A 144,179-nucleotide genomic window follows, 5' to 3' on the forward strand; every position below is an offset into this window, starting at 1 on the left:
TCATGTTCGCCATGTGCCGTCTGGGAGGCGTCGTGTTGTTTTGCTTTAATCAGATTTTGCTCAGAACAGATCGTGTTTTTTTAACAAGTTGATCAAAGAAATATTACAAATCAAAATCTTTTTGTTAGTCGACTTACCGCGGCCTGTGTGGACCTCATCTGGGCTTGTTCACATTTTTGTGGCAAATTTTTTTCCCGCCATTTCGCTGACTTTGGCACACGAACACAGGAAGTCTCCGTTCTTAATCCCATAAACAAAACTATGATAGTTGTTTTTACAACTGGGAGAAAAGCCATCAGCGAGCACAACAGGCCTATAATTTGTGGCTTTCAGCGAAACGAGTTTATATTCCGTCATAAATTGGCTGATTTTACGACAATATTTTTAGAGTCAGTGTGTTTCCATTTGATGACTTTTAAGTAAACAAAATTTAAAAATGAATAAGCATTTCTTTGTGGGCTTTTAATCCCTAGCAATGTATTAAGACCTTTATGATTATAGTAACGTTTTATTATGGCTGAATTTTCTGTTTCATATTTGTTCTTAAACTAAAAAAATATATACTTGAGAACAAAACAGTGAACATAAATCTAATTTAAAAGAAATCCAACTAATCCAGAGTTCTGGGATCAGGCTGCTATTTGCAGACGTGGACGCAGATGTTTCCAGTCGATTCTCCTGCTCTGCAAAATTTGTCATTAATTTATGCTCTTGTGTCTATTTTGTAAGTGCTTATGGTGCTTTTTTGTGTTCTGCATTAGATGGTGGATGCATGTGGCTGCGGGTCACTCATGTGTAAGAGAAAATTAATTCACTCATCTGTACGCTCTCGTCACCTGTGACTCTGCTCGCTGGCCAGGTCGAGATTTTCAAATGTAATCATCAGTAAACATCGAGCAAAAGATGGAGAAAATACGACCGACCACACAGGGATCTGACTTTTGACCATCATGGCACTAAGCTCGTGCGATCCTCTTTCCGCCACTTCAGAAAAGCAAATATCAGATGTATGTTGTCTTACAAGGATCTTTCATTTTCTTCCGTTTAGATTATTGTAATTTACGCTTGTCTCAGTCAAACTGCTCGAAATCGTCTATAACTGGTTCAAAACGCACCTGAGAGACTACAGGTCGAGCCATCGGTCCCACATTACACCCGTTAGTCCAAAAGTGGGTCGCCGGTCCATCAAGTGACATATGAACCTCTCAAGTTTGTAAAAAACATTTAATTTTGGAGTGCAGGGAATTTCCATTGCAGAGCTTTTATTTTGAAGTGGTCGTCTTTCAATATGTTTTATTTATTTGTGCTCTAAGTCAATCTGTTGTTTACTTGTTTATCTGTTATTTTGTAAAATAAATATATGATTTTTTAATGTGTGGACCTTGAATTAATGAATGAGAAGAAATCTGGACCAGTTAGGAAAAACTGATTCAGTTTATACTTATTTGACATTTAATAATAAATAAATAAAGGTTTTTATATTATATTTTTCTATTTCCACACATTTTATTGTCTGATTATTAGTTATTGATTGTTTTTTTTAATGTCTGACTGATAAACGTTTCATGTCAGTGTTTTTTCATCTTTCTTGTATTCATCGTCTTCAAACAGCTGAGCTTCACTTCATCTCAGTATCGGTCCGGTCGTCAACTGGAGCCAAACGCTGAGACTTTCTCTTCTCTGAGTCGCGCTCAGCCGTAATCTACATTCCAGCGCTCGCTTGGTTGGACATCCAGCTGTTCGCAGCATTTTCCCCGCTGACGGCGAAGGAGTCAGGCGGTGTTTTTCTGCTGAGAGCTCTCCTGAACAGCAGACAGAGGAGAGCCTCCGCATCCCACTTACAGATGTTTGTGATCACTGCTCCAGTGAGATTAAATGGGAGCGAGATGGTGGCCAGAGATCCTGTATTGGTTTTGGAGGGTTGAGCGGGGGGGTGGCGGTGGAAAGAAGCTCCCTCCATCTGGCTGGACGTCCAGCTTTCATGCGTCGGGGAGTTTGGGGGAGATGTGCTACAAACGAGGGATGGATGAATAAGCTTCAGGGTTCATGGAAAAGTTCAGCGGCTCAACAACTGAGTCTAATATGTACCGTATGAGTTATGGTGTTGTGGTGAATTGGGGTCCCTCCAAAATGTCAGAGTTAAGGCGCTCAGACCTGCGCCTGTCAGTGATGTTATTTCCTGGATGGAAGAACGCCATCTGGGCTTTCAGAAGTCAGACGTCATGGATGTATTTATGGTGTGTGCATGCATGCATCCCCGTCTGTGTTTTCTTAAATCTGAGCGGTAACGTATGGGCTGTCATTTGTTTGGCTCGTGTTCGTCTTTTATGAAAACCAGCATGTCGAAACCATACGCTGTTTGTGTTTGTTTCTTTACAAATATAAACAGATCAAAGTGTCCATCATGGTTACCTCTGCCGGTTGTAAATGTGCTGTTTACTCTGCGTTTATCGATTTTCTTGAGTCAATTCGCTGCACAACGTCCAAAATGTACTTATGGAACAAAGACGTAAGAGTCTCGTCCAAAAGAAGGAGACTTTTGCTTGACCCATTGTACAAAAACAAATGAACAAATAGGATATATGATGTCAACATGTTTTCACTCTTAGGGCATCAAATACAGCAGCCTGGTCAACACACAAGGAACCCTTTTTAGTCCGGTATACACTGTCCCATTTTGGGTTGTCCCAGACGAAATATAACCATTGTGTACTTTTTTGTGTACTTTTCTGTCTTGCTTCTTCTTTATTATATGACTTTGTACCATGTGCTAGCTCTAAGTGATGATCTGGTACGGTGCAACAAATGGTAACATTTATGTTTTAAACTCTACGTGGTCCCTTTTAAATACAATAAAATCAATAATAAATACACAGTGAAAGAAATGTGGCCATATCTTTGGTCGTGGCTCTAATTTTCTGACAGTGTCAGAAATTTGGGGTGAGATTTGCACTGTGTGACTGATGCGTACTGACCGACCAAAAGAGAAGCAGCATGAAATGACGCACCGATCTGCTAAACGCAGGTAGATGCTGATATTTCGAGCACTCGTTGCAAAATTGGCACGGCAGCTGTAACGTGCTATTGGTAACTTGTTACTCCCCAACACTTTTCGTGGCCATATTTCACCCAAGAGGCCAGCGTTTGTGTCCGGTGTGAAACCAAAAGTCAACGTAGATTTTTTTTGTAACACAGTCACATGACGTACTGGTTGACTTGTGTACATACTTTTAATTATTGTTATTATTTAGCTTATTTATTTTAACCGAAACCATGATCTCTTCAAAAAAACAATCTAACCAAGTAGTTTTATTGCTGAAACCTCATTTTCTCTTAATGCAGAAGTTTATTTTGAAAGACACTATATGCATGTGAGGAAAATACTGCACCTTCAAACTCGCTGCAAACCTTCGAGAGTTACAAAGAGTGTCATGGTTTGAAACGAAGGGCCACTGAGCGAGCGGCAGTGTTTGCTGAGCTGGGAGTGAGAGTGTGTGTCTGACGTGCTGACTCTGGGAATGTTCAGCTGTGCCGAAAAACAAATCCCACAGACCCGGATCATTTAAGGATAAGGCTGCTTATATTTTATATTTTTTTTCTAACTGTCAACAAATCCCACGAGAAGAGCAAAAACAATACATTTCTCTCACTTGTAGCCAAAATATGTCTTATTCTGTGCCTCAGAAGTTCACATTGTCCACAAATATTTTTTTTTCTTCTTGCATTGCCATCAATATGACTCAGTCCCCCCAGACGGCGTCCTGCTGCTGTAAATACTCTGTGGAGTACCACATGTGAATTTATCCATGGCTGAAAATAGTCTGCAACAAAAGCACTATTCCCTCCTGTTTGTGTAACATTTGATAAAAACTACAGTGCCCCGCTGTTTGAGGAAACATATCTCAAGTACTGAAATGTGACGGGAAATTATTCACATTATTCACAACAAATCTTTATAAAAGTATCCCGCTTAAGGTTTTTTCTATCTGGAACCTTTAGTGTGTTTTTAGTTGTTGAGAATCACAAAGCACACACACCAACTGGACTCATACTAAAGTGCAATTTTTCACAAGTGCAATCATAATCCATACGCAATTGATGTAAAATTTTGTTTTCTGTTGAGTTTGCACCTTGTTGTTTTTTACTACTTATATTCTTTTTGCTGCGTATCTTGTTTACACCTTTCCGCTGTAACAATGCAAATTTTTTCCCCTGTGGGACTGATTAGGGATTATCTTTTAAAAAATACTGAGAGAAGCACTAGTGGATTTTGTCTATTTTAGGGGTTTGTCAATAATTAAAAACACAAATATCCTTTGAAGTAAAGTAAATGTGGTGTAGATAGTATATATTAGTCTACTTGGCAGCAAAGTCAATCCAGAAATGTTGAGTATAAGTTTTGTATCATAAATACAGAGTATGGATCCCCAACATTAGGAAACTGACAGATGCTAACTTGCATATGTTGGGAATTTTGCATAATTTACCTAGTTTGTATAAATATGCATAATCACATATACTGACAGTATTTCAGCCACTGCTTGGCCAATTTGGACATTATGTGGTTGGTTTGGGTTTTTTGAGGATGCTGAATCCATTTCTGATATTTTCAAAATTCAAAATGTATGTTTTAATCCAGACGGCTGTATATTTTAGGTCATTTAGTCAGGGACAAACGTCTATCAGAATGGCCTTCCACCTGTATTATGTAGTACATTATTGGATTTCCATCGATTCGAAGATGCATCACGATGTGGATGACTCTGCATCGATGCGGAGTCAGCTCATTATCGTTATGGCAACATAACATTGATTGTTGATTTTACAGCTGCGGCTGTGTTTTCTGGTGTGTGACTCAGGTCATGTTTGCGATGTTTGCTCAGGATATTTAGTTTCCTTTCTTAGAGCAGAAGAGCAGCAGCATAAGTTTTGTTTTTGGAACTGGGACATTTCAATTTGATTTGTAAAGAAATCTTTAAATAATAAAAAGGGGCGTTCATATTGATCTGACCACTTGTATTTATTGATAAAAAAGTAGCCATGTGTGATAATGTAGGAAATCGTGATGCATCGTGAAATCGAATCGTGACATGATAATCGTAATCGAATCGAATTGCAAGACCAGCGAAGATGCACTGCCGTAGTACTGCGTGTACTGAACTTCACAGGATCACCAGTATTAACAAATTAGGACTCTTTTTATTTGAAATTGTTCACCTTATACACACTGACAGTTAATATACACAAGCCTTTGTGGTCCCTCTGGCCCGAGACACGGTCAGTGACAATGTGTGCTGGATATCAACTAGGATGGCTTATGGTGGAGGGAAAGCTCTCTCTCACACACACACACACACACACACACACACACACACGCTCATACACACATGGACAAGCACACATGCAGAAGTACACACTTGCACACACATACAGATATGCGAGGACAGATACAAAAACACACGTCACGACACGTACTCTAACAATCTAACACGGCCTAGCCATCTAATGTAGACATCAACAGAGGAGGGGCTTAAAGTGCATACAGGAACAGAGGCGGGCCTTACTCGCTCTTAAGATCAGTCACAGCCTTTTAAGTTATGAGCGACAGTAATCCTCCGCCAAAGCAATGATCTTAGTGCCGCGCTGTATCTTTACAAAAAGCAGATCCCTACCGTATTTTAGCTCAAACTGTGCCTTGCATCATGAAGTAATGACACTGCATAGTTCACGGGGTTAGTCTTATACATTATTGCGGTACAATGTAGGTCCAGGTCTGGGGTGGTCCGGGGTCCAGGTCTGAGCCTCGAGCTGCAGGATGGCACAGAGAGCATGTACACTGCAGCCCGGTGGGATTAGAGAAATAAATCCATCAGGGGAAAGCGCTCGATGCTTCGCTGCGGTCCAGTTTAGGTTGAAATGTGGGATAATCCGTACGAGGAGAGGTGAGAGGATGCTCCTGGGTGCATAGAAGGAGTGCGGCTGTCACGACTCCTTGGCCTGGTCGGGGTGAAGCACGTGGTTTGGTCCTTGACGGGAGGTGGCGCACACTCGCCGGGGTCAATAAGGAGCAAAGAGGACTTGTGGGTGGGAGGTCCTGACAGGCCCGGGGGCCGGGCGCAGCAGTGCAGCGGTCAGGGTCTGTGTCTGGAAGAGGGCGGGGGTCGGGGCGTGGTTAGTGGCGTGGTTTGTGCGGTGTGTGAATGTGTTGCCGATGGCGGCGGCTGCTGCCACCGCCGCCAGGTGAGCGGGGAGGATCTGCGTGGTCAGAGGCGGACACTGGCGCTCTTTACCCAGAGACAACTTTATCTGGAGGAGAAGGACGAGATCCAGTTATTACAGTCTGCAGGCTGGACAAAATAATATAAACACATCATAAAAAACAGGATTTGAATTAAAATTGTAATTCCTGCCACAGACGCGTTTTAACCGGGGCTCGAAATCCTTTCAAATATTCTGATACTTTACAAATGAAAACAACTTTTTTTTCAATACCTCACTGTGAGAAAAATAAACGCTGCTTTTTCCATCTCACAAAAGAAAGTTAAATGTCGTCTCAAAACTGTTTTAAAAGAACTTCGCCTGAATAAAAACTATAAAGTCTAAGAGTCTAAAAGTCAGAGTCAAAGAAAAACAAAATAAGATTACTATCATTTCGTAATTGAGAGATTTCGATTTTTGCTGCTGTGGACATATTTGGTAGCAAAAAGTACAAAAGCTCGATACCAAGACTACATAACACACGTACATATTCTCATTTTTCTTCTTCCTTATGTTTATACTGTGTTTTATACTTTTGCATCATACACATATGTTCTATTTACAACTTTACATACTAGTTTTATAGATTGTATTATAACATAAGGCACAAAATGTTACATTTTTACACACTTACCACATTATACATATTTATCATTTTAAATATTTAGTTTCTCGTGCTTATTGTTTTTTATTATTGCTGTATTTCTATTTCATAATTTATATTTTTGTATACTTTATGCTAATATTTATTTCTATTTTCTTTGCTTGGCATCAGAGCGACTTTAAGAACCAGTTTCACCTCGAGGATCAATGATTAAGGTTTTTGATTCTGTATTCTGATTCTGATTAATTTTTCAGCTCAATTGCCCGAAAAAATGTTGCCATTGTACGTTTCTGCAAACCATGTTTTTATATGATGTAACTTCATGTTTCAGTAGCGCTGTAGTTACGTTCAAGCACGTAAACTGCCTGGCTGTGGTTTGGAAGAGATCATATTTTTCCTGCAAGAAACAAATGAATGTGTTGGTAAAAAACAAGCGTTTTTCGTGCCTAAAAACACACTCACAGCACAGCAACAGGTCTCTAAAACACACCTGACAGTGGAGGCTGAAAAGCAGACGGAAAAACAGCAATGACTCATTCAACAAAACCAGGTTTGTTGTTTTGTTTGTTGCTCTGGAACATCAGCCTGCAGCTTTGCAGGTATCTCTGAGCGGTGACATGCAGTCTGCTGTCCCGTCCCCCTCCAGACGACATCCGCTCATATATTACTTTAAAACGTTGTGTATGAAACGTGCAAATGTAACATAATCGTGGTCTGCAGTAATATACAATGTCAACGTTTTCTTCTGGCAACTGGCCAGCAAATGTTTAGTGCTTAATGATTTGCCAAAGTTGGACATAAATCTTTTTTAATAAACCGGCAGTCATTTAAGATTCTCAAATGTGAAAATTTGCTGCTTTTATTGTGAAATAAATGTCCTCCGCTTTTGGATTGTTTATCAGACAAAAGATGCAATCTGAAGACGTCACATGAGGCTCTGGGACGGCCTTTTTCTGACATTTTACAGTCTGCTCTTCGTCAACGCAGTTTATCTGTTTTGTTAATTTTCCAGATTGCTTTCTGATACAATCTCTCCTCCACAGAGGCAACGTGTCGGTGTCACAAACATTAGATTTATCACAAGAAACATGAATAAACAGAGAGCTGCGGCTGAGGACACTGCTGCTGCGCTGCAGTCTGCAGGCACACGGAGAGTCGAGGGAAAACGATCAAACAGGTGCCACAAATCAGCTGCTGACTGCTGAACGAGTTACAGGTGAGCCGTGAGACAGCAGAGCGGGAACAGGACGCTCAGCAGCCCTTTACATTACATGTATGTTTGCTACTCTATTTATCAAACTATCATTTTTTTATGAACTCTTCTGAATGGTTTATTGTTTTGCTTATTTATTTATTTATTTTGGGAATGTTATTGGTTTTGTTTATTGAACTTAAAAAATGCTAAAAAAAAAAAAAAAAACTTCAATAGCTTAACCAATGTGCCTGTGAAGTGGACACGAGGCAGTTTAGAGAATTTGGTTAATCCTTTTATAACCGACAATCAGAAAAGACAAAGGTTTTCATGTACAAATTTGCTTTGGTTTTTAGTGCAAACTTTAAACATACTATAAAGATATTAAGAGGAATAAAAATAAGAAAAAAATAAAGCACAGTACTGCAGTAATAATAATAACAACAACAACAACAACAACAATAATAATAATCATACAAGTGCTGCTATTTTGGGGCAGCGTGTCTGCAGTGGTGATTTAGTTATTTCAAAGTCAAAGTATGTTTTTCTTCAACATAACTAAATCTAATAATTGCTTTAAGAGCCTGGAGTTCTGTTGTTTTTATAGAGAAAGAATAAGAAAGGACGAACAGAGAAAAGGGCGCCCAACCTCCAAAAACAGCCTAATCGGGTGAAAAGGTCACCAAAGTTATCTGGCTTAATCTTCTGTATCAGTAATGGAAAATCTACGGTCTCACAGCACCAGGATGGCAGCCGTTGTCATGGGTTATCAATCACTGACTCAGGCATCGTAACCCTGTGGGAAGCATTCTTTACTCTCCGCTCATCAAAGAAGCTCCTCTCCGTTAACTCAGTCAATGATGGGTTTCACAAAAAGTCATTTCCCCCACACTGGTAACCCCCGCGCTTCGTCTCGGCAAACAGTGGGTGTGATTAATGCCGTCTCCTGTAGAATGGAAAGTCAGGCTCTCCTTTATCTCTCCCACATTGAATCCACATGGCTCCTTCACGCATCCCACCGATCCTGCGTCATGTGGCACTCAAAAAAACAACTTTTAACATTTGTTTTAACTCCCGGAGTGCGAGAAGGCCACAGCGAGGACCAGAAAGTTAAACAATCGCCGCCAGGAAAGTATTTGAAGTTTCAGTTCTCTTATTCTGCGGTTTGTCAATTCGCCTGACACTAATTCTGCCTCGATGCCGAGGACCACACGCTGAGCTTCTCCAAATAAGTGAAAAGCGACGTTTACAATTACTTACAAATAACACTGGACCCCAGTCTGCGTTCTGCCTCCAGCGTGCCGCCTCAGAGGAGCCTCGATACGTGCTGTTTTGTCAATAATATATCAAGTTTTCAAATTAAAGCCTGCTGTTTCCTGCCAGGGATCTCTGATAACAGCCACGTAACAGGTGATGTGGTCATGAAAGTTGACATTTTATTGAATAAGGTGCTGTCTAGCGGATTGAATGTGACACTTTGGAGGAGGTATGGAGGATTTTTTGTCGATGAGCAAGAAAACATTAACCCTCTGAAACCTGGACAAATTGCTTTGATTATTTAAAAATAATCATGAAAATAAGGAGCAGCTTAAGAAAAGTGATGCAAAAAAGCAAAACAAGTGGAAAAACCCCCAAGAAAATTATCTGAAAAATAGCAAAAACAACAAAAAAAACCCAAACAAATAAAACAGAGTAAAAAACAAAAAAATCCAAGAAAATTACATAAGAATTAACAAAAAAAAAAAAGATCTTAAGAGTGCTTAATAAAAAAATGAAATCATAAAAATTAATTATTAATTATAATACAAGTTACAGTTAATACAGTTAAATTGACATTTTCCACTAGCTTTTTTTTTGGTAGATCTTAATTTATTTTTTTTTTAAAAATTTGCTGGGCATTTCTTGCCAACTTTTTTGCCATGTTTTCAAAAGAAGTCAAATCCATCTGCTCAAATCAAAGATTTAAATACATCTGAATCCAGCACAAGAAAACTGACGCTGATTAAGGTGTCAGAGGGATAAACTGCCAAATTTTTGCAGTCTTGTCCAACGTTCTCTCCCCATACAAACAGAGCAAGACAGAACGGTACATTTTAGGGTTGGGCTCAGACTTGTACTGTTTTTGTGAGTGCAGACCTGAAGCCGGAGAATGACAATGAACACAGTCTCACATATCAAACAATAACAGTTCTCATGGGCTGGTACGTCTGTCTCCTACGAGGCTCTTAGAACTGAGTCACTGTGACTGTTGTGTCGACACCAGGACTTCTGCGGCTGATAAGATGACTGAGGCGTGCAGTGACTCACCGGCTGCTTGGGCTGGCCTTTCTGCGGTTTGCTGTAGGGGCTGTATTTAGGTTTGGCTGGTTTACCTGCTGCTCGGTCTTTATGACGTCGGCTGCTAATGTGCTGGAAAGGAGACAGAAAACAAGTTTCAGATGACGCAGGCAGGTCCTGAGTCACACTTTACCACCTGTTTTGAATATTATCGTCCCTTTACAGTGACCATCATCATTTGTTATTGCAATATTTCAGACGGGGCAAACTGCTCCTGCACCAGAAGGTGCATGTTGTGAAATGGCCAGTTTCATTTTTGTTAGGTTAAGGCACCAAAACTACTCGGTTTGGGAAAAAAAATATTGTTTGAGTTAAAATATGAACATGTAATTATGTGTATGTAACTTCAGTCACGTTCGTTACGTTACATTTTGTACATGAGAGTTTGTAAACAGATGTTTTGATATAGTTTTAACTGTTGCTAAACATGGTCTCATGTTTCATTCATTTAATTTATTTCCACATGAACATTAAGAATATAAAAATAAAATGAATGTGAAGGAGAATTGCCCTCTGCAGGCTTGAAAAAATGTCATTCTCCATGCAAGCGACTATAAATCAACAGTAATAATTATCCATTAAATTTGAGAAAATATTAAAAGACAAAGACATTACTATGAGAGTAAATCTTCCCATGGACACTCATCTGTTTCACAAGTACAGTAAATCAGTCAGGGTCACATTAGCATTTGCAGAACCACTGCAGATATCAATCTAAGAACATATTCTCATTGAATGTGATTTAAAGATGATATAAAACAGAGCTAAAAGACAGGAAAAAACTAATAGCTGCAAAAAAGGAGAACAAACATTATTAACAAACATGGTAACACAGCATAACTCATGGATTTATAAATGGTTATTGTGTGGCTTAAGTATTCCTTTGATTTGATATGAATTGATTTATTTATTTCAAACATGTAAAAAATGAAATAAAGAAATATTGCACAAAAACAGACAGACAAAAACCAAAGTAATAATTACAGAAAATTAAAACCATAAAGAAAAAGAAATGTCTAAGTACAAAATGACTCGCTTCACATATTTGAAAAGCAGTGAGAAAAAGTAAAAAAACTTATTCAGTCCCACCCCTTCCCCATAAGTCATTGACCCACATACTAAAATTAAATTTCTACAAGTTTTAAACATTGTTTACAGAAAAAGAGAGAGATAAAGCAGGTAAAGAATAAGCAAAACTGCATCCCCTGTAAACACCCCGTGATTGTCAGAGCCCCTTCATCCCTGTACCTCCTGAAAATGTTGTTTTTATACAGAATTTTGAACTGGTTTACGTCTGGACATTGCTTCAGCACAACACATAAACTGCTCCATAGTTTAACTCCACAGATTGATAAACAAAAACTTTTTCTGGGGGTCCTAAAACCATGCGATTCAAAATTAAATTTTCCCCTTAAATTATAACCACCCTTCCTTTAAGTGTGTATGTAACTTAAAAAAGCTGGTAATGACTTTTGGTTTCACATGAAAACACAAACGCTGGTCTTCTGGGTGAAAATCCTGCGTTAGTTTGACCCATCCATCCACCTGCTGCTTACACAGATTTTGTTGCTCTTGATACTTCGTCACCTGATTGACACCTTTGCTCCTGTCATAATTATTATGGTCACAGGACAATGCTGCCTATAGGAGGCAGAGTAAGGCCGTACTACGTCTTATCTATGCTCCCGATGATAACTGACAACGGCTGGTAAATGGGCTGGTAACATCCAAACAAGGTGCACATGTACAGTAGTTTTTCTGCATGTCACTCCACTGCAGTTAAAGCTGCAAGATGCAAATGTCAGGTAAAGTCAAATTCTATTTATTTAGCCCTGAAACATTATTAATGCTACTGTATCTAATAGAGCGCCAGTCTAGACATTTTAATTTTCAGAGACCCCTCAATTTAAAGAATTCCCACCTAGTGCAAACACATATTATTCTCCTCTCTGTGCGACAGTAGCAAAGAAAAATTCCTTTAAACAGGCAGAGACCTCGAGCAGAACCAGACTCTATGGTGTTGGTTATAAATGTACTTTTTTCTTTTAAAATATTGTGAAAAAATGTATAGATGAAGCAGAAAAGATTCATCATTTTTCCATTGGTGTCTATCTGTGATTTTATGCACAATTCAACGACCCCCATGACACTTCAAACTAATACAGTTTACTGTTGGTATGGTCAGAGGTTACCGAGGCAAGCCAGGGAGTCCAAAAAAGCAGAAAAAAAATGAATGAAGGAGGTAAAGGTTCATGAAACAAGCATTTGCAGCTGCTGCCTCCATTATTTTCAATGTAAACACGACAAGCGGGAAGAAGAAAAGAGGCCGGCTGTCATCCCAATAAACATGCACTGCTATTTACTTGCCGCATTTATGATGAATTAACTTTTTTCTGTTTTTTTTTAATAGCCACAGTTTTGTGTGTGACTATTACGACCACAGAAACCACACAGAGGAAAAAAAACGCTAATTTTACTGGCAACTGGGAACCATAAAGTTTACACAACTTCACCAGCAATGAATGAACACACCAACCAGCAAAAGCATCAGCTTCCAAATTTGGTTATCAAATGTGACTCAATGAACAATGTTTACAACATTATTGCTGTAATAATTTTATAGTATCACTATATTTTGTTTTATTTAAACAGAAACCGTTTTGGCTCATTTTGGCTATGTTATAAGATTTATTTAGGTTAAAAGCAGCAACCTGTAGTCTAAAGGTTGCTAAAAGGACCACAGTATCTTGGGGACTTTGAGGTTAGTAAAAATCAAAATGATTCATCCTCTGGGGAGCATGAACATCCCCAGAAAATCTTCATGCAACCTGACAATTTTGACAATTCTTGTGTTCAATTGACCTGATGGTGGGGTTAGAGGAAAGACTGTGGGGTTTATGTCACCAAAACCCAACACATTCTCATCCCAGTTCAACACATACCAACATTTTTTCTTGCCTTCAGCATCTGTATGTGTCTCCTGGCTGAAGCTCATGGTAATGCGCGGTTAAAGTCGTCAAACAGTAGTAATTAGGTTGTAGGTAACAAAACTATGTGGTTAGGTTCAGGAAAGACATCATGTTTTGGGTTATAAAGAGAACGTAACAATATATTGTAAAAAAATCAGTGCTCGAGGGATGGACCAACACATTCTCATCCCAACTCTTCACACAGTGCCGCTCTGTCAGTGACCTTCAACGTCTACTTGTGATGTTTCAGGTATCCTCCAGCATCAGCTGTTTACGTACATGGTGGAAGACGCAGTACGTTGTTATGTTTACACAACATGAGCACATGGCAACCAAAGCCCACCTGAAAGTCAGTTTTTTGTAGGATCCATCCACCACCTCTCCCACTCGCTCTATCACACTCACGCTTCTTATGTTACAAGGTAACCAACACCATTATTACCTGACGCTGTTCTTCAGCAATTAATGAGCATGTGACCTGTTCAATCTGGCCGCGTGCTCAAGTGTCACTGCCTGTGCACATTGCATGTGGATGCGCCCGGTGCCCTCCTGCTGTCCACCAGCATAACATAACAACGCCACAGGTTCTGTCTGAGCGTGTTCTCATCTGACGCCGTCCAGATGCGTTCGGGTTGGATGCAAAAGATGGCTTTTGACGTCACACTTGTACACTGAAAGCACTGACAGAGTGGCGTTATTTGATGAGTGCAGAGTGAGAACAGGTTCACGCACTTGAGCTTCTTATATCACGTCGTAACCAGCAGCGTTTCTACCTGACGCCGTCTTTCTGTGTTGAGGGAACCCATGCAAACATTATGTGGACGCAACTGGTGCCGTCCAACCGTCTGTCGACATATGCAATAAGCTACTTCACATGTCCACCTGGAACGCACCTGGACATGTAAATGGTAACTGGTAAATGGACTGTACTTGTATAGCGCTTTTCTAGTCTTGTTGACCATTCAAAGCGCTTTCACACTACTGTCTCATCTACTCATTCACACACACATTTACACACTGGTGGCCGAGGCTACTGTACTGGTGCCACCTGCTACTCAATAATCAATCACAGGCACCCACCCCGATGATGCAGCATAGGGAGCAATGTGGGGTTCAATATCTTGCCCAAGGACACTTAAACATGTTGAGTGGAGGAGCAGGGGATCGAACTGCTTACTTTCGGATTAGAGGACGACCCACTCTACCTCTGAGCCCCAATGGAAGGTATGTATGTAAGATAGCTTACTGCATCACACTCTTACGCTGAAAGCACTGATGAAGCGGACGTATTTGATGAGTTCAGAATGAGAACGGGCGCAAGTTACATAACATTTTGTCAAATTAGCACTGGATTTTGGTTTCTCACAGGACACAAACTTGTGTCTCTTGAGTGAAAGCCTGTGTTTGTTTGACACATTCACGTCCCCTTCTGCCACCATGCACAGAGTTTCTCACTCTTTATACCACGTTAATTGTTCGCAGTGTCAAATATTGCAGATTGCAGTTAGTTGAAAGCGCGGTATGTCCCTAAAAGGTGCCTTTGGCGCCGGTATCACACACTGAGGGGTGTAATAAAGCACTGGTTTTTGACTACATGGGAATAGGACCAGGCTGCAAAACCAGAGGATCCCTTTTTGGGTATCATGAATATCCACAGCATCTAGACATCAGATTTCTCAGATAACTTGTAAGACAAACGTCCCTGGTCAGCAGGAGGGTTTGACTAGTGTTATCTGCTGTGATACCGGTTCAGGTGCTGCGTCTCTCTCTACATTCCACATGATAGAAAAACAGTGAAAATTTTCATTATCTTTTTATTGCAGGTTGCTGTGGTGCTTTATGGATGCCTGTTCCCTCAGCCTCGGGCTGGATGCCATTTCAGGGTAGATAGCTTATCATGCGTTGAGGTGGGAACCTGACCAACAGAGGAGGAGGGGGCAGGACTAAAAATACACCTCCTGTCTCACGGTGGAAAGTATTACAGCTTTAAAGCTTTCAATGCGACTGGAGCCACCCATGGTGAAAATGACTGTCTGCAAATACAGTGCAGAGAGCCTTTACCAAATGGTACATTAGATAGTTATGTTAAAGACGTCACAACATTTTGAGAACTGATGTTGAGAAGTAATATTAAAGCTGATCTGATGCTGAAAGGCCAGTGACAGCCAGTGGATTTGAATAAACAAGTGAAATGTAAAAATCTGGAATGACATACACAGAAATCCTCTGTAACCTCAGGCCAATAAATAATTCAGTGTGGGTACACGTTGACAACAAAAGGCAGATTTCTGGCTGCGTCTAAAGTCCTTGCAGTGGATTTAACAATCACACTTTTCCTCTGGTTTGGAGCTGTAACTGAAATTTGTCACGCTGGATTCTTTTTACTGAAAATCGCTGCTGTTTTAGAAGTACTCAGTGAAAGCCCCCGCATGAAAAATTCATACAAAGCCTGTCTATTTTCAGTGAGAAATCTCAAGGTTAGCTCAGACAAAACCGAGTGGTTTCAAGTATTGTAGATGAAATTCCCCCCCGTGACAGAAAAATCAGCGGCTACAAGAAAAGAAGATTTGTGGAGTGGTTGAAAGCAACATCAAGGATACACTTTCCTAGAAGAGTTTCAGCCAAACCACGCTGAGGAAAATATCACAGAGAGATGAGATTATTGTCAGCTTTCTAGAATAACCTGATTTCCTTATTTTAGGAGAGGGATTAGGAAAAACTCTGTTAGCTTTATTTCTGCTGGTGAAGTGTAATTTCTTGGCCATGTAAAGTTTATGCTTAACCAGATTTCTTGGGAGTTTTTGCAAGGGATTTCAGGCAGGGAAAACTTTGCTGTGACAGCAGCACGGCTGGATGAAAGGAAAGATCATTACTGGTTGCAGTGAATCTTGTAACCAAAAATTTGAATCTTAAATCCAACAAAAAGCGAAATCTGACACTGAAGTAAATGAGTCTAAATAAGCAGGTTTTCACAGAACAGCAAAATATGTGACACGTGCACACAGTAAAGTTGTTTCTTATTACAGAGCCTCAATGTGTCATCTACCAAAGTGCACCAAAAAAGAAAAGAATGAGCTAAAGAAAGACTGAAATAAAAATATATTTTGCAAGTTTGTATCTCTTTTTGTTTGTCCAATAGGTTTCAAAAAAATTATTTGTGGTTTTCTAACACAATTCCTCCGAATCTGCCTGTAAATCTTTCCAGTATTTTTGATAATGCATCTTGAAGGGGGGTATAAATACCTCTTTTTACTTACATTTTGTGCTGAAAGCTAGCTTGCTTATTAATACTGCAATATAATACTGCTCAATATCATACAATATTGTATTGTAATATTGTTGGAAACGGCAGCAATTAGAGTCTATTCTAAACATACTACTTTGATTTAGTTAAGGCTGCAACTTCTAGGGCTGCCCCTCTAAAGTCTGAGATTCGAATCATCAGTCAGAGACCCTCAGTCGACTGAGATTGCTACAGTCGAGTTGAGCTTCAGTTGAGCACTTGTTTTTTTCTGTGCAGTGTACTTCTGGAGACATTTTGGTCCCCAGATTTTGCTGCAGAGTGAGAGGAGAGACGTTCTGCTTAGTGGTGAATTTACAGCCCACAGCAACTTAATACTATACAGTCTCTGGCTTTGGTTTGATGTCTGGTGTCGGCAAAAATTGTTGATGCACATTTACGATCTGCTGCTGGCGGCATTAGCTCGTTTACAATATTACATGAATTTCACTGTCACACTCTTGTCTCACTGAGCCCGTTCAATCTTTAAGACTTTGTAAGCTATGGAAAACAAAACAACTTATATATATTTTAAATATTCGTATTTACGGACAAATCTGATTCAACTAGCACAATTCTGAGCCAGGTACAGGTATTGATGGTTAAAAAGTGGAATATGTTTAGAATATCTATCCTAGTTGTATAACAAAAATAAAACACTACTAATGGATTAGTATAGTTGATGTATGATTACACAACTCTATATAGACACATATATTCAAGTTTAATTTGTTTGATACAATCTGGAATAAAATGTTATTTGTTCATCTTCATGCATTTAAATAGGGGCTATACAAATTTCTCTGGCTCTTAAAAGCGAGACGTCACAGATTAGTTTAAACAAAAATAATGTAGGACTGCCCTATTATTCTGTCTTGTGCTGATTTGAAGGAAAAAAAAAAACATCTGGGAGTCGGCGCTGATTGCTCACTAAAAGGAGTCAGCTCATAAACCGACTTGTTCACGTCCAACACGTTACATCTGAATATTTCATTTCGACTTTAATAGAAAACTTTGAACTTTTACCGGGGATTATGTGTTGAACTATTTCTTGGCCAGACAGTGAATTTAGAGGCGATAGATATGAGTGTTATCGTTATTTTCATTTAGATCCATGGCAATAATGTGGATATTCTTCAAAGCCGAAATGATAAATAGACAAAATAGTTATGTCAGATAATGATGAAATGCAGTGAAATATTACTTTTCTACTGCAGCATAATAAATCTCCATAACTCTGTGTGCCAGTACAATCTATATCTTTGTCAAACGTGCTCTATGTGCAGGAAATAAAAGTTGTGTCAGAGTTTTCAAAGTGTTCTCGCGTCGCTCTCACCTGTTTTAGCTGAGTCTCTGAGTTGACATGCACATCACACGTCTCACAGTAAAACGTTTTGTTCTGCAGGCCCGTTGATGATTTGGTGGTTGTAGCCAGTTTGCTTTTGACTCCCGGTCGGGGGAAAGACTTGATGGAGCCCACGCCGGTTCTGGCCTCGAGCATCGTCTTGTGTTTCGTACCTGCAGGTTCAAACAGGAAGCAGCGAGGTCAGCACATTAACTTCACCCGCCACATGACGCCTGAAGGACGCTCACCTCTGTTGTCCCTTTCCTGGTGTAAGAAATTATGAGGGTCAGTGTGAAAGAGTTGACTTGTAAATCACCCTAAAACATCCCTGTTCAAAAGAAGAGAACGGTGTTAAACTCACTCATGAAAAATGTCATGGTTCACATAAATCTGCCTTTTTTTGGGATGTCACAGGGCGCTGTTTGCATTGAGGTTTAGCTCAGCCTTTAAGTGACTGTGCTTTCATGTGCAGCCACTGATTTTGTGTGCGGCTCAAAACAGCTTGTGTCACCGTATGCTCTCAAAACAGCACTCATATGAAATTAATTTTCCGGAAATATAATTTTAGTTAATGACAATAAAAGGAGCACAGGCAGTCACCAGAATAACATTTGGGCATTGTCATTTCTGCAGTCCACAGATATGTTACATTTGGATGTTATTTGTTAACCTGGTCTAACTCCCAATTCATCAGATACAGACATTAGGTCAGTGGCCCCCAGCGTCAGAAACTGATGCTCTAGTGGCGATATGAGGCGCACCAGGCGGCAGCATTTTTTGTATAAAGATCGAGAAAGTCCTAATAGAGCGGGCAGGTGAGGTGGATGGGTCAAACAAACTGCAGACTCCGAGCCAGGAGTCCTCTGTTTGAGTCCTATTTGCAACCAAAACTAGAGTTTTTATAATACTAATGTGTACTAGTATATGTGGCACACTATGCTAGTAACAGATGTAACAGGCATTTGTCACGTGGTGTTGCATTATGTTAGAAACAAACATACATATTTTAAGCCAAACCACGATTTTTCTCTTGACCTAACCACTTACTTTTGTTGCCTAAACCTAAGGAAGTGAAACTAAAATTGCGTCTTTTTTTCTTTTTTAAATCTACAACCTAAGTTTACTTGGAAAAGACTGTTTGCCTTTAATGAGAAGAAGCTGCGCATTTCCTGTGAAAATATCAGTAAATTTTGAAAAGACAGATTGCAACAATTGTAAAACTGACCCTTTCTGCGGCTGTCCCAGCGCATCATATTTTCCATATAGGGCCACTGACCAACCATCGGTAATTGACGAACATGTTGTATTTGTATCTTTTAACATTTGTAAAGTGATAAAGTTCATATTACATGTACTGAGTCAAAAGAAAATGATGGGTGGTGTGAAACCTCGGTGCTGCCAAGCAGCAGACAGCAGTAGATTATTGTTTGAGGCCACAAAACGACAAAAGGGAGTATTTTTAATGAAATGTTGGGACATTTCCATCTGTTTATGGCAACAAAAACATGTATTTTAAAGGTCTAGTGTGTTGGATTTAGGGGGATATATCGGCAGAAATGGAATATTATATGAGTATATTTTCTTTAATGTATAATAACCTGAAAATAGGAATCGCTGTGGTGTTTTTACCTTAGAATTAGCTGTTCATACTAACACAGGGCGAGGGTCCTCGTCTACAGACGTGTGTGTTTTCAAGTTGGCTACCGAAGTTTTCCCACATGCTTGGCACACTGAATAAGTTTCAGTTGGTTGCAATCTCCAACCTCTACATACCACAAAATTATACACGCTGGACCTTTAAGCCAAAACATCATCTTTTCTTTACCCTTAGGTGGTTTTTGTGCCTCAACCAAACCACACATTAACCGCACCATTGTCACTGAAAATTGAAATGTAAAGAAAAGTAATGTTTCATAAAAATTTAACATATTTGTGGTTTGCAGAAACACACAATGCCAACATTTATTCTGGGGACTGGGTCAAGGAACAGGGCTATACAGCTACAACTGCTGTGGTGCTTAAAATAGTAATGACAAGGAAAGTTATTTTTTACCCTATTGTGGAGTGAGCTAGCTTCTTTTCAAAAATAAACATACTATCCTGGATATTCACAACATTTCAAATTCGTTTTTTTGTTTATTTGTTTTCTGATTTAGTTGTCCCTCTCGTCCCCCTGTCAGAATGGAGACTGCTCTGTCTATATACTGTATATTTTGGACCTGTCCATGACTGTAGGATTGGCAGAGTAATATCCAACAGGTTATTTCCTCTATATATTTTGTGCTAAAGAAGCAGTTTCAAGTCTCCCTCTGGAACATTGGGGTCACTTGTGTAATCCAGTGTGGACTGATGTGCTTCAGTGTGCCTCTCTGCCACGCCAAAATGTTCTCATCCCAGTGGACGTCTGTGTCTACGTATTCAGCACGTTCTCTCTCCGAGTTCGTCACATGGTGACGTTTGGACCTTCCATGTCAACCTATGATGTTCCCTGATGCTACTGTGGTGATATCAACAAACGCACCTGTGGTGGGATGAAGTGGCACGGTCCATGTGTTTACACACAGCGCCGACCGTCACAGTGGTCGGGATTACGCACTGATGGTCAGGTTTAGGAAAAAAGGCACATGGTACTGAGTAGAAAACACACACACACAAATCCACACCAGATGTGAACTCCGGACTCCCGCATAAAAGTCGGTTGTTTGTGGGATCCACCTCCCCACCCCTCTGCCTTATAAGCGCATTCGAGTCCTAATTTGACACGGCAAGGATACCTGAAACATCATAACGGTCACTGACTGACTTTTAGCCTGTGATGAGTTCGGAGTGAGTTACTACGCTCTGGGTCTCTTCTGCATCTGCTACTGACCTTCCACGAAAGCTCATGGTTATGTTTAGGCATCAAAACACATGGCAACCAACGCCGAGACGTCAACAAAACATACTGCTACGGATGCTCAGGTTTAGGCAAAAGAGGCACAAAGCAATGAGTAGAAAAAAACATCACATTCAGACGGGAAGCCAACACCAGACTCCTGCATGAAAGTCTGGGGTTTGTTATAGCTATCCACCACCCCTCCCGTGCGCCCTATGAAAGCCTTTGTGCTCCTTATATTTTGTCGTTATGCCATACAGGGGTGTAATCATGTGGACGCAAAAGGTGGCTTTTGGCGTCGGGATTGTACGTCAAAGCGGCTGTATTTGAAGACCTTGGAACGGGAACAGGGAGGCCAAGCACATGTTGATAGATTATTTGACGTGTTCTCTTGTTTAAACCTTACATAAAATGTTAGTTATAAAATAATCAAAGGCAGAGGGACCTTCCTGAGCATGAAGCACCGATTGAAGATGACTCAGAGTGTTGTCATTTCCCCATTCTGTGTGTGGGGAATTAGAAATTAGTTTGACACAGTGATTCAGAATACAATCTGTTTTCTAAAGCGAGGCTGTCTCACAATACCTGATCAAGGTTGGATACAAGGTCTCTATGGAAACTGTTGACAGTTTGAAACAGTCGGCAAAAATATAAAAATGTGTTTTTTAGTTCTGACAATTATCGCTGAAGACAGCCAATAAAACTCAATAACAATGACAAAGAACACTTCAGCGCTGACGCGGTGTGATTGTGTAGAAATCCAGCACATAACAACCTTTTCACAAAAAACACCAAGTAAACAACAAAAGTATTTCAACACTGATGCTGTGTTTCATGTGAAATTTAACAACATGAAAAAAGACTAAAGTCATGTTGTTTGTCTTTTATGCAAATACCTCCTAATTACCACAAACACTCAAAGTGCAGCACACGACTCTCACCGCTGTTGTGAGCCTCGAGCTGTGACGCCGAGTTGACCGCCACTTTGCACAGCGAGCAGTACAGAAGACGTCGAGCTTTCTCCTCCTCTGTTTCTGTGTCCGTCTCCGCCTCGGGTTCGGCCTCGGGCTCCACGTCTGGTTCTGAGGGTGAGTTGAGAGTTGAGTCTCCTCCAGCAGCTGAGGTAGTCTCCGGTGCCGGGGCCGCCGTGGTGCTCGGGACTATCGGTGAGGCCGCAGGTGCCGGAGTTGGCGTCGTGAGGGTTGTCAAGGATGCCAAGGGTAGTGCCGGTCTGAGCACAGGGGAGAGCGGTAGAGGCACGGCTCCAGGAACGCCATCTGCAGAGAGGAAATGGATTATTTGTTTTGAATCATGTGGCTCCATTCATAATTTAGTGGCAAAAATGTTTTATTCATGTAATGTTCAACCAACAGGTGGCTGAACATGATTTTTTAGACTTTGAGGTGTTGACGTAGAAGACAAAACATACCAACGAAACAAAAATGAAAAATTATTACCATAGCTGAATCTGAATTAAGGGTTTGGTAGGATTACGTGAAAGTCGGGTCAAAATAAAGTCAGAGATGCTGTGGATTTGCACATGTGGGTGTGCTCATGAGTGAACATTTTAGTTTAATAAACTGCCAAAACCAGGTTCAAAGAGTTTGAGATCAAATGAGGAAGACCAGAACAAGCGAAACAAACAAAAAGCACATGAAGAAAACATCTTCACCACTTTGACAACACCTGGGCAGCATTTAGAAAATAAACTGCAGAGTTGGAAAACATACAGAAATGCTGAGATTTGCACAGAACACAACAGAAATGAGTTACAAGCCACAAACCTTTCCCGGAAACACAGTGTGAGCCAGAGATACTGAACTTATGGTCAACAAGACAAAGTGTGCCAGGTGGCCCTCTGACCATTTTCTAATTCGCAAAGAAAACAAACTAATTCACACTGGAAAAGTTGTTTGCACTTTGAATGTTGATAAGGCATTGAAAGTGCATAAAGAAAGCATCAAGATACAGCTTGTTAATAAAAAAAGGTGCAAGGGCAGCTTCTCCCAGACCTCTGTTAGGGGGTCCAGGCTGAGCCCCCAAAGTCTTCAAATCCTGGAACGCCACATACACCTGACCTGTTCGGGGCTGCTGTGACGGCAGCGGCAACAAAAAATATCTGGTTTATTTGTCACATAGGCCAAGTGTCAATTCACTAAGTTTAGTTAATAAATCAGTTAATTTGTAAAAGAAGAATTTTAAAGAAAGAGTGAGTGCCTGATGAGTTTTGGGAGTTTTAATTTACATTCATTTCATATGATAAATATTAATGTTTGTTTATTAACTGGCCCCAGGCTTTCTGTCATTTTGCAAAAGTAGCCAACAGGCAAAGCAAGTTGAGTATCCCCAGTGTAAGCAGTGTCAAACACCAGAAATCAAACCTGTTTGCAAAAAAATAGCAGCAAAGATGTGAGAGAAAAGCTCCTGCTACATATTGCAAGTGTTTCTGCTTTTCTGAGTGTAAAAAGACAAATAACGAACACATGCTGCTGCCTTCCTCACTGCAAAAGCCATTGTGACGATATAGCGTCAACGTATATGATTATAATACCATGACTGGAAACACTTCCCAATATCCTATTTAAAAAGACTGACAAAATTCAATATTTTTATGTAATCTATCTAAATAAATGCTGTGTTTGGTCTTTCTGTTTTAGCCTCAGGACATTTTAAGCGTATGGGAATACTTATGCTCAAAAGAAATTGTGACTTCATAATTTGGTATCAATATTGACTGTTTTAAACAAAATATGATTATGTTTTTGACGTACTATGACCCACCAACACATCAAATTCTACAAACTTTTGTGCTGGAGTCTGGAGTTTGCTTCTTGTGTGAATGTGTGTGTGTTTTTTTCTACAACTGACCATGATCCTCTTTTGTCTAAACCTAACTATCCGTGACTTTGTTGCCGAATCCTAACCATTGTGACAGTTATGTCAACCATGTCATTTGTTGACATCACGGCATCCCAGAGCGTAAACAACTGATGCAGAAGGACACATAAAATGTCCCGAGTCGACACAGAATCATGTAATAGCTATGCGAGACACAAACCAAGCTGCAGACCACTGTTTGAGACAAACAACAGAAACTGGTTGTGTTTAGTGAATCATCGATGCTCTTCCAGCAGCTTTTTAGCCACCAGACACGAGTGTTTTTGAGCAACCTGTTGCTGTGTTTCAAGCCGGCATTGTGCCACTAACAGCCACTGTTTTACACTAAGACTGCTACATTTCCTGCTGGTATACTGCCACCAAAACTGGGTTTCTTAAGCCAAAACATGATCTTTTCCTAACCATAATCAAGTGTTTGTGCCTAAATCAAACAACATGTTAACCACAGCAATGCTGAAACAATACCAACATTTTTTTTCTAGCCATGGAGTTGAAAAACAAAACAAACAAATGGTCAGGAAACGGCAATTTGCTTTTTAAATGCAAAAAATATGGAGTTACATAAGAATATGACATGATGAAATGACATGGGGCAGGCCATTGCCTACCCAAGTTTATGCATTGTAAACAAATAGCTCATTTTTACTCGTAGATAGACAGGAACATTTACTCAAGACCAAACTGATATCAGACTTGTTTTCTAGACCACAGACAAATGACCCTAAATTTATTTTTATGATGATAAATATGGAAAAAAAGAAACTATTCCAAGCTCACAAGAAGAATGATGAGTTATTCAGGAGATAATTGATTATGTGCCATGGTATGTAGGCCTGTACATCAAACAAACACAATCTATATTATTGAGACAGACAGCTGCGCAGAATAATCAGACGTCTAATCTACTGTCAGCGCGTGAAATCACATTAACATGTCACACAAATATACTGCTATGGTCTGAGAGAAACCTCTGATATTTTTAGACATGAAGATTGCAGTGAATCAATAAATTTGACTCATAAAACAACAGCACACGTCAGCATATGGAATACAGAAGACTTGCTGCCACGTATACGAAAATTTAATTTTGCCTTGGGAGCGCCACCTGATCGATGCCAGTGCCTCCGAGTTCTCCGCACTCCGGCGTCACAAAATGAAGATCAGCCAGCCAGGAGAGCAGATCAATAGTGAATTATGTCATGCTATTTTTGTGAGCCATTATATATGGTTCTTATTTATCCCAGCGGAGGTGTCGCCGGTTGGCGCCGCAAAAGTTGTATCGTCACTTCTGCTAAAGGTTGAAAAATACATCAGAAGTTTAGGTGTGTTTCTGTTGTGACCTGTGGTGAAAGAAGTACAGATATCCTTTACATAAGAGGAATCACAGAGCGCTTCTGGTCTATTTATTCAAGCTGATGTGTTGAATAACATCCAAGGATTGCAGCTTATTGCACCGACACTCTGGATAAAAGCTTCAGCTAAATGCTCTAAATGTATGTAAATGTATGCATTGTGGGTTTTTTCTCTTTGAGCATTTCAGTGTTTGTGGGCATCCAATCCATTAACCTTTGAAATGAGTTTGAGGCACATTTATACTTGTTGTAATACTCTCCTCTTACAGTTGACTGACTCCAACTGTGAAATTTGCTGCACTTTCATGAAACTCGCTGCCTTCTCTGAATGCAGATCTTTAAAGTAATGACAGGAGCAGGTGGTAAATAAGTTTATAAAAAAAGGACAACTGCATTGAAGTGAAGGAAAGAGCTACAAGAGGGTTTGTTCTAACTACATGGAACAAAATCACAAAACATTTGATAACAAATGCTCTTTTTCGGCAGGGTTGATGAGGAACAAAGTAGAGCATAAACGACAGCGATAAGGGTGTTTGATAGACATGTAAATCACAATCTTCATCATAATACAATATTATATCGATTCTTTGGACAACAAAAAGGTGTTTACTAATATCACAAAGTCTGACACGAAAAATTTTAGAATTACAATTTTAGAACAATGAACTAGCCTTCACAATAAAGCTTTTTATCATCAGAAGAGTGCCTTGGTTTAGCTCCTCTTTTTTCTACGATACAACTTGGATTTGTAATTTGTAATTTGATTTGTAATCAATCAATCAATTTGTAAGTAAATGTTGTGTTAGGTTGCTTTCCATTAATAAAAATTGTGCAAACTGACATTGCGAATATAAAATCTGCCTGACGGAAACACGTCAATTTCGGAAAAAAAAAAACCCTCCCATTTATCACAAAAAAGTTTTTACGCTCACTTGAGGTGGTATTTCAAGCGATTCGGAAAAGCCATATTTCGCACAACCGCATGATACTATGGCTATACGTGGTAGGAACTGGCTCCCTCTGATGATGCAGCAGGCACCACACATAACACATAACTCTTTAACATTTACCTGAAGTTTGTTTAAGATGGAGCTTTTAATTCTAATATAATTCTGGTAAGTTTAATAAATAATAACAGATCATATCATTACACTCCAACACACCATGGTCACATGAAACTGTGTCAGTGAACTATGAGGGCAAAAAAAAAAACAAACCACAAAAAAAGCTGGAAGCAAAAAATGCGTTCATTAATCGTAATTAAGTAAAATGTTCAATTAATCGTGATATTGATTTTAGGTATGAGGTTCGGACCTTTGCTGGCAGGAAATTTTAGTAACTGGACCTCTTTAAATTTTAGTCGAATAGGTCTACAGTATAGCTACAGTATGTTTGTCATGTTCAATGTCTGACAGAAAATAAATATTTAAACCAAAATTAACCTTGATATCTTCATATTTCACTTCGGAGTAAAAGGGAACCTTTAAGCTTGACAGAAACAGTGATTTAATGTATATCGTTATTTATAGCAATATCGACTGATATGAAAAAAATATCGCGATAAGACATTTTCCATATCACCCAGCCCTAAATTTAAGAATAAAATTTCATCTGCTCATGGAGTATCAGCTGGTCTTCACCTTTTCCACAAGAAAAAACTATATGGACCTGAACTTGTACAGTGCTTCTCTCGTCGTTTTGGACCAATTAAAGTGCTTTCACACTAGAAGTCACATTCACACACACATTTCTACACTGCTGGCCAAGGCTACCATCCAAGGTGCCACCTGCTACTCACTTTTAAATCATACACACACAATCACACACTGATGGCGCAGTCATCAGGAGCAATTTGGGGTTCAGTATTATGCCAAAAGATACTTTGACATGTTGACTGCAGAGATTAAACCGCCAACCTTCCTACAAAGGGACGACGCACTAACTTAACAATGGGTTTATTATTAAAGAAACAAGACAGTACCAGTAAATATAACTGTAGCATTCAAATAAGTGAACTTTCCTAAAGCAAACTGTTACTGTGCTGTCTAGGCTCCACACTCTCATTTTGGGGTGTTGACTGTATTTATGCAGCAGCCATGCCTGCTCTGAATCAGCAACAAAAATATAACCAGCGGCCAAAACAGACAACGCCCTAAAACTCTCACACCTGCACAGACTTTAAATCACGAAACTCAACATTTTTCTTCTCACATCTTCTACTCTGTTAAAGAGGAGCTTCCCACAAGGACATGTTTACATGCTTTAATGGTCAAAAATACTTTATTTTCCTCATACTGTCTGTGTCAATGCTGCAAATTCTCCCACCAGAAATCATCAATAAAAGCTTTTAAAAATACAACCAGCCATGTTCCAGAAGGAATATGTTATCAATTCAGGGGAAACTGAACAATATCAGCAACCAATGGTGCATGTTTCCGTGGTGTTAGCGTGTAGTTTCATGTGGCAGTGAACACTATGTAATGTAGTGTGCCTGGAGAAGATGACCCTATAAGACATCCACTGCAATCTGATGTCACAACACATTTTATCCAAAACTCATCACGTGGTGCCACTCTGTCAGTGAGCCGCGTCTATTTATCAGGCTTTAGGTATCCTTCAGTCTCAGCTGTTTACGCCCTGGGATGCCGTTACGGTGATGTCAATGGAGGAGATGACGTCATGGTGGCATGACGCAGCCAGTTAATGTGATGTCAACAAATGCACATGGTGGGATTAAGTAGCATGGTCCTTATGCTTACACAACAGCGCGGACAGTCATGAATAGATAGTTGGGGTTATGTAACAAAGTCATGGATGGTTAGATTTGGGCAAAAGAGGCACATGGTAAGGAGTAGAAAAAAAAAACCCCACACACATCCACCCACAAGGCGACCTCCAGACTTCAGACCTTCCCACCTGCCATGGTGATCAGCAGCGTTTTTACCTGACGCTGTCCTTCAGAGTTTTATGGGCACGTTGCATGTAGACGCTCCCGGTGCCATTCGGCCGTCTGCCAGCGTATAATAACAACGCCACCAGTTGTGTCCGAGCGCATTTTCATCTGGTGCCATCCAGCCATGTTCTGGTTGAATGTGGAAGGTAGCTTTTGGCGTCACGCTTGAACGCCAAAAACATTAACAGAGCGGTGCTATCTGTTTGGAGTGAGAACAGGCTGTCTGAGGTCATCTTGTGGCCATAGGAATTACTTTTATGTATGTTTTTTTGACGTATTGTATGTTTACCTCATTATTTAAAAGTTATACATATATAGGCGTGTTTGTGTGACAAAAAAACAACAAAAAAAAACAGGGAAAGCTTAATGAGATGCACCATACAGCCATTTTCTGCTACTTAATCAAGCCACAGTAGCAGCAAGCTTAGTAAAGCAGCCCACACGTCCCCTAAAGCTACATACTCCAGCTTCTCCTGGGAGATCCTGAGGACAGATGGGATGTATAATCCCTCCAGGGGTCGTCCTCTGATTCACCTCCCACTTGGACTTCAACCATCTGAACCATCTAAACTGACCCCTTTCAGTGTGAGGGAGCAGCAGTTCTACTCTGAGCTCCTTTCAGTCTGAGCTCCTCAAATTATCTATAACACAGCTTTCACAACAAAAGTGCAAGTTCAACAATGTGCAGAGCAAGGCCATTATTTCCAACAGAGAGAGATGCTGTGCTCTCTCGGGCAGCTGTGCGAGCCATATCAGCACACTCGACACTGACTTTCCAGCAGGGTGTGCAGCAAAAAGTCAACTAAATACTCTGACCTCCACAACATGCATCCAATGGGATTCGGGCTTTGGTAAGAGGAGGAAGTTATGATGGCGACAATGTTTCTGAAAAGAAGAATAATGTAAAAATGAATTCAGAGTTCTGTAACTCTACTCTCGGGTCCTCCTGGGACTTACTGGGCAGAAGATATCAGAGGACGGTGATGGCAGGTTGTCAGAGTTATACTATGACCTCACACAATCTATGTGTTCATTTTGCATTTGGTCCACAAGCACTGTAAGGGTAAGCGCATCCATTTTGGATGCTCTTTCGTGCAATACAGCTGATGGTTGGAACATCAACAGCTAAATCCGACTTTCGCCACAACCTCGCCCTCTTCAAAACAACGGTCCAGTTCATCGTCCTCATGCTGCAGACTCAGCACCAATCCAATAAATGATAAAGTGGATTATACGGTGTGGTCAATGAAACTACATCCAGCAGCTGTGATGCATCTCTTTACACTCTGTCAGTGTTGCTGCTGCAGTCCTTTTATGCTATTTAGACGCCCCCCCCGGCCGGATCTGTCCATCACATGACCAGATGACCTCAAGCAAGGGCGTCTATTGATTACTGTTGACAGCAGAGGATTGAGCGCCGGTGATGCAATGTGGTGCAGCTACTGTTTGACCTCTACCTTTATGTCTGTTTTTGTTTTCGTCAGTGTTTGAATGAAACTAAGTACATTTATTGAGGTGCTGCACTAAATATTCAATGTGCTTGTACTTCTTAATTAAATTTTTTGCAACTTGATGTACTTCTCTACATCTTAAAGACACATATTGTATGTTTTACTGCACTGCACTTGTCTAACAGCTTTTGTTAATTTCAGATTGACTTTTTTAAACCCCTCTCTGTCCACAGAAAACAATGTGTCTCCAGATGTGCTGAATGTTTGTTAAAAACTGCAAGGATGAAATGTTCTTTATGTGGAGAGAAAAGTCTTAAGATTCTTCTTGAGATAAATAAACAGTTTGAAACCCTCTTGGATGAGCCGGAAATGCATCGTCAGAAAGCTGAAAACAGGGCTGTTTTTTTTTTTTTTTTTTTACTTTTTAGAGGTTTGAGGTTCTCAGAGGGCAGCCATGTTACAAACATACGATGATCTCATAGAATATGATGCCCTGCTGTAAATAAAAATACCCAACAGTATAAATAGGATTTAAAAGGAGCACAACCATAAACATCTAAAGCAGTCAAATGCAACACAATAATGCAACAGTAATATAGATGCCTGTTAATCCATTAAGAAAGACTGCAGTATTAGAGGGTGATCATACCGAGACGTGTCACTAGCAAAGCTTCGCTGGCAAAACCACTGTTTTCCTATGGCACCGACACCTTTTTCTGTTGGCTTTCTCTGGTGGTTTGTCAATGTCACTTTGGGTGATGCGCATGCAGTATGTGGGCAGTATGTACCCAGGCACACCTTGCTGTTCCAGATGTGATCGGAGGTGTTTTTTGAGCGTTCGCACCTACTGCAATGCATCTAGGTGTGATCGCCCCTTTAGTCTGCAGCGACTTACTATAGAAAACTAGCAATGCAGCTGCAGAAGGTGTGGAGGAGGTCAGAAAAATCTTTGAACTTCATGCTGGATGAGAAAAGGGGCTTAAACAACAAGCTTGCTACTTGACTTGATGGACAAAGTCAACAACTGAAGAACCTTGTTAAACAGAAGAAAAGGATCACCAATGGCAGAGAGTGGATAATTGATATCCTGTAATGATACACAAGAACAGATGATTTAATCGCAAGTGGACTGGACTCCAAACACCGAACACAGGACTATGGCCAGAGCTAAAGACGGGACGCCTCATAAGAGGAATCTGGAACAGTAACATGGCGGACTCTGTAGAAGAGGACCCGCTCTGTATCTAGATACAAGCAGTTCATCTAAGACGATGAAAACAACAATTCCTAGTTTCAGATAATTATACACAAATGAAAACACGGTTATAAACATTTAATTATATAACATTTCTGCTAATGTATCTCCCGAAATCCTACACACCAGACCCTAAAGTAAATTCTGCTCATAACACTCACATAGTTTTACTTAATTAATGTTTTGAATGAAGGATTTTTACTTCTAGTATTAGTACTTTTATTTAAGTAAAATAACTCCTTCAGCAGTGGGCCTAAACACTGTCTGATCTAAAGAAGAACATCTGGCATGAAATGGCCATTATTCCAGGCCGTTACACTCAACACCATGACTGGAACATTTATTTAAAGTCTCTGGACTCTTGAGAAGGGGACCAGTGACTTCAGTTATTAGTTGTGCGTAATTTATGTTCTGTTTAATTTGAGCTGAGGCTCAATATGCTACAGGCAAGAGCCAGTGAATCCACCCAGTTCTCCCAATCCACATAATATAACAACTGCCACGCTTAAATTTAACAAGATGATAGTGATCTGAATACAAAAAAGAAGACGCACTCACATTTGGATTTCAGCTAAAGCAAAACACATTTTCAGGTATGTTGGCAATCAGTGTTGATCAATCCCTGATGGTTTAAAAGCCATCACCAACCTGAGTGTGACTTTACAATATCACGTCCCATCAAGCCTAAGCCATTACCACGAGAACAATAATTAATCTGTGAACTATTTATGATGTGGCTGACCTTGTCACTCTTGATGAATAATGTTTATGCCACGAGAAGAGCGGCAGTGACCTCTTTGCTCCCTGCAATTAGCAACCACCTACTCCCAGTCGGCTCCGGTGTGCCAGACATCAAAACAACCTGAAATCACAGCGATTAACTCACTCGATCTCACCGAGGCTCACCGGCGAGCAAAAAGCTGCCATCACACCTGCTTCTCTGGGCAGCTTTTCAATGGCACGGTCACCGGGCTGAGTGCAGATCCAGAAAAGTGCAAGTAAAGATTTGGTGTTCATGTGAGCCTGAGAGTTTCTGCCTGTGAGTCGTCACTGAACTTTGGCAGAAGTTCTTGACATATGCGAGCTAAAATAAATGCACCATCAGAGTAAACTTAAAGTGGTAATCGGAGATTCTCTGGCGATTATATTTTCGTGTTTGCTGTGCTGTTTTTTCTGCCAACTGTCACAGATTGTTTTTGTTTCTTTTTGTACATGACCCTCATTTTTCCTCTTTCATTTATCAACAGCTGAATGGTAAAATCTTCGTCATTTTCTCACCAAGCCAATGTTTTCCTGGCAAAGTACGACTCTGCATTGACCCGGCGTTTTGAACAGCAAACACCAGTTGGGGAGAGTAAATTGTCTGGGAGCTATTATCAAGGAATACTCCAACATTTTGGCAGTCGGCTTGTTTTCTCTGAAACGTGGAGTGTGAAGATCGATATCAATTTCATTTTTATGAATTCAGTAGAGAGATTGCTCCATGATTTGTTTAGCCAAACTTTGTGCAGAAATTGGAGGGAGGGGGAAAGCCTCCCAAACCAGGAGAGATGCCTTCCAACACTTTGAATATTGAGCACAAAACATTTATCTTCACCCTGGAAACAGTCGCTTCACATCTTATTAAAATCGTATCTCAAGGTCCATTAACTAGCTTTTCACTGAGCTTACTGCATCTCACAGTCCTCATCAGTGGATGGAATCTGCTCAGCTTGTTTATTTTGCTAAAAACAGTCAATCAAAGAATCATGTAGATGTTGATCAAAAGTGTAAACAAGAAAATGGCAGTCTTTGGTGTGTGGTCAAAAAAGTGTTTCGACAACTCTAAGGTGTTATTTACACATCATGCAAAGGGCGAATTCAACATTAAAATACAATTATTCTCTTCCTTAATATTCAACAAACTGCCCTCAATGTCTGATAGCATCACACAGGCACCCCATAATGTATCGTCAAACACGTTGTGCAGTGTGGTTCATGTTGTGAGCAGTCACAGTTTGGTTTGACCACAACAAAACTACTTGATTAGGTTAACATTAGGACAACATAAGTACATATATTTATCATGAGTGACGTCAGCATGCAGCGAGTGTACATAGTTTGCACAGTTTCATGTGAAAACAGTGTTGACTTCTGCTTTCACAAGGGAGACAAGTTCTGGTCTCCTGTATGAAAGTCTGATTTACGTGGACGTTTTTGCTCTCCAGCACGGCCACCGAGGGTTTAAATTGGCTGTAGTTGGAAGCCTGATGCATCTCATGAGAATGCTGAAGGCGCCTTAGGTATCAATGTCATATGAGTTGTGACAAAGTAGCGATAATTGATGCTTTGGGAATAAGAATGGGCTGAGATATTACGTGTCGAAAAGGCAACATTTTTTTCTTTTCCAGAACGAGGTAGATTTTTCTGAGTTTTGACACCACGAACAAAAGCATCAACCAATCGCATCTTACAGAACGGACGTCCCATCACAACACATTATTGGTGGGCCTGTTGCGTTTGTTGGAATTGTGCATTGCTGGCAGTATCAAAAGTTTTAATGCTAAATATTTGCAGGCAAGTATTTCATATTTTTCAAGTAATTTATTTGTCAAGCCACTGGTGTGTAAAGGCTAGTGAAAACACGGTTACTTTTGAAATTTAATAGGATCCAGATGACTGGTTATTCATGTGTAATGTAATAAGTACTGAAACTATTTTAATTTATCATCGAAGTTATGTAACTTACTACATTTGATTACTTTTTAAATACTTTTCTAACAAATACTGTGCAATAAAGCTTAATTGCCCAGAAATAGACTGTATCAAATGAAAGTGTTCCTGCATGGAAAAAAGATTCAAAGCAACAGAAACTTACTAAAAAAAAAATAAATGAATTCAAATGCAACCCCTTTGTAATCACCAACATTTTGAATAATAACTGTTATTTAATTACATATTTTCTCAGTAACTGTAACTGACTGCAACTGCATTATTTTGCAATTTAATTACATGTAACTAGTTACTCCTTAACACTGGTGAAGGCCTTAACTCCCAGCAACAAAGTGAATAACTGTACTTCCCAAAAAGTCAAACTATTTCTTTGAATGGCTTGTAAATACAGCTCTGGAGCTGTTCAAAGATGTTTTCGACACAGCTATTTTCTCATGCTTAGCTTGACTTAACCTGTCAAGAACCTCCCCTGTGATGAATGTACAGAGATAAAATTAATACAGAGCGTCTCGTCTAAAAGCGCCTCCATGTGCAAGCATATTTTCCAACATGGCAGAGTAATCTTCTCATTGTAGTGACAGTAAAGACTCCACAGCAGTATAATCTCTGTATGATAGAGTGAGGAAAATTAGTATTAATCAACAAGAACGAGAAAGGTTTAGTCTTTATCTGCCTACTCATCTCAAAGTCTGGTTGGAAGGGCCATCCCATGATAAGACATGCTTGTCTTTGCCCTTGTGTTGGGGTGAACCCATCAACCACGGTGTCATTAAAGAGCCATTTTCTGTTGGAAGGGCAGGTGATTAAAGTGTACTTTGGCTGGTCTAGGACGCTGTGCACTCTGGGAAGCCTCCAGTAATCCATATCCCCAGTCAGTGTGACCTAACTGGCTCTGCGAGGCCCAGTTAAGAACTCAATCCCCTCTCATTAATGGAGGTAATGACTGTGATCAATCTAAAGTTGGTATGGTCGAACGGGGCCCCGACAGCAAACTACGAGGAGAGAGAAGGAGATGGAGCGGCCAGGTAAAAGAAGGGAGAAAAAAAAACAAGAACAAAAGAGGATGGATTTGGAAAACTGAGAAAGATGGAGTAGGAAAAGAGTTAAATGAAACTGGAAAAGTAAGCAAACTTTGGGGAAGCAACAGTGGAAAATCAAGCGTGTGAAATAAGGAGGAAGAAAAAGGGGAGGTAGGTGAGGGATGTGAGAAGGTGAAAGGAGATAGATAACATAAAAAGAGAGTAATCGAGTATGGGACACAATTAAAGAGAGCGAAACTGAGAGGGTGGGAGTGGTGAAGGTAACAAAGAAAGAGAGAATCAAGAGAAAGGTAGACTAGGACAGGTGCTGCGACCCTCGGAGACAGGACACCGCCTCTTTTCTTTCCTCCATTTGTACCTCAGCCTCTCCCGACTTCCCCCTGAGATCTGCTTTGGCGATAGACAAGAAACGCTGCACTGAAATCTTTCCACTCTACTTAGACTTTCAGACAATCACAGGTCTCCCCTGAGATCTGATTACCTTTCTCAATGAAGCTGGATTAAGCGCTTTAATTAAAATGATTGGGCCTTATTATATGCTGTCACAACTTAAAGGACAGAAATCCCTCATGGCTCTTGAGTTCTGTCAAATTTCATTCGACGTCTGTGACCCCCCCCCCTTGGCTTGTCAGTATTCAAAGCGAGTAAATGAGAAAAGAGTCACGGTTGAATATTCCTCGAATAAAAGATTGATAAGGTGAAAAATTTGCATTCACAAATAAGTGTGCATCGATGCTTGCAATCATCTTTTTTGTGGAAGGGGAAAAAAAAAAAGAAACATTATCTCAGATATTTAACAGTGGCAGGAGTCATTGAATTGAATTCACACTGATTTATCTCTTTCCAATTTCATCCGAAAGCAAATGATCCGCACCTAATTTCTGTTGGGAAGTTTCTGCGGTTACACTCCGCCATCCAAAATCCCCACAAATGAGAACATTTGCGGCTCCACGCAGGTATGGAGCCAATCTAATCACACACTCATCAGGTTTGCTGCTGTCTCTGACGTCTGTCTGTAAGCGCTTTTTCCGACTCAGCGCGTATGAACGGAGACTTAGACACAAAGGCAGGTTTTTTTTGAGTAGAGGAGGGTGGGGTGGGGAGGGTGGGGAGGGTGGCGGAGGGCGCCGGCAGCCGATGGGGACCTGAGGAGGAAGGCTGTGGAGGAAAAAAGCCTTAGCTAGCCTCCTGCCTCCCTGCAGCCTGCTCCGTTGTACAGCTGCTGTCAGTGCTGGCATGGCTCCCCTGACAATCTGCTCTTTAATAGCTAATATCAGGGTACATTTCCTCAGGCACTGGACTGGAACTGAGAGATGGCGGGCTGTGCTGTGGGCATTTCTCTCTCTCCCTCTTTGCCTTTCTCGCTCTATCTCTGCTCTCTCTGGCGCTGGTGGAAGGACACACAAAAACACACACACACACACGAGCAGACTTGACAGGCGGCCGCTGAGTCACCCGGTTAATCTATACTATCTCGCTGTGTCCAGCTGTCCATCCATCTCAGGACACACACAAGTTCAGCGACGAGGTGGAGAACTCGTGCGCTCGGTAAATTTTATGAAATCTACCCTGTGATTACGGGCTTTCACGCAGACTCATTATTCCACAACGATGCACTTTTGTTTTTCACACAACAACTTTAACTGAGCAGATGGACTTATGGAGTCTAAATGAAGTTTCATTCCACCATGAATTTCTTCCATTTTGTTGTTTGAGAAGTTGTCTGTTTCAGAATTTCAACCAGGCAGTTTGTTTTCTGCTTGGATCTCTTGTTACAGAGACTTTTCTTAGATAATATAGAAGAAAACCTGGAAAATACCATAAACATCATACCCGAAATTAACTGAATTGACCTTTATCTTCCTTAATCAACTTTCTAGTTTTAATTTTCAGACTATTTTGGAACATAAACAAACATAAATCCCTCTGACTAAAAGTCTTTTGACTTGAGATGACAGGTTGATGAACAGAGTGGAGGTGAGGTGGATGAGTCAAACAAACTCTGGACTTTCACCTGGGAGACAGCTGTCCATCTCCCCTATGAAACCAAAATTAAATTGAGTGTGCCAAAAACTGCAGTTCCCCTATTGGCCACTTGAGGCTGGCTCCGAATCAGAGTCAACTCCCATAAAAATGCCCAAACTTGCAGCGGAAATACACATATTTACAGCCTGGTACAGCCTGGTTTTTGTCTCTATAGATAATTCATGAAAACTGTTCAGGGGGTGAATTCACATTTTATTAGGCCTAAAATTACGTATATTGAGGGGCAGATCTGCTTGAGTGACAGGATGTCTGCGGGGCCTCACCTCAGTCTATATGAGTCCGATTCACCCCTCACTCCTCCACATTTTCAACCTCTCATCCAAATATCGTCTAAGTTTATGTTGAAAAGAGAGTAGATGCATCTAACAAGCAGACACTGTGCATTTCCTGTGAAAACATAACTTTATTTTGAAACAATAATGCAAGTCCCGAATGTAAATTGACTTGCCGTCCCTGAGCAATCAAAATCGACATTGAAAGGGTACTTAGCATCCGAGTTTGATGTGTAGGGCCACTGAACGAGGGTCAGTATTTGACGAGAAGTGACAATGTGCTGAGAGGTCACCCGGCTCATGAAATCGATTTTACACTTGATACTCTGCTCACGGGTCTTAAAGAGTATTATTGCATTAAAAAAACTAACTTTGTCTTGGAACAAAGTCTTCCACCAGGTTTCCACAACTGTAATGTCTTAGATGTAACTGGAGAACTGAGTCTTCAAACTACAAAAATAAATACGAAACAAATATGACAGTGTAACGTGTCAGTGTAACTTAACAGTTGTGGATTAAACTTGGTATCTTATGTTATCTGAACTTTAAAAAGTTGGTGTCACATTTTCAAAACTTTTGAGACGACTTTGAAATAATTAGCTTACTGAACTGACATTTTTAAAGCAGCAGGGAGGATTATCAATATTTAAGTTGAACCACATCAAAATGTTTTACAGTGCATCTCTACAAAAATAACAGCCGCCACATCAACAAAAAACCCACAGCTCTTGAACAACAAAATCAGATCCTTTTCTGAAACAAAATTAGGCAATCACCTTATATTGTTCCCGACATGGATATGGATATGGATATGGATATGGATATCACAGACCCAACATGTTTTTCGCTCGTAATTTTGGAGCAAAACAAACCCATTGAAAGCCCACTCTGCAAAAGCAAATAGAGCTTTCCCTCCCTGTTGTTTCTGCCTCCTCACTACAGCCATTACTCTTCCCTGAACTCTGCTTTTCATTAGAGCGAGTTCGGTGCCACTGATATACCGTCAAATACTTCAGCCTTAGAGATAATGCAGCATTTACCCGCCTCGACAATTAATTCTTCTGACATCTGAACACATTAATATTCATTACCCAGGGCCACTTGTGACAAACCGTCGCCCCCGTGCACTGTAGATATGATAGTGAGATGGTGCAGAAATGTGCCTTTTTTTTTAAGGGCACTGAAATGATTAATAGCCATTTGTCTGTTTGGATATGATGGCTTGTTGTCTCTTGAGGTCTCTGCCTGTGTATAAATGTGTTTACAGCTTTGTGTGTTTTGTCAGGGTATGTTTAATGTCATGGCTGTGTAGAGTCCATTACAGATGGGCATCTCAGTGCAGGTACGGTGGGCGGAGGTCTGTGTCTGAATCCCATCTGTTTAGCACTATAGTTATCGAGCACACTGGGAACAGCGGTGCATAAAGAAAGAAAGCTATAAATGTCAGTATTCACCCAATATGGATGCAAACACTGAAATTTTACAAATTAAAGCTGAATTCACGCTTGAAATAGCTTGAAGATATGAAAAAATCATCTTATTTCTCACTTTCTGACACGATCATATCGTATTATTCTCTATCAGCATGTTCAGTCAAGGCTTTAATGTTCATAGTCAAATATTTACACCAAAGGCTCAAACACCCATCTCGCTAAAAATCACTTTGAGATCTCCTCCAGAATTAAATAATAAAGTAAATCTATGGGGTTTTTTTTGCTGTTGTTTAGCTGCAAAGCACGGCTCTGCATTGATACTGAAGAGTGATCTTTTCATTTAAAATCCAGTGTGCTGGAGAACAACACAACAAATATGTGTCAGCTGCTTTCTGGCTGCTGTAAATCATTTGAACATTTGCAATATGAAGCGCGGTCTTTAAAAAAAAGACAAATGTGCTTATTTTTCCACCCTTAAAATCAATGCTAGCTTTCTACAGATGCTCGCCAGGAAAAGTTACAAACACAGGTTTTGCTTTTATCAGAATAATCAGTCAGCAAACACAGCTGTCCCCGTTTGTCTTGATTGACGGCCTCTCTGTGATTAAAAGTGGGATTTTAAAAAAAAAAAGTCCAATACAACAAATTGGGACGTAAAATAGACCCAAAAGAGGAAAGGTAAGGCCAGCAATGACTATGTTAATTCTAAATATAAGCAATGGTGATCAGATTTTACTATGAACCAAAATATTCACCATTGTGAAAAAAAAACAAACAAAAATAAATTATTGACAATTTTGGGACCGTGTAACCACCAATTCAGATGAGGTGTTCCAATATCAGCATCATTTTTTTTCCAACCTTGTTGTGGGAAGCCTTGTGGCCCACATGAGGTGTTCGCCAGAATTACCCGATGGCAGCAAAAATAAAATAAACTAAAAAACAATGGACGGCCAGCCACATGACCTGAGAAATGTACTGATCTAAACTAAGAATTGGCTAATGTTTGTGTATGCCAGGACTTGCACAGAAATTGAAATGCCAAAAGAGAAGGGAGAAGAAAAAGAGGGAGCTGAAAATGGCATTAAAACTCCCCAAAATAATGTAATGGCCGAGTTTTCAGTCAGCTCAAAAAGCTGCTCCCAGCCAAACTCAAGAGGCAAATAATAGCCAAGAAGCCAAAGTTACAGCTATAATTTCTAGTCAAGAGATAAAGCATCAGTGACACAGCCATAAGGCCCTCCACCACCTGGAGAAAGAGGATGACAGTGCTTGTGTACCGTTATTACTGAGAAAGTCTCTGTTTACACGCAGTGATATGAGTACAGAGCAAATATGAGGAGGGCCCAGCCATTTCAGCCCTTTCTGTTGTGCTTGACACCTCAAAGATGGCAGCCAAAGGGTGCATTACATCACCTGACAGCTCTCTTATGGTAAATGTTCACAAACTGCAGCGTGGATTAGCTCAGTAGATGCCTAAGTGAAAATTGCTCCACTTAACTGTTTGACATTTGATTCGCAGCTTAGTAACTCTGTGGGATGCGAGGCAGAATGCTGCCAGGTGTAAAGCTCTCGAAATAACATAAAGACTGGAGAGTGACCTCTGCGAGGTTAAGTGTATAGAATTAAGTACTTGTTAATTCCGTTTTCTCACCTCATTTTGAACTCAGCCGAAGATCATTATTAAAAAATAGTGGCATTTATCAGCCTAAATCACCCGCACATTGCCTCTGAAACATGATATGAATACCTGGATGGGCACCCGTTTAATGGCTGTGTTTTCACCTCGAGCAACCTTTAAGCGTCAAGCATGAATAGGTCAGACTTGACAAATAGGTCATGGTACACGATGAGCTCCAGAAATGTGCTCCTCATTTAAATACTTGTGGAACATTGGAAGAAGGCATGGGCAGAAGTAAAATTAATCCCAGAGTGCGGTTGCTCAATGTGTTTCCAATTCCTTTAAAAAACGTCTATTGTTACAGTTAAAGGGGAAGACTTTCATTGGGCCAATTCATGACATAATAACGGGCAGCTTAAAGAATATTACAGTGCAGGAGACGGAGGGAGCAGAGCTCTTCAGCAGCACTTTCAGCTGCCAAAAACGTTATTCACAACAGGACCAATATGAAACACAGCAGATAAAATAATTTAAAATAATCTGCATCTGGTTCCTGTCAGATGCTGCAAGTTGCAGTCCGTGTTTGTTTACTTTTTCAACATGCTTTAAAGCAGGAGTTCCACCGAGAATAAGAATGTTTTTCGGCAGACACCTGGCCGAGATAACCGGATTTAAACAGCCACCTGGCTGCAACGTTATGAATATTAAGTTACACACATTCAGCGTACAACAATGTGCACCAGCAAAAATGTAATTAAAAATGGGATAATAGGCAATGTGCAAAGTATAAATCCAAAATAGAAAGCGTGAGTTTTAGAGCACCTGATTATATAAGTTGCAATGTTCTTCGCAAAATGCCTGCGAATTCAAGACTTCGGTACGCTTTGGACAAACTACTTCATACACCAACAACATCTCGAGGTGTACCTGCTCTGAATGGCCACAGACAGGAGGAAAGTCCTGCCGTCACGTCCTCCCTCTGGCTGCCTCCATGATCGTTCTCCAAGAACTCTCTGGCTTTTGCGTGTCTTTGCAATGTCAACGCGATGAACAGTACAAACATGTGATAATGGCAAACCCTTTCAGAGAGTCTCTCCTCAAAGGCATTCATGGTGCTGCACTCACAAAGAAAAGGGTGACAACAGTATTTTCATAAAGAATAAAAAAGAGACTTTGAGAGAGAATTAAACTTCTGTCTCACTCAAGGTGAGAGGAAGCTCCAGCTACACTCGAAGAATAAAGAACTCAGTTGTGAGACCAACAGCTTTCAGCCTGTGGCTTTCATCATGGTTATCAGGGATGGAGGCGATTTTTTTTTTTTAGTAATAAAAAAGTTTTCAGTTTTTTCTGTGGTTTTCTACGGAAAATGAGAATTCATATTATTATGTTGTTAACTCAGAAAAAGAAGCCAACATTTTTATGAAAACTTTTCTCAGAATTGCGAGATAATGAAAAAAAAGGTAGTTTTTTTTGAGTCAGGCTGGTCTCACGCAATGTTCATACATTCTCTATGAAAAGTAATGCACCAAAATTCATTTGTATCCCACGTAATCATGAGCCGGTAATTCATGTATAACCCATGTATTTTGGAAGGGTAGGATCATGTGACGCTAAATTATTGAAATATATCAAAGAGCTCATGACCACAGCCTCAGTGTGTGAATAAGTACACTTTGGTGAGCAGTGTTATGTCTAGAGCTCATATTGTGAAAAGTGCAAGCTAATGTGCTGTTGTAGGAGGCTATGAAGTTTGCCATCTTGGTTCAAACTACGGGGCCTCCGTGTTATTATCTTATAACCCTCATAAATATGCGCAATGCTTGCAAGCAGCAGCCAGCAGACAGGTGATAGTTTAGCGGATCAACTGATGTCCCGTACGGCAAAACAGTGTTGCATAATTAGTGTGGCGCTTGAGACGGTTTGGGCTTTGCTGCACCTGTGAAGGTGTGTGAGAGAGACACACAAACAGCACATGAGCAGCTCAGGAGCAGCAGAGCTGTGTGCCCCTAAATGAAACCAAAACATGGTAGAAAGTCTCAGCATAGTTAATTACATGACTATTTTAGTCCAAACATTTACCTGTCAGTGTGGCAGATAGCCTTATCAGATTTATTCGCCAAACAAGAAATATACCCGCATTTGGTATTTGGTGGGTGTTTATTTCAGATCCTGGTAACGTCACTTACATTAATTATGTAACTGTATGTTAAGGACGTAACGTCATTCTTTGGGCACTCATTTTTTGGATTTCATACTCGCTGCTGTGTGAGCATTTTTGTAGGTTACATATGAACTGTTATATAAGGATACGTTGATTTACTGCATTATGTTTCTGTACCTACAAGCACGCTGGTCTCAATAAAATTGTTCTTTATACTACAAGTGTTGCTGCAGTTTTTACCTCTTCATATATAAAAAGTTAAATCCACCTCATTTCTGCTGTCTCAGTGAGGGTTTAAGGCACTTTAGCTGCATTCAGACAGTAAACAGCCCTGGATTTTGTTGACTAAGCAGCCACGTTTTTTCATACAGCGCTGCTGTCTGTCTGAACGCAGCCTTCGATGATCCGACAAGCATTTTGTTTGAAGCACACTGAGGCCCTACCTCATTCGTCTAAAATTCAATATATAAGCACTGACTGAGTCGGTGGCCAGCCATCGGCAGACCAGCCAACACAGGGTTGATATGATCAGCAGTGAGTCCATCCAACTCCTAAAGTGATTGCATGTTGTGTGCAGGAAATGTAAAATGCCAAAAAGGTGCGTTTTTTGGGGCCCAACATTCATTCTCAGCAGAGGGGCAGCAGCCACAAAAAGAAAACAACAAAGAACACGTGTTGGGGAATGTGCAGCAAGCTGGAAAACACAAACCTTTCCTGTCGGTGCCGTTGGGGACCTGCGAGGCGTTGATGCCCTTGGCGATCTCCTGGTTGGCGGTTTCCTTGGTGACCACTGAGCCTTTGAGCTTACTCTTCGGCGCATCCAGGGCTTTTAGCTTCTTGGCATGTTTGGTCCCCTTGTAGTGGGCCAAGGCCTGGCTCTGTGAGGAGAACAAATAACAGGCTCGATTTAACGCTGGGAAAGCAGCTAAACACAGAGCCAGGATGAAATGGAATATGAAAACTAGAGGAACACAGTCAGAGTCAATGAAGCAGACTAAACATAATTAGCAGGAGACAGTTGATACGTCTTGTCGGCCAGCAAAAAGTGGTAACATTCGGAAAAAAAATCTGCTTGTACAAAATGATTAATACACCCAGGTAATTTTCTAAGTTTTCTAGTTTTCTAAGTAATTTAAGTGCCTTAGTGTTTGGATGTATTCAGGGAATAACTTCAGGAGTGTTTTTGTCTTTTCACTTTACCCAAAAGTCAGATTTTTGGAATTTAAAATAAGTGACTAATCTAAAGCAATGAGCTGCTTTAGAGGGCCTTGATCATTTTTGTAAAACAAACCCATTAAATTAATAATTTCTCTGTAGCACCAGCCCCTTAATAGCTGTTGAAATTTCACATTTGTCTGACCATTCAAGAGGTAGAAATTCAATGACCATTCAATGTGAATATGAAGATAATTTCTATTTTATATAAAAATAACACCTGGATGTCAGTGATTAAGACATTTGTGTGACCTGTGTTGTATAATTTATGAGTTGCTTTAAAGTCTGAACACGTAGCACCACTAAGATTCACCTTCACAAAATATTCACCCAGGCACACAGAAGTGGGACATATGCAAAGACTTTGAGCCGTCCTTGTTTACCTCTGCACACGTCCCCGCATACTTCGCCTGTGGCAGGAAGGAAGGTATCAGGAGAGATGCAATTGCCTCTTGGAATAAATAAGTGTGCCAACCACGCATCCCCAGAAGACATTTGTAAGCATCTTTATTTATGGGCCACAGTGGGGATATTCACTAAAGACTGCTGGGACAAAGGGACTATCCAGGTAGCGCTCTCTGCATTACAAAATAAGCAAAGCATTGTTCCCATTTCCTTTTGTTCCTCTTCAGCAATTAGTGTCTGTTGTTTTAGCAGGTAGTGGAGGAAGTACATCAAAATACCATCGTGTAAAAATACTCAATTACACATAAAAGCCATGAATTCAATAGGTACTCACGGTAAAAGTACTAATTATGCACAATGGCTTCTTTCCTGCGTTTTATTATTTAAGAATAGTATATCATTATTATTATAGGTTTTTTTTTGTCCCAAATGAATATGTGAGAGTAATTTTAGGTTGTAGATCATTAATGTGGTGCCAATGTCAAATACTTTGTTCACTGGGGAGAATAACCATATCATTTGTATTCATTCAATTAAAAAGGGACTATGAGTTACAGATAAATGTAACAGAGTATAAGCATAGAACAGTATAGAGGAAATACTAAAAGTATGCCAAAAATGTATTTTAGTAGTTGATCTGAAAAAGCTGATGATCTCATGACAAAGCTTTCATACCATTTTGTTTTTTTAGTCCATATTAGAGGGAAGATGTGGGAAGACACTGCCCTCAAGAACAAAGTCAATTTAAGTTAAATTTAAAAAAAAAAAATAGCTTTTACATGTGCAGGATGATGATGCATTACCCAACATAATGTTAAGAGAATTTAATGGTTAAAGAAGCCAGATTTGTTGTGAGAACACAAAAATGAAAATCTTGAATGTGGCATCTTGCCCCACTAAAAAGTGATGCAGGAAATTAGTTCTAGATCCCGAAAATGTGTAAGCATTTTTGCATTTCTAGTTCCTTCATCTTAAAGCCAATAGTTTTGGTTAGATGCCTGAAATAAGGTCTTTGGTGAACACACAAGACTTTCATGTTTTTGTTCTGACATAAAATATGTCAGTATATACTCTACTAGTGAATTTTGAAACTTCATACATTTATTAAAAAGGCGTGGCAACTTAAACCATGTGACCATGGTGTATTTATTGATATATTATGTTATCTTAATACTTTACCTTTGGGAGGCATCTTTCTCACTCTTACCATACTACTACTTAAACTGGCTTAATTTTCTGTCAGTATTGACTTAAAAGCATACGTGACAGGTTATCAGAGCAAAACAAGTAAAGAGGTGTCATTATGAGAAGGCGAATAAAGTTATTAAGTTGCCACAGTTCAATCATTTTGTTGGCAAAGGTTGTAAGATTGCTGAGGTGCTTTAAACGTTTTCTCTTCATTCCAGAAAAAACATTTTTGGATGAGGCGTCACTTTTTCAAACTGAGTGCACATCTTGTTCTGGCATGAAACTCTTCATTTTGACCCGCATCCATCACTCTCCAGGTACCAAAGACATAACTTATTTTTTTTTCCAGGTGATATGGTCGGGTGTTTAATGGGACTTATGCCAATAATTCATCTTTCATTAGAGCAATGAAGTGGAAGAATTGCCTGAATTCCAAGTCTGACACAAGCATGATTAAAGCTGGGAAGGAAATCATTTGTTTTCTTTCCAGGTGCTCTGTGACGGAGGGAAAAGACATCAAACAAATCATAGTCAGAGGGGTTATTCTAGTATTAAGAGAGGCTGTCTGCAAACCAAAAGGTCACGGTTTAAACCCCAGTATATCCATCAACAGACATGTGCCCGTGAGCCAGGTTTTGGTGCTGTAAATAAACCTGAATGCTAGAGTGGGCTAAAATGTAGATTATGCTGTCTGATTATGCCCCGATCAGACGGAGCACGTTTGCACGCTGCTGCGTCTTTTTTTAATTGTTTCAAGGCAACAAACGAATCACGTAGAAAATCTTTAGCTTAAAATCCACATGAAAAATAGACATGTGGACGGCACTTGCTATCTCTCTCACTGAGAGTGCCGAGTTGCTCTCAAATGGTTGTGGTCAAAGATATCTCATTCCCACCACAATTAGCGGGTGCACGTGGGTTTTTTTAAACACGGTAAACACTCTTAATGTCTGCATTCCCACTGCCACATTTACCACTGGAGAGTGAGTCGGACTTTTTGTCAGCTGGCGTGTGTGTGTGTGTGCGTGTGCATGTTGTCTTGTTGGTGAGTCGGTGCAACGTCACGGACAGGCAGGAGAGCAGGTAAACCATAGCAGGAACAGAAGTCTTTGAAAACTTTGCAGGGGTTTCTTCTCGTTATTTATTTCTTACTTATTAAGTCCCCCCTTTCAAACTGGGCGCAGACTAATTTGGAGTAATGTCTGAGCGCTGCTTAGGTGCACAATAATAAGTGACGGTGTATCATTGCATCTCGCTGGTTAAGAAGCTGAATTTACTGCTCACCAGGGTGCTGTGTTCCCATCCATGCTGATTAAAGCCGGAGGCGATAAAAACCTGTGTCAACTGCAGTCATTTGACCCGGGTGTGAATGCCGGTTGTACACATTCCCATTGCTTTAAAAAGCCAAATGTTTAGCGGTCGTTAGCGGTTTTCATGTGCAGTGGGAATTAGGCTAGAGAAACAGAGAAACAGATATTTGTGAGGTTATATGAGAAATGATGAGGAGCAGGCCCTACCACCTGCTGATCCAGGAGCTTTGTCTGGATGATAATTAGTTTTAGGATTTTAGGATGAGTCTGGGACTGCTTAACAATCTGCTGTCAATCTTCTGGCCTAATTACACTCATAAAACATTAGTTTGAGTAGTTGAGGTGACAATATCTTCAGATATGTTTTGCAGCTTGCCCAACGTTGAAAGTGACACAACGTTAGCTGAACACAAACGATGTAACTCAGGCTACTACTTGCTGTCACCATGAGCAACAAAGGCAAACCCCTCAATTCATGTGATTAGAATAGGGAAAAAAGCCAACAATGTGAGGTGCTTTCTCCTTTCCTCGAGTCAAAGTTTTTCAAGTAAAATCTTTTAATAAACCCACTTTATGCTACCTGCACAGACACAGATACAACAAGCATTCAGCATTTAGTTGCTAGAGAGCCAAATATTTCTGACAGTCCTAAAGAAGAATGATTATTGGACTTATATGCAATAGGTGACCCATACAGTCGAGTTCACCAGAAGACTCCCAAAAGCATGCTATAATGATGCTCTGTAAAAAAAAAAGCTACTGTTTGCTAACAGCTGACAATGATAAGGTGATGTGTTATTCTTGTGCTAACAGGGGGGGTTTCAGGTGGGACAACAGCAAATGAAGCTTTAGAGCAGCTCTAAGCCTGAAAAGCACAGGTGGAAATAATGAAATTAACGATGGCTGAATTACATCGCTGCTCTGATTTCAGGTCCCAGTATTTTGCATGCTGTCCACTGTCGCACTCACAAGGACTTCTGCACAGGGCAGAGCCATCCTTAGTGTCATTAGTTACACCTGTGTGTGTTTCCTACTATGACAGGCAAAAATGTCTGCTGCAGAAAAAAAGTCTATACTGCTCTACACACGTCAGACATGAGGATTTTTTATTAGTATACCTAAAAAATAGAAGAAAAATTAAACAAAGAAAAATTACTTTAAATGTGTTTATTAATAATAATAATGTAAAAAAATGTACATACATATTTTTTTTAAACTTTCAGGTGTAGTAGCCTCTGATGCAGAAATTAAAGAGCTTTAAAAAAATGTTGTAATATTGCAACATTGGGCTGAGTTGGGAGCAGATTTTCTGTATTTGTTCTCACACTGTCTGAACAACAATTCAGAACAACGAAGGGTTCATTTGCAGGGTTCTTTGCTTACTTAGACCAATAAAGGTATATAACATTAATAGTAATCATACATTAGGGAAATATATTTGTGGATTAAACAGGAGAACAATTAAACAGGATAAAATTGTATTTAAAAAGGTTAACTCTAGCTTTTTCTAGATACATCTTCATTCTTTTTTTACTTTTCACGACTTTGACTTTCATTTGTAGTGATAGTCCCAAAAACAGTTATTGTCCTCTGAAAAGCAAAGACAAACATCACACTTGCTGCATTGCGCGTTGGTGTATCCGTTGTAATTTTGAAACAATGGGTGTTACAGGGTTTAAACTTGAAATGTTAGGTTGAAGTCAATAAAAGCTTTGTTCAGGAACAAAAACCTTTAAAAAATCCCTGAAAAATCAGGTCCAAACATTAAACTGGCCATTGTTTTGTTAACAAAAAGGGGAAATTTTGGGTATCGAGGCAGGGGGTTTCTTGAGCATGTTGTGGACTCATGATTCAATTCCACAAAGTGGATGCAATATAAATCACACATTGACCAATTTTTCCGTAAACAACAGACTGTTTCTGGTGGTTCAGGGTTATTCAGAACAGACCCAACGAGGAGAAAGGTTAACAAATCTTACAGCTGTGTGCGTCCATGAGTCCTGAATCCTGCTCTCAAAAGACATCCAATGAAATGCTTCTCAATTTAATGTTCAAATAAAGTTATCTCCAAAGCCCAGCATTGATGTAATGGAGGGTAAATCAGCTTCAATCATTTTGATTTGTGGAAAAATTTACTCGATTTTTCATCTGTGTATTTTATCTGTTTTTTAAATTGATAGAGTTGGGAGTCGTCTCCTGCTTTCTATTTGTGGTACTGAGTTTATGCACCTTTTTTAGCCAGTTGTAAATCTTTATGGCCTAGATTCGCAGAGTATATTGCAGGGCATGCAGCCGGTGTCTTCAAGAGCAGTGGAGAATGTAAATTAACGCCTATAGTGTTTCAGATTTTGGGGGTTCAGCCTGGAGGTCCACCTCTTTGTTACCACAACATCACCACTGCACACATGCAGACACTCACCCACCCACCAACATTCCTGTGAATCACTTAAGAGCCCAGCGAACGATCCAGACTCACAACACAAAGCAGCGGCCATTGTTTTAACCCATAACACCCGGTGTGGGAGCCTGTGGGGGAGCGAGATCAGGTATCGTGGGACGCGCCACGCCTCTGACTGATTCATTGTGAGTCAAATGTGGTGTGACTGATGTCTGAACCAAATGGAAATAAGCACATTTTTCATAATATTTTTTCCTCTGGCACCTGCAGGCAACACCTGGTTTTTGTTCAGGATATTTATATTTTTTCCTTGATAAAATTACATCCAAATCTAATGATTCATGAATAGATCGTTGCTGTTGGGGTTGTCTCAGAACTGTAAATATCTGGTCTTATAATAAACGTTTGAAAGTTAAAACGCACATGTCTGACAATAAATCAGCACTCTAAAATATAATACTCCATGACAAGTAAAGTAATGTATTCAAAATCTCACTCCAATAAAAGTACATGATATTCAATGCAAATGCACTTAATTCTGATGCATTACAGTGTAAACATGCAGTATTTTACAACGGTAGCTTTTCAAGGCTCCAGTTTCGAGTAGTTTTTTTAGTTTTAACTACTTTGTATACAGTTAGTTAAGTTTAGTGGTTCCCAACCTAGGGGTAGGGGCCCCATAAAGGGTCACAAGATGGGTCATAGGATGTACAATCAGGGTTCCTGCAGATCCTTAAAAAATCTGAAAAGGCATTAAAATGTATAAATCTAATCAAAAGGCCATTATTGGTGTGAAAATGTCTTAAATCAGTCATTCAAGTCTTAAAAATCCTACGATACAGTTATATGTTGGAAAGTATAGGATGTTATAAATCTTTTTTCCTATGTTGCATTGTAAAATCACCAAATAATTGATAACATAAGTTTTCTTTTTTTTTGTTTTGACAATTTACCAAATGCATCTCGCATTATGTTATAAATTTCACAACAGCAGCCAAATGAGAATTACAAAATCACTCTGGCATGTTTCATGTTACATAAACTTTTTGGCAAAACTGTCCCTAACCCTAAGTAATTCATGTTGTTCAATGTTTTGTTTAGATTTTTTTTTTGTATTTTTTTTGGTTTTGTAATCTTTGCTTAAATTTTATTACGTCTTATATTAAAGTCTTACATTTAAGTTGCTTTAAACTATAGGAACCTAGATTAATGGGGTAATAAGAGGTTCTGCCACCTGAATGATATTCATTTTTTCAACTTTTTTTCCCCAATATTTCAAAAGAGCACCATTTCCCCACAGCTGTCAAATAATATAGTGAAGTAAAAACTACAATACTTCGATCATAATTGCAGTGGATAAGAAGTGAAAAAAATAGCAAGAAACATGTCAGAAAGGATCAGACAAGTCCACAAATCATCAATCTCATTAATAAGTTTAACATGCAAGTCACAGTTGGGAACATAGGTACTGTACAAAAAGAGTGGCATTATTTAAAAAATATACAGCAAGTAAAAGCTAAAAAAAAGCAAAAAAGTAAAAATCAAGTCAGACTAACATGAAGATCTGTCCTCAAATCAGCACCAGTGAACATCAGGTCTTATGATACACGTTTTAAATGTGGAGTTTCTTTTTCATTATCTGACAGAACAGGACCAGTGATAAAATAATGCCAAGAATCATCACAACGGCAAACGTGATCGCAGTCACCACAAATGTTTCTGATACTCTGTCAAACCACGTCATAAGGTACACCATACACGGCGTTGAGTAAATCTCACGATCCTCCAAAACTGTGCAGTTTCTGAAGGTGTCTGTGCAGTTACAAGAGTCCGGCACCATGGTTGAGTTGCCCCAGTCGAGATGTCCAACGAAAAGACCACAGCAGAACCCGTTCAATTCCACGCTCTGAAACGAGTCCTGGACTTCCTTCGGCTGTTCGCTCAGTGGAAGCAGCTGCTTCAAGTGCTCCTGCACCAACTCCTGGGCAGCAGTGGTTCTTGATACGGCTCCCAGCACTCCCACGGCCAACAGCATGATGAACATGGAGAGCAGGCCCAGGAAGAACAGGGCCAGCAGGCAGCGGCTCTCTTGGAAAGCTCCACAGCAGCCCAGGAAGCCAAAAATCAGAGTCACAGCACCGACAAATATCAGGAGGTTCACTGCCAGGAGGAGGTCATCTGTGATCTGGTAGTCTGCTTTGTTGCTTCGCACATGTGTGGAGAGAGTGAGAATGATGATTCCACCCACAAAAAACAAAAAGTTGAAGGTGAAGAGAAGGTATTTGAGAGGCTTGTTGACGGTCATTGTTCAACCCCGCCGTCGAGCCCGAAATCAAATGAGTATGACTCTGCTGCTGAGTGCCTCTGCTTAAATACAAGAGGGAACCTTTGACTCTGTGTTGGGGCGGGGGTGGGGGGTGTTCAGTGGGTGAGCACCTTATTGAAAGCAGAGAACAATGACAACTGACCTGAAAGGATTTAAAAAAAAGTTGTTCTCCCAGTTGTCCTCCAATGGCACCACCTCCGGATGCAACCTCACCTCCCCTGAACTTTAACTCTGATGAGATGGCACAGACGGAAAAAAAAGCTGTAAACCAAAATTTGGTTGAATGCCTCTTTGTCACCACGAAACCGCAAGAGGTGAATCAGACTCCAGAAGTTGCTTTTGCACTTTCCTGTTTGCATTTATTAATCTATAGAGCTTTGAAGCAGATGCCTCCTCCCTATATTTCATCCCCTTTAACCCTTTAACACCTGGATCAGTTTTTTGTGCAGCATTTGCATTTAAAATGCAAAAAATGCACTGCAGGAACTGAATGATGCTATCAGCACCAACATGCTCAAGCAACCGGATCGAATTTTTGTAGTAGCTGGTGATTTTAATCAACTCATCCTTCAACGCCAAAGATGTAACAGGATCGAGGACAAATTGTCATAATTCTACTTTGTACCTTGAACCTTAAACCTCTGAAAATCTAAGAAAATTGGCTTAATTTCTTTCAAAAACCAGGAAAAAAAAACCATAATGAGCAACTTGGTAGGAAATGTTCTGCAAATAACAAATCCACCAACTCCATTAAAAAACTGTACATTTATACATAAGAAAGAAGGAGTTGCTGGACTGCCGCAAGACAAAGGGGTGAAATTATTGGAATATAGTGTACACTTAAACTTAAATATGTTTTTTGGGGTTTTGTTAAAATTTGTTTTGCTGTGGCCCCTGTTCACAGCAGTACACTGTTTTGCTTCCATGCCGGTAGATTTCTATGTTGCTATCAAAGCAACACGAAACGTAAAATAAACACAGCAGAAACGTCAAATAGATCAGACCACAATATACAACTATGTATCTTTAAACATTATTGTTACGGCTCAAAATGACAAAAGCCAGTCTGCCAATTTCACATATTTCCGTAATTCAAATCAATCACCAGTTGTTTACTTGAAAGTGATTGTTGCTGTTGTGGTGACATCGCAGTGATTTGGTTTCTACTATGTGATATGGGCTATACATGAAAAGGGATAGGCTGTATTAATTTTGCTGCCAAAAAATATTCACAGACAAAGAAACGAACAGTATCCTATCCTACAAAGTGACGTTACTTTGGGTTGTGTAAACTGTATTGTCCCACGGGGAGAAATGCATGTGGCCTTTGTGTTTAAGACACAAAGGTACGCTACATGTGCATGACTGCAAAAAATATACAAACCCTGTGCAATGCTAGCAATATAAAAATATACAAAGTATATGATACACAATCTACATTCCACATCTACATTATGCACCAAATCTCCCAGACCTAATAATATAGCTGCGTGCCTATCTGTCATTTTGTAGACTAGTTGCTGTCGGCAAAAATGGTTTGCTGTGGTTTGTTTTTCTGATTTTCTGCTGCAGGATTTTGCCGTGTGACCTGCTACTCCTTCAGAATTTCAGGTCGAGTGAATAGATAATGGATAACTGAGGATCTGATCGGCGTGTTTGCGAATGAGGTCACTGTACAGCTGTGCAGCAAATACCTGATCAACCGTGATGATCCTACTCGCTGTCTTTATCATCTGCAGCCATTTGGCATGATCTTAAACACACATATTCCCGAAGTTGCAGAAGAGGCCAAAGGACAGAACACTCTGCATGACAGATATGTAGAACATCTGGAGAATATGGCGCTCCACTCTGACGTAATTCAATTTACAAAGAAAGAACAGCCTCTAAAGTAGTTTTCTAGACTTAATCCCTGCACAAAGCTATAGTCTAAGGTGGTCTTTAATGTCAACTCCAAGGTAAGTCACGATGTTCTCGTGCGCTGTTCATACATTTATCTATGAAAAGTGCCACAATTTTTTCGTAACCAACATAAGCATGAGTCAGTAATTTGTGTACATCCCACATAGTATAAAGACCAAAAGTCTGTGAAAGTAGGGGGGGTGGGGAGTTAGATCGGTTAAACAAACAAACACTTACACATAAAGACTCCCCAAGAGACCAGTGTTCATGTCCCCTGTGAAACCGAGTAAACTTTGAGTTATTTTGTATGTTGTCATCATGTTTCTTGTCCTTAGCCTAACCACACAGGCTTTTCTAAAGTATGTATGTTGTATGTTTTCCTACAAAAAGTAATGCATGTAAATTCTTAATTTCAATATGATTTGTTAATATGAGCCACTTGAAGGTTGCGCTCCTGCGACCGCTGCGTTTATGGGTGTAAACAAGGGAGCAGTCTCGAGCTGTCTTGTAAGTAGATGGGTCAAAAAACCACAAACTTTTCACTCAGACTTTCCTTCGTTCAGAACCACGTTAACTTTGACTGAATTTTGAGTCATTTTAAGATAGGTCCTTGCCATGTTTCTTTTCCTAAACCTAACCACAGTAACTTTATGTTAATTATGTAACATTAAGGATGTCACGTCATTCGTGGGGCAAAAATCTGTAAGATATTATATGGACTATTGTGTCTGCATTTTTGTAGGATATTGTGAGAACCATTCCATTAGGATACATTGAAACACAATAACTTTACTTGTTGGGTCCTAATTTGCTAGATATCGTAGCTGTTGTATGTGCATTTTTGTGACATATGAACCGTTTTATGAGGATGCGTGTAAGTTTACATCCATTCAACTAACTATTAATTCTGGACAGGGAGCTATTGTTTATTTTCATTCTGTTTTGTTTGCATTAAACTCAAGTAAATCATATGAAAACCACTGCATAAAACCTCCATATGGATGAAATGCTACATTTTAGGAACCCTTACAAAACTGTTTTATCTGCATATTTAAATTGTTGTATTTAAAGTGAGTTCTGGGGTCACAACACATACAAATCCATTTTATTTATCCATGTCTTAGAAGTAAAGGGGGAGTCTGTGATACCCTAAACTGCGTCATTTTCTGCAGCAGACTAGTAAAACTTAACATCAGTTCAAACTCATGTTTGTGACCAACTCTCATAGAATCAATGTCATCAAGGTGATAAAACTAAATGTTCAAGAGATTTTGGGGTCTCCAGGGCCCAAAACATAACGTAACAGTGTTTGTGTTAATGTTTTTACTTGCAAGGAAACAAGACAAAGTTATTGTGTTCTTTGTATTTATTTCTGCTTTAGCACATAGCTGCAAGGAAACAAAATGATTATCAGTGCTACCCGTCTTGTGATTCATTTATTGTGGATTTATTTTAAAGCATTTTAATCTGGTTTTATTTCCCTTATCTTGATGTGTTGCTGTTGGTCTGTTGCTTTTAAAGTATCCCTTTGTTGATATCTTGTTTCATCTGGTTTCAATAAGAGTCTGTTCTGGTTAGATAAAGGTTTAAATTAAGTTTTGTTTCATCTCATTTACACACTCAATTTCTCTTTATCTTATGGGCGAAGGGGCTGTGTCTGATCTCCACTTTCTTAAATCAGCAATCCAACATTCACACCCAAGTCACACCATGACTGGAGCCGTTTGAACTTCTCACCCAAGCTCTCCTTTTTCACCTTTTCAGTTCTTTCACAACTTTTTCTGCCAGCTTTTTTTAATGCATTGTGCTGTCATCCCAGTATTTATATGGCAATGTGTTTCCCCTTCCTCTCTGACACCCCGCTCTTCATACCACCTTCCAGTTGACTTCAAAGCATCTACAAACACTTCTGATTTCTAATTTGTTCGGATGGATGTCGTATGAATTAGTTCTGTTCATGCGAAACCAGACCCTACTGTATGACAGAGGATGAGATTTGTGTTTGTCTACTGAGTCCTGATTGTTCCTGGCCAATCAGAAAGTATTACCAGCAGAGCAGGTTGAACCCTGGCTCCTTGTGTCGAATTCGGTAATGTTCTTGAGTGCCTACAATGCTTCCTGACCTGTAAAAATTCTTATGGTGAAAATCAGACTTACAGTGTAGTTTCTGTACTGCTGGACCCTATTTTCCCATGTTTTGTGTCCAGGTGACCAATGGGAACTACAAATTTTGAAATCGGTCCAACATTGAGCAAGAATGCTGGCCTCTAATAGCTACGAAACAGTGTACAATGTAATGTTATGGGCTATTGTGCATTGTCAATGTATGACCACTAAAGTGCTTGTTTTTGCCACTGACAGGCTCAGAATATTATACATGTCTGACAACATTATGGAAGTGTTTCCTACAGATATAGATCATTTTGCTTTAGAGTAAGATCCTTTTTGTTTAACAGCTGCCAAATTGCTAAGACAAGCGCTCCAACAATTGGAGTCTGTCTGTGGCAAATAAAAATAACATTTTTGTGGATGTAAAAGATGTTGCACAAATGCCCAGAGTGTTTACATTGCAGCCTGTTTGGCTGCCGCTGGCTGCAGCTCTCTCACTCAATACTGGACCAAAAATTGCTGTTCCCCTTAATCACTTATGCTGCATTTAAACTGAACTTGTGAACTCATGTTGACGACATGAAAAGTCTTGTACACAAAGCTCTCAGAAAATATCTGCTTATGAAGTTGTGAATACTATAACAGGGGGGCGTTCATATGGTCACATCTCATGAACACAGTAAACACGACCCCATTTGAACCCAGAGATAGACACAAAAACATGGAAAAATGGAGTCCAGGTTGTAAATTCCAAAGAAAGCCTTTAAATGAGAACTGGTGTGTCCATTTCATCATGTTTTGATTAATAGCTTGTAAAAACTGCAGGTTTTCCAAGCAAACAAGTTAAATTTACAAAAACATGAGGGTAAAGTCAAGCTAAAGCGATAAAGAAAGAGCTCTAAATGCAACGAAAATGTAAACATGTAATAAAACATTCCCTGCTGAGGGAGATCAGACTATATGAGGTGACTCTCGCGCCGTCAACAAATTACAGACTTGATTCCAGTTTATGGTCTATACTCATAAACATGACTGCATATAGTAAAGCTAAAACATCTTAAAACAGAGAGGCTCTTTTTCCTTCATGATGTCAGCCCGTTAACTGGTTTATAAACAGACTTACTGCTCTCAAACTGAGCAGCTTGGATCAGTGTTTAGCAGAACACCAGAGGCTTCCTGCTCCGCATCAGTCCGAACTTCAGTCGTCTACGTCTCCCTTCAAAACTGTCAGACAACACGTTCTCCCTCACTCCCCTCTTTCGAAGCTACACTCAAAACACACCTGTTTGTATCTTTAAATCTGTGATCTATTAGTTTACTGTCTCCTTCCTTTTTCGTGTTTGAAGTCATTTTATAATTTTTTTTTTTAGTTTCCTGTCTTTATTTCCACGTAAAGTGCCTTTGAGCAGCTTTTAAAGCACAATACAAATAAAATAAAATATGTTATTAGCCTTTTATTATATTTATTATTGTCAGTTGTCGTCGTAGCAGTAGTGATTTCATTTGATGATAAACTGTCACTGAAGCATATTAACCCTTTAAAAATAGACCTGTGGATGGCCATGGAAGGCCATTGTTTGCATGGTTCTGTTGGAATAGATTTACAATAATCCATAACCATACTAATCAGAGCTATTAATCTTTTTGCAGCAGAAAGCTAAGGATTCTGTCTTCTACTTGATCCCGCTGTATGCTTTTAATAACATCATTGCACTGTGCTCCTGTGGTGCATAACATGCAGCGGCTCCAGAAGAATAAAAGATAAATACATTGCAACACCTTTGCACTCTGCTCAGAAAAAAGAGCATTTCTAAAAAAAATTAAAAATCTTTGGCATCACTATGTTTTGTTTTGTTATTTTGTAAATGAAAAAATGTTCAACTTTGTTTATGTGATGATAAAAATGATAAATTATACAATTTCAATAACTATCATTTGTTGTATTGACTTATATATCATTTTAACTTTAGATTTGATTGATATCACAAATTTAAAGATACTCAAAAAAATTATATTACTAGTAGGCACTGGTGGAGCGTTTCTATTGCAGAGTTAGATAGTCCTATGTTGTAGCTGTGGTCTAAAATACAAATAATTAAAAAAAAAATCCTCAGGGTTTTGGAAACCTCCCAGCTCAATTCAATTATTTTTTTATTTGCATATAGATAATGCACAATAATCAATATTCAAATAAATGCAGCTGTAACTGTTGAAAAGCTTTCATCAGTAGTCCTGTTGTCTGATGTTATTAGACTTACTAGAATAATAAAACTGATATATTATGGATTGTAGTTAAAAATAAAGGGTGGCAAAAAAAGGCATATTAAATACAGTTAAACAACATTAGCCGATACCACAGCACTACCTGTTGATTGACAGGTAAACAAACAGCTCATCTCTCTAATGAAGCAGTTGATGGACAGTAAATATATACTGAGATAGATTTCCCCGTGTAAAACATAATAACCTCATCCTGAGTAATCACCGACACATTCAGAGTAAGAAATAGATTGATTACTCCTTTAATGAAAGTGGGATGACATTGCTATTTAGGGATGCATCTGATTTAACAACATGCAGCAGCAGCGGCAGGGATTCTCCTTTCAAATATTTTGATTACTTTCGAAGTGGTATGGAAATTAGGAGAGAGGGAAATCGAAACCCATCTGCTGGTCCTTGGGTCAGATTTAGCGAACTCGTATTAATGCATTTCATTATTGTGTTGTATTGTAGAGTGTACACATATGAGCTAATGACTGTACAAATCCTTTGTGGGGAACTCAGAGAAATTTGATCTCCTTCCTTCCTATAATTTATTTTGCTTATATGATACATTATGTTGAAACCAGAAATAAAGACAAGCGCTCCAACAATAATCGCACTATCATGAGCCTGGTTTAGATAAATGCAAAGAAAGCTTTCAGTGCATACTTTGAACACCATTGTGGCATGCTAAGAAGAGGCTTTCACTTTAAGAGGACCTTCTTCAGACGTGAAACTGTTCACCAACTAAAGACAAAACAGCCAGAGCGCTCCACCAAATCACTTCTAATGTTGTATCATCGCAAAGCAAACAGTGCCTTTTTTCAATGTGAATGGGTTTCTACAGGCAGATCACAGATGTGTTTTACTGACATTAAAATGTGTTTTGTTTTGTAAATGACCCAAGTGGTTATTTAACACATCAGGACGACCACAGTTGGGTGTGACCACTGAATCCTGTCCCTGGGAAATTCTGTTTCTATGTTACTTTGGCAACATTATCACCGCCTTGATCATATTTCAAAACATATTTGGAGTGTTTCTTCAGTTAATGAAACACTGCATTTTCATATTGTGTAGATTTTGCAAAGAGGCGGCGGGGGAGGATGGTTGGTGTACAGAGTGCAGGACACCTCAACCAACATGTTCTCATTCCAAGTCATTACATCACGTTTTTACCAGCAGTGTTTCAGGCTGACACTGTCCAGCGCCGCATCAGAAGGCCACAAGGTGCCTACTGGCAGCATATCATAACACCATGAAAGGTTTTGTCCAGCGACATTACAAGCTGACACTGCTCACTGGCGTATCATGCTGCTGTGAAAGACGGCTTTTGGCGTCAGACACCGACAGACGCCAGTAATTGTTGACTTCGGAATAAAAACGGGCTGCCATGGTTGCCAGGGTTCATGCCCAGACTCCCGTTTTGAGTTTAGGTAACAAAGACCTTGGTCAAGGTTCGGGAAAGATCGTGATTTGGGTTACATTTTAATTAAAAAAAAAAACAACAAAACAACAAAGACTCCTGATTTAGGTTAGACAACAAATGCCTTTTTTGTCAAGGTTAGAGCAAGATTGTAATTTTGATTAATTTTGATTAAAGCTAATTATATATGCTAATATACTTATATCCTGTCTATATACTGTATCTCAAGACTACAGATTTTTCAACTTAAAAAAACTGTCATTGCACACTTTGCTGATAACTGCAAGACATTTTCAGTGAACATTTTGCTGATATGTTCAGTATCAACATTTTTGTGGCTTACCAGAGTTGTTAATTTACAATATTTCCTCATTACATTCTTGGAAAATGCAATTTGCTCAGCATTAGGTCCCCCTAAAATGTATTTGCTGTTTCTAATTAGTTGCATATTAATGTAATTTCTAGGAAACAGGGCTGAGCTACTAGAAGCTACATTTTGAGGAACTTAGGAATTGATTGGTGGGACCTGACGAACAGGTTTTGGGTCCATGGACAAAATATCTGCTGATGAATGTGTTTATATAAGCTGATAAGTAACAATAAATTGCAGAGCAGAGATGGCAAAGATACTATTTGAGGTCATTCAAACAAAGGTCACTTTTAATTAGTTTGTCCATCAAAGCACTGATGCTCTGGTGCAAGATGTCCCCACATATCTTGGTCCCATTCTCCCATATTGTTATTGATACTTAATTAACAGTTATGTAGCCAACCTCCTGGATAGAGTTTCAAGAAATAGTGGCGGTGAGTGAGAGGCCAAACAAGAGAAATGAATCTGTTAGAAGACGGTTATTTGTTAAAGAAGACAGATAACCTGAAGAATATGGTCTGAAAAACTGTACAATCCCTCCATTGCACCTTTTGTACATACATTTTGTGTCCTTTATATTCCATTTTCTCATTTTATATATTTAAATTGCTTCTATAATTTATCTTATGTTCTATTCTTTTTAAATTCACAGTTTTTATTCTCTCCTTTATATAAATTGTTCCTTGTATTATTATTTATTTCTTATTTAGTGACTCTTGAGATATGATGGAAATTTAAAAAGATCACACCAAAAGACCATTTAGCTCCTGATTTATTAACATGGTGGAGTTTAAGAGGTCACTGAGTCCTGTTTCTTTTTCACTGAATGTCTTGTATAAGTAGTTTTTCAGAGATAGTGTAATGGATGTCTGCATGATGGATCCCACTTTACAATGCGAACAAAACCCCCATACATACTGCCGCTTTTTCCATCACCTGCTGTACTGTGACAAAAACTCATAGAGGATGAAAGATTACATTTTTTTTTCTCACATCTGTTGGTCCATCTGACAAATCAAAGCCTCGCTGTAACAGCAAAATATCAGCTAACAATGTGTGATTTTCTATCAACCTTTTGTCTGATTCACTCTCAACACCAACACCTACAGAAAACTGAAAACATGGATGGTATTTCAACTCTTTGCTGAAGTTAAATCTCTCAGTGACTCACCCATTTTCTGTACCCTTTCAGCTACAGTACAAATCTACTGCCAAAAAAAAGTTAAGTCTCTTGCCATGAACCTCTACAAGTTTTTAAAATTCATATTCCATGGTATATATACTGCATACTTTCTACAAAAGCTTATTTTATTCTTTCTTCGCTCATGTATTTTTACTATAATAATAAACAGCATGTAAATGATGATCATCTTAATTCTGTTTATGGTATCTTGTTTAAGGCATTAAATAGCTGCATTTATACTGCCTGTTCCAGGCGTGAATATCACGCCATAATGCCACCTTCTGTATGTAACGTCTGATTGCAGAGAGGGAAGATATCGCCTCTGAGCCGGGACAGGAGGTAAGAACAGTGTTGGAAAGAGGTCTGTGTGAAACGTAAAGAAGAGATGTGACCATGGGCAGTGTGGGTGTGACATTTTGATGTATTTATGTGTGCTTGAATTAGCTGTTAGCATAGCAGCTAATTCAAAGACGAGGAACAGCGACCATAAATGTCCGCAAACGGGGGAAACAATGAGGTCCAGGAGCTCCTTACCCTCAAGACAAGATCATGTTATGCGATTTCTGTGTAAAAGCAGCTAATGATTGGCAACACATTTGCTGCTGCCAGCAAATCACTTTCAATACTACGAGTCATCTGAACTCATTTGAAAATGTATAGGTCTAAACTAAAGGTTACTGAAATGCTGTTTAACACTATTCAAATTAAAATGCACCAATTGCTGGATGATAGCAGTTCAAGCTAAAGCTTCAGACGAACCTGAAGATGAGCTGAAAAGCTACAAAGGCTGGAAAAACCCCGCTTAAAGATTGCACGACTGACAGAATACACCCGTCATCACATTGAGCGGTTAGTCTGTAATGACTGGCGCTCTGGAGGTAAGACAACCATACAAATCCCCTAGAATTAGCATATAACACAAATGTCACATTTCCAATGACTGCTAAAGTCAGTTCTTTTCAACTCACCCTATTTAGGGTTTCCATCAGTAAAAGTGGTGCATAGTACCTGGTGCTGTTTTGGAACAACAGTCAAGGCTCCAAAAAAGCTGAGCTGATACTAAAAGGCGTTATTAAAACACTGCAGACCACTGCTTGGTCAGATAGAGTTAGTCATTAATGAGATATGGGACATCCTGTCCATACCCACTTTTTCTTTTAAATATCCAAGATGCCGTCAACAGTGACCAACATATCTTTATTCACTCGCCCCAGATTAAAAAAAAAAAAATGTCCGCCTGCTCCGTACAATTAATGACGTGCAGATGTTCCTCAGTTTGGCTGCCTATGAATTCAAACAAATTTACATGTATGATCAAAATGACCTACTTCATAGTCCAGATTTTGAAGTTTTAAGTTCACAGTCCAAAAAAAATATACTGTACTTTACATTCATTTATTCATTTTTTTTTACATAAAATAAAGTATTGTGATCATCAGTCTACGACTGGTTGGATATTTCAACTTGGGTTTCAAATTCGTTCCTGATGTGTCTGGTATTCAGTTATATTAGGCCCAGGCACACTGTGAGTTTTGTTGTTGGGATCTGTACATCAGGCTCCTTCAAATATTGCAACAGTTCTTATACCAAGTAGTTACATATTGACACTTTGCAGTGGACTTCCGCGTCAAAATATCACACGCTCAGTATCCTTCTACATCTGCTATTTATGTTCTGGGATGCTGCCACCGAAATGTCAATACAAACACATGTTGAGATTATGCTGCACATGGTTATGTTCAGGCAACAAAAGCACATGACAACCAACTCCAGGACGTCAACAAGAGCATACACTGACATGGATGGTTAGGATTAGGCAAAAAAGTGCACATTACAATACATTAGATTCAGATGGGAAACAAACACTGGACTGCTGCATCAGTGTCTGCAGTTTTGTTGGACCCATTCGTCTTTTTCTATGACAAATAGCGTTTGCCTCCAGCTAAAATGCATGTGTGTGTAGTGTCTGTCGTGAGAAGTTCATGTTCACTAATTTTATATATCGATATAACGGATATATCCACCTCTCATCAAAAACATGAGCGCGTTCAACATGCACAACACCGTGAAGGACGACGCGGCTGACACCATAACAGAAAACAAAATTCTTTGAAGTTTTAATGTTGTTCAGGGTTATTTCCTGTTTATTTATTTATTTGTAAAGTTTTCCATTTCAGAAGAAAACCTGCTCACCTGTGAGTTGAACCTCAGCTGGCAGACGCTGCAGGAGACGTGCTTCCTCTTTGCGGTGGGAGGGAGGCCGAGGGTGTGATGGAGGACGGCTTTCTGCACGGGGTCCATCTGGAGGACGGAGGGAGACACGGAAAGAGGCTAATTAAAACAGTTGCTAAAGCTGACCTGTAAATCACCTTCACTCCTCCATCGCTCACTGGGCCGTAAAGAGGAAACAGACTGCCTGGAGCTCTTTGGAAAGCCGGCCATTCATCTTTCGCTTCAACAGGTGCTTTCTGGCTCCGACATTAACGCAGACGTATCAAGAATTAATACCCCATTTGGTTACCCGAGGCTCACGGCATCAGTGTTTGACTGTAGAGACTTCACTGTGACAGTCGTAGGAAAAATCCCTCAAGTGAGCACTTTGAGGACACCACTGATGTTATTGCATCTCTTTATAATCATCAACAATTCCCCAGAAGAGACTAAAACCAACAGTGAATTTAACCCACTTACCATTATTTACAGTGCAGACACACTCTGCTCATGCCTTTATACTACAGTATTTCATTGCTGTCCAAAAATGGTAAAAGAACACATAAAAAAGGGATGCTCTTTTATTTTCCTTCATTGTGATCAGTGCGGCTCGATGAGTTTATTGCTCACGGCTCATTAAACTATCAAAGCAGTGTAAAAAGAGACATCTTTCCGATTACATTTATTTATTCAGCAGACGCTTTTGTCCAAAGCAACGTACAAATGAGGTGCAATCCAAGGCACGATAGATCAAAGAGAAGCTTTCGAGAGTAAGTGCTTTAACGCTCAGTTCCACGTTCCACAAGGGCCACAAAGTTTGCAGGTCCTGTACAACAAGCTGTAGTTGGAGAGTTGCCTTCGAAAAAATGATTTCATTGTTTGGATTGCAGTGAAGAGATACTGAGTATTACCTATTACTGTTTTTGGAAGACAGCCAGGCTCTATGGCATTGAGACACAAGCAGATATCAAACTATGGTTTCACAGACTACACCTGTTGGCAAGGTAAATTCACTGGGCTGCATGCAAGAACAACTCCTACAAATATATTTGTTTTTTGTAAGTAAGTGATTCAATAGAGATCACCAGTTTTTCTGTATTTTCTTGTAGGTAAAAATTAAGTTAACGTGTTCAGGCTGGTTGTACGACTCATGCACGGTCTGACAAACAAACAATAAGTGAAATGAAAATACGTAATACTCGACAACTTCACATGTTCAAACCTTTCTCGCCAAAGCCGACATGATTATTTATGTTCCATGTATTCCCCCGAAAATTAAGTTTTGCCTCATCACACTATCGATTTGTTGTTTTCAGTACACTATAATAAACTCACACTCAACTCTACGCACTGGAGATGGGCTCATTATTATCGCGGGATGCACCAAAAAGAAGCATGTTATTTTAAGAGGTGTGAATTGTGTTTATCACAGAGTGTGTGTTTGTGATGCATGTCCTCTAATACAATGTTTATTAGTCATTTTATAATCTAGAGGCTCGGTGGATTTCTCAAGACATTGAGCTCATATTCTTCCATTGCAGTTAATAACAATAATAATAAAAGTTATTGTTTATATTATCGCTTATCCTACATGGTCAGGTGTTGAAGTATACTTTTCACAATGACTATATATAATTACTGACATTTATAATGTCCACAATCTATTGTCAGATAAAGCAATCACAAGCTAGTTCAGCTGCTACAGTCCCCCAAATATTCTCTGTTGTTTTAACCATCTTTACTTTCTTTGTCAAAGAGCATTTTGCGGGATCAATACCCAAACTGATATGTGACGTATGGAGAACTATGAAATTGACATCCAAGAAAATCAACTGATTACAAGGGCAAAAGTCATTATTGTATTGGTAAAATAATAAAACAAATTCTAAACAGCTGTGGGGGAAAAAAAACCTCAACTGCAAAAAAATGAAAGTTTCAAATTTGGTGTGGATAAGTTACAGGGATAGACTGGTTTGAAGTTTCAAATTCATGTGCAATTGACTTGCAAGAATTACTCACGTTTGGTCTGAAAAAAACCTTTAACTTGAGTACATGTGAAAATTGTCATGTCAGTCATGTCAATGTCACAGAAAGAAACTAACTCAAGTAAAACATGAAATTTATGCAAAATGAACATTTTGTTCATCATATCAGCATCACGGCTCTCAGTTCATGAGTTGAAGAGTTTTGATCATGTTTCTTTATTTTCAGTGGAATGGTTTCACTGGTATGTTTTGGCAATTTATATAATTTAATGACTGCAATCAATGGTAATCACAGTGTAACATCACCTACTGTGCTGTATAATATTCTCATGTCCATCTTCATCACTGTCAGGTCTCGGTGACAGACTTTCATTTAAGTCATGGACTGCTTCACTGTTCCAGCACTTTATGTTTAATCAAACCATGTCTTTTTTGTTTCTGTCATAATACGGTGCTGCCTTGATGACAAATTGTTTTCTGCTGTATTAATAATTTGTTTCCGGTCCTGTAATACAGCCACTGACACCGCTAAATTGGTTAGCTTTTGTCTGATGATTTCCGACAGCAGGACAGGAAGCTCTATGGTGTGAAATTCTTTTTTCTCTTGGGTAACATTATTTGAATGAGAAATTAGTAATTTAATATCAAGAGAGTTTGTTGAATGTGAACAATTGTACACAAGTAAAAGCAAGCACATTGTTTGTTCAAGAAAAGATGAAAAAATAGCATCATTATTCAAAATGTACCTGCAATGATTCACAGACAACATGCACACATGAAACAGAGAAACCTCAACACCTACATTTTCATCTTTTGGACTAACTGGGAGTGGGCATGCTCCTGCACGGCTGCACGCTGCTTGTCTGGTTGGGATCTGCCTCCCTCTGTGTGGTGACAGGGCTTTGGGGAATGAACAAACACATCTGCCTCGCAGAGGAAGCGTCTCAATAGGCACCACTTGGCTGCAGAAGGCAGAAAGGTGCCGGCAGTGTGTGGGAGGATTAATCCACCTTGACAATTGTGCTGCAGAAGGTAGGCACAATGATGTTATACTGTCGCTTTCTGTGGACGCTGTTTGGCTGAACTGAGGCGGTTTTCATTATTTGGGATTTCAAAAGGGATTTGTGTAGAGAGGTAGAAAAAGTTCCCAGAGATATTCACCTCTGGAACAAAAGTGGAAAACTGCTGGTACTTCTTGAGTGGAACCACACATGCATCAAATGTGAAGCTTTTATGTGTACTGAACCAAAAATTGAACACTTTTGTTTTTGCTCCTATTTTTTGCATGTTTAATTGAATGATCTAAGATGTTTTTATGCACTCATATATTTACCTCGAATTTTGGTTGCAAATTAGTTCAAATCTCTGTTAGTGAGCACTTCTCCTTTTCGAAGGTAATCCATCCACCTGACAGGTGTGGCATATTGAGATGCTGATTAAACAGCATGATTAGGACACAGGTGTGCCTGGGGCTGGTCACAGTAAAAGGCCACTCTAAAATGTGCAGTTTGATCACACAATACAATGTTATAGGTGCATGAAACAAGCACATCTCAACAGTAACATGTCACACGCCACTTTTTCAATGAGCTGATTATCTGGGGGGCGGGCTCTCTGATTTACTACGAAATGTTGGTTTTGGCTTTTGTGTCAGTATGAAATGATTATCAGAAAACAGCACTCCTGGTTCTGTCTACTTTGAAAAAAAGATGTCTTGCAAAAGTTGGTGCTTGAAAATTGATAAATGTTTGCATCAGTTTGCACCTTCTCATCCCAACTCGTCACACAACCGTCCACATCTATTTATGACACTTTAAGTATTCGTGTGCATCAGCTGTTTACGCTCCGGGATGCCATTACAGTGATGTCAACAAACACACATGGTGGGATGACGCAGCATGTTGTTATGTTTAAGCAACATTAGCACATGTGGACCATCACGTTGGTTAGGATTCTGCAACAAAGTCACAGATGGTTAGGTTTAAGCACACGAGGCACATGGTAAGTTATAGAAAAAAACCTCACACCCACACAGGAAGTGCACTCTGGACTCCCACACTAAGGTCAGATGTTGGTGGGACCCTTCCGCCTCCCCTTCTGTCCACTCTTACGCTCCTTACGTTAAGTCGTCACTGGCAGCATTATTATCTGATGCTGTACTTTCATGTGCACGTGTCCGGTTCCTTTCCAGCCGCCAATGCGTGTATCAGGTGAACGCCACAAGCACTGTTTAGTCACATTCTCAGCTGACACCATCCAGCCACGCTTCAGGTAAAAGGCTGTATGCAGAAAGCACCGACAGAGCGGACGTGTTTGACAAGTTCAGAATTGTTACCATCCAAAGGCACACCTGTGCAGTAATGAGGCTGTTTAATCAGCATCTTGATTTGCCACACCTGTCAGGCGGATGGATTATCTTGGAAACGGAGAAGTGCTGACAGACTTTTAAACAAATTTCTGAACTAAATTTCGCCTAAATAAATCTATTGAGTAAATAAAAATAGACTTAGGTCATTAACTTAAAGCTGTGAAAAATGGGGGCAAAAAGTGTTGTCTTTAAATTTTTTTCAGTGTACATTAATGTCTGAGAACTTAAATGTGGACCCCAGGAAGATCAGTTGTGCTTTAGGGCACAGCTTATCTTCCTGGGGTGAATAAATAATGAATAAATAAATGAATCCAAAAAATAAATATAAGTCCTATTCTCTCTATGTTCTTGTAATACATCAGTTTAGTTGACTGAAATATTGACATTATAATCCTAATTATTTGACTTTTATTATTCTTTGTTGATTTTTATTTGATCTTTTAATATTTAAACTGACAAAAAATCTGTCTCACTTTCACTTTCTACTCATAAGTAAACCTATAAATAATAAAAACTTGCTTTAAATAGACTTTCTTTGCATCAAATGAAGTTGTACGTTTATTAGATACGCTTTTACAGTCTAATGCAATGCAGTAGTCGTACAACAAATCCATTTTTTATTAAGCTTATAATGTTGCGTTTTTGTGCCAGAGAGAAGTCGATTCAACTCTTTGATCATTCTTGCGTAATTGGTGTTGGCGCTCATTTTTTTAATTTTTTTTTTTATTTCTGAAAGATATTCGGATATTTAGACTGTCACCCACATTGGCAGCAAAAGCAGGCCAACAGTTCCTAAAGGCCTGAAGCAGGAAGGAGAGTAATCAGGTGCAGGTGACAGCAATGACTGGAAAGCTGCAGCAGCTTGGCAAAATAGACAATCTGGCGCAGACTGGCTCCGTATTTACACTGTGACAGACTGAATGAGGAGCAGCTGGGTACGCAGGTGACGGGGTCAGGTTATCTCTGGAGTAGGTAAACTCACTGAGGGCGACTGGAGGAACATGGAGTGGAAAATTCCAGTAAAGACAAAGTTGGAGACGGATAGGGAAGAGGCTGAAAAGGGAGGCAGTGCAGACATCGCTATGACAGAAGGCCCGCTCTACAGACGGCTTCCAACTTCCCTACAGGGTGGTCAGGGTGCCACCAAGAACTTGGACGCAGGATGACCTGGCTCAGAGGGACTGGATGGTGGAGGAGTGAGTCCAGAGGAATAACTGACTGAAGCAAAGAGCAGGGGGAAACAGAACTGGGCAGAGACGCCTGATGGAGACAAACTAGAAGAGGCAGGCTGAACAGATACAGACTCTTAAAGAGAAGTAGAGGCAGGTTCTGGTAAGGAAACAGAAAAGGGGGTCTGAAAGAGGGACAGATGCAGGCTTGGACGAAGTAAATGGCACACATGCAGGCTGGGAAGCAGATACAATTTCAGACCTGATCTGAAGAAAGCGGTACTGAATGAGAAGAAAAATCTGGTCTTAAGAAGAACAGAGATTCAGATTCAGACAGAAGCAAAAACAACAACAAGATGTTCTCTCCCAAAATCATCAAATACCATGTTTGGTTAGTAGTGGCGCAACGATAAGTTTAAACAAATATACAAGGCGTGATACAATACATGTTTGGCAATTTGATACAAGAACAATATGGGCGTATTTAGAGCGATACCATATGACATGATCCAGTGACTACAAATCAATATAATATCTTTTTTTGTGCCAAAAATAGAAGAAAAAAAAATATTTCTATGCCATGGTGGTGGAAGTAAAACACTGGCAAATCATGATACAACACTGTATACCACTGTATATCTGTAAATACCCCCAACTGCTGTTCCAGACCAACAAAATCCAACACTAGTTGCTCTTTGATTGCCAATTACAGCTTTCCTTGACGTTTTCTGTGGCACATCACAGCGTTTTAGCCATAGTAAGTGGGTGTTCTTCACTAGCCCATGCCTGCATTTCCAGTGGCTTTTGTCCCCCCCTAACCCTGACATTAACCTGGGTTTTGTGACTAAACCCAACCACACCCTCACCACAGCATTGAGAGACGAGAGGTTTCAACACTACAACATAATGTCCAAATTTAATGTACCCTTGGTTTGAAGAAATAAAGAATGGGAACATTTTTCTGGTGTTGGTTTGGTGTGTTCGGGCACTTAGACTTGAAGGCTTTTCCTTCTGTGTCTCAGATTTTACCTCCTTTGTAGGTTGTTTTGGATAAAAGCATCTGCCAAATAAATAAATATTATCTGGAGGACATCAGAGAATTGCATGTGATTCTGTTGTTACTCTTTGATAGTTCAATGAGCTTAAAGCAAAAAGAGCTTGAGAGAGAAATTCAACTCCAGCTTACAGCTAATCAACTGCTGCATGAAATTGGTGTAAATTTCAGATTTTCAGTTTTGAAAAGATACAGAAATTGTCAAATGTCGCCCTGCCAATTTTGATGTCAAAAAGGTGTGTTCATGTGGGGATGGACATTTCTGAAACTGCTGAAGAGCATTTCTGACTAAGTCTACCAGTGCCTTTAGATGGAGACATCAGATTTAATGCAAAATATAAAAAAAACAATAAAGATATAAATCCCTTTTATAAGAAAAGCAAGAGAAAGTGTTCTGCTTAAGTGCAGATGCTGTTTTGAGTAGGCAGTGAAATCTGTAATTATCTATTTAAATACTGTACTGCACACTAAATACAGTGTATTTTCGTCCTGTTTTGAATCACTCATATCTCTGTCTTCCATGTACCATATTTCTTAAACAGAGTGAGTTGCAACTATAATACTTTCTGTTTTCAAAGATTGGATCCAGTCAATAATTTCTGGCAAAATAATACACTTGATTTTATAATGAAAATCATACCACAATAAAAATGTTCCTCTCACAGCTAAACAATTACAGCAATTGAGCTGTCAGCAAAGTGAAGGAGTCTCACATGAAGCACTCACAGTGCTTATGTTCACAGACAATGCTCAGTATCACAAAGTAGTCCTTGGTGGGTGTTTTCACACACTTATGATCCACTGTGGCACTCAACATAAAAGGTTTTCTGAGGAACGGCACTGAGTTTCAGCACTGCGGCACATTTATGTTTCTGATACAGAATATCTCCACAGTCTATGATGACACAGATCATGTGTAACCCCAAACAAGGTGCTGGTCTGCATAAAGATTAAACGTGGTTTTCAGATCAAACTTCCAAACTGCTAACACCATGACAGATGTTACATGCTCCTGCTGTGAGCTGATTATTATCGAAGTGCTCTTCAGCGGAACACACACAACGTTATAGCAGAAAACAAAAAAAAATTAGCACCACATGGTGGTAGTGAACACATTGGAGCATTTAGCAGCTAAAGAGCAAGATATTTCATTTTGGAGTTGGTGGAGACCAAAAACAGAGCTGAAAGTGGAATAAAGATTGAGCTCAAAATGCATCAGGTCACTAGAAACAGAGATCCAAAAGAATGCTTAAGTGGTATCATGTCTGCAGGATGAGTAATCAGGACATTATTTGTCAACGCACTCATAGTATCAACTTTATAAGGTGCTGATACATCAATGTTGTGTTTACAGCATCTTTCACTGCCCATAAATGGGCAAAAAACATGCAGCTTTAAGGTACAAACAAGTCCCCAGTTTTGCTCCATTTTTAATGGAAAATGAAATTCAGAGACAGCACAAATGCTTTCAAAGACTGATGAAAAACACGGCCGGAACAAACTGTGGCAAGGTCATGTCCTCTTGTGTTACAAATGGTTTCACTTAAGTGAAAAATTGCAGTTACTCTGTACTGTATGACTTGCGAACACCCAGAAAGAATAAAGGCTTTTACAGCTTCAGCAGTGTTCAAAAACGATATGATCTAATGCACCTACTTAACAGCTGGGTGCAAAAAAAACCCAACTAGATACATTAGTGGCTTTTAATGGAGAATACATTTAGTGAACATGACTCAGAAAAATTAATCGTTTAAAATATACAGCATTTTAAAGTACGTCATGAAGAAAACTGACCGGCTGCTATTAGATACTAGAGTTCACATCACTTTCATATCAACATCTGTTCTTTTGCTCTATTGATTGCATTATGAAACATGCTGCACTAAATGTGTAGGCAATGTCAAAGAGGTAGAAGCAAATAACGCCCACTTTCTCAGTTGGAAAGCATGCGATGATATACAGTTAAATGTGCATCTTTTCAACCTAAAAACTCTGCATTACAGAGCGGGGACTCTCCTCTGCCTTCGCCCTGACACACTTTGTTGCTAAATTGGAGAGAAAAAAAAAAGCGTTACGCAACAGTCTACCTTTGTACTGTAAATCTCACCCAAGTTTTTGGGAAGGGAAAAGAGGATGACACATGGAGTTGGCAAGGCTCGCTGGCAAGAGGAAAACACTACAGCAGAGAACCAGACGCACTGCAGCCTGCTGGGAAACTGGGGCCTGAGCTCTGGAAAGCTAACGCCAGTTAAAAACATCTGGGCCACGAGAGAATGGATGACCTCTTACTCGAAACACGCACTGGGCTCGAAACATGTTATTTCTCCTTCACTCTGGTGCAGATGCTGTGAAATGAATCTGTGGTGATGAGGCCACAAGAAATGGCACAAATCCCTGCAAGATGATCAGGCGAGATTTAAATATGTGGCAGTGACATTAATCACTAGGTATTAGGTGGTGAAAAGGGGATTGAAAGTTCTCGGTGTGATTTTATTCCACTGAGCTATTCTTGGCGGTTAATTTACCCACAATTCAGCAAAATCTCCCCACCTCCTGTGTATCTTTTCCATGCATCTTTTTCAGGAACCCCCGTCATGTAGCATTTCACTCCCTCCCTGCATTGAAACATGATGTGTTCAGGGCCTCGTCTGCAGAGAGCAGCTGCAGTGCCAGGGACATGTTATTCCCTGAGCTCCTGCTCCCATCAGCCACCCACTGAGCCACACACTCCACATGGACCACGCCTGCCAGGGACGGAAATGTCGCCGGAGCAAATGTACCGAGACACACAAAAAACGCACACGTACAAACACCCCCACACACACACACATATGCCAAAGAATATCACACATGCCCATTTTTAAGCCCGAAGCAGCGTACAGCGTGCGATAAATTTGGTGTCATCTTTCAAATCACTTCCTAAAGCTCTAATATGCAATTTTTCCTCAGTTGGTTGAGTTCCAGCACTAACACTTGTCAATCATCCTGATGAGCTGTCTGCCTCGAAACAGCCTCTCGCCTGAGGCGGAGGTAAGCGTAAAGCCGCCGAAGACGATCAGAGAGCAGATGGTGAACACAACCAATCTGCAATTAAAGAAAAAGAAATGTTTGCAGTGTCTTTGAAGGGGTCTTGTACCCACATTAACGATCTTAACATTGTTGAAAAAAGCAATTTCAGGTAAACATGGAGGACTTAAGATCTTACACACAGCGTCAAAGACTCTGGGATGTTTTAAAGGGATATTTTATGTAATCTGGCAGAGTGTTACCTGCTGTCTGGCTGTTGGCTTGTTTTGTTTTTTCCTTTTCCCAAAAGGAAAAAAAAGCTGTTGCTCAAACTACAGGATGTCCTTCCATGCCACCCATGTCACCACATGAACACAAAGAGTATACAGCAGATCAAGACTTACTAATCGTCCTCTCTCTGTCTCTCAAACTGACCGAAATCTTATCAAACGGTTCCCCGTTTAGCTGTAATGGCAAGAGTTTCGAGCACAGTGAAAATGGAGGCAGAATACACAAAGATCACACGATAAAACTCAAATCAAAAATCAAATATAAACCAAGATTCTGATCAAGATTCACCCACCATTCAGAGTGTTTATTGGTCTGTTGCAGCACAGTGCATTCTGGTAGTTGTAGGTCTTCTACCTCTTGAGCAAAAGTGTCCTTTTTCTCTGTTTTCTCTGGTCATGTAGCACCAATTTCAAAAGTATTTGCATCTTTCTACTGTATAGACAGCCTAGTTTAATGTGAGGACCCTTGGTGAAATGTGTCTTTAAATGTCGCAAAATGCAGCTTTAAATATCTTTCTTTTTAAATTGTTGTTGAATTTTCTCTCCTTAAAGTGTTTTACTCTCCTAAAATTAGAATTCCTAATTTTTGTTTTATCTTTTATACTCACATTTGTAATCTACAATTTCCTGTTTCTAGCCTCCTTTTATGTTTCTCTCTCCTTACTTTGATGTCTGTGTGTTATATGGAATTCTTGTCGAATCTATGAACATTCAGAGGAGTTTTACCACAGTCGAATATAAAAGCAGATTTAAAGCTGGCAGACAAGTGAAATATTTAATTTAGCCCTCTGAAAAAATGCATCAAGGTATCATAACAATATAAGGGTATCTATTTTCCCTGAGGGTGTCTCCTTTCATTCGTCTGTCTGTCTCTGATTCGCAACGACTTGTCTCTGTCAGCGGAGACGTCGGCGGCGTGTCGACAGAGAGGGAGAATAAGCAGGTCATTTGCCGGATACTATCTGACAGCCCACAGAAGGCCTGTCCGCTTCAAAGTTCAGCACAGCAGCCACCGCTGACGCTCCCCCACTCAGCGCTGCCGGATAATGTGACAGGACAAGACAGTGATGAGCTGAGATGGCCGTCGAGACGGGGCTGACTTTTACAGCCGCCGACCGATAAAAGGGACAAAAACACACACTGAGTGCTATCTGTTGTGGTCGCAGGAGGCTTTATATGCCAACCGTCCCCAATATCCGTTTGTGTGTGACAAAGACAGTTAGTGTCAAACAAACAAGTTGGCATTAAAATACACCACAGAGGATCAAATAATCAATTATGTGACATTTTGGTTTAATTTAGCTGTCTGAGCACTTTCTGAGGAGATTAGAATCACTCTGAAGGAGCAGAAAGTCACATTTTTATTGCATGAATGTGTTTTCATTGTCATGCATCATGTATGAAATTTGTTTTCTATTATGTAAAGTGAGTTTGTAAATGCCTGATGTTTGCTCTTTATAAAAAAGTCTCAATCCAAACAACAATATAAACTTAAGATTTTCTCTACAACCAGAAAGCACAACCTGCTTTTCACTAAATTTCAGACAATTCCAATCTCAGAGCTATCAATTATTGATGCTATTATGGTTTGTTTACATCAGTAAAGCAGTGAAACCGATGTGTTTGGTTAATCATCTAATAAGCAACAAACAAAATGTGGGTTTTCCATCAACATTATAACTCAGACTTTTTCATTATGCATGTATATGCATAATTTATGTGGTCAAACAAATTAAAGATTGGAGCTCGGAAGATCTTGGAGGTGTAGATCTCCAAAATCTCTGGAAGCAGTGATTCTGGGTTTTTTTTTTAATCTTTCTATCTTTATTTATTTATTTTTTTGTAAAGAAATACAATATCTCACATTTAAAAGGTTCAAATCATTCCAAAAATGACTTATCAATGTTTTTGGATCTATTGCATCTGTCATGATCCTATTTTTTCTGTGTGCTTTCCTTGTTTTAAATATTCTTTTACATTGAGTCCATTTCCTGTTTTATTTTGTAGGTTCACTCCTTATCAGTCACAGTTACTAAAGGCCTTTCCCAAAACCAAGTTTGCCAGATTTAGACTTGTGAACTTGGAAGTTCGAACTTGGCAAGCTCGACTCGGGAGTGCAAACTCTCGAGGACACGATGACGCAGTGCGGTCGTTAAGCAATTGGAACAGCAGAGTGCTTGTGTTATAAATAAATCAAAATACAATATAAACACAAACCCACCTCTTTTTGTTTTCATTCATTCATAATTGAATAAATACATAAATATTTACTTGTGTATGTATCCTATTAATCATACATATATATATGTGCAGCTAGTGACTGTGAAGTTGGCTAGAAGGCCTAACATCTCCGAAAACTAGTAATTATAACTTACAGTTGAGTTTTCTCTGCATCCTCTATCGCTGGTTGTTGGTGCAAAATGTATTATTGGATGAAAAGCTGCCCCAAGTCCACACAAGTCACATGCCAAAGCATCCTCGCTTCAATGGGCGGAGCAAGACCACATCTTTGCATTTGGACCTAACGTGGCTAGATGGAGATTTTAATTTGGAACAGCAATTGAGGTGTGACTACTGATGTTTCACAAGTCCAGAGGAACACTATTACCATCAAGAACACAGATTGAGAAAGGCCGTCTTTGTGTTTTTCCACCTTTTTAATTGCCTGCACCACCCTGATTAGTTTCACCTGTCCCTCAGTCGTCCTGCAGTCTACTCACCTGTTCTCACTTCCCTAATTAGTGTCTGTAGCGACAACAGGGAACAAACTAAAAGTCACTGGTTAAGTGCCTGACACAATTTGCTGAGATCCAAAAATAAGATAAAAATGTAATAATGAAAAGGAATCAGCTTATTATAACTTGCACAAACTTAGAGTCACAGTAATTACAGCAATCAAAGAAACAGTACGGTCAACCAAAAATAAAGTGACCTGCTTCAACCTGACACCAGTGAAAGGCAGATACTCATATAGATTATAAATGCCACCACCCATATCAAATTCTCCCAATAACCATGAAACTAATAAATATTAATATCCTAAAACACTAACAAAAAACATGTAACTCTGTCTGTCTTCTCAGTACAGCCTGGATACACATACTATATATATATATATATGTGTGTGTTATAAGTACTGGTTAGCACATACCTTTCCCATAGATGCATGTGTTTTGATCTGTTATATACAATGTGGGTGCTAGGTGAAATGTGTGTGTGACTAAGACATGTAGTGTTTATAGTTGATGTTCCTTTTACACGCTCCAGACATACTGAGGAATCTATTCTGTACTAGCAACTAGGTCTTTAAAATATACATTCATATCTATTAAAATACATATAGAGAGAGAGGGTGACCGGTCAATGAGGGCTCCACTCGTGAGGTCTAAATGCTCCATTCACGGCCGACAGCCTTGCTATTAACTAAAGTGGGATGAATGACCTGTCAAATGTAATCCTCCCTCCTATGTGTCTCCCAATTACCTCCGCCGCCTGACCCAGTCCGTTAGTTCATCATCAGCCGATGCCGTAGATTGTTGCCACACGGGAAGGACTTCAGGAATTAGCAAGTCAAATCCGAGGGGGGATTTCATTGGTTTATAATGAGCCAGAAACACAGAACATTATGATACAGGAGTGACCAATAAAATATTAAGCCAGTGAGGTAGAAAAAAGCTGTGACGAATTTAGCTGTGAGGTTTCAGAAGTTAAAAGAAAAACAGAATTAAAGCACCAAAGTGACTTTGTGATATTGTCATTCCAGATACTAGACTCCAAAAACTGCCAAATTGTAGCAGAAGGTTATCAGACAATTTCTGAACATAACTTATAAGAGATAACATACAACTTTATTGTCCTAAGGGAAACTGTTGCGCAGCAGTTGCACCACATGGCATTAAAGAGAAAATATAAAGACATTAAGATAAATTGCTGCATCAACACCGTAATGTTGATGAAAGAAGAAAAGTTTCCCCACAATGTAGAACACAGTGAGAACACTCCACTTCACTATTGGACTGATACTGATTAACTAACTAACTGTACACATAACTAAGAAAGAAAAGGAAAAAAAAAGCAATTAAAATGAATATTTTCTTTGAAAGAACTGGGGTAAAAAAAAAAAAAAAAAAAAAAGTGCTGGAAATGTAAAGCTACATTTTAAACTTTTCTTTTCATCTCCAATCACTACTTTTTTTTCCTGGGATGGCGAAGGCATGGCTTGCACTCCCAAAAAATGTATTGTAAGTTTTTATGTAATGGATAAATTGTTGGTTAAAACTTTCAGTTTCTTCCAGCTTTAACAATGTTGTGATTAATTTTTTGTTAGGTGAAAGCACTAGGTACGTTCTATAAGAATTTCATAAGTGGCCTTTATGAACTCCAAATGACAGATATCCTTCGTAGTGACGGGGAACTTTGATTCCTGTAATAATATCAGTACCTAAGTAATTGCGCTACTGGAACCTAAACTTTCGGTTCTGGTAACATCACTGGTAGGCGCAAAAACGTCTTTGCCATGGTTAGGAAAAAATCATATTCAAAATACCTGCCTTTGGGGGCACGATTCTAATTTGAAATGTAGCAGTGTCTCTGTAAAAAACAACAGCTGCATTTCATGGCACTATTCCAGCTGTAAAAACAGCAATGAGTCGCTAAAACACAACCAGTTTAGTTGTTTATTGGTCTCAAACGGGCAAAAATGGAAAAAAAAAAAAGAAATTCTGGACATGCATAGACATGCATGGACATGCCCATCTCATTATATATATGCATAAGGAACCTCAGAAACACAGTGAGGAAAAGGAAATGTTCCATGAACATTTAAATGATTAAATCTGTACCAAGGCCAAAAAACAGGTAAAATTATGTTATATTATTTAGGTATTAGTTTTTATCTTATCAACCTTGTGAAGAAAAACATTAAAAACCTTTTTTTCTGTCAGTTTTGGAGCTCCATACCATACATGTACGTATAAGTGAGCCAATTTCTTGCAAGTGCCACTCATCAGAAAGATGGATGAATTGATTAAATGTATAAATGACACAAAGAATTAGCTCACAGCATACAAGACGCTATATTTATCCGGAAATCGTATTCTAAAGTGTGCAATTATGTGCAGTATAATGGGTGTAATGACTCTAACAGACACACACACACACATCAGGAAGGAAAGACTGATAGATAGGAAGGCAAAAGCGAGAGATTTCACTGTTGAGCGCTTCACTGGAAGGGAAAATTCACACTGTCTGTGCTTTGAATGAAATTCATGAAATCTGCTTTCTGTCTTCAAATCCTTCTTTCATGTTTTATCGGTTTTAACTGACTTACTAAAGATTTATTTGATCTCCCTCAAACTTTGGGGGAAAAGTCTGTTTCCACTTGATACAGTAATTATACTTGTTTATCTGCTTTTCCCTTCTGCTGGAGGCTTCACAGACTCAAAGATCTCTCTTGTACAAAGCACTCCAACGGGTATGTGTATTGTGCTTTTTGCTAAAATGTCGTGTTTTTCTTCATTAGTTGACATGGAATAATGGGGAGCCAGGAATAATGTCAAATAGATCATAATGCGTCTCATTATTTTTCAAAAAGCCACGTTGCTTAGTGATAGGAATTAAGGAACAGAGCTACAAAATGAAGGTTAAGAGACACAGAGGTAAAAATAAATGACCTGCAACTGCCAAATGGCTGTGTTGCATGGTGAGGAAGGTTGAACATTGCAATCTATTTGCTTTAAATGTCTTTTGCTGCCTTCACGTGCTCCTCAGAAATATCATATTTACAAGTTACGAGCATATGAACGGCCCTCCAAAGTTGTAATTTAAGAGTGGGAAATAGGAAAATTTTGATGTTCCTGGAGCAATAGAGTTGTGGCATTTGCATGACGTTTCAGGGCAGCAGAAATGCAGAAAGCAGGTAGTGTCGACAATTGACATTAAAAATGATAAATTTTGTTGTTTTGTTCCTCATGGCTATCATTTACTTAAAGTAGTTGCACATTTTAGTATATGCATCTATTAGCTGCAGCAAGCAAACACACTTTTAACTATAGAGCATGTCAGCCGAGTACACTAGCATTGATAACATATTTTATAACACGAGTTGCCAACTTGTCGTCATAAATGCATAAACATGTTTTTTAGTAAACTTTTTTATAATTCATGTATCAAATATCAATATTTGATCACATATAAAGTTTAATATGATATTAATGTCAACTGCTGTCCATGTAGAGTGACCCAGATTAAATATAAACATAAAATATATAAAAAATAATATAATCCATAAAAATATAAATAAACTGGAAACAGCTATCAGCCTCTTACTGCAACCCATGGTCTTTGTAGCTTTCATGTCGCTCCCACTGTACGACCTCAAAGCACACAAACACAACAAAGTCGGAAGACAGACTTCCCAACTTGGAAACTATGACCTTCTTGCATCACATGAATGCAGCATTTGTTATTGTTTCTCTATGAATGTTCTTCAGTCGCGAACACTCAACCCCTTTTCCTGCACCAGACACTTCTTGTTTGTGTCCTCCTTTCAATGTCTTTCTTTTTTTCTCTAACCTCGACCCTCTTTGTCTGCCCTCCCTCCTCTGCTCTCTTTGCACTTCTCTCTCACAGACACGGTGTTTTTCAGCAGGTATGAATGTTCCCTCCGGATTTTGCCATTGCTCTCCACCGCTGACCCCTCTCACACCACTGGGCTCTATCAGGATGAAATATTGAACTGGAAAAGCTCCCTTAAGGCATTTGGCAGCCTCGCAGTGTCTCCTCCATCCAACTGAGATGAAAGATAAAAATGTAACACCGTAACCCCTCTTTACACCAGGTACACCTTCAAGAATCACACTCCATTCAGTGCCAGCATTGTGTTCCAACTGTTAGGTGTTGCAGTGCTAAATCCATCTGCAATGCCTCCACATACCCTGTTTTATTTATTGTATTTTGATCTAATTGAAGGTCTTTCTCTCTGGGTCCACTCGAAATAAAGTATCATATCTATCAGTCTTGCCTCCAGTGAATCAAAGCTTTTACATCTGCCAATCTAAGAAAACCCAGGGTCAGACTGAACCTGGTGAAATACTCAGGTGTACAGGAAGTGATACCTGCAGCTGTACTTTATGTTTAGTGCTAATTAGCAAATGTCAGCAACTGCCCATTTGTCCAAAAAGTGTCCAATTGAACCAAAAGCCCATTTCTCTGGCTGCTTGTTATCCCAAAAACAAAGGCCTATTTCTCAAAAAAAGTCCAGTTTCTCCAAAAATGCACACTCCCTGCAGACAGACAGCCCAACTGCTAGAAAAATGTTTGCATGTCTTCACTGTATGAAGCACTTTCTGTTACAATCTGCGTGTAAAAAAGTGATACACAAATAAAGTCTGATTGATTGACTGATCGATAAAAACATCATGGATTGTTGGCTGCAGTCATAGACTGTATATAAAGATGGACAACCACATAACCCTGCTATGCCTAAGTGAAGCTAAAACGTCTCGGATACGGGCCCCTGCCATCTTGTGCTGGTGATGTCTTCCAGGGCCGGAGTCTGTGCTGTTGCAATCTCCGCGCATTCCCGCAAAAACACCCGTTCGACTAATAGTGAGCAGCCCCATTGAATGTGAGCACATGGATTGGCTGCCACAGCTGTCCATAATGGTGGAAAATCCCCTCTTTGTAAAATTATAACTCATTAAAACTGAAATGATCACCTGAACAAACATCAGGGTGATGAGAACTACCTTAAATAACAGAAACCATCTTTGGGAAAATGTATTTGGCATGTACTTTGGGTTTGTACTTTTTTTTATGACCTATACTGCAGCCAGACACCACAGGGGTAAACAAGATTGAAAAGCTTCACTTTGGGGGAGCTGTTCTGTTGTCCATCTTTATATACAGTCTATGGCTCAAACTGAAATTACTGCTGGGAGTAAGTATTTTTGGTGAAACAGAACTTAAAGAGAAATGAGGGTTTGCTTTTGGGATGAAGGACTGTGGTCCAATGGGTAATCTTATGGCCTAATGGTGTTTGGAACAATGGTATGGCACCCAAATGTCAGCATGTTAACACTACACTTAGAAGGTAAACATGGTAAACTGAAAACATCAGCATGTAGCACTATGTCGTTGTGAGCATGCTGACATTTAGCTCAAAGCGCCGCTGTGTCTAAGTTAAGTCTCACAGAGCTGTTTACGTGGTTGCACTCTTTGTATTATTACTTTTTTTAAATGTTCAGTCAGACAGTGACCTTTATGAAGACCAGTTATCCAAACCAGTCGTGTTCTATACTGCAGTGGACTACTCACTGTTTCCTCCCAGTCCCATGATAAAGGTTTGATTTTCTTGTTTCTAATTTTTCAGCTACTTTTTCCTGTTTTATTTTGGCAATCACCTTTGTCTCTCATTTCAGACACTTCACTCCCTGCCCTGGTGTGTTTCCCGTCTGTGCGATTATCTCCCCCACCCTGATTAGTTTCACCTGTCCCTCATTAACCTTCCTCCCTGGTGAATTTACTCTGTGTGATTCTCTTTGTCTGTGCCAGTTCGTCTTCACTCTGCTAGCGACCGTTCCAGCCTTTTGTTCCTTGAGCTTTCTCCTAATTGTATTTGAGAAATTTTTCTGCATCTAAGACTTTAAACGTGCCCAGCATTTTTGGACACCTTTTTCCTTTCTTTTTGGACTGTTACCTATGCATTAGCTTTCTTTTTTTCATCAAGTGAAGACTTTAACTTATGTCAGAGAATTGTACATTTGAGTCCTGTTCATTTCAGTGCTGCCTGATACACACGGCCTGTATTGGCTCAGTAAACTGGACTAATGCTGTGTTCAAATGGAACTCGTGAGCTCGTAGTTACGACATGGGAAGCTGTGTACACGACATGCTTAGCGTTCAAGTAGTTAAGTCATGAGAGTACCGCTGCTAGACAACAGCAACATGGATGTCAATGTCAACGTCTAGAGGCATCGAGGCTAACAATTTAGCAAACAAGTCATGAAAGACAGGTAATGCAAAGGCATAATGTCAGAGAAAAAAACATGAGGCCGGTGGGAATATGAACATTTTCACCAGAAATATTATAAAAAAGAACAATTATAAACAACTAAAATTACAATATCAAATGACCAAAAATTTAGAGTCCATGTCCTGTGCCATTTCTGAAAACCATCACAACTTCTGAACCCGGAGCTTCCACAAACCTTCCACTCACAAGGTCGTAAATACCAGGTGACATTTTACTTGTTCTTTTATCCAGTGATCCATGATACATGCGTGCAACCAACGAGTTGAATTTTGCAGCTTGCACATAGATAAGGCACTTTGCACAATGCACTTTATACAATGCAATTTATGCCACACAGTTTACATTGCTACTGTTACTGCACCTTTGTCCTCTGTATGATTTTTTTTCTTCATTTTGTCTTCATTTTTTCTTTCTTTTTTGATGTTTCTATTGTCTGTTACCTGCCAAGGGACTACAGATCCAGCATACTTACACTTGTATTTTATATTATTGTTCATTAATATGCTGTGTCCCTTTCAAATAAACATTAAATTAACTAATCAAAGATGGGAATTTGCAGACGAACTGATTTTTTCACCCCACTTCCAGAAGCCTATTAAGAATGAACACAGTTGTGTCATCTGTAAATGTGTTGATTTAGGAGTGATGACACTGCAGAAAAGCTGTGACTGAAAACCTGCTTATGCTCAGTATGCATCACTGAGACTGTAGTTGTACAGAAACAGGAAAGAGTACCACCTAAAACTTAACGCACTGTTGCAGTAACACTAACATTTCTTAATTGACAGGTGGTCTCACGGACACGCTGTGACAAAAACAGTAACAGCAAGGCATAAGTTGCCAGCAAAACACTGAAAAACCATCTTTATGGGGACAAAAAAAATCACGGTCGTGGAAAATTTGTTTTTTAATAAGGTTCATGTGCTTAAAATATAATATATTCAGCTTTTAGCATATAGCAACTGTAATAGGCTCTGGAATAGTGCAATGTCAGGACACCGAAAGTCTTTTTGCATATAAATCACCATCCGTGCAGTGAAACTCAAGCGGATGGAGTTCGATCGTGTTTTTGCTAAATTCCCTCACAGGCTAATTTCTAATCCATCATTCTATCAAAGTGCTTCGGCTACACCCACAGGATGGAGGAGAGTGTCTCACTGATGACAGGGTTCAATAAAAACTAAGATTAAACGATTTATCTTCTCATAATATTCCGCCATGAATATCAAACAAGGCTGGTACTGTGGTAATGAGAGAGGAGCCCGAGGAGTGTGGCCATCTATTGGATTTCCAAAATCAATGCCCTCGGATAGAAAAATGCATGAGCCACCTGCAAACACTGGATCTTAACAATGAAACGTACGCGCTGAATTCCCTGTAAGTTTTCTCATAGGCCCTGCGGGGCATCAAGTTTCTAATCCTGCTTTCACTGATGTTCTTTAGCTTCACTTAATGCAGGAAACTTTGCTGAGCAGGCATGCTCTTAATCAACACTGCCTGCTTCTCGTTTAATCAGTTCTACATATTTACGCATATTATCTGCTACAGTAAAGCCTCACATGGCTGCAGAGACTTTGCACTCATTGGCTGCATTTAACCCTTTAACACCTAGGCTGACACCAGTTCTCTTGTGCTGCATGCAGACCCCCTTTACAAACATTTAAACCATTGAAACCTGAGGAAACTGGGTCTTTTTAATACAGGGGGGAAACATGCAATGAGCAACGTGGTTAGAAAAGTCCCACAAATTGTAAAAAAAAAAAAAAAAAAAAAAAAAAAAGGTGAAGATGACAACTAAAAGATGACAAGAAATTGAAACTGCCCTACAATTAGATGGAGTGCGGTGCGGGGATTATTAGATTTTTTTTTTAAAAAATGTCCAGAAAACCATATTTATAAATATAGTAAATCGTAAATTACTTACAAATTATACACTTAAAATTTTGTTCAAGAAATAAAACATTTTAAATGATTTTTTAATTAAAAATCATTTATGATGATTTTTATAAATGATTTTTAGCATTTTTTCAAAGTAATTTTCTTTTCTTTACGTTTCTTTTTGTAAATTTCTTTTTCTTATCTCTTGCTATTTTTTTTGGCCATTTCTTTTTAGTTGCTCATTGCCTTCTTCCTATGTTTTTGAAAGAAATCAAGCCAATTTGCTCAGGTTTTAAAGGGTTCAAGGGCTTTCCTTGTGGTTATGTGTACTTCTTGAATTGCAACACAATGACAGTTATTGCATTTTTTTACCGTAGATTTTCCCAGGCAAAGCTAGGAATTCAAACAATTGACTTCCAGCCCAGTTTCTTCAGCTCCAAGGCGGCTGCCACCTTCTTGGGGCTTTGCGGCAGAAATGATTAACGGCTGACCCTTGTTTGAGTTCTTTAGGCACCCAGGGGACACATTTATATGAGCTCATGAAGAGAAAAACACAGCTCATGAGAAAATACATATGAGGAAAGCTTTACAGAGGGGAAGTATCACTGAAGACAAACAGGGTGTGTCTGAAGACCTCGTACGACTCAGTCAGCCCCAGGCTGCCTCATCAAAACGATGATTTAGTTCTGGGAGTCTGTCACTCTCATAAATCCACAGGTCAACGTTGTCTCTGTGCAAAAAGACACCGTTGAATTCTCCCTCTGGGACTCGTGTGCTTTTCATTATGGGAACAATGGCGTTGCAGGTGCAAAGTGCTCACACTTGCGCTCCAGCTGGTTCTGTTTTTAAGGTGAAACACGGTAAAGCGTGAGGCCAATGCTAACGCACGCACACACAGCGGAGGACATTACTGAGGGACGGATGTCAGAGACAGAGCATGTTCATCTCTGGGAAACTCACACAGCTGTCTTTAAGGGTAATAATTCTCGGTTTTCATATGTTTGAAATGTGCAGATCGTTTTTGTTTCATTTTTACAAACATTTCTTGGAGGCAGGAACCATCTCCGGTTGAGTTAAACCTCAATAGGAAAAGACAAACCGCAACTTTTCTGGCTAAGTGGCTTCAGACTCAGGCCTCCAGTGAGACAGCTGTTAACGTGAGAGAGGAGGAAGATGATACTACGGAGCCGCTGCTCCTCTTATAAGCTTAAATGGAATCTGGCTGCATAAATCTAATGAACTTCTAAATTCAACCCAGACTTTCTGCCCCAGAGTCATCCGTGGCAATAGTTACCAACTGTTCTGGCTTGACCTGTTGAAGGAAATGTTGACTCACAAGCTTTTCTCACAAGTTCTATTAAAAAGGGATGTTTCTATCTCAGATTGTTTCATTTGAGTAATTTTCAGAGGGCTTTTGACTTTCGGGTTTGAATTTCCCATACAAAACAAGACAGGAGACAAGTGAGAAAATAAAGGGTGGGAAAAAAAATCCTTTTTCTTATCCCAGAATGTTAATAGCAGACGCAGAAGGATACCTAGAGCACATTATGTAGAAACGGAAGTCCACTGCAAAATGGCAATATGTGACGACGTGGGATGAGAACACATTAGTGATACAGACACCAAAGGCGCCTTTTAGTATCTTTATGTAGCTTTCAACTCAAATCTATCCTTGGAAATACTTGACGTTGAGAGCAACTATTATATAAAAAAAAAAGTCTGTTATTTAACTTATGTACCTACATGGCACGGTGCAGCAGTGGTTAGTATTGTTGCCTCACAGTAAGAGGGTTCTGTATTCTAGCCCTCCTGTGCGCAGTTTGTCAGCTTCTCCTTGTTTCATCGTGGCTTTTCTTTAGGTTCTCAGGCTTTCTCCTATATTCCAAAGACATGCAGATAAACTAGGGACTCCATAATTGCCCATAAGTGTGAATGTGAGCACAAATGGTTGCGTGTCTCTATGTGTCAGCCCTCTGATATTCTGGTGACCTCTCCAGGGCGTAATCTGCCTTTTGCCAAATGTCATCTGGGATAGGCTCCAGCCCTTCTGCAACCAGTATAATTGGTTACAGATAATGACCTACATGGCATACAGAACCAAAAGTCACTGTGGTTCTAACGTTACATAATGTAAGTACAGTCATCGCACACTGACGTGACTCACATGATCTATTTACATGATTTTTATCAAAACCTAACCAAATAGTTTTGTTGCCTAAACCTAACCGTCATTGCTTCATAACATTTACTATGTGTTCAAGCTGTACATCACTTAGATACACTAAGAGTTGCCCAATGTGTTGCTATTGTACGCCAAGGGGGGTGACAAAGCAGTGACATTTGACAACCTGGAAATAACTGGAATGTGACAATGGCCTCAAACTGTGTCTACCCCCACCTCAATAAAGCTTTGTCAGCACCATAATAATGTGTTCAACATTTGTGGTTGTGCATGCAACAACTGAAAAGACAGAATTTTTAACAAATGATGGCTCTTTCCAGCACTTGTTTGCCAGCAGATCATTTTTAAATGACATAGAGGGGACAGTTTTGGATTGTGAACACATCCTCCAGGTCCTGTGCTTTTTGCTGTTGTTTACAGAAATTTTCTGATGTCACTTTCTGCAACCACAACTCTCGCACAAACCCAAACTTAAATCTAAAACTGCTGTTTGTAGTTGCTACATACCTTCTCAAATCCTCAAATTGAGTAGTTTTCCCTGTTTTAAGATGACCAGATGGGCATTTAAAGCTGACATATTTTTGTTATCGCCTCAAAGAACCCCAAGCACATGGCAACGCTGTCAAATAAGCAAAAACAGATTGCTGCTGTCTTCCATTCCTCTCCTACATCCAAGCCTCTGATGTGCAGAGTGTGCACTGAAACACAAATATACATCACTGTCGCTCCATTCAAACTCCTGAGATCATCCGTTATCACTCTGCGGTTAATGTTTTGCAGAATTTAAACACCCAGAGGAGCTTTGTGAGCTGTTCGCCTAACTGTGGTGTACAGTAGCAGTAGGTCACTAAGACAAGGAGAAGACACGGGACTACAGCATCGGTTCAGCTACGCCTGGGAAGCTGGCACTAAGCACCTCCATAAAAAATCATCTTGAGCTCCCCGCTATTATCTCTGCATTCCACCAGAGAGCGAGCGGTGAGCTGGCAGCGACCCAGCGAGAGTGAAATATTATCGTGGGAGAACACATCAAGACGAGCTCCGCCAACATAAAGCTTCCACTCAGTTCAGGGGGTTAAAAAGCCCCAGAGCACAAGCTAAATGATAAGGACCGCTGCGCCGCACATTAGACAGATATGCTCTTCACTCCAGCAGGTGTGACTCGCCGGAGGGAAGGCGGCTGGCACCATGGTGGTCTCACTCGCTCTCCAGCTTTGATCATTCCCCACCGTTTTGTGGGCTTGCACGCTTCCCGCGGGAATACAATTTATAGAGTCCATTAGATGTTTATGGGACACGTGTAAATCAAATGAGAGTCTGCAAAACAGCCCTGACTCACCCTTTGTTCTTTTCGTTTTATCATCATACAGAGCATGATTTCGGCGATCATTTGTCATTGGGAAGTCAACAATAAAAAAAAACAAAAAGGATGGAGCTAAAGAGAAGGAGGAGTGGCTGGTTCTGGAAGTAGTTATACAACCGTAAATCCTTTTTGAAGATTTTCTTTTAATGAAGTCCAAATTGTTCCAAAATAGCAGAGGAGTCTCTGAGATGATGTCACATGGGTAGATAAGGTGAGATGGTACTTTTACTGTCAGAAATTCCTCTGTCTTCATTGTAAGATAAATTTCAGCATCTCCGAAGTGACATTTTTGCTACTACCTATAATTAATTTAACCTTGAAGCAGAAATGTTTATTTGACTTGGACCGCGTGACAAGCAACCTTATAAAGATTTTATGGCTAATGTGTTGGAAAACAGCCTATTTACACATCCAGCAAACACATTGCAACATTAGCATTCATTAAAAGTCAGAATATTTGTCTCTTTAGGTACTAAATGCTCCACTTTGTTGGCCTGTTGGTTGATAACTTTATCTGTGTGGCATTTGCTGCTGGACATGTAATGCACTGCTTGTTTATTAGCATTTTTTTCCCCTCAAACTGCCGCCTGCTACTACTGGAAATGACGTTGTGAATGTGACGCTAAAATGCTTTATAGAGAGAAGCCGGAGAATGGAGTCAAAGGGGAAATCTCATGTTATTGTCATTTGTGAAATTTGTAAGAAATGTTTTTTTTTATATCCGTTTGAAATTGATCCATCTCTAAAGTTGGGCATACACGGTACAGTTTGAACACATTTTAGAAGTGTTAGTTAAACATCTGCGATGTAAAGCCAAAGCTCATGATTTATGTGCACACACTGTACCGCCCGATCATCAGCCATTACCTGAGTGCTCACACCGAATCTATAAAATAGATAATGAATCGATCCACCTGTCAATGTTTGAAAGTTTGTTTGCTGTCAGAGGTACTGTACACAGTAATGTAGAGACAGTGCTCCCAAAAAAAGACCTTAAAAGTCCATATCTGCAAAGACAGCACCGTCCAAGTTTTTAATTCCCTCTTGACCTAACTCTCTCTCTCGCTCTCTCTCTCTCTCTCACACACACACACACACACACACACACACACACACAAAAACACACATGTTAGCCAGTTAGCAGCTCTAGCAGACTAGCAGAGTATAAGCTTACCCGGACGATTGATTGAGTGAGAAAAGAGGCACTGATCTAGAGGAATCGACTTCTGACTCTGCTTTAACTGACTGACGACGGCCAACCTAAAATGTCTGACCATGATCCGTCCTCCTCATTGTACACTGAACGGCAAACGACGCAAAACAAAGCTTAAATCTGGTCCAACTTTGGTCTAAATTTCTAAGGCTTCCTCATTACAGCTGGGGACATGATGCCATAGATGCTCCTTTCATGAAAGACATGCATGAGATATATTTGTTTGTTTGTTCTCAATGCTATATAGTTGCTAAAAATCATTCTTTTTTTACTTGAATTCATATGCAAATTATAAAAGGCGAGTCCAGAGACCATCCTTGTACACTGATGGTGTCCAGATTTTACAGAAACTAGAATAACAGTCTTGCGGATGTGTCTCTGCCAACCAGTGAAGTGGAAGTTTACATCCATGTTTGTCCAGACTCTTAGAACATATTTAGTAAAGACTTCAAATGTGCTTGAGTAAAGGTATTAAATGTGTTTTTGGATGCTTCACACACATTTTAAACCTGGCAGGACAGAGGATATATGCATTTAACACAGTTTCAAGAGTTTTATCACCAATTCAGTGACTGACCAAATGTATCTCCTGCTGCTCTCGAGTTATTAGGTTGATTAACGGCCAGAAAAGTTCATTATGAAATATTGAACGTATTTAAGTTGACCCTTGACCTTTTGAATGTAAAATGTAAAAGTTTGTGTGAAACTTTGTCATAACTAATATATGAATTCTTGAGTTATTGCCAAAAACATGAACATTTTGTGAAGTCAGTGACCTTTGAGTACCAAAATCTAATCAGTTCATCCTTCAGTCCAAGTGGATGTTTGTGACAAATTTGAAGAAATTCTTTCATGGTGTTCCTGAGAAATCCCACTCACATGAATGGGACAGACAACCTGAAAATGTCAATATTTTGTGCAGTGATTCACTTTTTATGGCTACATTAGTTTGGAAAAAGTGATCAAAAAATCCTCAAAAACTAAATTTCATGAGGGATTTTCTTCTTCCAGTAAACTCAATAACAGCTCTTTTTTTATTTTTAACATTAAATCAGACGGGGGGTGATCTTGACTACAAAGCTCAATTTCTTCTCTAACCAACAGCCACCACACCTAAATGTTCACCAATCAGAGATGTGGTTCTTGGAAGAGCTCAAACCGTTACCAAACTTTGCTGATGCAAAAGCAGAATTTTAGGTCCAAGAGCGCCGAATGCACAAAAGTCTTCCCCTGACTTCACCGTGTTGTGTGCTCTGTCAAAGAGCACATTTCCATTACAGCCATTGATGCTAACATTGACTTAGCGAGGTGTGGGTACACATTGAAATGGACTGTGATGCTGTCGTGGGGGCAGACGGAGGCCTGTGTGTCACTGCTGCTGCAGGACTACAAAGCAATTTCCCAGCGTGCAGATCTGTGCACAGAATCGATAAATCACATTCCTGATTACTCTGCAGGGGGAAATGGAGTTTGTATTGTTTCTCCAAGACAAATGTAGGCTCCGGGCAAGATAGATGTTATTTTCAGAGCCAAAGAAAGACAACCCAAACACACACACGCGCGCACACACACGCACGCACGCACACACACACACACACACACACACAAAAGGAAGGACGCACACACAGTGGCACCGACACACACACACACACACACGCATCCCCACTCTGTTAAACTGAAAACTACTTTTTCCCCCCTTTCACTTTTCCCTTTCATTACACTCCAAAACTCGCCCATCCCACCATTCAGCCGTCCCTTCTTTTCTCCCCCGTTTTCTTTTCTGGTTTGCTCCACTTCTTTCAAGGTGGCAATTTCAATAACTCTTCAGCAATTGAATCAATTGAAAGTTACAGTGCAATCCCAAAAGTTCTTCTAAACTGTGTTTCTGTTTTTGGACTATGAACTGGCCTCTTTGCTGCAAAGTAACTGTGTGCCACCCTCAAAATACAGTTTCAAAACAGGTCAACAGTAGCACATCTTTACACATCAACATGTTCTCATCCCAAGTCGTCACATAATGCCGCTTTGTCAGTAGACGTGTTTTGCTCTAGGTATCCTTCTGCCTCCACTGTCAGGGATGCCACTAACGACGCCGGGATGTTAACAAAAGCACATGCTTAAAATTAGGCAACAAAGGCACAGATGGTTAGGTTTAGGCAGAAAAGGCACATCAATTTTACAATTTTTAAGACTGTCTAAATTCCAAACATTTCCTCATTACAGCTGAGGATAAAACACGATGCCATAGTTGCTCCCATCATGCGAGACATGTGTTTGTTTTTTCTTCACCATGCTTTATAGTTGCCATTAATAATTTTGTTTTTACTTGAGTTCATCTGTAAATGCTTTTATAAATGTTGAGTCCAAAGACCATCTTTGTACCCCTGATGGTGTCCAGATTTTAAATAAATCATGCGTGTCTCTGACAATCAGTCAAGTTGCAGTTTGCATCCATATCTGTCCAGATTCATGTCATATATATAGTGAAGACTTTAATAAAAGGTAATTAAGTGTATTTTTTTCACACATTACCAGGATGTCAATGTTTAGGCAACAAAAGCACATGGCAACCAATGCTAGGCAACAAGAAGAGCGCATGGATGGTTAGGTTTCTGCAAAAGAGGCACATGGTTAGGCGTAGAAAAAAAAAGTCACATTTAAATGGGAAGCGAACACTGGACTCGCAGGTGAAATTCTGGGATTTGCTGGAGAGTTAAAATAAGGCTACCGACTCTTATGGGTGTTATGACGTTGGACATATTAATTAAATTGAAATTAATATAGCAATTTTGATATATATGCTCCCCTAAAACTTGCGGCAGTGTGTTTTGTGATAATACAGCACATTCTACAGTGATCTGTCACACGTGTCAGATGGATGGATTATCTTGGAAAAGGAGAAGTGCTCACTAACATGGATTTGAACTATTTTTAAAACAAAATGTAAGAACTCAGCCCTGTGTGCATTGCGACAGTCTCTTATTCAACTTGTGAAAACTGGAAGCAAAAACAATAATTTATTATTTATATTTTTGTCCATTGTATATTAAATAGTGAAACATCCATAAATTCAGTTGAGAGACTTCTGATGGATTCCAAAACAAGACGGGAATATCTGCTTGTTCCCATTAAGGTAACAAAACAATTAATGCTTATGAATGTAAAACAATGATTTTTTTATGCAATAAACAGTAAAATTATCAGGCCATAGAACATCAAATATAAACAATCTGTTTGGATTCAGTGTATTTTTGTTTAGATTTTTCATGCAGATATTTGGATATAATTCAGATTTTCCCTGTTAAACAACTTTGTTTTATCTTTGACATCCCATAAACATACGTCAAAATCTTCAAATCATTTAATTTCTGCACATAAATTATTAATTTGTGCGTACAAGTTAATAATTCAAGAAAAAAAATCTGTCATTTATATGCACAATTTATAATGTGCACACATTTTTCATTTTTTCAGACTCCACTTCACACAGTGAAAAATGCTTGCAAATAATAAAAAAAAGGGAAAGAAAATGACAAATCACACTGACATGAGAATTCAGACTCTGTGCTGTGACACTTCAGATTAAGCTCAGGTGCCTCACATTTCTCCTGATCATCTCTGAGATGCTTCCACAGCTTTACTGAAGCCCAGCTGCGGCAGATTTAACTGATTGGGCGTGAACTGCAGACAGACAGACACACACACACACACACACACACACACACTCACACTCACACTCACTCACTCAGTTTAAGGTCCCAGAGCTGATGATGCATATCAGAGCAGAAACCGAACCATAAGGTCAAAGGATCGGCCTGCAGAGCTCAGAGACAGGATGTATCGAGGCACAAATCTTTGGGAAGGCTGCAAAATAAATTCTGCTGCATTCAGCCTTCCCAAAAGCAGAGCGGCCTCCATAACTCTAGAACAATCTGGGGAGATTTGGGAGAAGGTGAACATGATGGTCGCTGAGCTCCAGAGATCCTGTGTGAGGACATGAGAAAGCTATGACAAACACTGATGCAACACTCTACCAGTCTGAGCTTTATGGCAGAGTGACCAGGTGGACAGCAGCCCCTCCTCAGTGAAAAACACACAAAAACACCAAAAAGACTCAGGCAGCGAGAAAAAAAGATTCTCTGTTCTGATGAAACCAAGATTGGATTTGACCTCAATTTTAAGCCTAAGGTCTGGAAGAAACAAGGCACCGCTCATCACCTGCACAATAACAGTGAAGCATGGTGGTGACATCATGCTGTCGCAGCGTTTTTCTGCAGGGGGGGGGGGGGGGGGGGGGCACTGGTCAGGGAGGGTTGAGGGAAAGCTGAATGCAAAGTATAGAAATATCCTAAAAACTGGGAGAATAAATCCCCAAATCCAGCTGTGCAAAGCATGTCACATCCAAAAAAAAAAATGCAGCTTCAATCGCTGCCAAAGGTTCTTCAACTAGGTATTTACGTCTTTGTGATATATCATTTTTCTTTTCATTGAATGTGCAAAAAAAAGAGGTATTAAATTTAGATTGATGAGGGGAACATCTTTTTAAATAATTTTAGCATCAGTCTGCAATATAACAAAATGTGACACTATAAATAACCAAATACACTTGACTCCTGCTTCTTCAATCAAAAAGCATGAAACTATTAAAATAAAGCCTTTATAGAAATATGATGAATTATAGTGATATGTTGCAATCCAGAATAAGGCCACGTTTAGACAAGAAAGACCTCTGTGTTGTCAACAATGCAGATCGAAACCGGAGGCGATAAAAACACGTGTCTACTGCAGTCATTTGACCTGGGTGTGAATGCACATACATTCATACACATTCTCATTGAACTAAAAAGCCAGATGTTAGCGGGCGTTAGTGGGTTTTTTTATGCAGTGGGAATGAGGCTTAGGTGTCATGCCATCCACCATCTCCTCCACCTCTCAATGACAAAGTCAGCTCGTATATTAAGTCACTAGAGGAACAATAAATTTCGTTAATTTCACATTTCAGTGGTTTGCAGAAATGTATTATGCCAACATTTTCTTGAAAAATCATATTCATCTTCAGCCCCTGCATTAGGGCTAAATAAACAGAAGCAGATATAAAGAAGCTCATGAACTTCTCCACACCTATGTCCCTGATCCTTCTCTCCTCTCTGAAATACATCACCTTATTTTCCCGAAAGCTCCTTTCAAGCTGGAGCCTCCCGAGAGACCTTTTTTACCCCCCGTGTGCACATGTTCTCACATGCGTGAAGTCTTTTTCATGTCTTGGAGACACATTTTTCTGTTACATTTCCTCGAATTAAGAGGCCCACCAGGGACAAAAGATAGAGAGAGAAAATGTGGTGGGATAACAAACATCCTCTCTTTCACTTCCCTGCGGCTAAAGACTTCCTGATTGTGTCAGTCACTCAGCTCTGAACAAGACTGCGCAAAAGCTCAATAAGAGACTTCGGTATTAGTCCCATTTCATGCAGGTGTGGACACGCACACACTTTCACTACTCTCTGTTTTCTTTTGTACCACATATGAGGAATCCATCTAATAATTTGGGTGTTCTGGGATGAAGCGTGTTCTCACTGCTGAAGTGCGTTAATGGAAGAACTGTCATCATCTATAGGAGTATTTGGTGTTTCTTTTTTTGAATAAGGGAGTGTGAGTGTTTATTGAGCCCCGGAGGCATGCAAGCAAATCTGACCTTGTCTCGGCAGATATATAAAGAGTGTGCTGTCAGTGCGAGTTCACATGGAAACCAGCTCCATCTTCATCTGTAAATCAAAATCTGCTGCATTCAATAGTGCAGCTGTTTGCTTTCTGTGCACAATTAGAATAAGAGATCTGCATCTTCTAATAAACCGCTTGACTGAAGCCATATTGCCAAAATGTGGAGGCAGAAAGCAACTTTTTAGTTAAAGTTCAAGGTATGCTCTGCAGGATTTTCCCAATAAACAATGTATTTACAAGTTATGGACTCCTACAGAAGTAATTCCTCTGAATCATCACCTATAAACCCACTTGAAGTGTGTAGCAGTCAGGGATTAAGAAAAGGTAGCGACCAGGTGTCAGACGGTAAGCAGCAGAAATCAAAGACAAAAAAGCAAATATAACGAGGTGAAATCTCGTTAGAGAGTAAATCTGGGCTTGACTTTTACTTTCACTTTCCCTGGCAAGCAATTTTACAAACACTTACCAACAGTCCTGCTTAGTATACATTATAAATTATTAATGTACATTACTCCAAAAGAGCAGTGAGATTGCAACTCAGTGAAATTTCTCCCGGTTAGAACTCCTTTACTGTTCAGGAGGTGTTTTCGTGAAAGTCGAAATACCCGCAAGTCTCTTCCTCTCCAAAACAAACCAACCAGGTGATTTAAACCGATAAAAACACAGAATAAAGCAGTTTTACATTACAAATCAGTGTTTTTCCAGTCAGCTTTTTGCAGACAAGCAGTTAGCCCAGCACCTGCTAATGTGTGCTCACCAACTTCCTTTGATAACTTAACATGCCGACATTCAGGACGTTTTCACCGGGAGATTAATTATCCGCAGAGCTCTCTTTCTCTCTGAAACAAACAGACCTGTTGATTTTAGCTGCTAAACAGACTGAATAAAGCAATTTCACATTAAAAATCAGTGTTTACTTAATGCTGCTTGGCTTATTGCAGACAGGCTGCTAACAATGGTGGCCTGTGTGACAACACAAGTGGCCCTATCTATTTTGGCCGTTGCCATCTTGATTTTGCAGCCTGAAGTGAACATGCCACATCTTTATAGACGAGAACCGGCTGCCTATGTAGATAGAAACGTCTCATTCTAAGGTACCAAAAACGCAACAATTCTTATTTTCAGGTGATTTTACGCTAAAGAAAACATCATTAGTATTATATTCCATTTCTGTTGATATATCCCCCTAATTCTGACACACTGGACCTGTAAGGGAGGTTGTGGCTCAGGAGGTGTAGCAGGTCGTCTACTTATCGAAAGATTGACTGTTTAATCCGCGGCTCCTCCAGTCTGCATATCTTGGGAAAGATACTGAACTCAAACATGTGATTGTGTATGGATGTTTTAGTGAGTAGCATTTGGCACCTTTCACAGTTTGTGAATGTGGCTCTGAAGTATAAAAGCGCTGTAAGTGGTCAGAAGAATAGAAAGGTGCTATACAAGTTCATATTTATCCTTCAATCTTTTATTTGTATTTCTTGTGTCTGTTTTTTTTTTTTTTTTTTTTTTTACTTTCCTGTCATGTTTCCTTCAACCTTTATTCTACCCTTATCATTTTCTTTTCTTTCTTTATGGTCCTCTTTTCATGTATTCGTCCTCATTTCTAACCTCCCTCAACTTATATGAAAGCAAAAAACATCCATGAAGATTCAAGGTTTTCTTCACAAACAGTACTTAACTTCAGATACTTTTACTCAACTAACACTTTGAAACCGGGCCTTTTCCTCTGTGGCACTCATTTGACATTTCAGCTATTCCAGCTCTGTTTAAAAGATTTGTAAAACATCTTTTTTTCCCACCCAGGACGCCACTGTCTGTGTGACACATAAAGAAACCCGATCAGACCTACAAGCTGGCAAACAGGCGCCTTTGTTGCACCCTTGAAACCGAACTTACACTGGTGTTGAAAGCGCTGTAGAAAAGGGGGGCAGCACAACAGAATGTAGAACTTGTGTATGAGCTCCTTTTTATTTCTTATAAAGCTTCTGGTGTCAACTCCTGCTTTTACAACTGTGTTAGGAAAAATCAGGAGCTCGAAGGAAAGTTTGAGAGAATAAAAGGGGAGCAGAAAGACGCCAAGAGCGAAGAGCGAAGGGTTGAAAGAGCGAGAATGGTGTGTGTTTGTGTAACGGAGAGCGAGAGGTGATTACTTTGTGTTAATCTAGTATCAGCTTTCCACCACTTGGAGGCCTCCCAGTGTATTACTCATTATCTGCAGACAAGTCTGTTAAATACAGATTAAAAAGAGGCGAGAAAAGGGACGCAGTATTCCTGAACTTTCTCATGAAACAATCTGTGCTCCCATGGGTTATCTCGGCTCTTCTTCGTCATGTTTTTTTTTTTGTTCCTTCACGTGTTTTTCTCTTGCTCTCATCCAGCTGTGCTCCATATTTCAGCCAATTGAGCTATCCTTGTAATTCAGAAGGAGACTTTAGAGTTTTATCTGTCAGGATGTTTCTTTTTTCACTGAGTCATCATTTTTGTATTTTTTATTTTGATGACCTTGCTGATTCGAGCAGCACAAGGCCACATATTTCCTCATGATTACTTTCTGCTTTCAAATGGAGAATCAATAGATCCATACGGGTAAACACATGAGTCCTGGTACAGTAAGTGCATGTCGGGTGAGTGCTCCATTTAAAAGGTAGCGCCTCACTGATCGCAAATCCAATAAGGGCAGTGTGGCCACATGCTACCATTGCATTTCAAAAAGCTGTTTACAACATTTAGAAGTTTGCCCCTAAAATTATTTTTCAAATCTTAAAATGTGATCAAACTTTGACCACATCAAAAAAAAAAAAAAAAAAAAAATCAGAGCATACTACAGTTAGGGATCATTATTGTGTTCATAGCTGCAACTAATGACTGTTTCCATTATTGGTTCATCAGTCATTTTGGTCTATAAAATCTAAAAGAATATTAAAAATGGCCATAATCATTACTGAGATAGAGCAAGCACACATCTTCAAATGATTTGTTTTGTCAAACTAACAGTCCAAAACCTAAAGATAATTACTTAAACACCTCACAATATGAAGAAATGTAGCAAATCTTCACATTTTTAATAGCTAGAAAATAAAAAAAATGTTTTGTTTTTGCTTGAAAAATGAAAATCAGTTCTCAAAATAGTCAATGTCTTGTATTGCAAGACTGGATATTGTAAGAAAACATTCTACACATTTTGTAGCTAGATAGATGTGTTCATTAAATGATTTATCAATGTTTTTTTACATTAATCTAATTTCTAGTAGCTGATGCCAGAGAACAGAAACAGGAGTTAAGAAGATCTCCCCCAGAAATATATCCACCTGCTATCACGTGACCGAAGCGAGGGAGTGGACCTTGTGGTCAAGTTGGGTGATAAAATATGCTTTCAGTCCGATACCAAATACCAGAGCCTTTGCTACAGCTGAGCGTAGAAGGAACTGCCCAAGCAGTCACCAGAATAAAGTCACACTGCACATTTTTTAAGCTGATCTGCTGTTATTTAAAGTGTTAGTCAACATTTCAACACTTTCTCTTCTTTGCCAATAATTAGCACCAAATGTGATTGTTTTCCCTGAAAACTCCTTGAACTCCAAATGATTTCAGAAATCACAGATCAGCAGAAAAAAGCTTTTATCAAATAATTGCTTCTTTGCAATATATCTGCAGTTGAAGGAGGTTACATTACAGTTAACAATGAGCGTATTTGCAAACTTTCATTGCTCTTAGAATTTCTCAAAAAAAAAAAAAAAAAGCACTAAAATGCATTCTTAGCCATTACTGTGAGAAAGAGACATTCAAAGCACTGGCACTTACTGCACTTTTAAAGTAAAAGTTTTGGATAGTCTGGATGCCAACAGCCTTTTTTATGGTAAAGTATGTTTCTGTGCTGGAGTTTAAAATAAAAGCAGATGTGAATGTTAACAAGAAGATGAGCAGTGCTCAGCAGCAGCCAAATTCCTCAGAGAGAAATAACCCGCTCTCAGTTAATGAGTTTTGGTTTTAGAGCCTAAAGACATGTTGAGCTGTCAATAAATCACAAAGACAGAGTTGAATATGCAAACTGTCTGGACAGTAAGTGCACTTTTAGAATAATCACACCGTTTCCATAAATGTCTCTTTGCTTTTTTTTGCACCACTAAAAGGGGAAATATATAGCTTCAGTAACAGAAATGCAGCAAGATTTCTGCTCATTGCATAAATGTTTGCATAACAAAACATACATTTCTCCCACAGAGAGATGTGCTCCGCTTAAGTGGAGTGTCGATCCATTAGGGCATACTACTTCAATTTTTCAAAGTGTTGCATCAAACCTTTAACCCTTTGAAACCTGGGCAAATTGATTTGATTTCTTTCAGAAACACGGAAAGAAGGCAATGAGCAACTGAAGAGGAAATGACCAAAAAATGAGCAAGAAATTATGAAAAAGTACAAGAACATTACCTCAAAAACTAACAAACAAAAAACAAAACCACCAAACACACAATAACTGAGAAAGTAAAAAAACAAAAGACCCCAAAAAAGGAAATGACCTTAAAAACTACTAATAACTACAATAATTATCTAAAAATAATTTTAAATATATACTATGACCAGTTTCAATGTAATTCTCTAGAAATGTTTCCCGATAGGTCTAAAGAAATAATATAAATCTTCTATTTTTTTGAAATTTGTAGAACATTTTCTACCAAGTTGCTCACTGCCTTTTTCCCTGTGTTTCTGAAAGAAATCAAACCAATTTGCTCAGAGTTCAAAGGCTGAGAAAGGCGTCTGAGGGCAGCACAAGAAACATGATGTTGATCAAGGTTTCAGAGGGTCAAAAGAACCATTTCAAGGGTGAAGTGAGAGCATTTTATTGGAATAAAAGGCAGATTCACGAACTTTACCAAGTTAGGCAGAGGAATCTCAGACCTTGTTACCTCTACGATAAAAGCTGCTTATTGTTCTTTTGAGTCGGTTTTCAATAGAGACGTGTCCAATATGAATATTTCAGAGATAAGTAGAGATCAGAAACAGAGATGTGGACTCCTGAACATATGAAAACAATCACTCATATTGCTGGTATCCATCAGAAAGACCTCAGCGAGGGTCAAACAGCACATTACGTGATGATACGGATGAGACTTACCGCGTTGAATCCTGGGAACAGGCTCACCGCCGAGGCCGTATCCAATGGAAACGGGAGAAACTGCTTCATGCCCAGAGAGGTCTGGACAGCAGGCAGGGTGGGACGCACCAGGGTGGGCATGAGGCCATTTTGACATGTGTTACCTGCGGGAGGGAGAGCAAAGGCAACATGTTGAACTGCAGTCAGCAACAGAGACAGAAGCTTGAGCCAAAACCTTTCCGTTTACATCCAAGTGAACCCTGAGTGTGTTTGTTTAGTCTGTACAACAGTGTGTCTATGCTGTGTGCAACATCTTATCTGTTAGTCATCTGTAACACCTGCACCAACGTCGCCACCAAAGCAGGCCCTCACAGTAGTTCCAGTGCCTAAAGTGCGAGTTGATTTGATTTAAACTGATGCCAGGACCAGTGCAAACAATGTTTCTAATTTTCTACAGTGGATTGTACCTCATCTGATTGAGTGGAAATCCCCCAAATCTCCAAGTTGGATGGATTCAGTGCTTCAGCCCTGAAAAAAACTTGAATCTCAAACCTTTTTGGGGGATTTCCATAATTTAAAAGTAATATATTTCATCACTTTATTACAAAGTTTTTAATATTTTATCACAAATTCTTCTTTAGTTATCCAAAATTCAGGGGATTTTAAGCTTTTACACACAACATATGCTGTTTGTGACAGAATAATCTCAACTCAAGGTCAGTTTCCAAACTGTTTCTGAGCTTTCATCAGCTGCACAGCTGCAGAGAGTTTGTTGAAAGCTCCAGAATTACCAGGACTTTGACATGAAACAAGATTTTAGCACAATGAACATTTATGCTCAAGTAAAAAAAATAGACTTTTATTCTTTCATGGCATTCTTTGTTTTTTAAATTCATTACTATATTGTCATTATTTAATGACATACATCTTCCTGATTTATTACAAACACTCATGACTTCATTTTATGTCTCAAATTTGGGGGATTTCCACACCGTCACACCCAATTTCTAATGTTAGTGACAAAATAATCTAACCTCAAGGCCCCTTTACAAGCTGTTTCTGAGCTTTGAAAGGGTCCAGAGCTGCAAAGAGTTTGTTTAAAGCTCCAGCATAACTTGAACCTTAAATTGAAATTAGATAGTATCATGGTGATTCCTATGCTAAAAAAAGTCTTTTATTGCAGTTTTTGTATAATTTCATTACCAATTCATTGCCATTATTCCACTACATTTTCCAGTTCAGTTACAACTTCTCATAACTTAATTTTCCATCCAAAATTCTGAGGAGTCCCAGACTTTCATGCACAATTTATAATGTTTGTGTCAAAATAATCTCAACTCAAGGTCCCTTTACCAGCTTTTTTCTGAGCTTTCAAAAGTTTCAGAGTTACAGAGAGTTTATTGAAAGGTTCCGAATTTCTAGAACCAGGTTGAAATTAGACAATAGCACAAGTGATTTATATACACAAATACTTATTGACTTAATTTTCAACTCAAGTTCCCTCTGCAAGCTTTTTCTGAGCTTTCAAAAACTCCAGTGTTTCAGAGTTTGTTAGTCAGGGGGCCTTGACTTGAAATGAAATTCTTGCACAATTGACTTCTATGCTCAACTTAAAAAATAAATTTTTATTCTTTCTATGCAATTTTTACACCATTTCATTATTTGTCATTATTTAATTACATTCATTTTCTTGTTTTCGAACAAACTCTCATTATTGAATTTCCTGTCTCCAGTTTTGAGGGATTTCCACACTTTCACACTGAATATCAGTTGTAAGATAACATCTCAAGGTCCACTCGTAAGTTTATTTCAGAGCTTTTGATGATGAAGGCCGTGAGAAATCGATGCCGAGGTCAGGAACAAAACTCAAGTGTTTGGTAAAAAACCTTGAATGTCTTACATTTCAGAGTTTCATTCTTTCAATACAACATTTTAAATACCTTATTCAACTTTCATGAAAGTTCCTTTTGTTGTCTACAGTGTGGGGGATTTTCATTATCAATGCATCATTGAGCAGATATCTTAAGACACCGCTAATGGCAGGGTCCAAATCGAATCACTGTTTTGCAAGTCCCAAGTAGGTCTCAAGTCTTTGCACCCAAGTCCCAAGTCTTGAATGCTGAGTCTTTAAGCCCTAAAGAAGTCGTAATGCTCTCGTCACCAATTGTGATGCTGTCAAATTTACAAAAATCATGGATGCATTTTTGTAGTCTGTTAAAAAGTAAGTACGTACGTCACTGCCAACATTAATAATAGCCTCAGCTTATTGCCATTTGTGTAACCCCAAATGTCGTTCGAATTTGGAAGTTGAAGCATTTCTGTCTGTAATTTTAGAACTGCATGTTTTGTATACTAATATTTTTTGTTGACCACCAAGTACTTTTTGTATGCTGACAAAATTGTATTTGGTATGATTTTTTTCCAACCAGCAGCAGTGTTGTAATATTATTTCTTCATGGTTCTCTCCTGCAAGTGGACCTGGGGAATAAAATGTCAACTTGCTGTGAATAAATAACATTGATGCCAGTTGATTCAGGGAATGAAGGGAAACAAACTGATCATAGCACACTTTTAAAATAAAATACTTTTTTATTTATTGGCTTTGACTAAGGAATCATGCAGGCTATTTTCAAGTCAAAATATCAAAGTCCAAGTAAAGTTCTAAGTCATTGATGATAAAATCTTTTCTTTTTTTCATTTGGGTCTAAAAGGTTTTTGTTTGTTTTTTTTATTAAGACAAACAACTTACACAACATATAAACAACATATAGCACAATTAACATAAATATCTGTGGATAATGTGATCATGACTACGGCCTTAATAAAAACTGAACAGTCTTTCTTTTGCGTTTTAAAAAAAATCTGCATTGATATGATAACATTGTGAGAACTATCCTCATGTACATGGATCCACAAAAACAACCAGAAACACTGTAGTATGCACACCAGGCCAGTCCTTAGGGTTGTAACTTTGCAATGAAACGCCATAGAAAAACATCATGCGCATAGGCAAAGTGTGGTCGTGCAACACTGTTCTCACAGGATCTGTGCTTTGCCAGTTTACATGGCGACAGAAGGAGTGGCTTTTTCAAGGCCAAACTGCAACCAAATTTAACACTTCATGCAAGAACCGTTGCCAGGTAAACAACTCCTAAAGCGCCCTCTGTCCACCAAACCAGACTTACCATTGACATATTATCTTATTCCCCCAAAAAGTACCATAAAATATACAATACACACACACACACACACACAAATTATGTAAAATAAAATACACAAACACATGCTGACGTACACACACATATAGTCCTTTTTTTTTATTTTATAGTAGTCTAAAGTCATCAAATTTGTGACTCAAATCCACACCTCTGGTACATCTACTCTCTATGTATTAGTACACATTAATCTGGTTTATTTACTGTATTTGCTAATACATTTTGATTGCAGAACTTTGTAATTGTAATGGAGGATTTCACATTCTGGTTTTCCACTTGTACTAGATAATTGTATCAACACTTCAACCACCACCACTGTTTAGTGAATGGTCTCTATTACTGTAAATTGGCTCAAAGATCGTGTCTGTGATAAATTGGCCGCGGGCTTGTGAATATTCTGATTTCAGTTTCCTCATGTAATCACGATCAGACCCAAACGATGCACTGAGAACAAGTCGTACAAGCAGATGACCACTGAGTGATGCTGCAATGATGTTTATCTCTCCCAAACAGATGTTCTCATTCTGAAATTGTCCCCGCAAATAGCTGATGTGGAATGACTGCAGCAGTCACAGTGTGTCTTATGAGATGAGTCAATGGAGAGAGAGGCCTGGCCCTCACATCTCTAGGAAAAACAAAAGTAAATACTTCTCTTTTATTGTCATGTGAGAGCGCCACGCCAGCAGAGCGCTTTATAAACCACCAATTGGAAACAGCACAGGGCCGATTTCAACACGAGGGGATCCAAAAAAAAGGCAGAGAAAACCGTCACAGCCCTCCAAAACATTAGGAATTAAAGAAGCCATTTCACAAAGCTGTAATGAGAACCAGAGGGACGATTTTTTTATATCGCTGCACATTTAACAACAGTGGAACTCTGGGCCAGCATGGCTCTAAAGCGCTGGCAGATACAGTATCAAACCGCCGTCTTGAGACAAATAAAAACAAGGTTTGCCACGTTTTGGTCCCCAGGCAGTGGTGAGGGGTAAATAAAAAGCAAAAGTCATAAAGGCGAAAGGAGAAAAGGGAAAAACCACAGACTGTCTCCCCTTCTCTCACTCTGTCTTCTCCCTCCAGTCGCCGGAGCGCTGCCATCTGTTGGAAAAAGAAGACATGCCGTCTCTCATGTGGAGGCACGTCTTAGTCCCAACTTTAGCAAAGCATGTCCTTCTGTAAAGATCATTCGACCGTGCCATCGCTCGACATGCCGGGGCTGACGTCAGCCCGCAGGCACGCCTCACCTCGTGCCCGGCCAAATCCACCACACACAGCTCCGATAGTCAAAATAGGCCATTCAAACACACCGCGGCTGATGTTTGGGATTAGTCCACAGCTAGAGCTGAAGAGTGACAAACTGAAATGTGAATTTTTTTGATAGTGTTGTGTTTGGTTTACTGAGTGATAGGAGATGAAATACAACATGTCACTGCAGCTGAAGTCTGAGTTTTCTCCTCTGTAACATCACATCAGAAGCAATTAATTTCATAATAAGGTCTCAAGTTTGTCTGTTGACTCTGTCACTGGTGGGACAAGCATTCAAATCCTTTACTTCAGCCAAAACACTCATACAATAATGTAAAAACACTGCAATACAAGTCGTGCATTCAAAAGGTACTTGGTACTTGTGCAGAATTGGCCATTTCCCATTATGTAACTCTATTATGCCACAATTATTTTTTAATGTTGCAGCTGGGCAAAGAGCTAATTTAAACTACTCTTCATAATGTGGGCAGTTTAATCTAAAACAATGCATCACATTTTATATGCTGATAATATGCAAGAGTCTGCAGCAACGCCTGGAGCAGATACCTTAAGGAACAGATGATCTTAACCCTTTCAAAACAGAAGTAAAATGACTCTTCAGGTGTCTTTAACACGTATTTTAAATCTTTAAACCCAAAGCATACTGGTGCAATTTCTTTCGGAAACATGGGCTAAAAAGGCAAAGAGCAACTTGGTAAATTTAAAGAAGTAAGTACATTTAGAAAATTATTTTTAAAAAGGCTCAGAAACAATGTCTACGGGGGAAAAAAGAAAAAAAAATAGGGAAAAAATGTATTGTAATAACATAATTAAAATTAGGTTACAATTATTTAAAATAAATTTTAAGCACTTTTTCAAGGTCATTACTGGTTCTTTGTTTTTTACTGATGTTACATTTTTATACTAATTTTCAGGTAATTTTCTTGTGCTTTTTCATAATTTCTCACTAATTTTTGGTCATTTCTTCTTTCATCGCTCATTGCCTTCTTCCCATATTTTTTTGAAAGAAATCAAGCCAATATTCTTATGTTTTTTTAAGGGTTAAACAATCTAGCTTTGTAAAAAGGCTTCCAATAGCTCGCATTTTACACTATATGCATGCAAACATAACCCAAAGTGCATTTTTATGCTTCAAGTCTATTTTCTTCCTTTTCAACTGCATTTATTGAGTGTGGCCCCGAACGCTGCCAAAACGCAGGGGACCTATACGCTCAAGACTGAACCTGAGGCAAAATCCACATTTTAATTTTTAAAGGGTTTTAAAATGAAAATGATCTCCATACACATGAGCGTTTTAGCACCGTGACCACGCACACAAACTTGGCATGTGTGCCAGGATGGAAACAGGAAGCAGATTGTCTAAATCTGGGGTTGGTTGCTCAGTTCAGAAAATTCTACAGAGACGGTGAAAAAGAAAAACCAGAGAACTCTTTACTTAGACTGATAACAAGGTTAACCTATTACTGAAAGCAACGTGAGGTGATCAAGGCAGAGGAGAACAGATGAGGAGTTGTTGCAAAGCAAATATGGTCAAAATTTAAAGCAGTACTTAAAGTATTATCCATCACCAGAAGAGGCCATGGCAACAGGAGAGAAGTATCACCACAAGAAGACTAAAATCACAAAAGATAGGCTACGTAGACCTAGCTATTAGGGGTGTAAATCACTGGCTTCATTTCATTTTATCTTTCATTTCATTTGCAGATATCACAAAATCTGCAAGGATACGACTTTTTTTTTTATATTATGTGCTCATTTAGCAGAGGAGGGTGGTACTCCTTGTATATTTTTACTTTTGCTTTGGCAAATGATTAACACTGGTTCACTCAGAAAATCCTCCCTGGAAAAATGTTTTCATTTTGACTCAAACCATGAGCTTTTCCCTAAAACTTCTCCCAACATCTCCCAACATCCTCAAAACATGGATTAACAACATCTTATAGCAGAAGTATGAAACTCAGCTCAATAATAACTGCCAAGCATCACAGACAAAACACCTGTCTCTTGCAAGTCACCTTTCCTCCACATGCTAACGTAAATAGCATAAGCCTACGGCAGTTTACATTAAATTAGCTTAGCGGCTAGCGGACTTTTCATCTACTTATAACTTAACCAATTTTCATTTATTATTTATAATTTCTCTTACTCACCGCTGACTCAAGTCTCTGCATCTCCTGACAGAACAGCACGGACGAAGTTCAGCCTGCATGCTCGGTTTTTTCAGCCAAACATTGTTGAAACAGGGCAGCTAATGTAACGTTAGCAAGAAGTTAGCTTAGCAAGACATTAGCTTAGCAAGACGTTAGCTTAGCAAGACGTTAGCTTAGCAAGACGTTAGTTCAGCAAGAAGAAGTGAGGTGCCGGCATTTGCGTCGTGTGTCCTGAGTACAGCTTTAGTGTTCATGTGTCATGTGCTCTGTTTGTTAAGCCCAAGTTTCTCCGAAAACCGCATATTTCCACAGTGAGTATTTATCCTTGAGTAAACGGCGTTTTCTCTTTGCTGCTTCGCATCATCTACCTGACGCTGTGTGACAGTGACACAGATTTTCAAAATAAAAGCGCATCTAAAAGAGGCTGATATGGATCAGTGTTTTCACTTTAAAATGATGAAAGGGGATCTTTGCTCATTTAATCAATACATCAGTGCAGATCCGTGGATCGTTATTAGCTATAATGTTTTGCCTTGATATGTTGTGACTGATTTAACCCAATTGTTAAGCAAATACATTTTAAAACTAAAATGTTCTCCCTTTAAGATGTTCCAAAATGTCAGAATATGAATAAATGTAGCAAAAATTATGTGTTTTAAAATGGAAATATATTAGTGTGGATGCAGCTTGGATGTATTATGTGTAGACACAACAGGGGCCACTGAAGCTTTTACATGCTAACATTTGATAATGAGCAATAAACACAAAGTACATCTGAGGCTGATGCAATTTGTTTTGAAGATATTTGGTCATAAACCAAAGTGCCAAACAAAATAAAAAATTTTGGTCTGATGATGGCGCCAGATTAAAAGTTAAGGCATCACTCAAAAATTCATGCCAAGGGGGGCATTAATATGTGCAAGAAACTTTATTACAACTTGGACATATTTCAGTCTGGACCAAAGAAGTGGACAGACCAAAAGATATTTTCATACCTAGACCCAAAGAAAAAAGATCAGAGGAGAACCTCTTAAAAACTTTTTTGAACATCATCACTTTCTGTGCACATAAGACACAAATGGCAGACCAGCAGTGCCAGAATACAAATTTATTGCCACGTGGTTTAAATACAAGTAATTTGCTTTGGTGTTTTGGTGCATAAAATAAACATAGTAAGAGAAAATTTAATAAAAGCAAGGACTGCAAAAATCAAGAAACTTAAATATAGAGCAGATGAAAAATATAGTTAAAATATTTTTAAAAATACTATTTGAATTTATGCAATATGTGTGAATAAAAATGAAAGAGCAGTTAGGGAAATTTGCAAAACTGTCTACCACAGAGTCATGACTCCAGTCTCGCTAAAAATCCAAATTTGTAAAGGTAACTAAATATATATATATATATATATATAGTTGCATAAAGAAGTAAAAGTGGAATTGAATAGTCTTATCATAAGTGTACCTGCTTCTCCCACTGGACACATTATCTACTGTTTACTGGATTTAACCTCCTCTAACCTCACATACCTTACTAAACCTCAAAACATTTGGGGTAAAGTAAGTCAAATATTCCTTTTGTCTCCTGTTGTGTAAGGTAACGTAACAATCACTCTGCAGCTGACATGTCCTAACATACAGGCACATTCCAGCGTGCAGCAGGGGATACTGTTTCAGCTCTCTGAAGCCTGATCATCTGTCACCAGCCAGCAAAAGTGCAAAATAGAAAGCAGAGCAGGAAAATGAGCTCTGGCTGCTGATCTGGACTTTCACCCCAACCTTCGAGTGCCACGCTGATTTCAAGATGCACCAGCACCAAGACTGAAAAAGCCTTTTACAGCAGAGTCTGGCAGAGGAGTGCAGATGGCATACGCAATTATCACTTTGTTAGAAGTGTCAATATTTGACTTGAGTTTGGCAAAAAAATGGTAATATTTGAGTTCTGTGGACAGCTACTAAATTTTGACTGGAGCGGCAGAGTGCAGGGCCCAGGTGGGCTGCGTCACTCCAGCAGACGCTATCGTCTACTTTGCATGGAGAGTCACACAGGAGAGTTGCTCCACTCTGCAAGGTCAGCAGGTGACAGTCATTAAAATAACTAGTAGGAGAATGTCATAGCAGCCTGAGAGTGAAGCAGAATAAAACAGCAGAAACTTGGAATTAACACTTTTGTCTCCAGCCTGGTTTCATTTTCTGTTTTTCTGTCAGGGACATTTATTAAGGTGATCAAAACCAAACTGATCGAAACAAGTTAAAAGCCAAACAAACAAGGTACAAATAACAAGCTTTTGATCGTAATAATTCTGGAAAAATTTGTTAGAAAACAAAACAAAAGGAAAAAAACAAGGTTTCTTTGTTTAGCTTTTAGTGCCGTCACTTCATTGAAGGCATTTGACTGTAATACATCAGGAAAAATCAGTAAAATTACAGTGTTTCTCTGCAAAGTTTTCAATAGAAACTAATGGTTATTTATTGTGTTTACACTTTATTTGAATTACAATAGTTTGCTTTGATTTCACAGTTTTGTTTGGCACCAATTGCTGCCAGTCATTTGACTGTTTTACAGTTTATCTAAGATGTTTTATTGTAATAAATCAGGACAAATCTGTAAAATAATAGTGTTTCTGAAAATTTTTGTAAATGTTTTGCTATTTTTTAACTTTACTTGAATTCTGATATTTAATTTTACAGATTTGTAAAAATCTGCAGCCAGTCATGTTACCATTTTTCACTTTATGGAAGGTGTTTTATCATAACAATTTAGAAAAAAAAGTTAAGTAATGATGCTTCTTTGTTAAACTTTCAGTTCCATCACTTTATTGAAAGTGTTTCTAATTCAGTATAAAATCTGTAAAATGACAGTGCTTTTTTTTGTTTTGCACTTTATTTGAATTACAATATTTTGCTTCAATTCTTTAGTATTTGTAGGCAGTTGTTGCCACCAGCCATTTGACTGTCTATTATTAAAAGTGATTGATTTTGATCATTCAGGAAAAAAATCACTAAAATAACTTTCAGTGTCAACACTATATTGAAGGTGTTAGCAATAATTTAGGAAAAATCAGTATAATACTTGAAGTTTTCATATAAGCTTTTGCAGAGAAACACAAATTTATTGTTTGGGAATTTTTTGTATATTTTACCTTAATTTTACAGTTTTTGTTTGGCAGCCACTGCTGTCAGTCATTTGACACCTTTTAAAAATTTCTATTTTATTTTTAAGTTTTGTTATATTAAATCAGTGATGCACCCTGTGCACAGTGTCCCTCAGCACTGGCTTTGTTTACACAGTGAATGAAGTCTTGCAGCCGAGTGGAGACTTCTCACACTGAGCTTCTCATGCAGCCACTAACAGCAAATATGTGGTGGTTAAATGTGAGATTTGAGGTTGAAAAATGTTTGTTTATGCAAAATTTTGCCACAGATTTGTATTTTAGGCCACACAGAAAGCTACAAACTGGTTACTTTCTGTCTGCAGCTCTCAAATAACCAACCAGAAAACAGCAAACAAACACCACATGTTTAAACGAAGTATAAATCATGAAATGTGGTGTGATCATGGCCTGATTTACCTGCAGGTTTCAGCATATCCCTTTTCACTCTGCATTTCGCAGAGTATTCTTTTGCTAGAATACTAAATTTGTTGCATGATAATTATTTTGCACATTAATTAATTTCAGAATATGCAACATTGAATCTTTAAGCCGTGAGCAATTAGTGAGATGTCTTTCAAAAACACTGTGTAAAGGGCAACAAACAACTGATTTTTCACAAACTGCAAGGAATTAGTAGATTTAGAAAATTACTCAGAAAAGGCTAGGGGAAACATTTAGGTAAAAAGAAAAAAGCTAGGGAAATGGGGGGAAGAAAAGCTGGCGGAAAACTTTATTTACATATTACATATTTAAAATTATGTTACAAAATTACTTTTTAAGTGTTTTTTTTTTTTCAAAGGTCATCATTTTGTGTTTCATTAAATATTCTTTTCTTTTAGAAAAAAAATCAAATAATTGTCATGGATTTTTTTTGTTTGTTTGTTTGTTTTTTTATTTTACTTTCTTGCAAATCTTTTGGTCATTTCTTTTTTGGTTGTTTATAGCCTTCTCCCAGTGTTTTTGACAGAAATCCAGCCAACTTGTTCTGGTTTCAAAGAGTTAGGCACACTTCTCAAATAATGCAAGTCTTGAAGATAGATTTTTCTCTCACAGCTCATCTGTATGATTTCCAGATGCAACATGCAGCTGGCTTCAGCAAAAAGCCGTAAAAACCTACACTATGCCACCTGCCTGCACCTAATGTCAAAGTTAACAATATGCTTGTGAACATTTAGCAGCTAAAGAGCCAGATATTTAGTAGAGAGTGAATTGCACTTTCTTTCTTCATACTATAAAAAACATGTCTCGAAAATGAATATAAATGGATGTCTGCTGGATCTGTAAACAGTTTGCTAACATATCAAATATTTAAATTAAGCGTGTGTTTTCCAGTGTCTTTCAGAATGGCCAAACAAAACAAATGAATGCAACATTGAAGCCCTCTTCCTGTCAGTTAATATTACGCTTTAGGGGTAAATATTCTTAAACAAAATTTAATTAAATTACCACAAAGCAGCTGACACACAAACAGAACCTGAGGCCTTTGGAGATGCTTTTCTTTTTGCCTGCTTTGTCCAGAAGTGTAATGAAGTGCGATGAGATCTGACTTCTGGAAATATTTGAAACAGATCAGAATTGATGAAAGTTTTCTACCCACTGGCCTTTGTTTATCCATTCTCTTTGAGGCTGCGTTTAATGATGCAGCACATACAGTGCGAGACATTAGGAGCAGCTCATTGGACGGGATGCGTACGGCTGCTACTGTATGACGGCGTGCTTCAGACTCTGGCTGTCCTCTGCATCGCCCTTTCCTGAAAGATTCACTTATCTTGGCTGAAGCGTTTTTACTCCTGCGGCAGTATGTCGAGAGAGGGAGAGAGTAAAAATGATGTCTGGAGGACGCCGACTGGCATTAATAATTAATCATCTTGTGCTGCTCTCCTCCACCGCCCGCCTCCTGTTCGCGGTCCTGAACCTGGCTGCTACTCCTGATAAGATCTGTCCAGAGACACTGAGAGTCCACGCAGCCTCAAAATAATCCCTCAACCTCCCTTTTCCCTCAGCAAACATGAATCCAATTATTAGATAAAGCTGAATTTCACTGGAAGTCATTCGTATGCTGATGACGCTCAAGATGTGATTAACACCTTTGTGTTTTCATGGAGTGTGCTGATTGTATTCTGCGGCCCTTAACACGCTCCGAGATCAGTACTTCCCTTCAAGCGGGGTGGATAAAATCATTTCACCCCTATTAAAGTGAACAAAGTGAGCACAAAGGCTAGATTTAAAGCATTTCTTTTTTCTTAAAGCTACACTGTCACTGATTTTCCAATTAACCTTTACAGAATAAGCTCTGTGTTCTTATGACATTCCATAAATCTCACCAGCGTGTGGCACACAACATTTGACTGCGAGCTACGCAACACAACACCCCCCTCCAGATCTGCACACTGTAGCTCTTTGCTGCTGTCATAAGTGTAGCCCCGCTAATAAACACAGCTGTCTCTGAATGGGATCCAACAATCACTTCCCAATGTGCTCTGTAATCTGAGGTTAACCAAAAAGACGTTTACGTGCTGCTAAACGCCGACCGCAAAGCCAGACGCACCGGGGAGATCTCCTCCGGCCCTTTCGACTCAACAACACTAATAGTGTGTGTGATTGCAGCACACGCTCAAGACCTATTAGCCTGCTGGGTTTTTTTACTGCCTGCTTTTGATGCATGTGGACAGATTTTAATGCGAGATGTGTCACGTGTATCCGGTTTGGTGTTTCCAAGAGGTCAAGAGCGTCATGATATTAATCACTTTCACAGAAAACAGTTTAATCACAGAAATGCTGAACAAACAGCATTATTAATCTTTTAAGAGATACCATCTCTTTCACTGTGTGCACTCAGGATTCATAAATGTTAAAGCGACGGACATCCTGTACGCAAGCAGTGACCTTTACTCCTCTTGTTGTTTTGCTTTAGAGCCAGAGATAAGATGGTACTTTGTCTGACAAAAGAGACAAAACACCAACATATCTGTTCTTTGGTCGAAGGTCGGCCATGACTTTGGGGTTAAAAGGGGCCAAATTTCCATCCATCCAAACAACCCTTTTGCATCACCTCTTTGCTTTCCAGCAGCTGCACACCTGACCGACATGAGGATCTCAAAGAGCTGAAACTGTCTCTGCACCTGACAGCTTATTCATTTATAAGCTCCCAGCCGCCCCCCCTCCTCCTCTGTGTATGGCATAACAAGAGAAAATCCTTCTCGCTCTTACAAGCCACGGTCTGTAACTTCAGATCGCTTTAATCCGCCGGATAAAAAAAAAAAGGAGTCTTTCATTTAACAAATCACCCCCTCAGAACTCCGGATCCCTGTGTAATTATTCCTCCTATGTGACTGTAAGCCAGCCGTGAGAAGAGCACTTGACGAGGAGCCACTCGCGCATTAAGTCTCTCTAAGCCTTCTCCAGTCTCCTCCATAAAAACTAATGGAAGGGGGGGCCTTCCTTCGATTTCTCCAAATATCCTACGCGGAATATCAAGTGGCTCTCGCCGCCCGATCATTCGGATTCCTGTGGATGGTCAGCTGGTCAAACAATGATATCTGAAGCTTGTATCCTCAGCAGCTAAACCACCTGGGATTTAGGTCCAATAAACCAGAACATGAGAAAAAAGAGGTTACCTGGTGTGCAGGTTCATTCAACAGTTTTAGGAGCCCTCAGTGTGCAACTTCACGCTGTCTTTCTTTATATTTTCTGCTTTAACAGCAACCGGCTCTCCTATCCATCTTTTTTTAGTTTCCAGAACAAGTAACAGGCAGCCTGGAACCCATTTACATTTAGGAAAAGGGGGGGAGTGTGCACTTATACTCATGCATTTGACTGTGATAAAGCACATGCACAAAAAAAGCCTGGTCCCCTATAAGTGTGTAACTTCACACTCTTTCTTTCCTTTAATGGAAACCAGCACTTCTCCTGTGCACATAGAAGTAAGAACACATGTAAATGAAGGATTCTGCACATGATGTAAACACATATAAATCCAAACTCACCAAAAAACATGCTGCTCTCCATAGCTCCTCAGGCTCGGGGGTCTGCTGTATTTCCTCTCTGGTGCCCTGCCAGTGTGTGTGTGTCCATGGACAGCAGCCTGGGCATGTCTCATACACTCCTCAGGGGTGTGTGTGTCTGTGCATGTGTGTTCAATCCAACTGCAGCGTCAATGGCCAGTCTGCATGCTGCACTCTGCACGCCGCTGCTGTCTGTGGACCTCCGAATCTGCCTCTCTCTCTTTCTCTCTCTCCTCATACTGGTCCTCCCTTGCCTGTCTCGTCCCCTCCCCTCCCCTTTAGCTCCCCCTCCTCCTCTGTCTCCCTCCCCCCCTCCTCCTCTCTGGCCCCTCCGCACACTGGATCCCTTCGCTTCTTTCTTTTCTCTCTCCGAGGTGTCTATCTACATTTTCCAGCAACAGCCTCTCCTCCACATATGCCTCTCGCTCTCTTTCTCTCTAGGTGTCTCATCTTTGTTTTATGTGTCAACCAAGCCTCTCTCTCTCACTTTCACTCCTTGCTTTCCCCCCGCTGTCTCTCCTTTATTTGATCTTATTCCCCTTTCCCTGCTTCCATCTCCAGCTCGCTCCTTTTTCTTTTTTCTTTATTCCGACTGTTCCCCCCGCTCTCCCCTGGTTCTTTCTTTTCCTTATCTCTCGTTCTCCCTCTCGCTGTGTTTCCAACTCAGTAAATATCTTTGCAGTGTGTTCTTCTCGCTCTCTCTCGCTGCCTTTCCTCACTTACCCTTTTTGTCTCTTATCGTTTTCTCGCTTTCACTCAGCACGTTTACATGCACACAAAAAAATAAAAAATACAGGTCGCTGGGAGAAATCAGGTTATGTTGGAAATTGGAAAGGAATCATCACCCGACTGCAGTTCTGCTCAGGTCTACAGAGCATTTGAGCGTCTTTCAGGTCATTGTTTAGCTGTCCCGGCATAAATTTACTGATTTGGTTCACTCTCAAACTCATTTTTAGTCACAACAGGCAGCTAACAACTATCTCCTGAACATAGTGGAGCATTGGCAGCAAAAGAGCCAGGTCTTTCCCACAGGAGGTGGTGGAGACCAAAAACAGAGCAAAAAAGGAGAGTGCATTTAGTAGTCAAAAGACAACTTTCTGGGAGTCAGTTGTAAAATCAGGAAGGTTCAAAACATCAACATCCTATAGAATCTGCTACTAAGTCTTTCAGATTTCAAAACATTTAATGACACCAGCTCCTTGGGTTTCAGGTCATTCTGCAACAAATTCCAGGCTGAGGGTGCAGAATACCCAAAAGTCTTTTCCTAATTTCTGTCCGAGCGTTTGGGACCAAGAGCATAAAGAGGTCCTGAGAATGCAATGAATACTCCCCAGTACTTTTCTGCAAAATAAAAACACATAGGTACGGTGGGAACAGACCAGGATTTGTCTTATATATAAAGGTGTACCAATATAAGAGCCTACGGGTCACCAGAGCAGGCCATCCTACCTGAGAGTATGGTGAGTCCGAGCGCAGGTGGGAGGGGAGGTGGATTGGTCAAACAAACCTGGACTTTGATGCAGGAGTCTAGTGTTTGCATCCCGTTTGACTGTGATGTTTTGTCTGACCCTTACTAGGTGCCTCTTTTGCCTAAACCTAACCATCCGTGACTTTCCATCAGTGGCAGTATGTGCATTTGTTGACATCTTGACATTGGTTGCCATGTGCTGTTGTTGTCTTAACATAACCACATGCAGCATCATCCCACCATGTGCATTTAACGACATCACGGTAGCAGCATCCCAGAACGTAATGACACACACAGAGCGATACCAAATCTATAATATTTAGATGCAGATGCCCTGATGAGCAGTGAGACTCCATACCTCGAGCTGAAAAGTTGAAAATCCTTTTACCTTTATGCACGCCAAAAAAACACCAGAAAAATGCATCGTGCAGCAGCAAGAAAGGGGCGCCAGACAGACGCGCTGTAATCCAAAACAATGTTTTTGCTGGCGACGCTTTTCTAGTGAAGCATCTCAGTGTGATTGGCCCCTTATGGTGGAGAAAAAACACCAAGCTTTTGTGAAGGAGGGAAAATAATTTGTATTTGGACAAACAGAAGTTCCATTGATGTAAATAAAAAAAGCTTAAAATAAAATGTGGTGCAGGATTTCTGTGCTGGTACTGTACAGTGTCAATTCTGCCACCGGTGGCCGATTTTTTCCCTAGCTGTTATTAGGACTAAATGATTAAGCAAATTCAAATCGACATCGCAATATAATGAAATGCAATTGTCAGATTACAAAATCTGCTTTAAAAACATATATGCCACATTATATAACCAACCAGTGGGCGTGAAACACCAGGCCCCGTGTCATGTGCACACGTGCTCTTCACTCCACATACATGCGAATGAGAGTAGATGAATGAAACAACTTGTAAAATGCCATGCATAAGCTTTGATGCTCACAGAACTATTGTTTTAAAAAATGGCCAAGGGCAGGTCTAAGTGCAATCTGCATGTTTACATATTACATTTGGTATGAGAGGAGCACAATGTGTGGTTGAGCAAGAGAGAGGGCGTGATGGTGGATGCGCTGAGAGCCATCTTGGCTGTTTCTTGGCTTCCAAACTGCTGTTAAAGTTAACAACATGCTTATGAGGCTTTGAGTTATCCAGAGCCACAGTGTGCACTTAAATTTGTGTGATTTTACAATACTGTATCTCACTATAGATCAGTAAGATTTCTATTTATTTTTCATATATCGAAACAAGATGACTATATCACATGTTTACAAGTGAAGTTGCATGTTCTGATATTCTACTGGAGGGTTTACAACTCAATAGCTAAATAAAGATGTGTTATTCATGTCAGTTCACTCGTAAATTCATCTCATGTCATCACAACAGCGAAGCACAGCGTGCATGACAGAGCAGCTTATATGTTGACTGTATCGAATGTTGTGTTGGTCACACTTGGTTTACTGTTTCTGCTTAGTGAGTAACACGGCTAAGGAAGAAACTAAAGGAATATAAAGAACCATAAGGAAAAAAAACTGTACTCTAAAACGTAATCACAATATTGGTCTAAAATTTAAATTAGATTATTTTCCCATATCGTTCAGCTCCAGTTGTAATATGTCTTGTGCACTGGACGTTCTGCTGCTTGGAAACTGAGGAAAAAACTCTGGCGCCATATTTGATTTGACATGATTTATATTGACATTAATGGACGAGAGCTTTTTCTTTTTTTTTTTTTTTTGTTGTTACTGCTGTATTTTTATTTGCAGTGTGCATTTTTCTCCTGTTCCCCAACCTTATTTTGGAACCAGGGTAACTTTATTTTAAGAATTTTGGTATTAGAAAAATGTTGTTTTATGATGTCTAAATTCATTGTGTGTGTGTGTGTGTGTGTGTGTGTGTGTGTGTGTGTGTGTGAACATTTGTTCGAATGGTGAAGACAGACTCTGAAGAGAGAGAGAGCACACAGTTTGTGTAAAAAGTGTCAAACCTGATTTATTTATACGGACAGGAAGCTTTTTTGTGTTAATTCAAATCTGAGACAGACTTTAAATTAAATTATTTTGAAACGTAGTTACATCGCGACACATCTTTCCTGTCTGCTGTCACGTGGATATTTTCTCTGTTGGAAGTCTTTTTTCCAGAAAAATACAGCAGCGTAATCAGATTTCTCTAATCATCTACCCCAATTATGGAAACAAGGTTTCTTGTTTACATCACATTAAAGTAATCTGATTACTGCAAAAAAAGCTGTTAGTAACACAGTTACTTAAGTGCTTGTAAGTGCACTGATTGATTCTCCTTTTTGTCTTTTCCTCCCTCATCTTTTACACCTCCCTCTCACCCTTTGTTGATGACACTCACTCTTTTGTTTCCTCTCCGATGCTCACACACACACTCTTTCCCAGACTGTCTTTTTGTTGCATTTCTCTCCCTTCTGTCTTGTTTTGCTCTCACTTAGAGTTTCTCTCTCTCTGTGTCTCTTTCTTTGTGTTTTTTTCCTCTCCTCTCTGGCTGGTTGTAATCAGACTCAACAGGAGCTGATATCAGGCTGCTGCTGCTCTGCTTCTGCAGCTATGAGACACTGCTGCTGCTGCTCCCCTCTATCTGTGCGCTTCACACACACACACGCGCACACACATATGGGATTTTTGAGCACACAGGCAGAAAACATGCCCAAACTGTGCCTCTACTACACATTCACAGATACAGATGCACACACGGAGACAAGCTCGGCAAGAGATAAAGTCTGCTCTATAGCACACACACACACACACACACACACACACACAAACACACACACCCATACACATATATGCTCTCCTACAAAAAACAGAAACAAACATCCCGTTCTTACTCCCAAAGAGGCACCTTTCGTGGTGGTATGACACAAACCGAGTACGTCATTTTTACACACAGTGCGCAACAACTCAACAGGTCAAATACCGCCAATTTTTGATTGATTTTGGCATCAGTGTAGAGAGACACTTTTGCAATATGTTCTGGGTGCATCAGTTAGAGGCAGCAGGCAACAACCCAGCTCTTTAAATACCGCCGCTTTGTTAGTGAGGTTGGGCACCCACACATAGGGGCATTTTCTGCAGCGATATTATAAGCACCGGATGCGGCGGTTTTAGAGGCAGCGAGCAATAACTCAACTTGTCAAATGCTGCTGCTTTGTCAGTGGACATTAGAATCAGACACAGATGCACAGAGGCGGTCTTTGCGGCAGTATAATATGCAGCAGGCGCAGTTTGTAACACCGCCAGCAACTACCATAATATCAGGAGCGAGAGATTTCATATAGCATGAGTGATAGGGGTGGTGGACCAGCCTGTTCTCATTCCAAAGTCAAATATTTGATGACCCTTTGTCAGTGATTTCAGTCTAAGAAACCAACACCACCACCTTTTGTGGTGGAATGATACGCTGTAGTTTCTAACATGGCCAGACGGCACCAGGCGATATGATATGCCACTGGACGGCTTTAGGTTAAAACCCTGCCGGTAAAGATGTATTATAAGAAGCTGAAAGGTCACTAAACAGCAGACAAGACAGGTGGTGGATGGGTCCAGCCATCGACTGTATATAAAGATGGATGATGTGCCCCCACTTACCTCCGCTATGCTGAAGTGAGGTTAAAATATACTGGATACGAGCGTTGCCATCTTGTGAGGGTGATGTCATTGGGAGCCCTGCATCTGTGCAGTCATGATATCCGGGGTGGGAGAGTTTCCCGCCCAAACACCCGTCCGACCAATCATGAGCAGCTCCATTAAATGTGAGCGCACGGATTGGCTGTCCCATCTGTCAATAATGGCGGAAACGCCCCCTTTTGTATAATTTAATAACTCATTAACTGGACAAATTCTACACTTTCACCCAAGAGCCCACTGTTCGTTTCCCATGTGAATTTTAGCCAAATCATCATGTTTTTTTCTAAACCTAACCACAGACGTTTGCTGCCTAAACCCTAAAAACAAAGAGTTTTTTTGAAAAAGATACAATGCATGTAACAAGCGTAAATTGGCACGCCGTCCCTGAATGTCACAAAACAGATACAGGATGGTACCTATAGCGTCATATTTGACATTTTGGTCCACTGACTCAGCGATCGTATTGTTCAAGACAGGATGTGAGCATGTTGAATCAACCATACAAACACAGACTCTGCTACACATTAAGAGCTGCAGAGCACACTCACATGCACACAGTCGTATTCACACGCAATGTATGGAAAATATATGAAAGTAGAGGTAGTTTTTGAAAATTGCATGTAATTTATAAATAATGACCCTTATTTAAAAAAATGTCAGTTTGGGTGATGATTTGTAGCAACAAGATGAGCAAGGAAATACATTTACATTTCTTGCTGCCATCTTTGTGCTGTTGATGGCAAAGAGAGCAAACGTACAAAAGGAGTCTTTTTGGTGATGAGAAACGTCTTCAGCGGTAACGACATGCCAGCTTTTTCAAATTTGGCCTTGTATTTATCTTGTGGCTTATAGTGTGACTCAAATGTAATCCTCAATGCAAAATGGTGATTACATAACAGGCACAAACCGAGAGCTGACATGTCACCACGGCTTCCCACCTGATGTGATGTTTACTGTATGTCATTGTAAAGAACTGATTTATCTGCTTTGTTCACAGAAACTGTGTGGAGGCGTTTGCTCTGCGGTTGTTCACATTATTAATTTTTTTTCCTTCGGTTTTTCTGGTGGAGTCGAAACATCAGAGGAGGCAGCAACACTGGATCTCCCTGTTTAGACAGATGTTTACAGCTATGAATTTTAATTTGCAAATTATGTAGCAGGCAGACTTGTCAACAAACATGGCGCGTCTCTGGTCAGGGGAAGCAATGCCATGTATTCATTCATTTTTAAATCACTTTTGCATGGTACAACTTGCCAGCTACTGCTGCTACTTGTAGTTTTTACCAAGCTAGTAGACAGAGTCAATGCATTTACACCTGGCTTTAATTAACGTGTGTTTTTTTTAAAATCCAGATACAGATTACATGGTATGTTTAGTGTTAAACTATTAAACCACTCAGCTGTGTTTATACTGTTATATTTCAGCCTGTTGCCAAAAACAGAAACACAGCAAAGTAATTCATTTCCACTGCAATAAGTCTCCATGCATTGCTTTTTTTGTTTTTAAAAAATCCCAATCCTGGCAGATCTTTAAGTTATATCAGAAAATCAGACAGACTGCAAATTTGAACTTAACCCTTTAAAAGCTGAGCAAATTTCTTTCAAAACATAGGAAGAGGGCAATGAACTTAACAAAAAACAGCCCCAAAATAGCAGGAAATTAATAAAAATGTTTCAAGAAAATTACCTGAAAATTAGTTCAAAGAAAGAAAGAAAATAATTAAGAGTTATTTTACATAATTAAGGGAATTACAAACATTTTTTTTCAATCATATCTAATGATAATTGTGCCAGTTTCCTGTTTCTTCTTCGCTGTGTGCTTCTCCAGGTGCCACCCCTCCCCCCTCCTCACAGCGTGACTGAGCACACCTGTGCTTGATCAGCTGATTAGGAGCAGGCAGTATACGAGGACTGAAGAACAAAGCAAGTAGTTGGAGGCCAGTGAATCAGCTTGTCAGTGTGGGTGCTGTGTTTGATTTCAGACCAAGGACATTCGTTTTAGTGCACCAGAATCAGAAATCTTTACTCCTGTTTTGAAGGGAGGGTGGTCAGCTTTTTGTGTATTTATTGATTTAGTCCTTTAAATAATTTAGTGTTACTTTCATTGTAAGTAAAGTAGTTTTATCACACTTTTGAAGACATTTTTTGTACACTTTTATTGCCTTATTTCTTTGTAAATAAATCACAACTTTTGTTTAAACATTTTCACTTGCCTTTTTTCCCAGTTTAATTTTTATTGTCACTCTCCTCATCCCGTAAGCCTGATCAGGGAACGAAACAAAAAAACAGAAAAATGAACACTTGAACAAACATCAGGGTGACTGGAACTACCTAAAATGTCAGAAACCATCTTTTGGAAAAATGCTGCCTGTGTGATATGCACTTTGAGTTTTTAGTTTGGCCCATCGATTAACACGAACAGGCCGGGGTTTTTGAGCTTTACTGCAGCCAACCACCAGGGGGTGATCAAGATGTTTTGGCTTTTCTTTTTAGGGGAGTAGCTCACATGTTGTCCGTCTTTTTGTGCAGTCTTTGTTCCAGAGGGAATCAAAACAATCAGTCTGTCAGTGCTGCGTGTCAAAGGGAATTTGAAATAACTTCATTTCTCAACTTCCCAGAGTTTTGCTGCAGAGCAACTTTTAAATCATGAGTTGCAGAAGATGCCAGGTTGTTATTTCGAGGTTCACTTCACATGAATGACATCTTATCAAGCCGCCGGTGTTTGAGTCCATCAGTGTGAAGGAGAAGAAACAGATTCAGGTCCAACAACGTCATCATGCATTTCTACTATCTTTATCGCATTTTCTTAATTGATAGATAAACATTTTCAAGATGTTTATTGGTGTAACAACATGCTGACAGAGACAATCAATGCCTGCATGTATTTTCGTACGCATGTTGAAACATGAATTGTGTTTACAAGAAGCATATGTGCACATATTTGCACCTGTGTTTCCATACAGATGTGTTGTGTTTGCCCAACATTGCTAACAGAAGTTCAAACAATCTCGAGGGTCTCAGCAGGACCGTCCCTGTGTGTGTCTTGGTTGCACGTGTTTAACCTCCGCCTGGTTCGATCTCACACACAGACACACACTCACACACTTCACACAAACCCTCTGTCTGATTGGCCCGCTGGAACGCTGCCGCTGAAGGTCAGACAGAATTGACCGCTCCTGAGCTCTGGCCGCCGGTATCGACTGCGAATGAGACGCTTTCTTGATCAAAGCGATGTCTGCCTTGCACACACACACACACACACACACACACACACACACACGCACAAATACACCAACATCAACACAAACTGAGATAACCAGCCAGACGGTTGGTGACATCATCAGTTGTCTCCCTAAGAGTGAAATAAATAAATAAATACAGAATCAAATCTAACAAATGTTTTCAAGTGCTGTGTGTGATTCCTCTCTGCTATCATCCCCTTCAGGCTCCTCTGCTGCGGCCATTTTGAACGGCACAGATGTTTTCAATTAATCCTCAATTCCCATCCTCCCTGTCCGCCCCCCCGCCATCTCCCCCAACTCCCCAGCGGAGTCCAGCTCCAGTAAATAAGTTTATTCTATATCTGAAATGGCAGCTCTCTCCTTTCTCCTCTCCTTCCTCTTTGTCCTCCCCTCTCCCTTCCATCTTCCATTCCTTTATCCCCGTTCCCCCATCCTGCCGTCCTCCGCCGAGCAGCGGCTGTGGCGAATATGTTTTTTAACCTTGACTCGCAGGTGTTGGTGGCAGAATGGGGCATTATTTGTCACTATAAATAGCGGTTAAGCAGTGGCGGCAGCCCTGCAGGAAAAGCCCCAGTGCGCCTCATGCGAGTGCAGCCTGGGATACTTCATTAATCTTGCTGTCACTTCCATGACGCTTTTCATTAGTTATAGGGCTATCTGATCAACAGGCAGACTCCCGACTTTTCAAAGCCGTCCACCAGCAGCCGCGGAGAGGAGAGACGGAGAAGAAGAGCTTGTAAAGAGACAGAAATGAGAGAAATCCAGGAGAGACTCCGAGAGCATCAAATGAGGACCTCTGATGCTCTCGGCCTGCAACAAATCAAAGTCTTTTGGGAGCTGGACCCATGTGGCGCCACCGAGACGCCAGCTGACCCCTTTAACGGAAACATTATGTGATACGCAAATTTGTGTTTGTTATCTGCTATAATTTGTCCGGAACATTCAATCTAAATTCTATTTTTACTCTCTCCACAATCAAAAACAAGCCAAAACAGTCTGTCAGTGGATGGAAATAATTACAACTCATGTCTATGAAAAGAAACTTACTTAAAGAGTTTATGTTCTGATCCTTCAGATGAAATCAAACCTCCTTCTTGTAGCTATTTATGGCCTGCCATTTATGTATTTACATTGTGTGATTACTTTTCTGTACACAAGAATCATGGTCACACTGCACTAACAAAAAGTCACAAGCGATAGATATGAACTGCAAAATATCGTGAAATCAGCAAACTTGTTTTTCTGTTGTCATTTTGAGCCGTAACTGTAAGGTTTACGTTCTTTGTTGCTTTTCTGGTGTCTTTGATGAACCAGATCTGCTGCCACCAAGGCTTAACAATGTTGTTGTTGACAGAGCTGCAGCAAAATGTGTTTTAACAACCTAAAAAAATCTATATCAGTTTAAGTGGATGCCATGTTTGGAACATTTTAACCACTTTACCTTTAACACAGTGGACTTTCATGTCTGCACATTCAGTGTTAGGTATTCTTCTGTGTTTGTTGTTGATGTTCCAGGACGGCAAGTCAATTTACGCCTTTTGTGCAACAAAAGCACATAGTTAAGTTTTGGGAAACTAATGGTTTGGCTTAACATTCATATGGGAAGCGAACAGCAGCTATCCGCCTCCACTCCTGCCCACCCTTTAATGAGTTTGCAGCTCCATAGGTTATGTTGTTACTGGCAGGCGTTTCAAACTGACAATGTCCCGTAGCACATCATAATGCTAAGAAAAGTGCCTTTTTGCGTCGGTGTCGAACAACAGCTACCTTTTGTCAGGGGAGTCTGGTGGTGTTTCAGAAATGACTATCTGACAGCAAGAAAAAGCAGGCAAAACATTCAAAATTTAGCATTCACATGAGTTTGCTCAGCATTGTTTTCGTTTTATGTATGCGATGCTGGGATTTTCTACCCAAAAGTTGTTGTCAGTAAACACTGTGATTTGGGCTATAGTGGTTTTCATTGTTAGTCGCGGAGTCCGCCACTGATTCCCTGAAACACGCAGCAACCTCCACGGCTGAAAAATGAAGCTGCAGTTCATCGATCTGCCACTTGAGGCTGGCTCCAAAACAGAATAAATACTCACAGTCTCCATGTGAAAATACCCAACTTTACAGAAGAAATAAACATTTTTGGTCTCTGTGGTTAATTTAAACACTTATGACAGCTGTGCAGGGGTGAATTTTTATCTAACTCACCTGCTTACATTTTTATTAAGGCTTTGTGCTGCGTTCCATTCGAAATCAGAGGTCGGTTTTTCCCAGTTGAAATTTAAAACTTTTGACTTCCATGTGTTACAGTGCACACCAAATGCAAAGAAAAAACATGACACATCCACCCCTGGCTTCTTCGCAGCACCACCCTCTTGTCCAAATATGGTCACTGCTGGCTCCAAAACACCAAGATGGCAATGGCCGAAATGCCAAACTAAAAAGGGCCACAAACCAACGGGTGACGTCACGGCAGCTACTTCCATTATTTATATATTCAACGAATTCAAAATGTCTTCACACGCACACAATTTACAGGAAACAGCACAGGCTCGTAGTCCAACTTTACTGTTTTTTAAATCCCTCTTCAGCCTCATTGTTCTATTGAATCTCTGAAAAAAGTAGTTGCTGAACAAGTGTTTGCTGTAAAACACATTTTCAGTTACCACGGTAACGGCTTGTGTGGCCAAATGAGGCAGGACTTATGAAACCAACCAAATTACAACTTTTAAGGATCATTTACTTCATACTTGTGTAATCACCTGCCTTATTTAGTTTGATAAGAAAGAAGTACACCGAGTACAAGAGAACTGGCAGCATCTCAAATATTTTTTGCAGCGTTTTGGCGTCCAGGTTCATTTTCTATTCTCATGCGGCAGCCATTAAGATGAATATTTATGTCAGCTTGTCCGCACTGACGAGCCGGTGTAATGCGAGATGTTGTAATACTCTGTAACATCTAAAACTGAAATGTCATGACAACAGAGGGGAGGAAAAAAAATAAAACAAAAAAATTAATAAGCCGGAGGGTTTCGTTTTTATGTGCATGGGGATCGAGGAGCGATTATGAGTCATTCACGGGGAGAAATATCATAACTGCACGAGTGGAAACTCGACACCAGATGAGAAAGCTCTGGCCCACGTCGACTCGACCACAAGCTTTTTCTAAGTAGACCGAGCATTACGCTGATGACTGATGACTGTGATGGAGGGTTTATAGACTGCACTGTTACATAAAACTGCGCCATGTCAAATGCGGCACCTACATGTGTGCCGACGGCGCTGCGGCCTGCTTCCCTCCCACTAAGCCTTCTGGGATTGAATCTGGTTTCCCACCATTTCCTCTCCATGTGTTTTACATCACCGTGTGAATAGCGAACAGACTGGAGATAACCGCTTATACCTGTAGGCTACAACACTGCCCAAACAAAGTAGTTGGAAGAGCTTTTATTCTGAAATGCGATATACACCGAGTGAAACAAGTGGCAGTGTTTCGAAACTATGCTGGCATGCGACTAAAGCTCATAACTGTTTCCAGCTACGGCGATGAGTCATCCAAAGACCTCTGTGTTCAAAATAGTTTTATTTCTTAAGAGATGTCATTGATGTTATTGAGATATTGACTGAAGGTTTTCTTCTCTGTGGATTTCAGGCTGGGTTAGACGGCAGCCTGCAGCGCTTAAGAAATAATATGACACGTAACACCACTGCAGTTACACTTCCAGTTGCTGTTAGATTGAAAATGGAATAGAAATGGGTTTTCAGGTAATCAGCCTGAAAATGCTGCGGCTGCATTCTCTGCAACGCTCGACCGCTCACCAAACTGTTGATCCGTCTCTCATCCTGTTTCTTTTTTTTTTAAATATATTTTTGCCTCAGAGTCTCTCAGCAGAGAGGATCAAAGCGTCCTCGCAGCATTTTTCGACATCCACAACCACCCCCCGTTTTTACCCAATGAGGTAATTGGAAACAGATAGTGTGCGGCACCCTGGATGGGCACTGTGATCGTTAGCAGGGAGGTTTCAGAGCTGGAACAAGACACCAAAAGAACAATGATTGCAAAGCAGTTTAAAAGAAGTTCGACTGCTGAATAGTTTGTGTGTGGTACTTGATTTCCACATCCTGTACACCCTTATCAGAGGAGAAAAGTAATGAGTATTTTTTTAAAAAAAGATTTGTGCAACTGGAGCTTCACTTTCAAGTATTAACAATGTGGGAGACTTTCTATTTCTTTACGTCATGTCAGAAGTTTGCTTTTCTTCGCTATGTTTCATTATTTTAATCAAACAGTGGTACATATAAGTTAGTTTTTCAGATCAGGGTTTTAATTTGAACATAAGATAAATATTGTTGTTTGACAAAGAAGATGTCAAGAATGCAAAAATAAGGCCAGGAGAATCATCCAAACCACGGATTACTGTTTTTCCTCTCTGTTGAGGTCAGGAAGAAGGTACCGGATTCACCAGGTCAGCACTGAGAGGCTCAGGAAGAGCTTCAACCCTCAGGCTGCCAGGATCCTAAAATGAATATCCTGCCTGAGACTAAAATTCCTTCCTCGTGTCAATAAAAACATTTCTCTCAAAATTTATTAAATGTTGAATATGTGAAGTATATAAATATGCATTTATAAGACAGGGATGCATCTAGAGATAAAAGATTTTCAAATAAACTTTACAAAAAGTAATTTTACTTTGAATGCAGGACCTGTGCAGAAAGGGAACATTCACATTTTAATAGTTATACTACTAAAGTACAAAGGGAGATATTCGCACTTCCAGTTATCCTGGATTCAGGTGTGTTGGAAAATATCGCTTGAGTCTTGAAAAGAAGATCCCGCACATTTCACAATTTATACTAATGTTTCGGTCCCTCCGGACGTTCGTCAAAAGTACTTGAATACTTAAAATACTTCAAAATGCTCTTGATGAAGGTCCAGAGGGACCAAAAGTAGAATCAATAAGTGATTCTGCTGAGCAGGAGCATGTACGGGATCTTCTTTTCAAGACTACAAAAGTGTAAGAAGGTGAGACGGCTATTCATAACTATACCTGTATTGCTGCTACATCCCACTCTCACTCCCAACTCATCAAATATTGCCGCTGTGACAGTGATGGCAGCGTCAGACACCGACCCAAAGAGGCCCCTTTCATGGCAGTATGATACGCACATGCCCATTCTCACTCCAAACTCATCAAATAGCGCTGCTCTGTCACCAAAAGCTACCTTCTGCGTCCAACTGTAACACAAACAACTGACTTTCGTGCAGGAGTCTTAAGTTTGCCTCCAGTGTGGATGTCTGTGGTTTTTTTCTACACTTTACCATGTGCCTCCTTTTGGCTAAACTTAACAGTCTGTGACTTTGTTGCCTAATCCAAACCATCGTGACAGTCCACGCTGTTGTGTAAACATAAGGACGTGCTGCTTCATCCCACCATGTACATTTGCTGATATCACCGTAACGGCATCCCTGAGCATTAACAGCTGACAGAAAAATAAACAGCCGGTAGAAGTATTCCTATAACGCCGTAAGTCGACGGGGCGGCACCATGTGACGAGTCTGAATACCGCTGCGTTGACAGTGAACTTTGGCATCCACTTTGGCACACCAAGGCACCGCTGTGGTGATGTGATATGCAGACTGTTACTAATGTAATAGAAAAAGATAGAAAATCCTCAAAGATAGGGTGGATGGATCAAACAAAGTCCGGACTTTCACATGGGAGTCAGCTGTTTGTTTTCATTGTAAATTCTGAGCCTAATTAAAAAAAGGAGTGTTTTACCTACACTGTAAGTTTATTTTTCAAAAGACACAACGCATATGAAAAGCGTCAATTGATAAGCTGTCCTTCAACGTCCAGAACAGACGCAGGAGGGTACCATCATATCATATCACATCAAATTCAGACATGGAGGTCCACTGACATAGCAGCAGTATTTGACAAGTTCAGATGAGAACATGTTGTTTTAACATAATGGATGGATGGATGGTAGCAGTATGGGTAATATTGCAGGGGTAATTTCAGCCGCCGTTTCAACACATCCACGTATCCTCACACCTCTGTATGTTCTCTGTCAGCCCACCTCATGTTCGTAACAGCATCCAGAATGACGTGTCAATAACAGCCTTTCATCAGCCTGTCATGTCATCCACCTTTGATATGGTGGAGGTTTCACCCTGTAACTCTGTAATGAAATCTCATTTTCTGCCCTCATTTCATTTGTTCATTAAATTGTCCAATTATATTGGGAAGAATGACGCAGTGTCCGCAGAGATGAAACAGAGCTTAAATGGAGTAAAATAGTTGAGAAGATGCTCTGAATACATAAATGAAGAGGGAACTGAGACGCTCTTCCCTCCGTTTCAGCTCAATGCCTTTATCAGACTGTGGGAGACTTCAATTAAACTGGATGTTTTGTAAGTGAATCCTTAATTTAAAGGCCTAATCTGTTCCAGAGACTCCTTACTGCACAATATATGGGTCGCCCTGCGTTGACAAGCTGCTAATCTTTAAAGAAATTCGATTAGTCCGAGTTTCAAAGAAGAGCTGTCAAGTCTCTGTGATGCTTTTTGCCCTGAAACGCTGAATACTTCTACAGTTTTAGTGTGAAAGTGGTTAAAGTATTTCACCGATATAATGAGGGCCCTCACATGAAACTAGGCTGTCTCTGCAGTAGAAAGAAGCAAATACTTGATGCTGCATGACCAGAGAAAACAGAGAAAAAGGCACTCTTGCTCAAGAGGTAGAAAACCTACAACTACCAGAATGCACTGCGCCATACCAGACCAGTAAACAATCCCACTGGTGGGTGACTTAATGTGAACTGGTCCATGTGAAAATATGGCAGCTGTGTCTCATATAACAGTTAAATGGTAAGCCACAACAGAAAAATGCAACTCAGTAACAGAGTCTTGGTTTGTATTTAATCAGCACTGCTTAGTTTTACCGTTTTACCTCCGTTTTCACTGTGCAGAAAGCAGTGTGGCGTCCACTACCTGTTCACAAACTCCTCATTACGGCAAAATGGGGCATTAAAATATGTTACTGAAATATTTTAGGCGAGGAATAGGCAGTGCAGTAACATAATCTTGGATTATATTTTGATAGTTTTACTGTTTGATCAATTTTTCGGTTTGAGTTTGAGAGACACAGAGAGGGTCATGTCTGTCTCTTGATCAGCTGTATACTCTTTTTGTCCATGGCAGCAGTGGCGGCATGGCTGGCGGGCAATACGAAAATGCTTAAGTACAGCCTGTAGTTCCAGCAACAGCCCTAAGAGAAATTGTCATATACTTTGATGATGATGATGTATGATCCCAACGCCAAAAGCCGCCTTTATTGTATGTATGATGCGCCCATAGATGGTACTAGCTGAGAGTGTGGCTGGATAGAGTAAGTCCCGTTGTTATCATATGTCGGACAGCGTGACGACACCTGCTGTGGCTGTTTTATACACAATCAGGCGGCATCACTTGAGAGGCGGCCAGATGAAACGTGTCGCATCTGCATGATGTGCCACAGAACGGCGTTCAGTTGAAACGCTGCCTGTGGGTGGGAGGGACGGTGGATCGATCAAACAAACCCTGGACTTTCATACGGGAGTCTTCCCATGTGAATGTGATGTTTCTTTTGCTACATCTTTCCATGTGCCTCTTTTGCCTAATCCAAACCATCTGTGGCAGCATGTGTGTTTGTTGGCGTCCCGGCATTAGTTGTCATGTGTTTTTATGTAGTGTAATCCCAACATGTGCTTGTGTTGACATCACCATAGCAACATCTTAGAACGTCAATAGCAGATGCAGAAGAATACCTAAAGTGTAAAACGTAGACGCAGAAATACACCATCAAAGTGGCAATTTGGGATTAGAACATGTTGTTTGATCAGATTTCGATCCAAGATTTAGAAACGGGAAAGGGCGGGTCTGTCTCTTGATCAGCTGTTTACTCTTTGTGTCTTTAGTGGCTGCAGCGTGGTTGGCGGGCAATTTGAAAATGGGGAAGCACAGCCTGTAGTTTGAGCTGCAGCTTTAGAGCCGACACCAAATGAAGTAAATAACGTCGGGGAGGAGAGAGATATCAAGGCACTGGTCAGATGGAGAGAAGTTTACCACTTTAACTACACAATCTACCCACGTTGTTTTGATACAGAACTGGTTGAAATCGGTTAAGTATACCTTTCAATTCAAAGATAAAAAAGTATTAGGCTTCAGATATCCCTGCGAGTCAGAAACATTTATTTTATGGAATTACAATAGTGCAAAGAGCCCGGTAACCTTGATCTGAAAACATCACACTGGCCAAGCAGAAAACATCAGGGAAGTCATGCTCTAGCAATAAAACCAATTCCAGATTTACTCTGCAGCTTGGCTGTTGTGATTCCCTCCACCTCTATTTCCCTCTCTCTTTTCAATCTCGCTCTCCCTCTTTCTTTCCAGTTTATCTGTCTTTACAGCTTGTAAAGCCGAACAGGCAGAAAGAGACGAGCCGAGGTATTGATCTCTGGGGGAGGGAGAATTGCTGCAGTCTAACGAACACAAATTGGTGTCAAAAGCTCATCACTCGACTAAAAGGCAAGTTTGCCACGGATAAATGTTTACCGCCCGCTCAAAGACAGAAAAGACGAGATTAACCAAAGTACTTAGACAAAAGAGGCATCAAAGTTTAAAGATTATTAAAAGCTTTTTTCGAGCTGCTGGGATCCGAATGTCAGCTCTGGTGTTTTGATCTAATCTTGGACTGTTTCACTCCCTCTCAGTGTGTTTGGACATAATATGGACATGCAAGGCTGTAATGAAGAACTGGTTCAGTGCTGGCCTTTGGCGATGAAGTCACTCCGTGTCAAGCAGGGAGAGTCAAAACACGAGTTCTGCAATTTCTGTAAAAACACGGGGAAGTCTGGTGGACGCTGGAATGATGTGATCTAAGACAACAGGCGTCCAAAATGAATTTTGTTCGTCTGCACTTCGACCGCCAGCTCCTGTCACTCCCCAAAAGTACAGCGGGGATTACTCACTCCCCACTCCCCCTTTTGACACGAGAGCAACGGTCGGAGCTCTACCTCTGCCAAGCGCTACACGCAAAGGTTCCCAGTTTTAACAGCGTCTAATTGGTTACTGATGTGTTCCTGACGACCTCCTCCTCCTCGGTGCGGTCTCCTTTTAAAGCCATCGCCGGCACTAAATCAGGGAAAGCAGCAACGTGTGCAACTATCTAAACATCTGTTTTAATGGGGAAATAGAAAGAGTAAACTGTTGTTGTTGCAGCACGGTCTGCTGTTGGTGACCCGCAGAGATGCAAACAATTACAAACACAGACACTGACATGTATCATTGCATTAATTAAGACAAAGTGCAGGCGTAAAAACTTATTGAATTGGATGAGATCTCTGCTCTGGCTGTACATGATGAAATATTACTGGCTGGCTTCGTGGCCAATCATCTGACTCTTGTTATCTTGAAAGCTGAGGAGGTATTAGCGCTGGAATGTCATTAGCTACACACCGGAGACAGCTTTACGACCACTTGAGACTAACTGTGTTGTCTTGGTGACATTGTCAAGTCAATCCCGATGACTAAAACTTCAAAGTATTGTCCAAGAGGCTGCGCTTTATCCTGCTTGATCTCTGACTGGGACTCTTTCCCCTGTTGTTGTTGGCCGCCTCAGAGCTTAATTAAACCTGCCAGGAACGGGGCGTTTCTCTGGGAATAAATCAGAGAGCTCACTGAGTAGCACCGGCACAGACCTTGTGGCCCTAAAGCCGATCTGGTGCGGTCGTATCGATTGCAGCCCGAGCGGCTCAACCGAGTCTTGAGGATGTCGGGTCAATGCAGATCTGATTTGCATCACCATCTCAGAAAACTGAGTTGGAAGTTTCCCCCTGAAATCTCCAGATGCACGCTCAGTGCGGCTGCTGAGTGTGTATTTAGGTCATTATGGAGGTTAGAGGAAATGACAGCTGAGACAAAGCAAGACTTATCGTTACTGCACTTTGAGTTTGATTGTGTTTCCATCCGAATCAAAATCTGCAGCCAGAAATCTTGAAATTCAGCTTGTTTGTTTGGTTGCTTGGTTGGCTGTGTTGTCAGCAGGCCGCTCCCCAAAAAGCACTTCATCCCTTTTTATGTTTTCGTGGAAAAAGTTGTTCACAACGACTTACTCAATGAAATAAACATCTTTAACAATTCATTATTATATAAATATATCATTCTAATTTATGTTTGTGTTTTCAGTATCTTCTAATCTGATTTTTTTTTGGAGCCAGAAGTGACTATATTTGGGAGAGGTTGGAGCTGTGAAGGAGCGAGCGGTGGATGTGACTCACACAATGTAGCAACGACAACTACGTTGCCAAATACATTTACAAAGGATTTGACTTGGTGTTTTGGTGCAAAACAGTTATCGAAGAGTAAGAATAAAAATAGTACATTTAAATAGAATAGGAAATAAGATAAAAATAAAGAAGCGATATAAAAATGTAAAATGAAAGAAAAAATATAAAGAACACAAAATGTATGTACAAAAGGTGCAATGGAGGAATTTGTGAGTTATATTAAAGTTATATTAGAGTTATAGAGTTATATTCACCGGTACAGTTGTCAAGAACGTTGAAATTAGCTACAGAGACCAAAACTGTTTTTTGTACCAGGCTGCAAACATATTTATTTATGTTGTTAAGTTTGGGCATTTTCATTTGGGGACTATGGGTATTTATTCTGTTTTAGAGCCAGTCGGTCAACGACATAACCACATAACCATGTGCAGTGTCATCCCACCATGTGCTTGTCTTGACGTCATTGGCAGACACCGATGGAAACTTAGAGCGTAATATGTAGACGTGGAAATCCACCGACAAAGCTGCATTACAGGACAACTTCTGATGAGAATGTGTTGCCAAATCATATTGTGGTAGATTTTTTTGAAATAAGCAAATATCGTATTGCTGTCCAAAGAATCAATATAATAATGTATCACAGTTAAACTCATTCCTACACATAAAAATAAATGAATTTGATCTTAATTTGTGAATAAAGTAGATCAGCAAAACAGAAACATATTTATTGTCCTGAGCAATCAAGAGATGTTAAATATGATCAGAACTAAGATTATATCTTATTATATCAGGGCAATATCTAAGTTTTATTGATTCTAATAGTAGTAATTACAAGTAATTACTATACTGATTATTAACTTGTAGTTCAAAGGATTAGTCATACTCAAACAGTTAGTGCTGAAATGTCCTGGACTCAGCACAGAGTTATAACAAAATAAACAAGAGGTAATCCAGATTCCTGCTGGTTGTTAATAAATAAACACACTCGACAATGAGATCTGGGTCCGTTCAGCGCAATGAGATCTGTTACACATGTCCCCTTTGTCGCGAAACGAATGACTCATTAAGCAGAGGTCTCGCTGATACGTGAGCTGTAGTGCCGACCTGCTGCATTCATTTCCTGCAGCTCCTCTTCTCCCCTCTCGGCTCGCTAATCCAGCGATGCTGGAAAATACAGCAAACATTTTCTCAGATGGTTTACAAAGGCAGCCTTTGTTGACCAGCCAAGAAAATTTTGGATGGGATCACAAATGCATTTTAAGCACGCTGAGTGGATGTATGACATGCTTGTATAGGCAGTGGAGTGCACACTCAGGCCTGTGCATTCCTGATGTCAGGGAAATACTTGGGTCTTGAAAAAAACAAACGAAGATAGATTTGATAGGAAAATTGATCTTTTAAAGTGCGCAATCTGCACTGCTTGTGAGGAAAATATCCACAAGGTTTTGTTCCGCAATGAAGATTTCCACTGTTTGAAAAATGGGACTCTTACTCTGAGAAATAAGTTTGTGTCCAACATTAATTTATAAGCGACCTAGGACGTTTAGTTTTGTTATTATTAAACAGGAAAAAGGATGTTCTCATTGTGGTTCTAGTGCTACTTTTAATTAGTTTCTAATTCTTATGCAAATAATGCGCAGCTCTGTCCGGGATGTAAAATTAATTGAAGTTAATGATACATTTAGGGCTGCCCCTTGAAATCAGAGATATGAATCATCACACCCTCAGTTTTCTCAGGATGCTTCAAGTCGTGCTGTCTTGCAGTGTACTTATGGGCAAGTTTTGGTCCCCAGATTTTGCTGCGGAGTGAGCGCTCTGACCGTCACGCTACCGTTTACAGCTGCGGACATGCTGCAGCAGCACAGAGGGGGAGAGAGAGAGGGAGAGACTGCACTGTTGGGTGAAGAAGTGGTGAATTTAGAGCTCACAGCCAGTTAACACGATGCAGTCTCTGGCTTTTGTTTGATTTATAACAAAAAATGTTGTTGCAGCTTGTTCTCACTCCAAACTCGTCAAATACATCTGCTCTGTCAGTGCGTGACGTCAGCGTGACGCCAAAAGCCACCACCTGGATTGCATCTGGACAATGTCAGTTGAGAACATGGCCGGAGAGAACCGGTGCTGTTGTTACTGTACGAACCATGTGTGTCCACAATATGTCGCTTGAGAACGAGGCCAGACTGAACTTGTTTGCTTCCCGTGTTGTTGTGAGTTTGGTTGCCATGTGCTGGCGAAGTGCTGCATCATTCCACCATGTACATTTGTTTACATCACAGAAATGGCGTAAACAGTTGACGCCGAAGGAAACCGAAAATGCCATAAGCAGACGTGGCAGGTCACTGACAAAGCGGCACCACGTGACAATTTTGGATGAGAACTTGTTGGCATTTGGGATCTGTCGTTAGCACCATTAGCGTGTTAACTAAGTGACATGAATGTTGCTGCCACACTGAATGTCCTGTGGAGTCTGTTCAAACTTTAAAACTTTGAATAGTGAATAAAAAACAAATTGTCAAATATTCCTTTTGAACTGCCAAGTCTGATACGGGACTGGCATAATACTGAAACAGGTTCATACATATATTTTACTATGCTTGCTTAATATTGGCTCCTTGATTATTGAATCATTATATTGATCCATATCGATGTCGTTACACCCCTATAAGGAATATAAAAGTATTGCCTCCTTTATACCTTCCAGTCTCTACTTGAGCTTTTTGTCGTTGTTGTTGTTGGTTCCTAACATTTGCCTTGGCATCATTTTCACATTATCACCTATAAATGGCAGGCCGAATGCACTTCCTCCACCTCCGTTCACGCTTCGCTGGGAATTCTTCTCGTCTATCCTTTTCTATTTTCCTCCATAGGCCTTCAATCATAAATTCAACACACTATGTATAACTCAATAAAAGACATAACCTCGAGGTTATTTACAGGGAGCTTCCACCTACTATCAGCTGGGCCCATAATGCACGGAAAGAATGTGCACCTTGTCACGGGATGACACCCAAAGCCCAATAAATCCCGCTGCTGGCGCTGCACCACAAGACAAATGGAAACCTCCTCCAGTCGAACTACCTGCACCCCCGCCGTCCACCGGCAGTCACTGTCAAGGTTACTCAGAGCGATGCACTTTGAGAGGGATCAGCACTCTTTTTATTTTCCGCCATCGCGGTCCTGAAGCTCGTACCGCTCGAGAGGAGGGTGTCCCGTCTGAAGAAGTGGGGGATCAACGCGTGACGTCTGAGTGACAGCTGAGCAAATCCACACAGCTGCCCTGCAGGAGTCACAGATGAAGGGAAAGCATTTATTTATTCACAGTTTAATTAATATCACGCCGGAGGTACAAAACAGGCAGTTTTAGACAAACCATGAAATTATTTTTCATGTCTCCCACCTCCCTCTGCAGACAGATCCGTGCTCATGATGAGACCAAACTTCCCAGGTCATTTCATCTCTGCTCTTTCCATAGTTTCATTTTATTGTGAACTAAATATTTAAAATCGGGGGTAGGATGACAATAAATCAGCCGTCTCTCTTTCATTCATTTGTTTTTCATTCCCTCGTCACGCACAATATCTCAGACACAGATTGGAGTTTTTGTTATACAAACACAGCTGCATTGGGAGCAGAAATAATCATATTGGTTGGTTAAACCTCAACAGGCAGAGTCAACAAACCAATTCTTTTTTTTCGGGGCCCAAGAAAAACGTCAACTGATGGAAAAAGGAACACTGATGACAAATCAAATAAAAATATGAATAGTAAACACTAAGTTTGGTGCAACATGATGATATGAGATGGTAGACATTTGTCAGCCGTCTTTGAGGTAGCTGGGTACCTTTATGTGTTCAACGTGTGCAGATGCAGAAAGTATAATTTGAGTTTTTAGATCAGTGTGGACAATGTTGCACATAAATAGAGTTAGAAATCGCGTGAGTAGCTAGTCCCAGAAGCGTTTTTCCTCATTCTGTATTCCCATTTCTAAATGTTCTTTTAACAATATCCTCAGTGTCATTGGACATAGAAACACAGTACTATCCCAGATGATCAGTTTATGTCATGACCACCACTGTTTCCCAAGGAATCCTGGTCATCCTTTCGGCCTGGCGGACAGCTGTAAATACTGTACAATAATACCCATGAGCCTCAGCAGATGTTGATGGAGAAAACGCCAGGCAGAGATGCATCTCAAAGTGCAAGTGAATTCATGAATTTGTGAACAACACACATCGCCAAATTAATCCAAAATGTGCACAAAAGTCTAAACTGTACAATCGGTTTTCTCAACAGCCTATTTTTTAGCTTTCAACTGCCAAGCAGGACATGTCACAGTTACTAAAATTATTCTTGGGACTTGCCATGTCACGATAACAGAAATTTAGTCGTCAATACCAAAAGAACAATGAAATTCCACAATCCAGTCCACAATCGATATCCAATCAGGCAACATGGTAAAAAACAAAAACCCACGTACTCAAACTATAAACTATAAACTATAAACAGAGAACATTTAGATAAAATTTAATATAAACTAGTCCATACTATGGGGGTGTGTGTGCCACAAGCTTGTGCAGACCACAGACCTGTACGTCGGTGCAGACAGACAAAAAAATGTCTGCTTTGTACAAACAACAAGTTTTTAACCACTGTCAAAGAATGAAAAAACAACAACAACAAAAACGCTTTTTTTTTCTCTTTCAAGCTGCAATTTCACCTTCGACCACAACGTGGGTGGCAGAGTGGAGCTGTGTTTTCAATCATTGTCTCCACAGAAGAAAAAGAAAGCCGACGTTATTGATGAAGTATTTTTATACAAAACGGGTTCGTGCAGTGGATGGATGAGAGAAAGGGCTTTGCCAATCTTACATTTGGTACTTCTTAATACACAAGAAAATGCATGAGGACAGACAGAGTTTTCTTTATTTGATAGCGGGATGTTATTATCCCTCCCTGATGTTCCACCTTAAACGCAGAGTACTTGTCTATGTGGGTACGTGTGTTGTCAGAACTGCATCCTCCTACGGTGCCTTAGATGCTGGAGAAAGTGGAGAAATGCCACATTTTCAAGATTTTGGCATTGACTCGATCGCAGTTCAAGTATGAGTTCTCATGAGAGTCATAGTTAATTGCCACCTCTTCAATGTACACGTTCATTTGTTTGTTTTTAAATCAAATAACCAGATATTTTCTGATGATTCAGCTGGGAGAGTTTCATGTCCATTCAAGCCAGAGTGCTTCAGCTGTGAGTCACGTAACATTATCCATGAGAGAAATTAACTGGACTTTTTTACTGTTGGAACCAGCGGCTCTTAAAAAGCTCATCTTTCTTCACAACTCTATTAGCAGTCTATTTTATAGGAATATTGAATTTATACTAGTTTTGCATCAGTGTTAGGAACCGTTTTTCCTTTAAAATATAAAATTCACAAGATTAGCCAAAGGTAGATACAAACTTCTCATTTTATCAGTTGAATAAGTAGAGCCCGACTGATATTGGATTTTTGGGGATTTAATAATCATGAATCTTTCAAGCATCTTTTTTCTGTGTTGTGTTCTTAAAAAGGGTTCAATAACAATGTTTGTACCATTACATATTGGACAACATATCAGGGATATGATAGGCAAACCAGTGATAGGACGATATATTGGTTGGTCTCAAGAAGTTTGAACTTCCAGAAAATGTACAATACACTGATGTTACAAAGAAAAATTACTAACACAATAACTATGAGACAAGTAAAGATTTGTCATTCCTTTATTCCTCATTTATCGTGTGATATAAACAAGTCCTGCAGGACGAATATGACCCTGAAAAATATGTGCAGGACTTCTTATTCCAAACCAGTTTTTTATTTTCCTGAGGGACCTTTTTGTATGGCTTAAATTAGCAGATAATTAACTGACTGCTAAAAGGTACCAATAGCTTACTAAAAGAAGTAAGAGCTGAAAATGCAGCAGAGGCACGAAAGTAGAAAAGCCAAGTTAGGCCAGTTAGTAAAGCACTACACAACAGTGTCTCTATTCTTTTTACCAAGGAGGAGGCTATGTTTTTTGTTTGTTTGTCAGCAGGAAAATTACACCCCTAATTTTCATGAAACTTCATGGAAGGGTACAGCATGGGCCAAGGACGAACCCATGAAATTTTGGCTCCAAATAACCAGGCAGATACACAAATTATTCACTTTCATTTACAATGCAAGAAAATGCATTTGGCCTTGGTGATGATCTGAGTTCTCCAAGTGCCCTTCTACTTCTCTTTTTTTGCAGCAGAGTTAGATTTGATGAAACTTTTCCAAACTTTTTAAATTACAGCATGAAAAAAAGAAACGTTATTTTAGCAAAGGTCCTGAGGAACAGAGGGTTCAACAACAAAAAGGAGTGCATCAGAGGAGCACATGAGCCTTGTAGTTTGTGTTAATTTGCTGCTTACCTGTGCAGCATCTACATGGAGAAAGACATCTACAAAGAATCTGTGCTGCCGTGTAGCAGAGTTACAATTTGCTTTGCATGCTTTGGCGTTTGATAATCTGACATTGGACTCGCAGGTATTTTTTTTCATCTTCCTCCCTTGTAGCCCGTAGCGCTACTCCCACGCGAATGCTTGTGTTGCTTTGCTGCAACGCTTTCATCTCTCCAACATGCCAAAACATGTTTGTGTATTTGCTACTGCATGTTTGTGAGGGTGGCTGCATCATTCATGGCAGAACATGTTTACATCAATTTTTATTTCAAGAGTTTTAATTAAAAACATTAAAGCAAATTGAAGTCGAACAAACGACAGTGAGTTTACACACAGGTTTCATCACTTGTTACGTATGCTGTATAATGTAGGGATTTAAATAATAGCAAAAGAAAAACAAGAGGGCTTAAGTGAGATATTAGCAAAAATTGGTGCCATATGGATCTTATTAAACGAACAAAATCGACCTTGTGTATTCGGATTTTAAGCTCTGAATATATGATGGGAGGCTGAAGAAGCTGGAAGGTTTGAACATAATGATGATTAGGTATTTCATTGTTAACTAAGAGGAACGCTACAAAGCTTTCACCACAATCGGCACCAGTGAAGGAAAGTTGTTCACCGCTGGCTCCGTCAGCACCACACCCTGCCAAGGCCGACTCAGCACAGTGAAGAAACCACACCAGACTCTACAGGCAAACTACCAATGAAACAACATCATGAAGGCAACAACAAATTAGCAGCAAGTTCATTAAAACTTTCAAGTTGTTCAATAAACCCTAAAGGTTGTGGTTAGTGCCAGCCAAACGTAACAAGTGAAAGTCCATTCAAAGTTTTACTGAAAGGTATAATATATAACTTTTCCGCATTAAAAAAGTCTGAAAACAACCTGATCAACAGTTTTCCACACTGTTCAAACCCAGACAAGTCAGTTATTTTTATCAAGAACTCGGTCTGTATCTTTTTTTGTAGATATTAGATCATTCAGCTACTGGTAAAAACCTGAAGGATGAACAATGAACGAATCATAACCAAGAAAACTGACTGCAATGACAGTATTACTCTGTCTTTTGCTGATACTTTGATGGAGAGACACCAAAGTGTGAGAAAACTGCATAATGTATGTTGAAGAAAAAGCACAGTATTAAAATGATTAAACATGCATTAGTTTTACAAGTACAGTAAGTAAGTACATTTTATTGTCTCAAAGGGCATTCACATCGAAAGTTTGCGTTCTTGAGGTTTGAACCCAATTCAGTGGGAATCAGTAAGATATTAAACCATGTTATAGCTCATGTGTTATTTGCATTTCAATATCAGTCATTTTAAGGAAGCTAACTGCAAGAAGAACACAAAAAACGATTTTTTAAAAATATGATCATCTTTCACAGACACCATTCATAGTTAGGGATATTTAAACTGAAAGTTGCGATGTTGCAATTGCATACTCGACCGATCACTGTGAATTCTATGCGACCTCCCAATTTTGTCTGAGTGCCGCAATACTTTTACAAATTTGATCAATTGGTGTATTTTCTGATAAGTTTCACCAGTCATAACGTTCCCCCACTCACTGCACCAAACTCACTTCCTTCTTTCTGGTTGTGAAGATGCAGACGTGAGCGTTTGCCAACAAAAATGACTGCTTAAGGCTTTGCAAGGCAATTCCCTGATGTTCTGCACGAAGTAGGGGGTAAACTGTTTTGCATTTGTTGATTGATGACTTTTGATTGTGTTGCATCACAACGCTACCGCAAAGCACATCTGGAGAAAGGCTGAAAGTCGTGAACAGACAAGACAAATCCCCGTGACAGAGGCTATTGCATCCAGATTTCTTGCATGTGCTGAAAGTATCAGGTAAGTCAGATAAAATATGCATGGTTATTGGTGGTGTTATTGTAGCATAAATAACAAGCTCAGTGCTTCAGTAACAAACAGTGCGGTTTTATTCTCACTGGAACATGTCTCTTTCAATTTTTAATGAATTATTGAAAAAATGCAACCATTTTTATGATTTTTGTCGAAACAAAAAGCCTAAAGACATTGCAGAATGCATTACAACTTTTTAGTAAAGCTGACATGAAATCAGACATTTTGGGCTGCAACAATCTCCAAAAAAAGCAAATCCTGGAGGGACTGGATATTGCAGCTGTACTGGAAATACTGTCCTCATCTTCCCTCTGCAAATTAATCCACAGGAGTAAGAAAAATACAACCTCAAACAACTGAATAGACCCGAAAACACAAAGCACATTTCATCCAGCAGCTGTCTCACGTGGCGCTTAAGGGTATTTTAGAAAAGATTCTTCCATGAATGGGGTTATCTCTCTATCATGTGTGCATTCATGTGGTTCCCTGCGAAACGCCATTACCGTATGGTGATTAGCAGGTGAAAAGACGTCTGAGCATCTTTGCTAAGTCTGAAAATCTTTCTCATTTCAACCAAACGTCTTCAGCCTTGAGGCTTCTTTTCACCCACAAAGCATCAAGACAGTTTAGACTTGGTTGCAGCTGCGAGCAACAAGAAAGAACTTTCAAACTGAACAGGACAAAATATCATGCAGACGCTACAGAATGGGAACAAGGACGCAGAGGCGAGCAGAAGACAAAGAGATTTTGTTGTGAATCTTGAGGAAACTGCAGCGTCTGACTTATCAACAAGGCCTCAGGTCTGTGGAGGATCATTAGTACAAAACACGGCTGAAAAAAGCCGCTTCACACTCATCTTCACAACAACTGAGGAAGGAACAAGAGAAGTAAAAACTCACAGAGGGACAAAACAAGTTGGATTTACAGAGTCTGAAAGAAGCTGCCGCCAACATCGAGGTAAGACAAAACGAAGAGGTGACACCGACACAGCGCCAACACTTTCTCTTTTTTTGGAGATCTTTTTTCCAGACGGCCCCCTTTTTTTCTTTGATGAGATCTGCACTTGCCGGCAGGGCGACAGCGAGACACCATCTTATTTCACTCCTCCTGTAAAGTGATGAACACAGCATTTCCCTGAAGCCTTATCTGCAGCAACACGGTAACACGCAGCGCGCCGCTCCACTTCGATATCTGCGAATGCGCAAGCAGAGAAATGTGACAGCGCTTGTAGAGTCGACTGCGTCTCCGCCGTTATCACACAAACAGGAGCTAATGCGTTTAAACACTGCCGCTGCTTTCCCGTTGAATCCCTCCTGCTCCATCAGATGAATGTGTCATCAGAGGCCTAATAGATGAGTTAAACTCTCGGATGAATCACGCGACGGCACAAATGTGCTCCATTTTTACATACAGGAGGCCCGGTAACCCCTCACCTGACAAATAGGAGCTGACAACAGAGAGGCTTGTTCATTTATCAACTGAAGGGAAAATAAAAAAATGTATATCCTTTTGCATACAGATTGCAAAGCCTTATGGGAAAGTCACTCACCAAAGAGACACATCTGCGACAATCTAAATCAAAACTTAGCGGTGCTGTCAACAAAGTTTGATTTATTTATCACAGCGAGCAGATGTAGAACTTTAAGCTCTTAACAGATTTTAAATTCCTTATATCTTAACAAAGCGCCGTGAGGCATGGACCAGGAGGGGAAAAAATCAGGTCTGCTTCACATCAGCACTATTTTCGGTTAAATGCCACTCTATAGACACATCCCACTCCGGGGAGCTGGATCACATTTTCCTGATAGGTGTAACGTAATCTCTCAGAGCATCTCCATGAGTTTGTTTCGAGCTTTAATTTATCCGGGGAATGGCGGCTGGGCACGGCGTCGCCCCTCTCTTCCCTCATTCAGCCCACTCCCGCCACTTCCCGGCACCGCCACGGTCTGCTTTCTGCCGCTCGCTGAGCAGCTCTGATGGAGCTCTTATGAGGACGCTGCTTGTTGAGGGAGCGGGAAGCATTATTAATTTATTTTCCTCTCCTAACCACATTTTCCCAGTCAGTCCGGGAACTGGTGACTCTCCAATCGCAAAAGCTGATCTCTAACCTCTTGCAGACGCTCGTTGGCTCTCATACGTGCACTGAATCGCATTTTGCATAAAATGGCTCATAAATATTTTTAGCTCACCTTGCATGTGAAAGTATCTTTTCCCTGGGTGCAAAGCTCAGGTTGTATAACTATTTAGATTTTTTTTTTGTATATTTTAAAAGTTGCAGGGAATTTGTAAAAGCTGAAAATCTCATTATACGATATATTTAGCAGTTAGCAGCGATGGGTAGACAGACTGTTTGCACAGTATCAGTTTCTTTGAGTTGATATATGTAAATGTTTCAAGATAACTGAGTTTTGTTACTTTTTCTAAGATATGGTGTCATTTTTCACTGTGGCACTCTGTTCAGGCTGATTTCATACATTGTTCAGATGTTTTCCTACAAAATACTCCACCAAAATTCACGTATATCCTGCGTAATCATGAGCCAGTAATTTGCGTGTAACCCACATGTTTAGGAAGGGTGCGATTCCATGAGCAATGCACCGACGGGGGAGAGAATAAAGAAGTAAGTGGTCCCAAAACGCGAGACTTTACCCTGAGAACCAGTGTTTGGAAATGTGGATATTTAACCCTTTAAAACATGGATCCACACCAGTTTTCTTGTGTTTGGACACCTTTCACAAGCCAAACCAAAACACAGTAACTTGCCGAAACCTAAACTCTGTAACTTTACGTTCTGCACATAACTTTTCCTCAAGCATGGGTGCGGATTTGCATGATATCATACAAACCTTTGTATGAGGATACGTTGTTCTGTTACAGAGTGAAAACGGGCGGCTTGTTCTGCGTCTGATTGGCTCGCCCTGAAGGTCATGACCCTAATATAGGGCGGGTCATTTCTTCGCTATCCCAGGATTTGCAAGTTTGCGTCCTAGTTACCTCTGCTATTTGACAACTTCCGAATATGCTGAAATGGATGGATGGATCACCTTAAAATTTCATTTCTTTTTAAACTAGGTTTAGGAAAATAAAGTTAGGGCAAGCAATCAGATGTGAAGTAAAGCCGAGAGAGGCGGGTCGCTCCTTCACTGTCCGAGGGAACGCAAATTTTCATTCCAAAAGATTTGGTCGTTCATTTTTACTTATAATTAGCATTTTAAAATGAACCCTTAGATAGAATAATTTTTGAATAATATCTGACCATGATGGGGTTTAATTATTAACGAGACCTGCTCTGTTAATGTTGACGTTTTGAGTAACCAAAAGGAGTTTTCTTCGCACAGCTTCAGAGCACTGGAGCAGAGTGCGCTGCCTTTCTGGCTCAGACTTTAGGGAGAACAAAGCGAGTCAACAACAGGCTCATTTCACCACATTGCTTCAGCACTGGCTCGCGGTGTAGACACGCTGTACTGCCCGCTGAGGTGCGTATTGAAAAGACAATACAGAGAAGTAGACAGCCCAATCCATTACAAGGCCTCTAGTATTACATTTTCCTCACATACAGTGGAGCCTTGGGAGACCCAATTCTCTGTGTTCCTGGAGATGGAAACAATTTGGCCCAGGTTGGCTAATTCTCTGAGACTATGTACTCACTGACAGCCAAGATGGTGTAACACTTGAAAAAAAAAAAACAAGAGCGGGATCTCACTGAGGGATTTTTGCGACTGAAATTTATTGGACATAACTCAAGAGCAATGTGCTCCCCCGTAACGGCGTAGACTTGAAACATCTGGCCGCATAACCTCTACCACGGATGATGAGTGAGCTTTAACCTCAAGCTTTGTGCTTAATCTGACACAGTGCTGCAATTTTTGTGTCAGCGGATTGAGCGACTAAAGCAAGAGCTGTGTGCCTTTTGTTCCACGTTTCAGTTACGCAGAAAAAAATGAGGAGAGAGAGAAAAAATTTGGGAACAGATGGCTCCCCTTGAGAATGGCTGAAGGGTGTGATTCAAATTAAAAGAAAATGAATTATATGAGGGTTTTTTTTATTGAATTGTACCCTGACGAGTATTACCAAGGGACTGAAGTGAAATTAAAATAAGCGGTGTGAAATGAAAAGCTGTGTTGTCCGTCGCCATGTTTGTGTTATTTGTATTTATTCGTGATGCTGTGGGGTCCGGTCTCCTCCTCACAGCTTCAGAGGTGAGGACATTACAGAGTGCAATTTGGGGTCGTTGCAGCAGCTGTCTTGTTTTGATGACATTAGCACGAAGAAGTCTTGTGGTCCGGATCTGTGGCGTCATCCATCCATAAATCACGACACACACTGCTCGTCTGCAGGCCAGATCATTTAAATGCATTACTTATGTTATCTACAAGAACAGAAAAGCACTGAGAAGGAAGCCACTATCCCGACTGTATGTGTGCAGATTCCTCAATGCTCTCCTGTTCAGGATTTAATTATGTGCACACACTTCAAAGTCCCACAGAAACACCTCAAAAAATACATTAACCCAACTGTGACATTTTGTCAAACTTAAAAAAAACAACTCATTATATAGCAGCGGCTGCATAAACTCATTTTGGCAGGTTAATACAGGCAAAAATTCTTTAAAGTTTAGAAATCTTCATTAGCATGTGAGCATATCAACATATCGCCGCTGTCGGACGCAAA

At 39.8% G+C, this 144,179-nt stretch overlaps 2 protein-coding genes across 3 annotated transcripts; both read right to left on the minus strand.

Moving 5' to 3' along the window:
* Positions 1–5,176: 5,176 nt before the first annotated feature.
* znf385d (zinc finger protein 385D) lies at positions 5,177–112,731 on the minus strand. 2 transcript variants are annotated; one of them, XM_042490768.1, is made up of 8 exons: positions 112,480–112,731; positions 98,733–98,875; positions 62,342–62,449; positions 42,764–42,932; positions 21,802–22,137; positions 17,977–18,158; positions 10,362–10,463; positions 5,177–6,306 (listed from the first exon to the last, which is right to left on the minus strand). In XM_042490768.1, exons 1-8 carry the CDS (start codon positions 112,499–112,501, stop codon positions 6,058–6,060), a joined length of 1,311 nt encoding a protein of 436 aa, XP_042346702.1. In that variant the 5' UTR covers positions 112,502–112,731; the 3' UTR covers positions 5,177–6,057. The 2 variants fall into 2 exon arrangements, with proteins under 2 accessions (XP_042346702.1, XP_042346703.1); XM_042490769.1 differs by lacking the exon at positions 112,480–112,731 and adding an exon at positions 105,340–105,409.
* LOC121946269 (tetraspanin-8-like) lies at positions 50,099–50,893 on the minus strand. The gene has a single exon (XM_042490770.1). The coding sequence runs from the start codon at positions 50,873–50,875 to the stop codon at positions 50,183–50,185; it is 693 nt and encodes a 230-aa protein (XP_042346704.1). The 5' UTR covers positions 50,876–50,893; the 3' UTR covers positions 50,099–50,182.
* Positions 112,732–144,179: the final 31,448 nt, after the last annotated feature.

Source organism: Plectropomus leopardus, chromosome 7 (genome assembly GCF_008729295.1).
Source record: "Plectropomus leopardus isolate mb chromosome 7, YSFRI_Pleo_2.0, whole genome shotgun sequence".
Classification (NCBI taxonomy): Eukaryota; Metazoa; Chordata; class Actinopteri; order Perciformes; family Serranidae; genus Plectropomus; species Plectropomus leopardus.

What these genes read in the sequence shown, in the direction of transcription:
- LOC121946269 (XM_042490770.1), bottom strand. Translation starts at nt 50,875, where the DNA reads ATGACCGTCAACAAGCCTCTCAAATACCTTCTCTTCACCTTCAACTTT.
- znf385d (XM_042490768.1), bottom strand. Translation starts at nt 112,501, where the DNA reads ATGGAGAGCAGCATGTTTTTTG. An exon ending in GGAGAGCAGCATGTTTTTTG is followed by an intron (nt 98,876 to 112,479) that starts GTGAGTTTGGAT and finishes TCCCTCCCGCAG; the next exon opens with GTAACACATGTCAAAATGGC. An exon ending in CAGAGACTCAGCTAAAACAG is followed by an intron (nt 10,464 to 17,976) that starts GTGAGAGCGACG and finishes TCTCCTTTCCAG; the next exon opens with CACATTAGCAGCCGACGTCA.